At 38.0% G+C, this 144,179-nt stretch overlaps 3 long non-coding RNA genes across 5 annotated transcripts; 2 read left to right on the forward strand and 1 right to left on the reverse strand.

Annotated features, from left to right (window-relative positions):
- Window positions 1–12,596: 12,596 nt before the first annotated feature.
- Window positions 12,597–97,917, reverse strand: LOC111091259. Of its 2 annotated transcripts, XR_005374680.1 has the most exons (4): window positions 97,796–97,917; window positions 72,291–72,405; window positions 13,115–13,175; window positions 12,597–12,728 (listed from the first exon to the last, which is right to left on the reverse strand). It is a non-coding gene; the product is annotated as an uncharacterized LOC111091259 (long non-coding RNA). The 2 variants fall into 2 exon arrangements; XR_005374681.1 differs by lacking the exon at window positions 13,115–13,175 and having other exon boundaries at window positions 12,605–12,728.
- On the forward strand, window positions 21,032–100,640 carry LOC102152871. Of its 2 annotated transcripts, XR_005374679.1 has the most exons (5): window positions 21,032–23,833; window positions 25,459–25,524; window positions 31,545–31,750; window positions 32,889–33,064; window positions 33,463–33,532. It is a non-coding gene; the product is annotated as an uncharacterized LOC102152871 (long non-coding RNA). The 2 variants fall into 2 exon arrangements; XR_005374678.1 differs by lacking the exons at window positions 31,545–31,750; window positions 32,889–33,064; window positions 33,463–33,532 and adding exons at window positions 94,109–94,215; window positions 100,470–100,640 and having other exon boundaries at window positions 21,033–23,833.
- LOC119864642 lies at window positions 65,607–72,155 on the forward strand. Its single transcript, XR_005374682.1, has 3 exons — window positions 65,607–65,718; window positions 65,878–65,983; window positions 71,854–72,155. It is a non-coding gene; the product is annotated as an uncharacterized LOC119864642 (long non-coding RNA).
- Window positions 100,641–144,179: the final 43,539 nt, after the last annotated feature.

The raw sequence follows: 144,179 nt of genomic DNA on the forward strand, positions 1-144,179 counted from the left end.
GGGTGGGTTCCCAAGAGAGCCAGATCTTACTACTGATGTAAGGAGGTGTTCTTGCCTCTGGAGCTGGCCATGTTGAGACATTACAAATCCCTCAGGGCTCCCCCAACATCCCCTTGAGATTCTTTAGCTTTGGTTTGAAGAAACATTATAATTGGTATTAGCCTAATTGTACTGATCTCTGTGGTAAATGAAGGGGAGAAAAAGAAAGATAAAACTTTAGATGGTGATCATACTAGAATAATCTTTAAAGGAACATTTGTATTTTGAGAATAAAATTATAATATACCATTTAAAACTACAATTTTTAAAAGTTGAAAGTATGTCTTTCTCCAATTGAAATATTAATAGAGTGCTGGTAGTCAGTGTTCTTCCTAGCCTAAGAATTAATATTACGGTTTTAAAACAAACACCACCAAGCTTTTAGAGGATAACGACTTCACAGCTCATAATTACGTGACTATTGTGAGTATTGTTAAATTTCATGTGCTGTTGTTTTTCTAAAAATTTTTTTGAATTAGAGTGAGAGAGAAGAGAAAGTAGGCAGAGGGGCAGAGAGAGAGAGAGAGAGAGAGAGAATCCTAAGCAGAGCCTACCTCAGCTTGATCCCAGGACCCTGAGATCAGGACCTGAGCTGAAATCAAGAATTAGATGCTTGTGGGAACCCTGGGTGGCGCAGCGGTTTGGCGCCTGCCTTTGGCCCAGGGCGCGATCCTGGAGACCCGGGATCGAATCCCACGTCGGGCTCCTGGTGCATGGAGCCTGCTTCTCCCTCTGCCTGTGTCTCTGCCTCTCTCTCTCTCTCTCTCTCTCTCTCTCTCTCTCTGTGTGTGACTATCATAAATAAATAAAAATTTAAAAAAAAAAAAAAAAAAAAGAATTAGATGCTTGACCAGCTGAGTCACCCAGGTGCCCCTGTTTCTCCAAAAATTTTTGATAATTGAGTAGGTTTACTACATTTACTACTAAATTACTATGTAATTTCTTTTTTTAATAGTTCTTTTTTAAAATTATTTATTTATTTATTCATGAGAAACACACAGAGAGAGAGAGAGGCAGAGACACCACCAGAGGGAGAAGCAGGCTCCATGCAGGGAGCCTGACATGGGACTCAATCCTGGGTATCCAGGATCACACCCTGGGCTGAAGGTGGCACTAAACCACTGGACCACCAGGGCTGCCCCATATATGTAATTTCTATTCCAGTTTTGTTCTGCATACCAAGTCATTCCACACAAAATCATTCCAAAACAACAAAAAATTGAGGTTTCTGTAATTTAAATTATTTTAAGTCTAATAATTTGGCATGGAATTAAGGTGACCAACAATCTTAATTTGCCTGGGACTGTCCAGGACTTAGTCCTAAAAGTCTCATATCTCAGGAAACACCTCAGTCCAGGTGGACCAAGATGGCTTTTTGTCCTAAACAGAACTCACATTAGTAAGTATATGGTTCTATTATAATTTTGGTTGAATTATAACCTTGCAGATACAACAAATGGGATGTCTGATGGGATCAAGAATCCGGTTTTCACTTGCAGAACTTAATTGCTGTAGAGCCCTTGACAACGATCTAATTCAACCTCCTCATTTCATAAGGAAATGAAGCCCTACAGGAACTCAGCCAGTCTGTTTGTTGACAAAGCCTACACTAAGAAGCTAGACTATATACTATTTGAAGGCAAAGACCAGATGGCTAACTCCTAGCCCAACATTCAGCATGTATTAAGTTCTCATTAAACATTTTTGAATCACTGGGATCCCTGGGTGGTGCAGCGGTTTGGCGCCTGCTTTTGGCCCAGGGCGCGATCCTAGAGACTCGGGATCGAATCCCACGTCGGGCTCCTGGTGCTTGGAGCCTGCTTCTCCCTCTGCCTGTGTGTGTCTCTGCCTCTCTCTCTCTCTCTCTCTCTCTGTGTGACTATCATAAATAAATAAAAAATTAAAAAAAAACATTTTTGAATCACTGAATTGAATAAATTAAATAAATGAATGTCCTTATGTAATTGGAGCATATTATATCACAAGCATTTTCTTCATATCATTAAGAAAAGTCTTTGAAACTATAATGCTTAATGACTATATAATTCCACAATCTTCTCCTGGTGAGAAATAGGGCTTTATCAATTATTTGCTATAACATATAACATATTACAATAAACATCTGTGTTAGAAATGCCCATTTTGATTCTTTTACTATCGGTACATAAACAATAGTTTAGATTAACAATTAGCATTCAATTTTTTTTCACTTTTGGTACATTTACCCTTAGACAGTCAGATCTTCCTAAAAATTAAAGGACCACTTAGGTTTTTTTTCTTTTATACTGTAAAGATTTTAGTTGATAAGAGAATTTTAGAATCAAGTTTCTTTGTTTTCAGTTATTTGTTCTCCATTTTGATTTCTCTTTTCTCATATAATAGTTGCTAACGTAATTAAGTAGTTTGTGCCGGTATTACACTTAGTAACGATTCCTATATTGAGGTAGGCGGTAGAGTACAAAGGTTATGATTTGTGCTTCTGAGGCTTCTACACCAGCTTGACACAGCTGTGTGAGTTTGAACAAGTTAAGCTCTAAGTTTCTAACAGTACGTATCTCACGGGGTTTGTGAGAATTAAAGAGATGTGTATGTGCCTAGAATATAGCAAGCATTCACCAAATATGAACAAATTAGTTAATAGAATGCCAGCTGCTGAAACAAATCAAGCAAAGAACCCTGGTGGTTTAAATAAGGCAAGTTTATTTTGTACTTATGTAAGGGAATGTGTTCCTGGTTGGGTGGTCTCCTCATGGTCATTCAGGGCCTAGGCTGCTTCCATCTGTTGCTTCTTCCTCTTCTATTTCCATAGACTTCTTTCCTCTTTTCCTAGAGGCTGGGGAAACAGAGAAAGAAGAAAGGACCATGGGCAAATTTTATGGACTAGGAAATGACTTACATCACCTCCACCCACATTCTGTAAACAAGAATTCAGAGAAAAGTCTGCATCTAACAGTATGAATGTAGACCAAGGGTGTGCCTAAAAGGGAGATGAAGAAATCTTGCAACATATAATGATCTATATTAAAAACAGAGTTATGCATGTTAGTGATATAGCAATCTCTCCCCTTGTAGGCTCTCTCACCTAGTCCAAATCACAAGTCTGACACGGTAGGAGGGAAGAAATGACTGGATCAGAGTCATACGGCAAAGAATAGGTTATCATTATAGCAAATAAAATATACTTGAAACAACTACTAGGCAGGGCTTTCCAATTATCAGTTCCTTTTAAAACTGTTCTTGGAGATGCCTGGGTGGCTCAGTGGCTAAGCGTTTGCCTTTGGCTCGGGGCATGATCCTGGGCCTGGGGATCGAGGGCCACACCAGGCTCTTTGTGAGGAGCCTGCTTCTCCCTCTGCCTATGTCTCTGCCTCTCACTGTGTCTCTCATGAATAAATAAATAAAATCTTAAAAAAAATAAAAATAAATAAAACTGTTCTTGGGTGATTGCCAACTTGAATACCATCACACATTACCTTTCTGAAGTTCCTAGAGACCTCAAGCCAGGAGAGAAAGGCCTTCAGCTGCCCCATCAGCAGCTTATCCTCCTTTTTCTCTCAGTAACACCCTTTTTCTTTCAGTAATCATAAAACTTTAAGGTAGTTCAGAATCATTCCTCATAAGAAAATGCTTAGAGACTACTGCACTGGAATTCAGTGCGCCTATTATCATAAATTTAATATCCACATTTACTTTTGGTCCTAGGGGCCTAGCAGGCTATAAAAGAGAGATTGGCAGGTCGAGTAAGTATAACCGGTTTATATACATCTGCAGAAACACTGAAACTCACAGAATTTTCCCTACACCTTCCTCTGACAAGTTTTTTTGCATTTCATTTTATTTTTATAATAGAGGCGCTCACACTTTTTATCTTTGAGCATGTTAACAGTCTCTTCTGAGGGAAGCATTGCCCAAATTCCATTTTCATGGATAACTAAGTATCCATTTACCAGACTAATCATCGGTTGGAATCCTTATTCTCTTAAATTTGATTCACACTGTGCTCTTGACTCTGTATCTCTGCCCAAAATGGCATTGAATGCATGCTGTCTTTTTGGAAAAGGGACTTAATTTTTGAGTTTTGTGACTTTGAGAGAAAGAAAGCTGCAGAAAGATATGTGATATATAAATGGTGACTTATGCTAGTCATGGGAAGCAAGTCCATATTGCAGTTCAGTTTAGCAAATACCATCGGAGTTGACTGAAAAAACCTTAGAGAGAATCTGGATCAATCCTTTCATTTTACAGATGAACAAATCCAAGTCTCAAAAACACTAATACTTCTATTTACTTGAAAGCATCAGGGAAATTTGGGTAGATTTAAACCCTGACCCAAAATCATAGGGCTGGTTAATAGGGATACCAAGCCTAAAATCTAGTTCTCTTGATTTTCAGATCAGAAATCTTTCTCTAATATTAGTGTATTAGTCTAGTATATTAGTCTAACAAACTAGTCTGCTAGATTGTTAAAAGAAATTTGTATTTGTTCTAGTTACAATAATAATATGAAAAATAAATATAAGCATATTCTGAATATCTGAATGACTTTTTTATAATTGAATCAGAGAAATGCTATCTACTGCCAGTTACCTACATTTGTGTTTATGATCATGTTGATGCCAAGCAGTGCCACTTAAAGTATTTGGAGCTAATGAGAAAAAAACAGAGTGGTTTTGATGTATAAATGATGTCTTCTCACCAGTGAAGGCCAGATGATGTCTCAGCACATTTTAAGAAAGAAGGATCCACAGAAATTTCATATGAAAAAAAGGATTAGAAAACAAAGTGACTCCATAATATGGAGTAGTTTAAGCATGCAAAAAGAAAAAGAGAGAGAGAGAGAGATTGATATTGGGCATCAGTACCATATTTACACTTCAAGAGACGATGTAATTTTAGAAAAAAAGGAAGAAAAAAGGTCAACTATTACATAAAATTAACAGTTGAATTTGGGTCTCATTAGTTTGGTATTTTTTTCATAAGTAGTTTTATATAAGTGTAATTGCTGGTATGAGTTGAACTGTATCTCCCACAAATTCATATATTGAAGTCCTAACCCCAATAACTCAGAATGTGACTTTATTTGGAAATAGGGTCATTGCAGATACAACTGTTGAGTTGTGCTCAACTGTTGAAGGGGGTGGGCCGAGATCTAATATGACTGGTGTTGTTATCAAAAGAGGGAATTTGGACACAGACACACACATAGGGAGAACACCATATGAAAACAAAGGCAGAGATCAGGGTAATGCTCTACAAACCAGGGAACAAACAAAGATTGTTGGCAAACTGCCAGAAGCTAGCAGAGAGGCATTGAACAGATTCTTCCTTGTAGCCCTCACAAGGAACCAAACCTGCTGACACCTTGATCTCCAACTTAGTTTTCAAAACAATGAAAAAATAAATTTCTGTTGTTTTAAGCTTCTCAGTTTATAGTTCTTTATTACAGCTGCTCTAGTAAACTTTTACAATTGCCATAAAATAAACTACACATATCTAAAAATATACAATTCTGACTGTATAAGCCTGTGAAACCATCATCACAATCAAGATAATGAACATATCCATCATCCTCAAAGGGTTCTTTGTGCCTTTTATACTTAATTCCTTCCTACTCATGCTCTTTTCTTTGCTGCCCATCCCTTTACTCAGTAAACTCATCTGCTTTCTGTCATTATACATTAATATGTATTTTCTAGAATTTCTTTCACTCAGCATGATTATTTTGAGATTCATTCATGTTGTTGTATTAATTGTTTTTTATTGCTAAATAGAACTCCATTGCATAGATATGTCACCATGTGTTTATTAATTCACCATTGATGGGCATTCGAGTTGTTCCAGATTTTGCCTGTTACATATGAAGCTGCTTTGGGTATTTGTTTTCAAGTCTTCAGCTCGATATATGAATGCTTTCATTTCTCTTGGGTCAATACCCAAGCATGAAATGACTGGATCATATGAGAGGTATATGTTTTACTTCTTAAGAAACTGCCAAACTGTTTTCCAAGGTGGCAGCACCATTTTTCATTCCTACCCTCAGTTTATGAGTGTACCAGTTGGTTTGCACATTAAAATCACTTGAAGTTTAATGCCTTTAGGTAGGTAAGAACTTTTAGATGATTCAGTCACACCATGCCTATTGCCTTATACCTAGCTTGATTGTTACCAACCTGTATGGTTTTGAATTTGCAACCTCTGATTTATTTATTTTTTATTTTTTTAATTTATTTATTTATGATAGTCACACACAGAGAGAGAGAGAGAGGCAGAGACACAGGCAGAGGGAGAAGCAGGCTCCATGCACCGGAAGCCCGACGTAGGATTCGATCCCGGGTCTCCAGGATCGCGCCCTGGGCCAAAGGCAGGTGCTAAACCGCTGCGCCACCCAGGGATCCCTGCAACCTCTGATTTATAAATTGATTTAGAATTGGTTATTCAAATATGTTATTCACATGTTACATGTGTACAAATCTCTACAAAGTCCTGAACCAAAGTCAGAAGATAAGAGTGTGCCATTGACCAGTCAAGTACCTCTCAGTGTGCCATAGCTTCCTCTTAGCTTTAATGTGCTCCCTGAAAAGTCAGAGTAAAGACATTTGTCCAGCTTTCCTCCTCATAGAGTTGTTTTTGGGATCAAATCAACTGTTCAAAGAAAGCTCTTTGCAAACTACAGGATATATAGACTATTTTTTCATAATACCATGATAGTGGAAGTTTCTCTGAGAGGTGGGTTTCTAGAATAAGGTTCCCACAGATTGTGATACTTTCGTGATGTGGGTGGTGTCTAATGTAGAGTGCACTGACCAACTGTACCTGCTGCCTTCTCCCTCATTTCTGGGCAGAAAACAGATATCTGTAGACCTTGTGACAATGGCTAAGTATCTTACAGGACAGTTTCTCTTGAAGACTCTAAGGAGTCTGGGATTGAAAGTTAGGAAACAATAATAATAAATGCAGCAGCTAATTCTTATTAAGTATGCATTATTTGCTAGGCTGGTACAATATTTTTTTAATTGAGGTGTAGTTGACACACAGTGTGACATTAGTTTCAGGTATACAGCATAGTGATTCAACAACTCTATATATTATGCTATGCTCACCACAAATGTAGCTATATGGTGCAATTTTTTTGCATGAATTCCGTGTAATTCTTACAATACCATGAGATAGATAGGTATGATTATCACTCTTGTTTGTTTGGTTTTTTTTAGATAAGGTAAAATTAAGATCTTAACAAAGGTAGGTAACTTGCCCCAGATACTAGAGCTCTATAGTGTCCAATCCCAGCTATGCTATCATCATATAATCTGAAAGGCCTATGATTAAACATCATTTAATCATATTGACATACCTGTTGGGAAAACATTTTAAAAAATTAAAAAAAAAATAGGGCACCCCGGGTGGCTCAGCTGTTTAGCGCCTGCCTTTGGCCCAGGGCGTGATCCTGGAGTCGTGGGATCGAGTCCCACGTTGGGCTCCCTGCATGGATGGAGCCTGCTTCTCCTTCTGCCTGTGTCTCTGCCCCTCTCTCTCTCTCTCTGTGTGTGTCTCTTGTGATTAAATAAATAAAATCTTTTTTAAAAATTAAAAAAAAAAAAGACTGAAGTAGTGTCCCAGGAACTGTACTCAGATTTATTAGAGTAACAGTCACATTCACAAAGTAATAAGATTTGAAAGTCAATAGCAAGGGATTTGACAATTGTTAAAATGTAAAAAGCAATGAAATTTCAATTTGTAATGCTGGAGATTTTGGACAGGTATGCGTGAAGGGCCAGCCATGGACCACCTAGTTGATTCTTAAGGACTGACCAATCATATGGGATGTAGTTTGCCAAGGACCAGGATTGGTCACTTCCTAGAACATCACTTGGTGAGCCTATAGAGAGAATTAGATTCTGAAAACCACACATTTTATTCCCCCCAGAATTCTTTAAATTAAATCATAAGGAAACACCACATCAAGGCATAAAAGCAAATTTGTCTGGGTTCTTGGTTACAACAACCAAATCTACTTTAGGTAGTTTAGGTAGGAAGAGATTTACTGAAAAGTATTAGTTAGTTTGGGTCTCTGGAAGAGCTGGAGAGCTGGGCATGGATGTTGTACATCCAAGAACAAAGCAGCTAGAGAACATGCCCTACCACCAGGCACCTATTCTAGTGGAGGCACCATTGTCATTGTTGTCCATCACTTGATACTTGATGGTTTGGAATCTAGAAACTCTACACAGCCCTCCCTAAGATGCTGCCATAGTCCTTGCCAGATTTGAATCCCCAGCTTATGGCTGCCTTTTCGTGTAGCTCATTTGTACCTAAGTGTTGCTTGACTGAACCCAGGCCTTGTTTAGGACAGGAAGCCATCTTTAGAAAGGGGTTGGTTGGGTGCTGGGTAGGTCAGTTCTGATCTACTATCAGCAGTACCTGCCATCAGTGATCCTTTAAGAGGACCACAGCCCCTACTCAACCTCCACTTGCCACTATTCCTTGATGACGATGGGGCCTTGTTGGCTGGTCATTCACTAAATAGGCCCCCAAGGCTCTGCAGACCAAAGTTAGAAAACCCCTAAACTAGATTTTTCTAAGATTCTCTCTAGTGCTAAAATGCTTTGATTCTATGCATTTCTAAGATTAAATTAAGGTAGAGGTGTTTAAAGAAGTTTTTTTCCTGTAGGGGTTGGCTAATTCCAATATATTCTCTGTAATTATCAGTGGTTAAGAATATTATACCTAGGGACTATGGCTTCATGTACATTTGCATTTTAGTGCAAATCCTAATTCCTCAATTAGATATATTAGTACAAGAACATCCAATTCACACAAGAGGAAAGGAAATGGTAAGAGAAAAATAGGGAACATTTGACAAAGATGTATAGGATTTCCTTTACAAGGGTATATTTATTTTGATACTTTCAAGGGAAGGGTTTTTAAGTTGCAAGTACTTGCAGATATAGTTATAGGGAAACTGCTTATAGTGTTTTGGCAGAAGTTCAGATTTACAAAATCCAAGCACAAAAGTCCAATAATCGGAAGAAAGAGCAAGCAAACTTAAGCTACCTTAAGTTATACACTTATCTATTTACATAGTCTTTTGCAATCTAACATCTCTCAGTGACCAGAAAATAACATTCTTGTTATCACCAAGGCACTCCAAAGACATCAGAAATCAGTGAGATACCATATTATTAAACAGAGTGTGTCCGTCAACTGTATGATAACTTGGTTATGTACTATGTTATTGAGCCTAAGAGCTTGGGCTCTGGATTCAGCCCTTTAGAAGCTTTTAGTTAACTTACTTAGAAGATGGGAATAATGATAATAACTACATCATGTTGTAAGTATAAAATTGGGATAATGTATGCTAAATTACTGGCATATTCCCTGGAATATAAGAAATGTTGTCTAGTACAGTCAGCAGGACACCTACACTGGCCTTTGGTCCTTTGCAAACTCAACTGATATTGGCAGCCAAGCAGTAATTAGGGGAGGCTGCTGCCCAGGAGAGAAAAAGTGGCTCCACCAGTTGATTCTCCAGAGGAAAGAGATGTGATATTCATAAATGTGCAATCAATCCACCATCCTCCCACTATCACTGAGATGCAGAGATAGATCATCTGTGTTCCCCTGGGTCTTCTTTAACTCTTGAAGATTGCCCTTGCAATTCCTTAGGGACTGATTTCATCTGTATTTGATTTAGTGAACATCTATATGCATTGACTACATACATGCAAAGTGCTGTGGCCTATGAACTGGGAGACTAGACAAACATGGATGCTGATTTAGCAAATATTTGTCAGGTTTCTACTATATTCTAGGGACCATTTTTGGCTCTAAGCATCAGCTAGGTCCTAGAGGTTCTGATGTGGGCTGTGGTGGTGACAAGGGGGAATGATGTTAAATAAGCAGATATTAGGATTGACCGTGTCCCTACACATATGGGAAACCACAGGTAAAGTAAACAATCATCTTAGTTTGCCTGGGACTGAGAGGTTGTCTGGTGCACATAATTTTCTGTTTTAAAGAACTGAGTTCTTTCTCAGGATGTGTTATTGTAGTGCTAAAACCAGAAAGGTCCTAGCTAAACTGGGATGAATTGGTCGTACTAACAGGTTTTATATCTCCTATTGGACAGTCTCTACCTCTGAGGAGTTTAATTCCCTTCATTCAAAATGAGAAACTGCCCTGGAATGCAGCTGTGATGTGCAAAGAGATCTGGAGTGGGACTTCAGAAAGCAGCCGACAACTTGGCCCTGGCTCTCACTATTTTGATGACCCTTGACAAATTAGCTCTCTGAACCATAGCTCATCCCTCTAAAGAAGCAAGGATACCTATCCTTGGGTGTTTGAACAGGTTAAATGAGATAATATGTGTACATGTGCCTGGCTCAGAAAAATTTAAATTTTTAAAAAATTTTTCAAATAAGAAAACATGCTACTGGCTTAAAAATAAGAAGTTGCATATGTACATGGTTTTCTACATCAGCTTTCCATCATTTGTGCTTCATATATTATCCTGGAAATGCCCTTTAAATGTTTCCATTGGGTGTGTTCCAAGTTACTAACAAAATTGTAAAAGTCCCTGAGTGCAAGCATGATCTTTTTATGTTTGGGGTATTTCCTAAAAGCCTCTAGAACATAGCATGGTCAATTCTTGGGAACACAAAGTGATGAGGCTGGTTTGTAATGCCCGGGGGGTAAAATAAGCAGCAAATATTGTGTTTATTTTCACCTACATTTTAAAGTGTAAATCCCCCACCATGAATGTTATTCCTATATAGAGAAAAGGAGCTAACTCAGATCAAATCTTTTTGAAGCCTCCCCCTTATCTAAATTATTGCATTTTAATCCCTTTACCTGCATGATTTCCTTGCAATGTGCAAATTTAATGGTAGGGAAAGGTGGCAAGAGAGGACAGATATATGCCTTGCCTTGCTAAGTAGACAGAAATCCCTCTGTGCCTGTGAGCCTGAGAAAACACAGTTTAAATGTCAGAGCTAACACCGTGGGTCCTAGAGTTTATAAGCAGCAACGAGCCAGCACATACAACCCACATTAGCCAAATGGAGATAAACTTCTTTGTAATTTCAGATTTTCTATTAACATAATAGGTTAGTGGGCCTGCTCCTTTAGGAAATCCTAAAGAGATTTCTTTAAAAGTACTATTTAGAAGAGAAAATGTCACCCATTATTAGCTAGCTTTGACTCTTCCTGTATTAATTTCTCATCTTTCTCCCTCCATGTCTTTCACATCAGGCAATTTCTGCCACTGATTTCTTACCAAATGTTCATTCAGCATCCTTGACATATATCCTTGTGCAGTGGCCGTAATGGTCTTCGCATTAGGTCTCTTCTGATAATTGAATCAGCCAGGCCAGTTGCTTTTGTGGCTAAAGGCACCACAGGTTCTGAGAGATGGCTCATCATCAGGTCATTGGGATCAACCCCTAAACCAGATTGGAGAGACCTACTCAAATTGCGTTATTGGAATCATTCCCTTCTGGTGCTTAAAGGATATTCCTGAGTTTGTGTCCATAGAGTATAAGAGGTCACTCCAAATGATTTATTTTCAGGGTAGGAGAAGGGCGGATAGGGTTCAGCAGAATGCTTATAATTGCTAAAAGAGCCAATGAGACTTCAGGGTGTATTAAAAGAAGCATTGTGTTTAAAACAAGAGAGGCTAAGTTTTAGCAGAATATGAGCAGCAGTCTTCAAATTAAATTATTGATTTATTCAACTAACATGTGTGACACCTACTTTGTAAAAGGTACTGGGGTATGAATGATACAAATCTAAGAAGTAGCACACTAAGACAGATGTAAATCATATTAAGTGATAGTCCTGTGCTGTTTTTCTGGTTGAGCTCATGGGAGTGCTAGAATCTTTACTATAGTAATCACAAACTGAGATATCTAAACAAGGCTGGCTGATGAGTGAATAAAATAGCCCGGTGTCAACTGTGCCAAATTGGACAAAACATGCCCTGTTTAAAGTGGGCAGCTGCTATTCAATACTATTAGATTGTCAACTTGTGAGAATGTGGATCTGGTTTTGCCAAGAGAAACTGGAGATTCAGAATTGTGCATGAAATATTTCGTTTAAAACTATTGTCGAGGGATGCCTGGGTAGCTCAGTGGTTGAGTGTCTGCCTTTGGCTCGGTGTGATCCCAGAGTCTGGGGATCGAATCCAACATCCAGCTTCCTGCATGGAGCCTGCTTCTCCCTCTGCCTGTGTCTCTGCCTCTCTCTCTGTGTGTCTTTCATGATAAATAAATAAAATCTTAAAAAAAAAAAAAAAACTATTGTCAAGATGGTAGCTAATTCAAGTATTTAAAAGCTCCATAGAATCTTACATGTCTTTGGGCAACATCCTGCTCATGGGCTTTCAGTTTGTAATTCTAACTCTCATCAGTAGGCTCTCATCACCTAGTCAAGGTGTATTTGCCAATATGTAGAGGGGCTCTTTAACTTGGGACTTCATATAAATAACCAGTTGGTATAGATTGCCAAGAGTCTGTAATAAGATGCTCTGTCCAGAGCATCAGATCCATTACAAAGGAACTTACCTTTCTATGTCCTCATGAAAGAAATGCATGTGTTCAGTTACTGGGTGGTAGCTCCTGAGTAACTTCTGGAATTGTCTGGATGGAACCTCTATTCCTTATGGAACACCCAAGTTTCAACTCTTCCCCTGCTGCCTGTATCATGCCAAAAAGAAATGCCTCAACAAACCATGTACATGATGAACAAGCCCCATAATAAGAGAAGCAATGGGCCATTTTCATCTCAGTTATTAATTATGTAAAATACATTTGCAATACCAAATCTGATGATGATTACCATTTTATTTGTTTGGCTGGAATACAGAAAGTAGATCATATACACTTTAGTTGCCTTTTTTTTTTTTAAGTAAAATAAATGGAGTAATAGGTACCATTTTCAGTGAGGGGTGATCACTCATTAGTTGCAAAGATGTGAAGATTTGGCTGGTACATTTGTTCAGAGTTGTCTTTCTTGGAGTGGAAAAGCTAGAATTCAGGCAGAACCTGTCACTTACACAGAAGCTACTTTACCCATGACTCACCTGGATTAAGCTGTCTCACATTAGCATATGTAGAGCAGGATTAATATGACTTGGGACAGGGCTAAAGGAAGAAGGAACACATTTTATACTTGGTCATGAGATGAGTGATTGAAGCATTAGCAGCTGTTGAACTTATCGTCTTTATTTTCTTAATAAAAATTTGTGATTTTTACATTTTTAACATAATAAAGAGAAGAGTAAGTTATATTTTTACAATTATTTGTAGATGATGTGATAGACTTTTGATAAGTCTATCCATTTTCAACACTTATAATTTCTTCCAATGGAAAGTTGAAAATTTTGTGCCCTTTTTCATCTATGTTTATGCAAAATATGTTTTCCAAAATTCTTTTTTTATGTGTGTGCTTTTTCTAAGCACTAATCACTTCACAAAACAACCCATTATTCATCACAATAGTTTCATGAGGTAGATGTTGTTATTCTGCTTTACAGTGCAGGAGCTGAGGCTTAGAGTAGTTAGCAACTTGCTTAAAATCTTGCAGTTAATAACTTAAATAAATAAGATTTGAATCCAGTTCTGTTTTATTCTCATAGCAACTCCCTTGCCAGCTATGAAATATCCAAGTAGCCTGCTTAGGTCTCAGAAAAAAAATTCTCATTAGAGAGAGACTAAGGAAGGTAAGATAGGGAATATTCACACTGTAATAATTTTTTTTTCTGTCATGCATAAAAAATGCAATGACTAAGAATCATATATATCAAATATACTTCGATATACTTAATCCTTGAGTGCCCCTTGCACCTTCACTGTGGACAAAACTGAAGACCAGCATGAGGCTGAAGGCAGTAGGAAAATCAAGTTTCAGGAGAGGTTCAAGTGTGTACTGAAAGGGTGAGTTCAGGTTCACAGGCAGGCTAAGTATCAGGCCTGGGTTGAAACAGCATTGAGTGGATGTGACAGTGATTTTTTTGTGTGTGTTTTTTAAAATAGTATTTGATGACTTTCACTTTGAGTGGCATGAAAGTAATCCTGTGCCACAATAACTGCTCCAGAAACTTGTTGATTCTTTCTTTGGTATACTCTAATGTTCCTGCCTCTCTCTTTTCCACTTGTATCATTTTTTTCCAAATTTCTACAATCCAAATCAAATGTTTAGGTTGGAGTTATAACACATCAATCTTGGAAAGATAAAACCATGGAGTTCAGTGTTTCCCAAATATCAAACCCAAGCTGTTTCTAAAAATGTACATTTTTATATTCCACCCCTCAGAGGTTTTCATTTATTAATTTACTGTAGGGCTCCAGGATCTATTTTTTTGTTGTTGTTAGTTTTATTTTGTTTTGTTTTGTTTTGTTTTAATCTTCCCAAGTGTTTTCATTAACCATTCTGGTTTGGGAAATTCTGATAAAATTCATCTCCTTCCATCCCACATCATGCTTTCCTCCAACTGCACACCTGCTCAGCCCAGGGATTATGATAGTGTTGGTGAAGGAAGCTCAGCTGTATGAAGACACTGAGCTAAGGGCTTTACCTAATTTGTCCCATTTAATACATATAACAGTCTCAAGAGACAGACAATATTATATACATTTTCCCTGTAGTCTTTGAATTTGCTAGGAATGCACTCTCTTCTAGATTTTTGCTTAGGTATTAATTACTTGCCCTGCAAGGTACCCCTGCCTAACCTAAAGCCTTGGTTACATGCTTCTGTAGCATATATGCTCATTTCTATTCTTCCATATTTTATTGAGAAAACAATAGAGTTTAAAGCCAATGGTGGGAATTCTGTAGCCCACTCTGGATTTTAAAACCAGATTTGCCACTCTCTGACAATGTTACTCTGGGGAAGCTAACATTGCTCTGTAATTTCCTCTTCTATAAAATGGAGATTTAAAATAATATCTCCTCGCCCAGTCTTGAAGGGGTGGTTTCACGTATGAGATGAACCTTATCATTCAACCCTGCCTCAGCTCTTGTTGTCACTCAAACTTTTGTGCTTGTCCAAGTAACCTAATATATATATATTTTTTCAACCTAATATATTTTCAAAGGTTTCTAGTAGTTAAGGATGTGCCAAGACTTGTCAGTGTCCCAAAAGGGAGGATCCCAGCACCTAGAATCAGGCAAACCATATCCCAGGCAAGTTTTTAAAACTCTGAAAATAGGGGATCCCTGGGTGGCTCAGCGGTTTGGTGGTGCCTGCTTTTGGCCCAGGGCGTGATCCTGGAGTTCCGGGATTGAGTCCCACGTCAGGCTCCCGGCATGGAGCCTGTTTCTCCCTCTGCCTGTGTCTCTGTCTCTCTCTCTTTCTATGTCTATCATGAATAAATAAATAAAATAAATCTTTAAAACTCTGAAAATATATACAGCCCTGTGTGATCAAAAGCATAAGCCCTGTTGGCCACCAGAGCCAGGCAATCTGGAGGTGTTTCCTGGGTGGCAGTCCACAAAAATCAGAGCTCCAGATGAGTGTATAAGATCTTTTCTTGATGATTCCAGTGAGCTGGAGCAAGGCAGAGAGAGAGTGAGAGAGCACCAAGATGGCATTCAAAGCCTGATCTTTGAGAGCAGTTGTATAAATGATGAAATGTGTGCCAAACCTGAAGGCTGCCCCTTAGGCCAAAGCTCCAGGACAAACAAAGAAGCCTCTTTCACAGAAAGACTGAGGGGTCTGCCTCAGTTTGCTGTCTGTGCAGTTTCCCAGAGTGGTAGCCTGCCAAAAGCCATCTTTCTGATTGCCACGGTCCCAAGGGGCCCAGGAGTGCAAGCATGCCCAGCCATCAGAGCCAAGGATGTCTCCTCCTAGTCAGCAACCACAAAAACAAAAAAAAAAAAAAAAAAAAAAAAAAAAAAGGCACCAATCATAAAAACCAGGGCACCAGGCACATATAAAGCTTCCTTCCAGGAGACACTGGCACTCTAGAGCATAGCAGAAGATGAGTGCAAAGATAGCTTCCACCCACCTTGGTCTCTGGGAAGGATTATAGTCAGCCCCTATATGTGTGTTTAATTAGAAGCCTGCCCCTCAGGCCACAGCCAGGAGCTAATAGGCCTCCTTCACACAAAGACCAAGCTCCAGGGTTTGTTGCCTCTTGCTGGGCCTTGGGGGTGGTAGCTGTTTAGGAACTCTTTCTTCTTTGGTTACAGTCCTGAGAGACCCACAAATGAGGCCTTGCTGGCCACTAGAGCCAGGTGATGCAGAGGTGTCTCCTGGGTGGCAGCTGCAAAAACTGGGGCACCAGATGCATGTAAAAACTCCCTTTGGGGAAATATTGGTGCTTGGGAGCACGGTAATGGGAAAGTAGGATGATGGTGCCTACTGGTGTCCATTCTGAAGAGGCAGGCTCCTAGATGTGTGTGTTTAATTGCATGCCTTCCTCTCTGGCCAACACTTTATTGTAAGCAGGTGAAACTTCTTCATTTTAAGTCTGGGTGCAATCCACTGCTTCTGAGCCCAACCCTGGGCAGATAGATCAGCCCAAGCACAAGAGGCCTTTCAGAGCTTTTTCTCAGATTGTGGGCCTCAGGATATGAGCCATTGGTTTTCAGTGTTAGATATTTTGGGGTATGTCTTAAAGGTTGGAATGCTTGGTGTAGGTTCAAATGTTTTACTATCTAGGGAGAAATTCTGAGTTCAGATTTCCCTCCTGGTAGTTCACAGCACCAGGGTTGGGGTTTATAGCAAGATGGTGTAAGACATATTCCTCCCCATGCTTACTTCAGCATTATTTACAACAGCAATGTATGGAAACACCCTGCATCTATCCATGGATGAATGGATAGACTGGTGTATTTATGCACAACAAAATATTATTCAGCCATAAAAAGAATAAAATCTTTGTGTTTGCTACAACATGGATAGACTTCGAGGGTATTATGTTAAGTGAAGTAAGTCAGAGAAAGACATACTGGATGATCTCTCTTATATGAGGAATCTAAAAATAAACACGGGTATTCCCCACTATCAAAAGTTTGTTTTATATCACTTTGCTTTTAGGAAAGACTTCCATTAGTAGTTTTCACTAACTGAAAGAAATCCAAAGAGGGTTTATGCTTTTGTGAAAAAAGGTGAAAAGCAAAAATAAAACTCAGTGTTTGTATTGCAGTGAACCCTTTTAGGGGCAGTGCATACCCCAAGCAGCAGGAATGGCACTGCCAAACTGCTTCCCTGGGAGCTATACCCAGCTTCTCAGCATCAAGCTGCCTAGCTTTGAACTGTGTCTGGGAGCATCTGTGCTTTATCTCAATTCATTTTGTGCATCTGTTAGCAAGATGCATCCTAAGGTATCAGAAAAGCCTATGAGAGTTTATCTTTGGGGTCTGGGGATGCCAAAAAATTTTCCATATAAATTAATAGTAGTTGCTTTTTTGCTTTAATCTACTTTGGTTTAGGACAGATTTCAAAAGGAATGTTCAACTTTGGATAGTGGGGAAACCCATTAAAAAAAAAAAAAACACCAAGTTTAGAAATACAGAACAGATTGGCGGTTGCCCAAGGTGTGGGGTAGGGGCTGAGGGAAATGGGTTTTTGTTCCTTTTTCTTTTTTTTGAGCTTAAAAAATAAATAAAAATGTGATTTGGAGAAGTTCTTTTACCTTTTATTGTATGTCAGATTACATATACAATATAATTAAATTATAAATCATGTAATTGAACAAAAAATTTGTGTGTAAACTATTAATTGATGTCTAAATACAATATGGTTTTAAAAATGAAATCATGTATATATAATTGTATTCATAAATGTGAGTACACTAATCAAAAGCTATATAACAACATTAACAGTAAATCCAAATATAAATATATTCCTCTGAATTTTATGTTTCATTGAACATCAGAAACCACCACTGTATTAAACTGAGTTAAGAACAAAAAAGAAAGTATTTAAAAATTATATAAAAGATTTAAGAACAAAAAAGAAAGTATTTAAAAATTATATAAAAGATTTAATGCTTCCAACTCATTTTCTTTTTGCAGTAAGCTAGTTTGTTATTTAATCTAAAATGCACAAAAGAATGGAATTCACTGTTTACTATGACAATTGGAAATGAACTAAAAAAAAACAATTTCAATTTTTGTTATTCCCTTTTCATGTTACAAATGACCAATTCACTAAAAAACATTGAAGCAGTGTTAAAGGTGATAACACAGAATTAAAAAATATTGCTAGGTACCACCTAAAAAATTATTCTGTCTTTCGGCTAATTTGTAAATCTCACTTTTTCCATAGCATACATATACAATATTTTTATTCCTTTTTGTATCATTTAGTTTGTCCATAAACTCAACCTTAAGAATGAATACTTAGTTAAATAGAGAATAGGCCCAGGAATGGATTAACTGCCTGATAAATGTTACCTAATTATTGTCTTATTACACCAAATTTTGGTTGTCCATATACTTTTCTTTTTAACCTACTAGGCTTTGAGCATTGAGGAAGAGATGACATCTTATTTAATCTTGTATCTCAAGTCCGATCTGCAAGCCCTAACAGATAATAAGTGTTCAATAATGTAATTCTAATCTGTAGGAGGGTTCAGAATAAAACATCAGAAAGATCTCCAGCCCACACTCTGAACAGTTACAAGCCTTCTAAATGCTACTACTCTACTGTCAATTAACAATAATTTATGTTACTATTATTTAAGCATGTGACTAAGTTTACTCAGTGCTTTGCCTATCAGACATCCTAGATTTGAATCTTGCTGTGTTTCTTACTCCTTTGACTTGGCATTGGGCAAGTCATTGCACCTCTTAGATCCTCATTTTCCTCATCTGTAAACCTGAAATGAAACATCTACCTTGCAATATAGTAGTAGGATTAGCATGAGAGACATGGTGTACTGTGGTGTACATGGTGTACAGTGCCTGTGATGGAAAAGGTGCTCAGTAAGAGTTAGGTAGTCTTACTGTTGCTTGGAGGGGGTTCAACAGGAATGTTTGTTGATATGGCCTCTGTTCAGAGTTCTTAATTTGCATGGCCTGAAATCTTTTGAGGTCAGATTTCTGTAAGTACTGTGATGATTGAATTGTGTCCCTGAAAAAGATATGTTGAAACTCTAACTCCTAGAACTTCAGAATGTAACCTTTTTGGAAATAAGGTAATTGTTGATGGAATTAGTTAAGATGAGATCCTACTGGAGTAAAATGAGCCCTAATTCAGTATAACTGATGCCGTATAATCAGAGGAGAAGGAGACACAGGGAGAAGAATGCTGGGTGATGACAGAGAGATGGGAGTGATATAGCTGCAAGCCAAAGAACACCAAAGGTTAATGGCTGCCACCAGAAGGTAGGAAGAAGCAAGGAACAATTCTACCCAGAGCCTCAGAAGGACTATGGCTTTACTGACACCTTGAATTTGGACTTTTGGCTTCCAGAATTGTGAGATAATATATTTTAAATTGTTTTAAGCCACTCATTTTGGGGTACTTTATTATGGCAGCCTAGGAAATTAACACAAGTTCTATGCTAAACTTAATGACCACAACTTTTCAAAGTTACTCCAGAAAAAAAGGAACACTTATAATACTCAAAAAATGAGTTAATTGAGGTTTTCCACAGATGCCAGATTTTTCCATCCTAAAAATGATTATAGAACATTGGGTGTGTAGAACAACTGGTAGATTTCTGGGGGGATAGGAAGAGAAACAAATCCTTGATCTATCACAGTCCACAGAGACTTTTGTTTTTTATTTTACCCCTGAATTTCAAAAGGTTTTGTAAAGAAGTTTGAATCCCTGGAGAACCAGAAAGCTTTCAGTTGTACTTGTTTAAAAAGGTAAGAAAATCCTGTTTGCATTTACTATTTATGAGTCATGGCTTCATATTGTCACATGGCCATGTGATGCTTGCTTTTAAGAACCTGCAAATGAGATCAGATTCATTATTTTTTAATGTAAAGAGGATGATGGCAAACTCTGCTGAGTAATATAAACCAGACTGTCACTCTTGCCCTAGAATTTGTATTAACATTGTTCATTTAGAAACTACATGCCGTATTTAAAACATCATATTTGACACAAAAGCAATATTTGTTGGAAATAGCATTCAAGTGTTTAATTGTAGTACATGATTCATGGGAAAATCTTCAATTCTGAGTAACTCCATGGTACTAAAACTCAGGTGCACTTTTTTCCATGTAAAGCACACATCTAATAAGGAAACCCATTGGCTGTGTACTTGTGTTTCTCTTTCATCAAGGGAGCAGCTGCCATTTCTGCTGCTAAGTTTTACTCAACTTCTAAGAGTAGGGAGAATGAAATCAAATAGCCAGATGAGTTAGTATAAAAACTAAAAACTAACCGTATGGTAATCCAAAGTGTTCTAGAAAATAATTTCATTTTATTTATCTCTAAAGTCTTTCTTCTGCAGAACACAAAGTATTTTGTTCCAAGTCTGAAATAATGTAGCTGAAAATCCAGTCTTGTTCTAGAAAAGATGTCATTCTCTGACCTTTGCTTATGTTCAACTCTCATGTTTCCCTTCTGATCTAAGCTTTAAGGAAGACACTTAAGTTATGGAATGATGAAATTCTCTTTTGAAGGAAGCTGTTCCACATTTCCTGGGGTGAATTTTTTGGCCAAGATTCCTGCTACATAGTTGTGGGGTTTTTTTAGTGTTTTTTTGTTTTGTTTTTTTGTTTTTTGTTTTTTGTTTTTGTTTTTGTTTTTTTACAGATTAGCATCTTCCCCCAGAATTTTCCTAAAATAGCTAGATTATCATAGAATATGTTTTGCACTTAAAGTCCATTTTCCATTTTCATAGACAGCTGGCAGCGAGAGAGAGAGAGAGAGAGAGAGAGAGAGAGATCACAAGCAGTGGGGAGGGGTAGAGGGAGAAGCAGACTCCCTGCTGAGCAGGGAGCCCAGTGTCAGACTTGATCCCAGGACCCTGGGATCAGGACTTGAGCCAAAAGCAGATGCTTAACCAATTGAGCCATCCAGGTGCTCAAAAATGAATTTTTTGAAAAGGAATAGCTCTCAAGCTGGGCCTCTAGTCTTGCATTTGTTTAGTTATTTATTTTCCATTTCTTTAAAGCTTAAATATAAGAATCTTGTTTCATACTTGTATGTCTTCTGACTCATTTCAGCCTAGCATTGCTGCCTGCAGAGATGGTTTTGAAACTTCATTTTTTGGCCATTGTACTGCTATCTTTCCCAGAATTGTTTTAGTCTAAAGAGTTTTTCTTTTACAGACATATATTCTACATTTTAATCAGATCTATTGCTTAAAATATTCAGGAGAATTGGACCCCAAACAGAGCTTTGTGGCACTATTCTAGGGACTTCTATCCAACTCAATATTGATCTTTTAAGCAGCACTCACTGGGAATGGTTCAAATCATTGCTAATCCTTGTAGCAACAGGTGATTATGGAAAATGTGAAGTGCTTTGCTAAAATGGACATGGACTGTTTCTAAATCCTCACCCTGATTCAGTAGCTTAGAGTTTCCCATCAGGTTTATCTGTGAGTAAATTTATCATCCTATATATTTGACTCTAATTTTTTGGCATCAAATTTATTGATTAAAAAAATTTGAATCTCTTATTTATTTAAGTTGTTAAATATTACTGATGGTCTTTTCACTTTCAGACTCCCATTATGTAATTTGCTTAAATACATGGATATGAATATATGGAAGCAGCCAGGCATTTCTGCATCGTCTCTCTTTTGCAAGGCTTCTCTTCAGCCTGAAAACCTTGATTTGGGGTGAAGAGCTCAGGATCAGGAATGAAAATATCTAGATGCCAGTATTTAATCTGCTCCTTAACTAGCTATGTAACCTACGATATGCCCTCTAACCTCTCTTAGCATTAGTTAATTCTTCTGTAAATAATAAATTCTACTAGATGATTTCTAGGAGTTCCTTCTTGTTGTAGAAACCATAATCATAATCAGTCTGTTGAGCACAAACAAGAAATCCTCAGAGGAGTTTTTATAGGGAGAGAAAATGAGTGGTACCATCCAGTACCTATACAATTTTAAAAAATGACAGTGAAAGGAAGGGAGCTATAAACTCTGCAGGAATTTGGAGTGGGTGTCAGACTGTTGGGTGTAGATTTCATGGATGGAGCCTAAACAAAATGGAGAAGAGAAGTAAGAAAGGGTTGATGTTGGAAATATTTTTAATTCTTGTTTTATTTTGTTGATGTTTTAATCCTCTCTGAGGTCAACGTCAGTGCAAGATACCTTCCCACCATTTTTTGGAATACTGCCTTGACATTTAATCAGGAGTCTAATTTATACTTTGATTTCAAAAATGGATAAGGCAGTACCAATTATTTCCAAGCACACCATTTTGAAGTGATACATCATTTTATTTGGAGTGAAATAACATTCAACATATAGAAACTCGTAAAACCAGGCAGAACAATATAAAAATTGTCTTCTGGCCTTAGTAGCATTTGAAGGCAAACAACTCAGATAATTGCCACTAGTATTTGCTTTTTAATGTCAAATAAAGGCTGAGAGAAAAAAACCAAGAGAATAATAGATGGCATCAATTTAGCTTGTGCTTTGAGGGATGAAGTAAAATGTAGTGGTTAGGAATATAGGCTCTGGTATTGGACTCTGGATCCACCATTTGTGGTTGGATGAGGTTGTAGATGTTACTTAATCTTTCGTACTTCAACTTTTTCATCAAAAGGGCATAATAATAAAATTTATGGAGATTTTGTTAGGGTGAAATGTATTATCACACAAAGAATTTAAACTAGTAGCTGTAATGGAGGAAACACCCAATAAATATTGATTATTATTATTGTCATACTTAGTGCTTTCTCCCATAAAAACATACACATTACTAAAAGGAATACAGGCTAGAAATGATATGAAATGGAAAGGAGAAATGAGAAGAATTCTGAGTTATAAATTCTGAAGGCATAAATTATTGTAAACGAAGCCTTGTCTACAAGTTCTCTTTATGAAATGGTCTCTCCAACAGTTGGTCTCTTCGTGCCTCTTTACTCTTGAACCCAAAATTGTTGCAAAATTAAAGTAAAAGATCTTAGAATTATGAGAAATCTCTCTGGACCTTAGAAATCATCATGTCATGTGATTTTAATCTGTGATTTTATTATTTAAGATTCATTTATTTATTATCATACAGCTATAACTAATTAGACGTGGCAAGAATGCAACAATAAAAAAAATAATGCAACAATAGCAAAATGTAAGCATTGTTTTGCCTAACCTGTGAATTCATGGCAATGATTATGTGAGAAGTTAGTTATACAATAAAATAATTTAAAGATCTATTGAAAATCATTAAAATGAATAACCCAAGATAAATAATCCTTTTAGGAATTTTTGGCAGAAAACAAAAAACTATTACTGTCAAATGGGTATAATCAATATTCCTCTTTCAAAATGATCTGTAATTCTTTTGTCTTGAGTTAACTCAGTTGTGGGAATCAACACCTGGAGAATGTAGTGGGGGTGAGACATTACATGTGGGAGTAAAGAAAGCATTAAAAGGCTTTAAGAATTGGGGGTACGAGGTAGGAAATTCATCTGCTCTATAGAGGATCAGCTAGCTTATGATTATGAAGTATTTCATACATTCTTAATTCTGTAGCTGAGCTAAGACCTATTTCTTCAACTCTGTATGTCTTTTCCTTTCAAAGCTTTCTGACAATTCTCCCTCCCTTTTTCTCCCTCTCTCCATGCCTGCTTTTGTTGGGGACAATATGAGTGCTAATGGGAAGCAGTGAATAGAAACAATATGATGAACTTAGTCCAATCTACACTTAAAGGTAAGAAAGGACACTTCTTGAACTATGAGAGGTCTTAGGCAGTGAAAGACTCTTTGCTTGATTTATTTAAAATGAGGCTGAGTAAAGCAGTGGAAAATACCTGTCAAGCAAGACTGCTGCTTTGCCAGGAAGATGGGTTAGGTGCTTCTAGAGTTTCTCTTAAATTTCTCTATTTTGGTGGCATAAGACATTATTAGTTCATCATACTGAGTACTGAGAAAATTGTTTGCTGATAAAAAATGGCTAGATTTGAGCAAATGAAAACAAGGCCAATAAAGAGCTACAAGACAAGACTTTTGCGTAAAACTCAACAACATAGTTTCACAATGAGCCCCTTGCTAAATGCAAGGCTTAGTTTTCTTCCAGGTTAGTCACCTGTGAATCTATTGATGTGTGTACAAACTCAACTTTCCTCCAAGAATTGGATTAGGCTGTAAGGAAGACATGAAATACAAGTTGACCCTTCTCTGCAAAATCTATTTTTTCCTACTTTATAAAAGGAATCATATTTGAAATGACATAATGCATGCATGTGTGCCATCTCCTACAAAAGGACTGAAAACCATTGAGTATCATGGAAAACAATTTTTTTTTAACCTTTTCAAATGTTTTGACTTGTCACATTATGTTTTCACCTTCTACCTGATTATCCGTCATTGCCATGACAGGGCAAGTATGTTCTCTTTTGTGATCTTCTCCCCTAAAATAAGTATGAAAAGTAAAGGCCACCTGTTGCCATTTAAGAATTTGGTTTTTCTCTAAATCCACTTGACATTTCAAGGCTTCACATCTGCTACTTTGTGATAACATTTTCCTTTATAGACCATGTGGTTTCTAAAATGGTGTCACGTGAGTAAAAATCTAGCCAAGTATGGTGTTTACAATTTCTAGCTTAAGGTTGTTTTAGGATTTCATCCCCCATAGGCAAAAGGGTGCATGGTGAGTATTCTGGGCTCTTATCTAAAATATATGAGTACATTTCTGCTCATGTTCCCATTCTGATCCGTTGAAAGTGACTGCTCAGACTACTGGGTTGAGATTGGCTATTTATGGATGGCCAGGTAAAATAGTCCTTGCCGATTTAGGATGTCTGTCATAGGTGAGGGATTGACTGGTGTTCTATATTGGCCATTCTTTCCTCAGAGGCTTCTTACAGGCAAGAGAAGGCTGTCACCTCTGTTCCAAACACATTTATGTATCTGGCTGAGACAGCAGGGTGGCCACAAACTTCCACCTACTCGTCCTCTCCTTTCCCCTCCTCTCTTAGCTTGACTGATACTCAATCCCTGTGAGTTTTCTGAACAAAGAGGGGCTATTGCTGGCCTCGATTAAAAAGCCTAGGCAGGGTGATGTGTGCTCATCAAGATAAACATTTATTTGCAACCCTCCTCTCTGGGCCTCAGGGGGCTCTTAATCACCAAAGAGGTTCAGGTTGCAGCAATATTTGCTCTTGGTGCATTTTCAGAGGCCAGGGTAATTCCATGGCCTGCAAATGAAGATAAGAGATGGGCTGCAGCCGAGGCAGCAGTTGTGGGTAGATAAGAGCGTGTTATTCCATGCCAGAGGTTAATGGGAATTGTCAGTGTGGTGGTGATTTTTCCAATCCTTTGTCTCTATTTTGACAGAGGACATGGCCCGAGCCAAACACAGGATCCTATTTCCAAGAACACCTGTCGCTTCATGGATCAAATGTAAGAGATACTTCTTGGGAACTCCTTCTATCCCAATACACCATGTCCGTAGGTCATATTCTGTCTACATTCCTGGCATTAGCTTTCCTTTGGCCATGCCTCTTGCTGCCAAATGGCTAATCTTCTCTTGTCTGCATGTTGTTCGCTTGCAAAGCTCTAAAAATGTTTTTCTATTTCTTTCTTTCTTCTTTGTTTCTGAGCAAGGTATCTAAATGACAGAAATATATTTCAAGTCAACACTTAAATATTTCTGTCAGCATTAGCTGAGAACTCTGGGTAATAATAATCCATAAAGGACTCAAAGTTAAAATTTATTTTTATATTCACATTTAGAATGCAGTCAGTCAGACAAATATAAACACAGCCACTCAGTACCAAGGGTTGCCCTCTCTCCATGGCTACTGCCTGCATGTGAGTCCAAATCTAGGGAAATCTGGCCCCTGCAGTTGTAAAGGATTCGGACCTAGTAACTAAATGACTAGCATTTGTTTTCAGTGGATTTTTTTCCCTTCTTTTCTAAATAACTGCAAATGGGTTCTGTTATTTTTAAAATGCTAATATTTAGTAGGCTAATCTGTAACATGATAGGTACCATTCACCAGCCTAACAAAAGCAATTTACCATAATCGGGTTATTTCACCTAGAAACAAAGAAGGGGACTTTTGAGTAAATAAAAAGATTTTTTGGCCCCGTTTTGAGGGCATTAGTCATTGTGTTGTTATCTACTATAATAATACCATATTCCATTTATTGAGTGCTTGCCATGAGCCAAGCACTGAGTTAATATTGCTCGTGTGATCCCACTTAATTCTGACGGAAAGTTCCTAAGGTGGGTATCTCTCTCTCTCTGATGGATGAGAATACTGACCTTGAGTGATGAAGCAACTTCCCTGAGGTCACACAGCTAAGAAGAGATTAAACTAGGTCTTTCTGCTTCTAATGCCCATGTTCTTTTCTTCCTCTGATAAAGCAACAGACTTGGCCTTCAAAGAAACAGTACCATAAGATCTCTTTCCAGTTTCCAAATTTCTGAGGCCTTCTCATTTTTTCAGACTTCCCTGCGATCTTAAATATAAGAGTACCTAGCAAAGATGAGCCCTTGCTGAGAAGGCTGTGCCTAGAGCCTAGAGTCCGTGTTTCCTGCCTCCTAACCCAGAGCTCTTTCTCAATTTCACCACTCCCTTTCTAGGGGCTAGTGGCAGGAATAAGACAATGGCAAACTATTTTCATAAACCTTTCCCCAACTTACCTCTTCCCCTCTCCACTCTACAGTTGCTCTTCTTTTCTCATTTTCAGACACTGTATCCCTCAACATTTTAATGCATGTTTATTTGCTTTTTGTTTATCATGTTTCCCCATAATAGGATGTCTGCCCTAGGAGAAGAGTGACTTTGTTTCATTCACTGCTGTATCCTCAGGACCTGGAAGAATGTCTGGCCCTAGTAGGCCCCCAATAAATATTTATGAGATGAATGAATGAAGATACAGATCTTTACAAGGCTTAGTTAGATGATTCCATTCCCTTGAATGACTGGTGTTTTGATATTTAACAAAATTCCTCTCCTTCATATAGTATATATTAAGAGTTATGGATACTTATGTACTCTAAAAGCAGTGGTTTTTTTGTTTTATAAAAATGATTTAATACACCATTAATATAGTAATGTTTCATATTCACGACACATCTGTCTACAAGCTCTGTCCTTTTGAAAGCTCAGGCCAATTTGTAATTAAATATACTTCAGAAATATTCCTCTAATTTATCATGCAACATTACAGCACTAAACGATTTGACACTTCTTTTCCTATAAAATATGCAAAACAGAAAAAAACGAAATAACCCCCACCTCTGCCAAAAAAAACAAAAAACAAAAAACAAAAAACCAACATAAAACCTTATTCTATTACATTGTTTCAACTTTTGGCCAAATCTTTTTTGGATGTTCATTAAATTTAGGCAAAGTGTGTTCATGCTATCTCATGTTAAAAGGCTCAGATACTCCAGCTCTGAGGGATGTAGGGAAACTTAAGCTTCAATGGGATTTCTTTGTTTTGGGGGGTAAAAGGAATGCCCTAGGGTGTCCGGTGGCATTTTTGGCTTTTCTTGTTCCCCACACATTGCAGGGTATTTAAGGATTGAGATTCGGGCTACAGCACAAACTTTCCAAGGCATTCATACTTATAAAGCTGTGAGTGTCAAAGGGTTAAGAAAGGCCATGGTTGCTTGATGCTGGAAAAAAAATATTTTTATGCTTCTTACGTTAATCTGGAAAATGATCTTCCCTGCTTGGATAAGGGGGAAAAAGCTTTCTTCTTATTTCATAATGCAACTGCATAAAACGTGATCTTTCTTGCATATGGAAATGACTCATTCTGAAAGGGTTTTCTCAGCCAAGGTTATCAGCTTTTCATTTTTCCTTCAGCACTACTAAAGGTTCCTTTGCTTTATCTTTTCTCGCCTCCCTATAGTGAGCTTTTGCCATGTAATTTCTCCTGAAAGATCCAAATTCCCATTGATTCCTTTTACTTTAGAGTGTTTACTTAACAGCAAATGATCAATGTTGAGCTAAATAGGGAAGAAATCATCTGTATAGTTACATTTCTTTATATCTTTCAGCACATGCTCTCCTATTTTAAATGCTAACATGGCAAACTGTGTTGGATAAGCATTCTGGGGTGTCCATGTGTTCGTTATTTTGCAACATAAAGTGGAGATACTCAATCCTTGAAAATTGCTTTCTGAGATTGGATGCTGCACCGTGTCTCCTAACTCATATTTATCCTTAATAAAAAGGTATTATGGGAGGAATAGGCTTGTACTTGCTGGATCAGTTCTTTACTATAAAAGTAGGTTAAGATACATGGACATTTATTGTTTTGGGAAAAGCTACTCTGGAAAGAGAGAGAGAATGAGAGAGAGATAGAAAGAAAGAGAGAGCGCTTAATATACAGCTATTTACCAGGTAGACGGACTTCATCAGGAATGGTATGGATTCTTTATAAGAAAGTTAAGGAAAGAGGTACTGGGTGACTCCATCAGTTTAGCATCTGCCTTCACCTCGGGTCATGATCCCAGGGTCCTGGGATTGAGCCCTGCGTAGGGCTCTCTGCTCAGTGGAGGGTCTGCTTCTCTCTCTCTCCCTCTGCCTGTTATTCTGTCTACTTGTGCTCGCTCACTGTCTCTCTGACAAAGAAATAAATAAAATCTTAAAAAAAAAAAAAAGAAAGTTAAGGGTTAAGAGTATGGCAACTCTAGAAGGGCAGATTTGAATTTGAGTCTTGACTTCAGTTTTCCAGTTTCTGGACAAATACTCAATACCTCTGTGCCTTTACTTGCTTTCCTCATCTATACAGTAGATGTGGATAGTATGAGCATCAGTCTTAAAACAAAATTAGCATGAAGGTTCAATAGTTGGTCTGTATAGAGCACTCACCACAAAGCTGAGTACATAGTAAGTCCTTAGTTTATCTTAACTACCACCATTATTGTTATGAAATAATTCAGCTGATAAGTGGACATACGGTGAAGCACACTAGGGTTTGGAAAGGAATAATCAGTGGCCTGTGGGTCCTAAGTAATTAATGTAATGTCCTTGTAATGTAATGTCCTTGCTTTGAATCCCTAAATTAGGGTAGGCAACCCCCTGTACACGCTTTCACAGCATCCTTTACTTTTTTTTTCTTTACAAAATCTACCACAGTTTTTTTCTTTTTTTAAGATTTTATTTATTTATTTGAGAGAGAGAGAGAGAGAAAGGGAGAGAGCACACAAGCGGGGGAGGAGGGCAGAGGAAGAGGGAAATCAGACTCCCCACTAAGTGGGGAGCTGGACACAGGGTTTGACCCCAGGACCCTGAAATCACGACCTGAGCCAAAGATCATGACTGAGCTACCCACCTGCCCCTAAAATTTGCCACAGATTTAATTATTTGTAGGATTTGGAGTGTGACAGGTGATGGAAGGGATCCTGCATATTCTGTTTGCTGCTTTCTAGCTCATGCATAATCCACTGTGCCTAGAACAAAGTGGGTTCTCAAAGTCTCTGGATGAATAGATGACAAAGCCAGGAAAGATTTTGAGGTACTTACCTGCCTGGCACAGCACCTTTGTAAATGGATGGATGGATGAACTCTTCTGGTTTCATCCACTTCTTGGCTGTTCTTTTTCTTTCTTTTTACAAATTTTTGTTATTATTTTTTTATATTTTATTTAGATTCAATTTGCCAACATATAGTATAACACCCAGTGTTCATCCCATCAAGTGCCCCCCTCAGTGACTGTCACCCGTTACCCCAACCCCCCTACCTACCTCCCCTTCGGCAACTCTTTGTTTGTTCCCAGAGTTAGGAGTCTCTCATGGTTCGTCTTCCTCTCTAATTTTTCCCCACTCAGTTTCCCTCCTTTCCCCTATAATTCCTTTCACTATTTCTTATATTCCACATATGAGTGAAACCGTATGATAAATGTCTTTCTTCGACTGACTTATTTTATTCAGCATAATATCCTCCAGTTCCATCCATGTCGATGTAAATGGTAGCTATTCATCCTTTCTGATGGCTGAGTATATTTATATTTATATATACCACATCTTCTTTATCCATTCATTTGTTGAAAGGCATTATAGCTCCTTTCACAGTATGGTATTGTGGACATTGCTGCTATGAACACTGGGGTGCAGGTGTCCTGCCATTTCACTGCATCTGTATCTTTGGGGTAAATCCCCAGTAGTGCAGTTGCTAGGTCATAGGGTAGCTCTATTTTTAACTTCTTGAGGAACCTCCACACAGTTTTCCAGAGTGGCTGTACCAGTTTGCATTCCCACCAACAGTGCAAGAGGGTTGCCCTTTCTCCACATCTTCTCCAACATTTGTTGTTTCCTGTCTTACTAATTTTCACCATTCTCACTGGTGTGAGGTGGTATCTCATTGTGGTTTTGATTTGTATTTCCCTGATGGCAAGTGATGCGGAGCATTTTCTCATGTGCTTGTTGACCATGTGTAGACCTTCTCTGGAAAAACATCTGTTCCTGTCTCCTGCCCATTTCATGACTGGATTGTTTGTTTCTTGAGTGTTGAGTTTGATAAGTTCTTGATAGATCTTGGATACTAGCCCTTTATCTGATATGTCATTTGAAAATATCTTCTCCCATTCTGTAGGTTGTCTCTTAGGTTTATTGGCTGTTTCTTTTGCTGTGCAGAAGCTTTTTATCTTGATTAAGTCCCAATAGTTCATTTTTGCTTTTGTTTCCCTTGCCTTCATAGATGTATCTTGCAAGAAGTTGCTGTGGCCAAGTTCAAAAAGGGTGTTGGCCGTGTTCTTCTCTAGGGTTTTGATGGATTCTTGTCTTACATTTAGATCTTTCAACCAATTTGAGTTTATCTTTGTGTATGATGTAAGAGAATGGTCTTCATTCTTCTGCATGTGGTTGTCCAATTTTCCCAACACCATTTATTGAAGAGACTTTCTTTTTTTTCCATTGGATATTCTTTCCTGCTTTGTCAAAGATGAGTTGACCCATAGAGTTGAGTCAGGTCTATTTCTGGGTTCTCCATTCTGTTCCATTGACCTATGTGTCTGTTTTTGTGCCAGTACCATGCTGTCTCGATGATCGCAGCTTTGTAATACAGCTTGAAGTCAGGCATTTTGATGCCCCCTGGTTTGGATTTCTTTTTCAACATTCCTCTGGCTATTCAGAGTTTTTTCTGGTTCCATACAAATTTTAAGATTATTTGTTCCCACTCTGTGAAGAAAGTCCACGGTATTTTGATATTTTACACTGAATGTGTAAATTGCTCTAGGTTGGCTGCTTTTTTTTTTTTTTTTTAAGAGCTTTGCTGGCTCTTTCTCCTTTGCTCAATGTTTAATTGTATTTAGAGTGATATATATATATGATAGATGGATAGATATATTTATGATAGATAGATGGATGGATAGATAGATAGATAGATAGATAGAGGCATACAAATGTGGAATATTCCACAAATCTAATTCCATGTCAAACCTGTCTTATTGTTTTGTAGATATCACCAGTCTAGAGTCTGCAGTTTAGAACTGGAGAAACATGGTCCTTGAGGTTCTTGAAATAGGTCCCATCTCTTTATTGTGTCTGGTACTATTAAATTTCCCCTTTGACAATGGATTCTACAAGCGTGCATGATGTGATGGTCTTTGTGCAGTTGGTTTCAATGGAAAAAGGACACTTACATGTACATGAGGAATCAGACAGGTAATGTAAAATAGTAAGCTGGCTAGATGGGGAGAGTGGAAAATGACATGAATGCCCCATTCCAGAGGCAGCCATAACTCAATTTATATTGCTTTTTGACACATGAAAGCCCAATATTGCTAAATCTGCCAAATTTTCAAGAGAAGCTTGACATCTTTCTTTCTATGGGAGGTTTTTTTTTTTTTTTAAACATTACCAATGTATTCATTTTTTCTTATTTAAAAAATTATGTGCTCCAAACTGATTGTTCTTATGGTTGAATCCAGCCCGTGGGGAAACTGTCTGGACTCTTGTGTCTATATAACCCCAAATCATTCAATGTCAAGTAAAAGAGAATAGTGGCCTAAATGTGAGAAAACCTGCTACAAAAAAAGTTTACAAAGAATTTGACACTTAGATATAAATATAGGATTTGGATTCATACAGATCTGGGTTTGCAATGTGATCTTGGACAAATTACTTAACCTCTCTGAGATTATTTCTACTGATAAGATTCTTTGATTCTCTAGGGGCTTATTAAACAAAGAGGAATATAAACTTCTATCTATATTTCATAATATGCTCAATATACTAAATATACATACTTAATAGATAAAACTTTGAAACATCAAATTTAACATTTAAAATTTATTACAAACAAAATTATTTAAACTCTCATAGTGCAAATTACAATTTAAATTTTACTTTATTTTATTATTATTATTTTATTTTTTAAAAATTTTATTTATTTGTTTGAGGGAGAGTGGAAGTTAGAGAAATCACAGAGAGAGTGGGAGAAGCAGACTCGCTGCTGAGCGGAGAGCCCAACATGGGTCTTGATGCCGGGACCCTGAGACTGTGACCTGAGCTGAAGGCAGACACTTAACCAATTGAGCCATCCAGGTGCCCCTACAATTTAAATTTTAATGTGACTGAAACTTTTGAACACTCTAAATACCTTGAAGAGTAGACAAGATAACTATAATTACAATATTTACTTAATTTGTTACTGTAATTACACTAAAACTATTCAAAACTATTGATGGTCTGATTTCTTTATTGCTTTGATATATATTTTTAAATACCTTTGTATGATTACAACAATACTTGTTTTAATTTAACTTAAAATTATAGTAGAGTCTATATTGTCATCTTCTAGGATTACAAGGTGTTTGATCGTTCCAAAAAAAAATCCCCTGGAACCAAAACAACTCCAGTATCTTCTCACATCATCTTAGTTCTAGGATCTGGATTATCAACAAGCTAATTTCTGACGTGTGAATGGGACTGACTGCTTGTCCCAAATTGATTTGTACCAGAGCTACTGATCATTTGGTAGGGTACCTTTATGAAACTATACTGTTGTTACATTAGTGGTATGATTTGAATTCTGCATCTTTCACATAGTTGTAGACATTTGCAGTTTGTGGTTTTTCCCCGGAATGAGGCATTCCTTAAGTTTTGCATGGCCAGCACTATATCATCAATTATGCTGTAAATGATTATACATTACCCTGTCCTATAAGTATTATTAATAGCTTATATACACCTCATTAGTATTTAATATAATTAGTAGGGCCATCTAGCTTTCTGAGAACATTTGGCTAACCAATCACCTCAAAATTCTCTGTTGAACCCTCTTTCTCTTTGAGCATTGAATGTGACTACTGATTTAAACCTCATTTCACCTGATTATTATTTGTGACCATAATCATTTTTTTTTCTATTTGAAGATTTAGTTCCAAAGTTCCTTGCAACTACTTAGCTGACTTATAATTACTCCTCTACTTAGACATCAGGTACGTATCTGCACCTTATGAACAGATGTACAGAAGAATATGTAGGAGCAACATGCCTACATATAATCTCTTTTAATTATTATAATCAATCAAAAGGCAAATATATATATTTGTAGTCAGTTTTTGCATTAGAACTACCTTTTCATTTACTTTGTTATAACATTTCCTATCTGTTATCAGGGTAGAATCATGACCTTTCATTGACTCAGACTTGTTCAATTTAATTATATAATTATTATTATTTTTAAAGATTTTATTTATTTATTTATTTCAGAAAAAGCATGAACAGAGGGAAGGAGCAGAGGGAGAAGGACAAACAGACTCTCTGCTGGGCAGGGAGCTCAATGTGGGGCTGAATTCCAGGACTTTGGGATCATGACCTGAGCCAAAGGCAGACAGACCCTTAACTGATTGAGCCACCTAGGTACCCCTGTTGTTCTTTTCTTGATTCTTCAACAGTCTTAACTTGGTCAGTATGAGTCTCTGTAAGCTGGCCCTTTGTCCTGATGTCCTCAAGAGCACCAGTAGTCTTTAGCACATGCTCTGGCTCTCCAGATGTGACTCAATCCCAAAGCAGGGAATCAGTTGCCCTCTGAGAATCCCAGGTTTCCTTTTAGAAGAAACATATTGAAAACTAATGTCTGGGACCCAGAGATCCACATAAAGAGGTGACGAGGTCAAAGTGCTGCTGATGCTGTTTGGTCATTTTTAGAGAAAAAAAAAAACTGAAAAAAAGAAAGTATTTCCTTTTAGGAAATGGAGTTTATATTAATTTTTCCAATTTGGCTATTCTGTCCCTTGGTCTTCCTTAAATGTGATTTTCTAAGTATTCTCCATTTTGAAAAAATCTGGGGGCTCCTGAGCGGCTCAGTTGGTTAAACTGTCTGACTCTTAATCTCAGTCAGGTCTTGGTCTCAGGGTTGTGAGTTCAAGCCCTACATTTGGCTCCATGCTGAGTGTGGAGCCTACTTAAAAAAAACTATCCCCCTAACCATACAGAAATGATATAATCTTTGTTCCAGTTCTTGTATAATCTTACATTTAACTGATCCATAGTCAGTGTGGGGGATTCTTCTGCCTTTGAAATAATAAGAAGTGTGTGTGGGTGTGTGTCTGCTGTCTACCCCGTTCCTGACATGGAGCTCCTAAATTCCTTGGAATTCCCTGGATGATTGACATGAAGATCTTTTGTTCTAATGTTGTGATTCTTGGTGAGCTTCTAGACAGGGGTTGGTTACCAGAAAGACTAAGCTATGATTAGAAGCTTGGGCTTTTCAGTCCCCCACCTCGCTCCCACCCCACCCCCCATTCTATGGAGTGGCAAGAGAGGCTGAAATGGAGTTAACAATTGATCATGCCTGCATGATGACGCCTCTGTAAAAATTCCGAGTATAAGGCTCAGGTACTAGGAGGGCAGCCCATTCCCAGCTCCATGGGGTCTCGGGCTTCTGTGCTCAGAACCCTTCCAAACTTCACCCTTTGTACCTCATCATCTGGCTGTTCTTTTTTATCCTTTAAAATATTCTTTGTAGTAAATCAGCAGTAGTAAGTAAACTGTTTTCCTGGGTTCTGTGAGCTGCTTTAGCAAACAATAGAAACAGAAGGAGGGAGTCATGGGAACTTCCCATTTGTAGCCGAGTTGGAAGGAGTTTGAATTACCTGGAGGTACACTACTTATGATTGGCATCTGAAGTAGGACTGAGCCCTTGACCTGTGGGGTATGTATTAATGCTGGGTAGTTAGTGCCAGAATTGCTTCATATGGAAAACCCACATACTTTCTCAGTGGGATGACTAACAACATGTAGCTTACAAGGTTGTTGTGAGGATTAAAGAAGTTCCCTCACAGTGCGTAGCACATAGGACATATTTGGAATATGCAGGCTAATATGATTAAGCATGCATAACCTTAAGAAGTACACTTACCTACAATTCAAGCTACCTTTTACTTAGAAAATAGCATTCATATGTAAGCTGTAGAAACTCTATTTAAAATGTACAAGTGATACACAGAAAAAAAAATCACTTTTTCAAAAATAAATGCCTTGTATTTCTTTTGTATTACTAATCCTCTATGTGACATTCTGTAGCTCTTTTAAATATTTTTGCATTAACATTGAAATTATCCATCGGGGTGGTTTCTGCATCCGCTTGAGTATTAGTAATTTGTTCTGTTCTGTCTCCATTTATGGAGGAGCTGTTATACCATAAAAGATTGGGTGATTTGGCCTGAAACCATTAGGAAAAAGCAGATCCAAAGGTTAGGTGACTCAGATGTATTTGGAGCAACCATGGCCATAATCACGGGTAATTCTTTTTGTCGCTGTTTTTTTAAATCCCAAAATTACCATGATGGCATTACAAAAAAAAAAAAAAAAAAAAAAAAAAACGAATCCCCATTCCTGCTTCTTTTGCATTTGATGAAGCTTATTTTGAAAGAGGCTTCATTTTATTCATTAATCAGAAATCCATTACTCTTTTCACACAGACCCACTAAATACCTACTATGTGATCAAGACTGTCTGGCACACATAGAGTCGTATTTAACAAGGGTCCTGTATTTAAAAAAACCTCTTCACTGTTATGGAGAAAGAACACTAATTTTAGAGTCAAGAGTCCTTATTTTAAACTCAGCTATATCTTACTAGCTGTGCAACCTTGGGTGAATTGGCTTCCTTTCCTGGGCCTCGGTTTTTACCATTGTGCACAGGTGAAGAAAATACTTACCTAATTAGATTGTAGGGAGGAACACATTTAATGAGATGAGGTTTGAAAAAAATACTTTACACATTAAATGTATACACAAATGTTTGACTAGTGCAAAGCAAAATATAAGGTACATTGATCTTATGATTTAGATATACCTAATAAATTTGGTAACTGCAAAGTAATTAATTGTCATTGCCTAAAAACGATTATTTACATGAGGTGTCTTACTAGTTCTGAGGAGAAAGAGAGTATTCTTTAGAAGTTGAGGTGGTCAGACAATGCTCCATGCAGGAGATAAGACTTAAATTAAGCTGTGAAGAATTGCTAAAAATTTGAGGCAAGCAAAGGAACAGAAGTAAGCAACCTCCAAACATTTCAGGATATCCATCTGTAATGGAGGATTCCTGAGAGAAGCAGGGAGATGCAAATTTGGAGAAGGTCAAATGGAGCTAAATTTTGGAGGCTTTTGAATACCTGGCTAAGGATTTCGGACTGTTTGGTCAGCAATAAGGAAACTTGAATGGTCCACATATTGATTTTAAACTGTAAGTCCCCTGAAAGAGATTTTGTCTGTTTTTACATTCATACATGTTTTATTTAATGATGGAGCAAGATTTGCCTTGATGCTGTTTTCCATAATTTCAAATGATTTTTTCTGTAGCCCTTGAAGATGATCCTAGTTTTCTTTTTCTTTTACAAAGGCAGACTTTCTGGATGAAATTCAAGCCCAGTATGTTGATCCTCTGAGCCATCTCTTCATTTCCTCTTTCTTCTTACAGACGTGAATTTTGATCTGTTCCACAAACCTCTCTGTTTATAGACCTCCTCATGCTGTGCAGCATGCTGTTTTGTGTCTGGTAGCATTCCATTGCTCCATGATTGTGGAGACCCTCTCTGTCATAACTGCCATATCTGCAGCCCCTGCTATAGTACCAGGCACCTAGTAAGTTCTTAGGAGAGGTTTGTTGAACAGATGAAGGAAGGAAGTACAAAAATGAAGGAATAAAGAAGGAAAGCAAGCCTTCCTAGAAAATGACAGGCAGCAGCGTTTAAACAACAAGTTGCAACCCCATGTGTTGGACCATTTACAACCCAATTCTTCATGATAGGGGTGTTAAAGAGTAAAATCAATAAGAAAGATTTATCTTGCAAAATAACAGAATGTTTTGAGAAACACCTTGTCATAAGAAGGCCAGTTGGGAATTTTTAATGGACCATGTATTCCTAGCCATTTTTCTCATCTGTTGACTTGGTATGATGTAATTTAAAAGTGCTTGGGAGCTTAAAGGAGATTTAAAAGAACTCTGAGTGCTGACATGAAAAATAGGAGCAGTGGGTAATAGTTGCTGTGTTGATTGGTTGGTTGCAGCTACATATCGACAAAACAAAGTCACAAGACTATTTTGTTCTCTACTGCTTTCCAACTTTTTTCTTCCATCAGAGAGGAAGCCTTTATGTCTAAAATGTGGTGATATTTTTAGGAGAAAATGAGTATGCGAGCACAGTCATAAATAACTCTAATCTATTATTTAGAGACATTAACAAGTTCTCCTGTGTATATATGGCTTTGAATAGAAAAAAAAAAGGCAAAAAATCACAATGGAAGACTAAATTGCAAAGTGACCTTTGAAATGCCTTTAGCGTATTACTGCTCTCCTGTGAGACTAAGTTGATTTGTAAGCAGGGGTTTCATTTAGCTATGAATGGAGGGAAATCACCACTTTTTATTTTACCATTAGTATCTTCTAGAATTATGGCATCCATTATGGCAGCCAAAGCTATATGTGGCTATTTAAATTTAATTTAAATGAACTGAAATTACATAAAATTTTAAATTCAGGGCTCAGTCACATTACCAACATCTCAAATGCTTACTAGACACATCTGACTAGAGATGACAATCCTGGACAGTACAGATATAGGACTTCCCATCATTGCAGAACATTCTATCAGACAGCTCTGCTTTAGAATGAGTTTAATCTATTTTCATAAAAACAACCAGATTTTGTGCATAACCATCAACAGCCTATGTTACCTGAGCTGGATCTCACAGTATCTCTAAGTCTTTCACTTCAGATTTTTTTTAGCTGTTTTCATTTTCATCACATGTACAAACACTGGAGATTGTCCTGAGCATATTGGAAAAGGCTAGGATGGTTTGGTAGGGAGTAGCAATAGAGAAACTTCTATTAATCACACTTAACTATTTGTTTCTTGTTGTGAGAAGTTGAAAAATAATGTTAACTAATTACATGCTTCTTTAAAACTTCTAATATAATATTTTCCAAGATGTACTGTGAGGGTCATATTTGATAAAGATCCTTAGATGAAGCAGGGCTCCATGTCAAGTATGTGTGGGAAATGCTCTGGGCCATTCTTCACACAGCAATCAAATGTGAGCTTTTAAGAATATTCCACTTCCTCCTTAAATAAAACAAAAATAATCTTCAAATGCTTCATTCTGCCTCTTTTTTTTTTTTAAGTTTTATTTATTTAAGTAATCTCTATACCCAACATGGTTTCAAACTCATGAGCCCAAGATCAAGAGTCACAGAGTCTTTTGACAGAGCCAGCCAGGTGCCCCCCTCCTTCTGCCTCTTAAAATCCATACTCCCTGGCAGGAGGTCAAGGCCATGCATCTAGATCCCACTTACCTTTGCAACTTTATTTCTTTCCATTCTCTCTTATTCACTCTGTCCAGATACAATGGCCTCTTAAATCCTTTAAAATAGCCATATCCTTTGCAGGCTTCTGTTTTTGCACATGCTGTTTCTCTCACCTGAAATGTTGTTCCCTTTCCTTCTTCTCTGACAAGCTTCTTCTCATAATGTTGTACTCAGCTAGAACATCTTTTCTTTGAGGAGGACTCTTGTGACCATCTCCCCAGATCCCAGTGATGCTCTCTTTCCAATGGAGCTCTGTTTTTCTTCCCTTGGCCATCCCTCTTACAATTCAGCCTTATATATTGGCTTATTAACTTGTTTATTTTCTTTTGCCCACACTAGACTGTAAGTTCTGTAAGCGTAGACACCGTAACTACTTTATTCATCATTGATTTACACCTAGTGTGCTGAAGTCAACTTGAACTGGCTGGAAAAGGGCTGTGTGCATTTTGTCGCTACTTCTAGTTCAGTGACGTGACCTCGATGGCTGAAAAATCAACCACGTGCGGGTGTGTACATTATAGAAATTATCAAATACTACAAGTTGGGGTGTTTGGTGTTTCTTTTTTCTTTAGAGATCTGGTTTTTAAATATTTGGTGGCATACCTCTGTTGCCATGTTACCTGGCATATGGTAATTTCTTAATATTTGTTAAAGGAATGAATTAATGATTAATGTCTCTTGGATAATCAAAATGCTCACTAATAGATTAATACTCTGAGAAGTTCTACAAATTGAATTCACACATAATCTAATATTCCCAAACATATATGGCCAAGGAACATCTTTTCAACTAACTTTTTTTTGGATGCCACTCAGTAGTGTGGAGCACATTGGAAAATGTTGTCCTAAAACATTAAGGAAGAGAAATACATATGCCACAATTTGGTTTCTCCATTGTATAAAAACTCCTAATACAGAAGATTCCACAGCATATATTCTAAGGAAACTGCATCTCATAAGAATGAGGCATTACTGATGTGCCTACTATGCACAACAAAGTGGTAGCTAAACCATGGAAACTTATTCAGTAGGGAGTTCTTAGAGGAGGCTACTTATATAATCTATAAACATGAATTAGCTATTTATTGTGTGTGGAAGTTGTATAGGAGCTTTGTAGCATTCGAAACAAGTAACAAAAATATTTCTTGCCCCCTGGGAAATTGTAGTCTCACTGAGGAAACAGAGTCAGTATCTGAGGAAATGGTAAGTGGTTGTGCATTTGACCACGTATCCATCTTATGGACCATAAATGAGGCTGGAACAGAGAGGCAGAATGTTTCAGGTGAAGGCTGAGGGGTGGGGAAATGTACTACTTATTTCTGCAGCAGCACAAGTTTCACATCAAGAACTCATCAGAGGGATCCCTGGGTGGCTCAGTGGTTTAGCGCCTGCCTTCAGCCCAGGATGTGATCTTGGAGTCCCGGGATAGAGTCCCACATCAGGTTCCCTGCATGGAGCCTGCTTCTCCCTCTACCTGTGTCTTTACCTCTCTCTCTGTGTGTCTCTCGTGAATAAACAAATAAAGTGTTAAAAAAAAAAAGAACTCATCAGAGACACATTTGAAAAGGAAAATCAAATTTTGGGGACTGTTTATGGCAAGTTAAAGGGTTTGAACTTGACTAATGGGGAGGGCTCTGAAAATTTGAGAAAATGAAGCTAAAATTCACAGTAGTGGAGTCTGCTCCAGACAGACTCTTTGTAGGATATTATAGTAGAGCTAGATCATTTATCCAGTGTGCAAAAACCTTACATGCCCTGCCTGCATCTGTAGCATCACCTTACATGACTCTCCCGTGACTGCTACTATTTATTCTAGATACCTTGGCCTCTGTTCAGATATTGAACCATGATATGCTTCCTTCTCCTCCAGGACCTTTCCTCTGACTAGAATGTTCTTCCAGACCTTTACTTCTTCCTTTCTTTACTTCTTTAATAGTTAACTTCTACTTGTCCTATAGGTCTCAGCTCGATTGTCACTTCTCTCGGGAAGCCTTTTCTTACCACTTCCCTACCTATATCCACATTAGATTACTTGGTTATAATCACTAATAAAATTGTACTTTAAAATTTCAGAGCAGTTATATTAGTTTGTAATTACACATTCATTAGTCTGATCAGTTATAATCTGTCATTCCTCCTCCACCATATATTTCTTAAGAATAGGCACTAGTGTGGGCACCCCCCGTGGCGCAGCGGTTTAGCGCCGCCTGCAGCCCGGGGTCTGATCCTGGAGACCCAGGATTGAGTCCCGCGTCGGGCTCCCTGCATGGAGTCCGCTTCTCCCTCTGCCTGTGTCTCTGCCTCTCAGTCTCTCTCTCTCTCTGAATAAATAAATTAAAAAAAAAAAAAAGAATAGGCACTAGTGTTTGCTCTGTATACCCAGGCCTCGCCTAAATGTGACGCCATAATTGATGCTTAATACATAATGTTTGAATGATGAATAAGTGAATGAATTAAATACAATTGATCAGAATCCCAAATACCATAAAAAAGGGTGAAGGCTTTGGATAGATAGATAATATTTCTAAAATTATCTTGACAACCAAATGTAACAGGCTGAAATTTAAGAGGGAAAATATGATGAAGAAGTGAGGAGGCAGGTAGAGCAGATGGGGAAGGATCGAGTTTTAATTAACTGTAGGTTTAATGTGGTCTCAGAGTAGTGTGGCAGTAATTGGAATGTATATACTCCACATGAGAGATAATTGTTTCCCTCTCCTCTGCATTCATCCGATTACTCATGGAAGACTGTGCCCAATTCTGAAGAAAAAGTATAGATTAAAAAAAAAAAAGCATGTCCAAAGGAGAATAGCCAGAATGATGTGGGAGACTCAAAATGGTGTTGTGAGAGTGAACTCTGATTGTTGTAAATATTTTAAGAGATTAAATTGCAAAAGTAAAAATAAATACATAAATTGCAAAAAGTAGTTGAAAAAAATAACAAAACCAACAATTCTTACTTTTCCCCCTTTAAACAATAGAAAAGATACTGAGATTTTTTTTTTTTGATACTGAGATTTTAATTGAAAAAATACATTTGGAAATGTACATTGAAAACCTGATTTTGAGATGTGTAGGAAAAGTCTAGCATTAGGAAGAACTGTCTAGTAATAATTACAGATATCCTGTAATGCAATGGGCTACCTTATGGGAATGGTGAGTTATTTGTTAGAAGAGGACACAAGCAAAGTCACCCAAAGTTTGGGTTTGCTGTTGAAGGAAATTCATGCATTAATTAAGAGTTTGGCTGAATTGGCCTTTGAAATTCAACAAGGAAATAAATATACTAATTGATCTCAGATGGTTACTCTTTAAAGATGGAGTTTAAAAATGAATTGTTGAATTTGGAGTCAACCAAGATGTCCTTCCTTAGGTGAATGGATACATCCTGTGATACATCCAGGGAATGGAATATTATTTTGGACTAAAGAAACGAACAAACAAATGATGAAAAGACATGGAGGAAACTTAGATGCATATTACTAAGTGATAGAAGGCAAATCTGAAAAGACTACAAACTATATGATTCCAACTAGATGGCTTTCTGGAAAAGGCAAAACTATGGAACATTAAAGGATCAGTGGTTGTCCAGAGGGTGAGGGGATGGAGGGATGAATAGGAGAACACAGAAGATTTTTAGTGCAGTGAAATTGCTCTGTATGATACTATAATGGTGGATATATCAAAACCCATAGAATGTATAACACCAAGAAGGAATTCTAATGTAAACTTTGGGTGATAATGATGTCAATGTAGATGTCAATGTAGATTCACTGATTGTAACAAATATAGCTATCTTGTCAGGGATCATCAGAGTTGGGAAGCTATGCATGTATAAGAACAGGGAGTATTTGAGAACTCTGTAGTTCCTGCTCAATTTTGCTATGAACCTAAAACTGCTCTAAAAGATAGGTCCTAATTTTTTTTTAAAGGTCCTTTTTTTTTTTCCTAAAATGAGTTGTTGCACAATTCATAGAATTGTGGATCTGTCATCGTTTGCTTTTCAGTCTAAGGCTTAAAACTTTTATTTTCAAACTTTGACCATGTCTCTCTTATTTTTATCAAACGAGTTTGTTTGCAGTTTTACAGAAGATGAGGAAACACCTTTCTTGAGTCTCAGTACCAAAATTACTTAAGTCTTTCTCCTTAAGGATCAGTTACATAAAAATCTTAGTCACAAAAATGTTTAATGTATACAAAACTTTGTCCTGAATAATATAGTGCTTTGCTATTCAGAACAATGAAAAAGGAGGGAAAACAGGAGACTGTAAGATTTCAATATTATTTTCTTCCTTTAATAAATAGAAATTGAGAATCCAATCTCAAGGGAAATGTTAGTACTTTGAGCAATGAAGAAGAATGTTTGATTTTCCCTGATTGCAATATAATTCAGATTCTAGAGTGTTGATTTGGAAGCTCCAAAAGGATAGTTTCTTTAAGTTTTCATTGTTTCTGAAATTCATCCTCTCCTAGTAGGCTGTGGTCTGCATCTAGCAAATGGGACTATTGAGTTTCTGAGGTGTGTGTGCTTTGACATGACATCAATGCATCTAGTCTGGAACACATGGAATAAGGCACTGCTTTGATTTTTATCAACTAAAAGATTTTAAAACTGAAAATATTCTTAGAAACAGTAGTGAGAATTCTGAGGCCTTTACTATCAGATTTTAATTCAAGTCTGCCCTAGGTCAGCATTTTCATTTTCTTTGCTTGTCTGATGTTTATCTAGTGGCTGTTCATATAGGAAAGAAAAGTGATATCAGGAAGTCTCTTTCTTACAGTCAGCATTCTGACTCAAATTCTAAAGAGCACCCCCCCATAGGAGAGTTTTTCAGGTGTTCACATTGGCCTACAGAGAAACGATGCCTGAGTTTTCTAATATTTGGTAAGAAAATAGGATCAGAAGTGAATGTTTTCTCTTTTTTAAGATTTTATTTATTTATTTGAGAGAGAGAGAAAGAATGAGCAAGGGGAGGTGGAACAAGCAGACTCCCTGCTGAATGGGAAGCCTAACCCTGGGCTCCATCCCAGGACCCTGAGCTGAAGTCAGATGCTTAATCGACTGAGCCACCCAAGTGCTCCAGAAATGAACTTTTTCATTAAACAGAGCTGAGAAATGGAATGTCCCAAGAAGGCAAAAGTTTAGAGCTGAAGTACATTTGTGGGTCGGGCCTACCTGATTCTGGGTACATCAACCCAGGAACCCCAGCATCTGTATGTAGCTTGGTCCTGAGGGGTTGGAGGAATAGGTGTCCCTAACTGATCCCTTTCTGCACAGTGCCTTCTGGTCATTCCAAAGGTTTGTGACTCTCAGAAGGCTATCAAAAGACTCATTTTTCTCCACAAGCAACCTCACTATTTTCTTCTATGGGTAAAAGCCATGTTGTGATTTTTTTTATGGTGGCTTCCATTGAGAAGGTAAAATATTATTGCTTTTTCCTCTTAGCCTTCTTCTTTCATCTTTCTCCCTGCTTACTTCATGGACTACAAGTGAACTATGACTATAGACTTCTAAGGTTCCACTGAAGTGTCACTTAGAGGTTCCCCAGGATGTGACAAAAGGGGATAGGCAAAGACAAGGCAGGAAAATGTAGGTAAATCCTACCCATACACATAACTCTCCACAACCCTGTTTTTAGCTTCTTGCCTCTCATTCCTCCTTCCTACATTCTGTGCTCCCAAACTGTTTCTCATATGTGCTCATACTTTCTGCTTGCCTGGTATGCCTTTCCCCCATCATGGCCTGCTAACTGTCTTTACTTCTGCAAGAAACCTTCCTTGGCTCCCTCACCGGTGGTTCAGTACTGCCATATATTCTGTGCTTAATTCTCTTCACATTGTCTGCAGTTATTTACAATGCCCTGTTGAAACATGCCTGTTATACCAGTCAGTGAACTTCCTGAGTATAGACACTGTGGCTGATTCATGTTTTCTCTGCGGGGCTTAACAATTGCCTGGAATACAGTTGATGATAAGGAAATGTTTTTGAATGAATGGATGGATGAATAAATGAATGAAATACTTCTTTTCCTGCTATGCCTTTGCTGGAGGATGAGTCTCTTGAAGAATGCAATCACTTATACATATCTTTATTGAGCATGTGCTAAACTCTGAGTTTGGTGGAAGGCACCAGGAACTAATGCTTGTTTTCCCCCTATTATATCTATAAACTCTCTTCCTGAAAATAGATGGAAATACTTTCTCTAAGATCCACTTAAACATTACTTACAATAAATGGTTAGATGGATTGCAGGGCTTGGACTAGTAAAGCTCTACCATTATTGATTAATTCCCAATTGAATGCACTGAGAGGGCATTTACATTTCTTTATAGAGTACATAGCATTGATTTTCAAACTCACCTACTAAAGCAGGAGCCATCCTCGGAAGACTCCAGGGTAGAGGGGCAGTCCCAGGGGCAAAGGGGGTTTAGTGTCCCCCATCTACTACTTTATTTTCAGTTCCTGTTTTTTTTTTTTACAGTTATTTTTCCATAAAACGTTTTTGAAGAATGGATTTGCTTTCTAAAGTGATTCACAAACCATTGGTATTATTTCTGAAAAGTGAGGTTAAAGAAAAGAAAGGTTTGAATGTGTGTGTCTGTGTGTATTTATTTATTTATTTACTTATTATTGTGGTAAAAAAACACATAACAAAAAAGACCATCTTAATCATTTTTAAGTGCACAGTACAATAGTGTTAACTACATGTACATTGTTGTGCAAAAGATTTCTAGAAGTTTTTTATGTTGCAAAACTATATGATTTTAAATACAATAATATTTGAATAGGTTTCCATTTTGCTACTAATTGCTCATTTCAGTCTGATTTTATTTTATTTTAATTTTTTAATTTTTTAATTTTTTTTATTTATCTACAATAGTCACACACACACAGAGAGAGAGAGAGGCAGAGACACAGGCAGAGGGAAAAGCAGGCTCCATGCACCGGAAGCCCGATGTGGGATTCGATCCCGGGTCTCCAGGATCGCGCCCTGGGCCAAAGGCAGGCGCCAAACCATTGCGCCACCCAGGGATCCCTTCAGTCTGATTTTAAATCTATTTACCTCCCTTTGACCAATTTATCATCCTAGCATGATAAATAATATTTATTTCCTTACTACTTATTAATTTCCTATTTATTCCCTCTTGTACTTTTTGGGTAAAGAGGACATAATGGCATGCTAAGCTATGACCCTCTTTACTTATGTAATGAATACCTCCAAGGCCTAGGATTTAATATGGATCATCTAGTTCAACCCCCTTATTTGATACATGAGTAGATATGTCCAAGGAAGCTGAGTGACTTGCTCACAATCACGGAAGTAGATAGTAGCAGCATATGCACTAGTTTTCTTTCCTCCTGATCCAATATCATTCCCCTACTTTATTAGTTTTATTTCAAAATCAAGGGTGGGTGGGTTATCTGCAGTCTTTTGCTTTGAATGCTTTGCTATGTGCACATTCCAATTCTTTTTGTAAGTATTGGTGCTGGGCAGAAAGAGAATATTAATGATGGTATATGTCTAGCTGTTACCTGTTACAGGCCAGACACTAATTAGGGGCTTTCCTTAGGCTAACTTTTTTTAACTTAAAAAATTATAGTAAAATATGCACAGAATCAAAATCATCATCTTTACTATTTTTTAGTGTACATTTCAATGCATTAAATATATTTACTTTGTTGTATAACCATCACCACCATCCATCTCCATAACTCTTTTCATCTTGTAAAACTGAAACTCTGTAGCAATGAAACACAAACTCCCCTTTTCCCATACTCCAGCCCCTGGCATCCACCATTCTACTTTCTGTCTCTATGAATTTGATTATTCTAGGTACCTCATATAAGTGGAATCATACAATATTGTCTTTCTGTGATTGTCTTACTTCGCTTGTCTTATCCTTAAGTCTCAACCATATTATAGCATGGATGTGCCTTCTTTTTCTTTTTTTCTTTTCTTTTCTTTTAAATTTTACTCATTTAGTTGAAAGAAAGGGAGCATAAATGAGAGAGCACAAGCAGGGTGTACGGCAGAGGAAGAAGCAGGCTCCTGGCTGAGCAGAGAGCCCAATATAGGGCTCCACCCCAGGACCCTGGGATCCTGACCTGAGCCAAAGGCAGGCGCTTAACCAACTGAGCCACCCAGGAACCCCTGCCTTCTTTTTAAAGGCTAAATAATATTCCATTGTGTGTATAATTCATATTTTGTTTATCCATTCATCTGTCAGTGGTTAGACTGTCTCACTTTTGAGGGAGTATTATTATTCTCATTTCATGGATAATGAAACCAAGAATGAAAAGTGTTCATTAACTTCCCCCTGGTCACAGAGCCATAAGCAGGCGAGTTATAAGCTGAGCCCACATATGCATGAATCTAAAAGTCACGTTCTTTTCAGTGTATAATTATTTTTCTCAATATCTGCAACATATTTTACTTACATTAGCATGGTTGAGGGGATGGAAGTCCTTAATATTACATTTCAGATGCTTTATTTCTTTTACTTTAGAGGTAATCTAGAAGGAGCATTCACTAACCTTTTAACAATTGATCAGGTTTTTAACCTTTAAGATTTATTTACTTGCTGGGAACAGGTATTTATTCAAAGTGATTTTATCATAGTATGAATAGATGGCAATATTCAAATAAAAAGCAGATTTTTTTAAACATATAGTTCCTTGGTAAAATACAACATGTAAAAATCAACTTATACTGTTAAGAAAAATCATCATGCCCTTTAGAGTGGGAGGAAAATATTACCAGCATGGGCTTCTCTTCCGTGAAGCCAAGCAAAATAAACTGAGTTTTAAGGATCCATATCCCCACTTTCATGATAATAATAGCTTACAGTTACTGTCTTCCAGCTATGTGCCAGGCATTATGCTAAACACTTTACATACATTATCTCATTACATCCTCTCAGCAGCCCTGTGAGGTCAATATTCCCTGTATTCTCATTCTATAAAGGGGAAGTGATGTTGGGAGAGAGGTTAGATAATTGTTATGGGCGAAATGTATCCTCCCGCATAAAGATATGTTAAAGTCCTAATTATTAGTATCACAAAATGTGATCTTATTAGTAAATGGGGTCTTTACAGAGTTAATCACGTTAAAATGAGGTGATTAGGGTGGGCTTTAATCCAGTATGACTGTGTCTTTATAAAAAAGGGAAGTTTGGGGGATCCCTGGATGGCTTAGTGGTTTAGTGCCTGCCTTCAGCCCAGGGTGTGGTCCTGGAGTCCCGGGATCGAGTCCCACATCAGGCTCCCTGCATGGAGCCTGCTTCTCCCTCTATCTGTGTCTCTGCCTCTCTCTATCCCCCACCCCCTCTGTGTCTCTCATGAATAAATAAATAAAATCTTTTTTAAAAAATAAAAGAATCTTAAAAAAAAAAAGGTAAGTTTGGACACAGAGATGGAGACACACAGGAAAAAAAAAGCGACTGTGTGACTGGAGTGATGCATCTAGAAGGCACTGTGTGCCAAAGGTTGGCAGCAAATAATCAAAGATTGAGGCCAGGAAGGATTCTCCCCTCAGGCCAGCAGAGAGAGCATGGCCCTGCCAACACCTTGATTTCAGACTTGTAGCCTCCAGAACTGCCAGACAATAAATTTCTGTTGTTTTAGCCATCTAGTTTTTGGAACTGTGTTATGGCAGCCCTGGGAAACTAATACTGTAACTTTCAAGGGTCAAAATGACAGAAAGTGATGGAGCTGATATTTTGGCACGGGTACTTGGTAAGAGCTCAATAGATGTTATTCGGTATTATTATTTATAACACTATTGGCAATGATATTTAATACTGCTATTATTAATGACAATATTTAGTGATATTGTTCCCTTTCTCCTAAGCCTGTGCTACTACTATTCATCTGTTATATGACAATTGGAGCTTATTTGTCTTAGAATCAAAAACCTATCAATCTCACTGAAAATGGAATATGAAATCAATTAGATAACTGAGCAGCTTTCCAATCAGACACCAGATAGTACCCACTTAAAGGAAATGTGCCCTTAACAGTCTGTGTGACATCGCCATGAAACTGTGTGAGAGAATATTTGTGAATGATCACCAAATATAGGCCTTGTATGTGATACTCCCTCAAACTTGAAGCCCTGTATTCTGAGTGACTGAAGAGAGCGAATTGTTGAAGTCCTGTGTTTAGATGAGGATATATCTGGAAAGGATTTTATAGCTCTCAACTCTGCTCTAGTGTCTAGCATCTGATCATGCATCCACAGAAACGTAATTCAACTTCTTAATTTTCCAGATCTGCAGATAATTGGTTCCATAGAGACACAAAGACTTAACACTCTCAACATGTACACCAGAGACACTGCTTACTAGTAATCAGAGGATCAGTTCCCTTTAAAGTTATAAAAATGTGTGTGTGGCAGGGCTTGTGAGGGTGGGCAGAGAATCATTTCTGGGTTCTTCATAATTATAGCGGATTATGATTTTTTATCTTTTTATTTTTTTGTATATTTTTTTTATTGGAGTTCAATTTGCCAACATATAGTTTAACACCCAGTGCTCATCCTGTCAAGTGCCCCCCTCAGTGTGGATTATGATTTTTTAAAAGGTAAAGCAAATTTCATAGCACCAGATCCAAATTTTTCATCATCTCCTTGCTCTGTACTGTAGTGGAAGTCTCATGTGGTTTGCCATGCTGAAGAGTACCCTGGAATTTAGTGGAAAACAGAGCAAGCAGTTTTTCCTAGTTTCTCAAATTATCCCCATCCTCATCTTTGAAGAAATTACGAATAGCTAATTTGGAGGAATTACAAGGGCAGAGCTGGCCTTGTAGACAAAGATACAGGAAGGACATTTGGAGATGTGGTTTCTAATTTAGGTTCTGTTGCTGGCTTGCTTTGACCTTCTGGAAAGTCACATGGTTCCCATGACCCCGATTGAGTTACTTGTGAAATACCAGAAATACACAGCCTAGAGCTGCATTATAAAGTGGTTGGGAGGGTTCCTATGGTAGATTTGTAAGTATGGTGGTCTTCAAAAACAAAGGGCACTGTTATAGAACCCCCATCTCTATATTGAAATTGTTTGCATGGCACAATACATCCAGTTCTTAGACTAGTTGGAGAGAAGAGTATCATTGCTAATATTAGGCAACAATTTTTACCTCCTTTCTTACCTAGACTTTTATCATAGCCTTGGAGTTAAAATAATTCCACATATCTAAATTATATTCTAGTTACACTGTGTGACTCTGGTTGTCTCCAAGGGTGAAAGGGTCAGGGCCAAGGGATTATAAGCAAATAGCCACAATCAACTCAGACATGGGCTGTGACTCTCAGAGTTGTGAGAGCCATTTCTCTATCCTGATCTGAACTCTAGCTCTGAACTGTTTTCCCATATAGGTCAGCTGCAGTGAATTTTATTTTGTTTTGATCCCTCTTGTTTTGGCCTTTGATAATAGTTCAATTTCTCTATTACCTTGGAATCTCACCTCTGACATTTGCCCCTTGCCTGTGAAATTTAGATCTAAAAGAGTAGGTCTCACAGTGGCTGTGAACAGTAGCTAGAGATGGCAAATTCACAATATAGTCAAGGGTTCCAGTATGGGGCCCACTGGGTGGCCCATCTTGGACTCAGCGCTAAGGGAATTCAGAGAAGGGAGAGCAAAGGATTGGTCTACCTATTCCTGTTAGGGAACGAACAGATTTCTAAATCCTGCACACTATTTCTCAATTAATCTTATCGCCTTAGTTTTGCCCCCTTCAGACCTCCAAAAACCTTCAAAAACCTGTCATTTCTATCAGTTAGCTTCCACTGTGAGCTGAAGCCAAAACTCTGTGGACTAAAGTAATATGTATTACTTCTTGTAATTCTGTGGATTGTTTTTCTGTCTGGGTTAGCTCTGTTGATCTGTAATGTCTGGGAGAGCCTCATTCATATGTCTGAAAGTGAGGTGACTCCTTGGTCTAGGAATCTTATCTGGGATGGCATGTCTGAAATGCACCTGTCTCTCCTCCTCTAGTAGGCTAGCTATGGCTTCCTCATATGTGCTCCCAGGGTTCCTAAGAGCAGTAAGAGAGGGCAAGCACCAGTGCACTAATGCTTTTCAAGGCCTGACTTGCATCACACTTGCTAATGTATCATTGATCAAATCCAGAATCAAAACAGGGGTCAGAAAGTTGTGATTGTTGATACACCATTCAATAAGATCCAAACTTCTTAACATGGATTCATTCTGAATGCAATCTACCATTTCAACATTAATGCCACACTACCATATCATTAGCGCTTATGTTCCAGGCAAACTGAGCTTGCTGTTTCTTATAGCTGCCATACCTACTGGTTTCCATACCACTATTGATGTACTTGTCTCATTGGAATGCCCTTCCTCCACTTGCCACTTGGCCAAAGTCATCATGGAATAAAATTTTTTTGTCCCCATGATGTGCTGAGCAGTATGCTAAGTGCTAGAATCTTGCAGAAGCTTAGAGCTATTTATTCCATATTAATTTGCTAGGGTTACTATAACAGTGTGCCACAGACTGGGTGACATAGACAACAGAAATATATTTTCCCACAGTTCTAGATGTTAGAATTCTAAGATCAAAGTGTCAGCAAAATTGGTTCCTTCTGAGGACCAGGAGGTAGGAATCTGATTCAGGCCTCTGTCTTTGGCTTTGGGATGGCTGCATTCCCCCTGTGTCTTCCTGTATTCTTCTGTAAATATCTGCATCCAAGTTTCCTCTCCTTCTAAGGACATCAGTCAGAATAGTTTGGAGTCCAGCCTTATGGCCTCATTTTAACTTAATCACCTCTTGAAAGATCTTATCACCAAAATAGTCACATTCTGTGGTACTGGGTATTAGGATTTCACTACACAAATTTCTTGGGGGATATGATTTAACTCATAATATCCTTAAACAACCCACTCACTTGCTACCTCTTCTTTAAAACCTTTACAATACTTTCCAGATAAAAGTAAATGTTATCTCCTTTTAAACTCCCTTGCTAATTTAATTGACCCTTTTATGATTCTGAACATTTACTATCTGATGTTATAGTTACCAATATCTGTAACTATTTCTCCCATTCATTCAATATGTATCAGGCACCAGCCATGCATCAGACACTGTGCTCAAAGCCGGGCAACAGAGGGGAAGCAGACACTGCTGGTGCCCTGCCCATTTTCCTGTGGGCACTCACAGCAGCAAAATGCTGATGGTATCCTATGTGAGCTCCACAACTTTTTGCTAAAGGGCTTTCTACCAGGTACACAGGGGAGGGGGGAGTCCCAAAGAGTTAATCCCCCTGGGAGCAACCCATAGCCAGCAGTAAATGGGAATTTGTGGATAAACAACCCAGATTCCTCACCGCCTCAGCTCTTACCTTCATCCAAAGGTGGATAAGAGTTGGTGAATAAGCAACACAGTTTCCTCACTCCTTGAATGGAATGACTCAGAGGCATGATCTCCCAGAGATTCGTAATGGGATGGAGCCTCGGCTGCCCACAGCACTAACTGGCTAGATAAGTCATACTCTTATAATTGGCTCCCTCGCCCATTCTTGCCTTCTTTTCCTGTTCTCCTGGCCATGCCTCCTGGCATCAACTCCAGATGAACTCCTTGTTCTCAATCCTGGTCTAGGGGACTACTTCTGGGGCAATTCAGTTTAAGTCAAGAGGTGAACGTAGGAGTCATAGTTTCCATTTTTCCATAACATCCATTAGTGGAGGGAACAGATGTAAGAATGGGGAATTATGATACAGTATGATAATAGCTAACATTTTTTGTGTAGTCTGAAAGCAATTCTAGTAAAAATAAGAAATGTTACTTCCGTTTTACATACAGGGAAACAAAGTCTTACAGAAGTTGGGAAGTGGCCCAGGGGCAACACAAACTGATAGTTACTGGGGATTTAAGCCCAGGTCTTTAAGATTTCAGAGCTAGAACTCTGCCATTTAGTTACCTTCCTGTCACTTGGTTCTTCCTCCTTTACTGACAGATGGTTTCAGAAGAGTTTGATTTATAAAAAAAAAAATCAAGGGATCCCTGGGTGGCGCAGTGGTTTGGCGCCTGCTTTTGGCCCAGGGCGCGATCCTGGAGACCCGGGATCGAATCCCACGTCAGGCTCCCGGTGCACGGAGCCTGCTTCTCCCTCTGCCTGTGTCTCTGCCTCTCTCTCTCTCTCTCTCTGTATGACTATCATAAATAAATTAAAAAAAATTAAAAAAAAAATCAAAAACCTAACGGGGGTTGAAGTTATGGGCCCTAAGCATCACCCACGTGTCTAATTAATGGTTACAATCCATCACATGGAGCCCTGGCATGAAGTAGTAAGGTGTTAGAGTCCAGAGCTGCCCCAGGCCCTGAGATGCACTCATCTCTCCAAGCCAGCTGGTTACCTACAGGAAATCCCCTCCCTGCAAACACCAGCCAGACCTGGAAGCACAGGGGTTGCTTCTTGTAGCAAAGCCAGTGGACCTGGCAACTTGGGCAACAGCAGCTGCTAGACTGTCAGCTTTCAAATAGTAAATATCTCTTTCCTTCTCAGCCTCCCCTCCTGAGTGCTGCAGTGTCAGGATAGGGGCAGGGTTCTTTGGCCTGGTCACTGATGACAGCAGTTCATCTCGGGCAGCTAATTGCTCCATTCTCCAAGTGACCCTTTTGTCTGTTCCAGGTCAGCAGGGTACCTTTTCCCATGGGAAGCCAGACAGACTATTCCTTACTAAGGGCTGGCCTGGTTGGAGAGCAGCACAGGGCCCCTGGGGAGAGCCAGGGAAACAGTCTCAGTGCCAATGGGCTATGGGGCTATCCCATTTTAGCAGGGATGTCACAGCCAGAATTCAGCACCTAGAAGGCCAGCAACCTGTTTCACTTTTCCTCTCCTTCTTCTTAGATTAAAAACAAAAAGACCAAAACCTTCCAAACAACAACAAAAATAACATAACCATGGTTATTTTTTCCATTGTTTTACCAATTCCTGTCATAGAAAACCTAGGTTTGAATTTCTATTGCACCAGACCCCGGCTGTGTGATTTGAGGCAGATGGCCTCCCTTCTCCCAACCTCTGCCTTTCTTGCAGTTAAGCTGGGTAGCATTATAAATGCAGTTAAGCATTTATCTGAGGCCACATGGCTAATGTGGCACAGCTGGGACTCTATCCCATGTCTTTTTTTGGTATCAAAACCCATGTTGTTGCCTCTTAGAGAGGGACTGACACACAGTAAAGGCTCAGAAATTCAGTTCTAGGACTCTGCGTTGCCACCAAAGTGAAATTGTGAAGGGGAAATAGTATGTGCTAATTGTTCTCAGCGTCACTCTTTTCTGTCTTCTTTAATTTCAGGTACCTTGACATGTCTGCCCTTCTTCCTATTATACCTGCTTCTTAGAAAGAGCCTGCAATTTGGATTCTCCTGAAATTCTTGGACTTGGGCACCAGCTCTGCCACTTATTGGCTGCATAATAGTGGATATATCACTTCTACTTTCTGCAATTCTATTTCTCATTTTTAGAAAGAAAAGGCTAGGGGTGCCTGGGTGGTGCAGTTAAATGTCTCACTCTTGATTTTGGCTCAGGTTGTGATCCCAAGATAGTAAGATGGAGCCCCGCATCAGGCCTTGCACTTGGCATGGAGACTGTTTGGGATTCTCTCTCTCTGTCCCCTTCCCCGCCTCTCCTGCCTCCATGCTCACATGTTCTCTCTCTCTCTCAAATAAATAAATAAATAAATAAATAAATAAATAAATAAATAAAATTTTTTGAGAAATAAAAAGAAGAGGCTAATGTAGATGATTTATAGATTTTTCTTGGTTTAAAATAATAGGTTCAGAGTCAACTGGTTGGATTCAGAATCTCTAGGTGTGTAAACTGGGGCAAGCCCTTTCCTTTCCTAACTCTGAAGTTACTCATGTGTAAAATGGGAATAATGAACCACTTCCTTTATAGGTAGGGGAGAGGAAGTGTCAATGTGAAGCATTTCTTAGGACAGGGCCTGATGGGTAATATCTCTAATTTAAATTCTCCGATCAAAGTTCAAGTCGGTCATTTCCACGTCAGTTTGAATTTCAGTCATGGTATTTCCTTTGTTTGGGGGCAGTTGCTTTATAATGAGCTATAAGGAGATTTCAGTAGAAGGGAGGTATTCGAGGGGCTTTCCATGTTCCCTGAAAAGCATGCCACTTAGGCAGCTACTCTGACAACCTGTAAAAGGTATTTTGTGTGGAACAATTAAGTAGTTAGACCAACAGGTCAGCTTTTTTTTTCTTTCTTTTCTTTTTTTTTTTTTTTTTTCCAGCAGAAGCTCTTTCTGGATTCCCAAGAACTGAATACCAAAGTCTTCAGTTTGAGTGTGTGTTGTATAGGAAGAGGAAGTTGGAGGAGTGTGGCTGAAGATGAAAACCCAGTCCTGGTCTGACATTTTCTTTTTAGAATTTAGAAAGGCTTCCCAATACTTTTGCTTTTTCTAAGCTCAGCTAGCTTGGCATTCTTATTCAAATCAGGCACCAATCAGAAGGGAGTGCACATCAGTCAGACACGTTTGCACGTATGGGCTTTAATTACCCAGTGCCTTTCGACCGTTCACACCCAAAGGAAATCACTGCGGTGGCGGATCTGGACCTTATTCTCAAAGGAAACATTCAGTGAATAGAAAGTGCAAAACCTGTGAAATGCAATGGAAATTGGCATGCAGACAGAGATGGGGGCAGGTCCTGGAAAATTGGTCAGGTGACTCTCAGAACCCAGCAGAGAACCTCCAAGTCCTCCACTGAACGCACTACCTTTCCCAAGAACCACTTACTAAATATTTCTGCTTGTGTTCTGTAAGCTTCCACAACAGAAGTATTTCTAATCATAGGAGCATAGTTTCATGTGATTCAAAAGAATCTTCTTAATGGATACATGGTTTAATCATCCATTTGTGGACTGAATCTCCACTATGCCATTTCTGCGCACGGGTCTGCTAATCTCTGCTGGAATGTCTCCAGTAGCAGAAGACTTACCAGGCCCAGTCCATCTTTGTTCAACTATCTTAGAAAGTTCTTCCACTGTGAAGTGAAGTATTCTTGCAGAAGCTTTTGCTTCTAGAACCTCTTGGGGACATTCAGCACATATATCTCAATGTTTCCTAAAATTCAGTTATTCATACACCACTTTTCCAGTTGTTCTATATCTGTGCATTACCTATAATGCTATTGATATAATATTTTCCTTTTAATTGACTTGTTTTTTTTTAACTTAAATAGGTTTGTCCTAAGCAAAATGATCTGCGATCTCTAGTTTGAGGGGTGACTTTTTTTTTTATATTACATATAAGAATAAATATATGTACCAGGTAAAACCATCTGTGGGCTGTGAAGGGAAGCACACTACTGTACCAACTAACAATGCTTTATCATATTTAATTAAATGAAATAAGTTGGGTGAGAATTAATAGTTCATCAAGTACTTAATATATCCCAGGTACAGAGTGGGTGCTTCATATATGTTATCTCAGTGAATAGCTTAGTGCTTACAATAGTCTTCTGAGCTCAGTGTTATTTTTGTACTTGTTTTGCAGATTAAAAAAAGAAGAAGCTCAGAGAGAGGGAAATATTGCCTAAAGTTAGATGCTTAGCGAATGAAAACATTAGGATTTGAATTCATGTCTTCTGGTTTCAAATGCCATGTTTTGCTCGCTGGGCCACATAATGACCAGAAGTTTTATTTACCCCAGAAAGAAGGTAATTCCAGCAGTTTGATGCCTTTGCTTTATTGTCCTAGCCACTGCGGAAGAAGATACCTTTGTCTCCAAACAGCTTACTGCTGATTAGAACAGTTGTTTGTTCTTCAGTGAGTGCTCCTAAAGGCTCTAAATAGACAGCTTAGTTGACAGACATATATGTGGCAGCTGTATCTCAGCCACAGGTCCTTTCTTTTGAAAAATGTCTTGGTCTGTAATCAAGCCCAAGGCATGCCAGACACAAATAACACAGGTCGTTATAAAAGTTTGCGATGGGGCGGAGAAAGGGACAGGAATAATTTCTCTAGCATCCTAAATCTAATCCTTTCAACCATTCTTGTGCTGCTTTGAAAGGGTATTGTGTACCATGAAGTGTGCTCAGAAGGTAAGGACAAATTACAGTAAACGTATAGGAGATACTTGCTTACTCAGTAGTGAGAAAAAAAACCTGTTATAGCCACCCAAAATCCTCAGGCAAAGAGAATGACATCCTTTTACCCTTTTCTTCTGTTATTTCTAGCACATTAGAGTGCTCACGTGCAGGGTTCTTCAACAGCTCTAAAGAATATTGATATTGAATAATATCTTAGGGGTGCCTGGGCAGCTCAGGTGATTAAGCATCTGACTCTTGATTTGAGTCAGGTCATGATCTCAGGGTCATAAGATTGAGCCCATGTCAGGCTCTTACTTAAGACTGCTTAAGATTCTCTCCTCCTCTCTCCCTGCCTCTCCTCCCTTTCTCCCTCTCTCCCTCTCATAAATAAGTAAATAAATAAATAAAATCTTAAAAAAGAATTCCATGAAGAAAGATTAGTCCCATGACCCAATAAATTGGGGAAGTGGTCCGTACTATATTCTCTTTCTGTTGATTTGAAATTAAAGGCTCTGAGAAGAGATTAACTTTGTTTAATCCAGTGTGTCCCCAAATTATCTGACCACTGTCAGAAAAAGTTGAGAGACTGCAATGGCCAAAAGAGGTTTCTGGATGTTCTTCCAATTGAATATGAAGCATTAGCTGCCTCGTTCTTTTGGCTGATTTGATTTTATAGGGATCTTGGCCTTTTATTGTCTTTGACCAAGCTATTTTACAGATCCATAAGTTGTAGGCAACTAATGGTAATGCCAATGATTCTTGTTCTTGCAAGTGCAAATGCATTTTTTTCTCCCAGTGAGGTTGCAAGGATGTGTCTGCTAGCAAATTTATTTCAGCATTTCTGACTGCTTGTATGTGTCTGCTCTCTGGATTCTCCTTTGTACTCGTTATTTTTTGTTTTTTGTTTTTTTACATCTTGTTCCCTCATTATTTAATGAGCTAAATAAAATCTTTGACACATTTTAACTTTATATTTATAGAAGCACAGCTTTTCTCTTTTCTAAAAATTATGTTTTCAATACCCAGAAACTCATGAGTTTTGTTTCTAATTTTGTCTCTCAGCATACCTATCTATGCATCTAGCCACTGTGGCCTACCAATGCTGGCCCCTAACTTCTCTTTGTCTTTCAGCTCAGTACTTTTAAGTCTGAATCTTGCTCTACTGAAAGTAACCAACCACTCTCTGGTCGTCGGACTCTTTCTCCTGCAATGCCTGCAGGCCAGTTAGCCTCAGGATATGTAGCATTCAACATGGTTTCTCTACTGGCCCTTCCAAGAACATATTTTTTATTTTCCTCTTCATTGGCATCATTTTCTACTTTTCTTGAGCTGTCATCTTCCAATCTTACCGAAATCCTTCCTATCTTTCTATGTAGCTGTCTTGAGCTATCCCAGCCTGAATTACTTTCTTCCTCCACTGAAGTGCCTGAACGTATTTTTATCACTCCTATAGCTTTCTTCACATACTTCCTCATGCTATTCATGTACATTTAAAAAAATCAACAAATTCCAGAAAGGAGAGATAATTCTTTATTTTTTTTTAATGGAAGAATCATATGATCAGTCCTGTATGTGGATTTGTTCTCACCAACTCAGTAAAAATGGAAACAGTAATAGTGTATGTACATGTGTGTGTCCATGCACACAAGTGATTTATTAAGAAAGGGCTCCCAGAGGAGAGCCTCGTGAGTATAACAGGAACCATGGAATGGGAGGAAGCCAGACAAAGGTGAGACAAAGACAAAATCTTTCAGCAGCTACCTTCCACTTGATCCTACAGGGAACTATGGAACACAAATTGTGGCTCAGAAGTGTCCTGACCACGAAGCACCCATGAGTTGTTAGGTTAGGGCCACCCAGTCATGTTCCAGGCATTTGCAAGTGCAAAGTGGCTCAAATAGCTGGAGGGGAGACCTCCAAAGATATGACACAGTGATGGTTGTTAGAAGCAAAATCATACAGAATTTATAACCCTTTTATACACAAGGGTGTATAAAAATGTTAAACAGAAGTCTTATAGGATCTAAGTGGAGCACCAGCATTGCCCATGACAATTGTTCTGCTTCATAAAAAATTTCAAAATTTGTGATCAAATATATACAACATAAAACTGACCATCCTAACCATTTGTAAATGTGGTTCAGTGGCATTAAGTATATTCACATTGTGCTACCATCACCACCATCCATCCACAGAACTCATTCTTGCAAAAATTGAAATGTTTTACCTAAGAAGCAATAGCTCCCTATTCTTCCCTCTACTCAACTCTTAATAACCATCATTTTTTTCTATTTCTATGATTTTGGACTACTCTAGGTACTACGTATAAGTGGAATCATACAAAATGTTTCCTTTTGGGGAACTGTAATGCTTTTAAACAAATGGCAATAATCTTTTAAAAATAGTGCCTTAAACTGTTTACATCACAGAAATGGCCTCTCCAGACCTCTCTTATTCTTAATGGGTACTGGAGACCCCTCTTGTTCTTACCAGCAATTTCAGATAATAGATCAAGAATGAGCCCAGGAAGATCCTGATTTAGCTGGAGCTATAAGATTCCTTATGTGGCTATGAGAGCATATCACCCTGATACCTCTTAAAATGCAGATTCCAAGGTTCCTTTCCAGACTTATGATTCAGAATATTCAATGTTGAGAGTACATATTCTGTGTAAGAAAATTCTTTTTCCGTGTGAATTTTGTGTAGCCAACAAAAAGTATTTTCACAATCACCAATCTTGAACATTACTTTTCAGCGTTGTTTTGAAGGCACTGAATTCTTCCTAGAAATGGCACTTCTCATAGGACCCCATTGCCCAAATACAAACAGGCAGGGCTGTTCAGATGATGGCAGATGGCCTTAAGATTTGGTCACATTTCACCTTCCTCTGTAATTCCTACTATTCAGCTTCAGAGCTACAAGGCTTTTTGGAAACAGCTTGAAAACTAATGATCTAAAAATATATATTGGAAGCTTTTTTCTACCCATGTGTGATAGTTGAAAAATATCTCTCCACCCTATCCAAGATTTCCATACAAAGTCCCTGGAACCTATGAATGTCACCTTATTTGGGAAAAGGGTCTTTGCAGATGTGATTAAGTTGAGTTTGAGAGGAGGGCATTGCCTGTTGGCCTTGAATGCCATCACAATTGTCCTTACAAGAGGAAGGAGAGGGAGATTTTAGGTTGAGGAGAAGACACAGTCACACAGAGGATAAAGCAATGTGAAGACAGAGGCCAATTTTTGATGCCACCACAAACCTGTGAAAGCTAGGGCAGTCACCAGGAGCTGAAAGAGGCAAGAAATGGATTCTTCCCTAGAGCCCTTGGAGTCAGTATGGCCCTGCCAGATTTTGGACTTGTAGCTTCCAGAACTGTGAGGCTGGTTTGTTGGTTGGTTGGTTGGTTGTTTTTTGTTTGTTTGTTTGTTTTTAGGATTTATTTATTTATGTGAGAGAGATTGAGAGCACAAGCAGGGGAGAGAGAGAGAGAGAGAAACCTGAGCAGACTCTGGGCTGAGTACAGAGCTCAACATGGGGCTCAATCTCACAACTCTGAGATCACCACCTGAGCTGAACCAAGAGTTGCCTGCCTAACTAACTGAGCCACCCAGGTGCCCCTGTGAGGCTATTATTTTAAGCCAGTGAGCTAGCAGTGACTTGTAGCAGTCACTAATAATAACTAATATGCCATGTAATTAAAAAATAATTTTCAAAGATATTAAAAATTTCTATAGCTACTTTCTGTGAAAACAATTGTTGATTATTGTCGTCCGCTCCCTTTGCAGAAGGATGGGCCCAATACTAACATCTTGGATTGGCACTGAAATGGAATCAGAAAACTTCCTGTCTCTTTCTTCCTTAGGGAAAATAATGAATCTCTGTCATTTCAACTAGTTTGATTTTCAAGTGTTTCTCTATCAACTTAACCTTTGGAGAAAGTTTCAGAGTACAAGCCCTTTTCCCCGTCAAATTTTCCCCTTCAAGGACTATATTTTGTTTTCGCAGTATTAATCCGTTTATATAAATTCTGTCTTGGGGAGATGGAAATGTAAATGCCTTGGAAAAAAAGGAGTCTATCTGCAGTAAGAGATAATGCACCCTTTTATTTTGTGGAAATTAAACTACTACTGAGTTCACATAATATAAATATTTAAGCCATTAAGTGGCATTTTATGCAAATCAATAAATGAGAAGGAAACAGCACTTGCAGAAAAATAACTTTGCTTTTATAGAAGTAGCAAGGCCAGTTTTAGTCAGCTCTCATGTATAGGATAATCTTTAGGGTGACCACATTCTCTAAGTCTCAAAAAATAAATTCTAACAGATACTTGAAGTCCTGGTGTTTATGTAGTACTTTACAATTTGTAAAATGCTTTTGTACTCATTTTCTCTCACATCATCTTGGCAAGTAGATAAAGCAGAGATTATCAGCTGCTATGGGTTGCATTAGGTTTCTGCCCCCCAGCCAAATTCACATACTGAAGTCCTAACTCCTGGTACCACGCAGAATGTGGTCTTATTTAGAAATAAAGTCATTGCAGTTAAGATGTTAGTCATAGTGGAGGAGGGTGGGTCCCTAATTCAATATGGTTGATATTCTTATAAAAAGAAAAAAAACTGAGCATAAACACACATAGAAGGAAGTCATGTAAGCAGACGCAGGAGAAAATGACTGTCTATAAGCTAAGAAACATCTAAGGCTTCTTGAAGCTGGAGGAGAGACTTGGAATGTATCTTTTTCTCAGAGCTCTTAGAAATAGCTAACCCTGCTAACACCTTGATCTTGAATTTCTAGCCTACAGAACTGTAAGACAATAAATTTGCATTCTTTAAGTCATCTGGGTAGTGGCACTTCATTTTGGTGGCCCTAGCAAATGAATATATCAAGATACTCTTTGCCAAGATCATATAAAGATGGATCTAGGACTAAAACCTGAATTTTCTGATTCCTTGTACAGCAATGTAAAAATTTCAGATTCTATTGATTATAGGTTCCAGAGCTGGGTTAGGGGATACGAGCTATTATCTGCAGGTGAGGAGTATCAAGAGTAGCAGTTAAGTGGAGTATCATCTGCTTCTAGGGTTGAGATGAGAAGCATAGAGGGACCCACGTAGGTAGCATATGCCAAACACAGTTATGAACTCTGAATCATAATAAGCAGCTGGGTTGTAGGGTTTGCAGGCATATCCTAAGGTTAACATTAGCAGTTGGTTTAGGAGTCAAGAAGGTATGGTTAATGGCTGGAAAAGTCAAAGAGTTGAGGGGTTAAAGCTAAGCTCACCCTTCCAGGTGCCCAAGAATTCACTGGATAGGGCAGAGGAACTCTGTCATCAAGGTGCAGGGATCTGAGGCAGCTCAGGACATTCTCCGGTGATTCTGTCTAGGGACTATTCCTTGGGACTTAGAGGCAGCACATTCCTATAAGCAAGAGATTCCCCTCTGGGAGCATATTAATTATCTTTGCTTGTGACTTTTTCCCCACATATTTCTTGTTTTCATTTGGACACATGATAGGGAAATAATAGGTTTTAAGAAAGGATGTATGCTAGCTGACATTCTCTACTGGTCTCTGATGGGAGCCTGGGTGGATGCTCACAATTGAAGACAAATGCATGGTTTCCTGCCTCCTGCCTTTTAAGGAGTAGGTGCAGATAAAGCCTGCTGGTGCTCCCTGAAAGTCGTTGTGTATGTGACGAGGACAAAATGCCCGATCCAATGGGAATCGTGTGAGGTAAGGTTCTTTTGGTTGCAGGGAAGAGATTCAGGCTACCTTCAGGAAGGGGTTATCATATTAATTCATGGATGAATAAAGAAGACAAAAATATTGGCCATACTGTTGATTTTTTCAGAGGCTTGTATATGGTCTGAATACTGGGGAGATCCAGCACCTCTTTGATGTCATGCTGTCCATCAGCAGAGTAGCTTCCTAGATCCCTACTCATACCCTCTGCTCATCTTTCTTTCTGTTTCTGTGATTCCTGCCAGTAGAGTCTACAGGAAACAGAAAATCCAATGTATGCCAGAGATACTGTGACCAGTAAAAGTTCTGAGGCAGAGTAAAGAGCATCTCCCTACACAAAGGCAGAAGGTAGTAGGCAGTCAGATGACTGATTCTTTGAATAATGGCAAAAGGATTTTGTACCAAGAATTTGAAGAAACAAAAGCAGGCCAGCCTCAGATTCAGTTCACATTTGCTAAGAACTTAACACAGGCTATGCACTATATTCCATACTTTTATTTATTTCATTTTAAAGCTGAAAGTAGAATTCCTTCGGAGGAGGAAATAATTTCTATTTAGGGAAATGCTCAGGCTGACAGCTTTCCTGGATGTGTAAGAAGTCTTTCCTGCACCTCACTTTTTATGGGCAGAAGCCAGATATGGAAAGATCTAAGCCTCAGTTTAATAAAGCTGGAGAATAGCCAGCTTCCAAAGACAGTCCAGAAAGGAGGGGTATTGTTATAGCATTATATAACTTAACCATCACAATGACTCTGGGAGAGATACTATTATTACCTTCATCATAAAACAGAAGACTGTGCACAGCAAGGTTTAGTAACTGCCCAAGGCCATATAACCACCTGATGAAGTTTGAACACATTCTGTTTGATGGCAAAATCTGTACTTTTAACCTATAGGCTATATCAGCTAGAAACTTTTGCCTGTTAGTAAGTATCTAATATCATAAGAGAGAATAAGTCTTTAATGTCCCCAGGTAATTTTCCACTTGGCTTAAAGAATTCAACTCCTGGGGGCCTGGATGGCTTAGTTGGTTAAGCATCTGCCTTCATTCAGCTCAGGTTGTGATCCCAGGACCCTGGGGTCAAGTCGTGCATCAGGATCCCTGCAGGGCAGGGAGTCTGCTTCTCTCTCTACCCTTCCCCCTGTTTGTGATCTCTCTCTCTCTCATGGGCGATCTCTCTCTCAAATAAATAAATAAAATCTTTAAAAAAAATCCAACTCCCCTTTCATATTTCTAAGTGGCTAGTGTGGTTTGTAGCAATACAACATACACAGTGTTCTTGTAGACAGTCATCATGAGGGAGACTAGAGCATCATCTGCTTCCTCCTCTAAGAGAGGTGTAACGACAACAACGAAAAATGGCATCTCAACAGAGCTGCTTCCAGGCAGGCTTAAGCTTTTTGGCTTAGACTTGGCTTTGTAATATTTTATGACTGAGAGAGAAAGAGGCTGAAAGTTAATGGCTTTTTGAGATAATGCAGTAAACTCAAATGCTTAAGTGATTTGCAGGGAAAATACTTATCAACAGAAAATAGAAAACAGATTTTGTTTAGAAAGCATAAGCTGTTTAGAAATCTTACATTTGGACTGGATAGCCCATTGCTCATACGGACTTGTTAGTGAATTTTAAGCTTCTTGGCAGACTTACATTCCTCAGGTCAGTGGTAGGGATTGAGTGTCAAATTTCATTTGTGGAAGAGACCATATGTTGGGCTCAAAAAGTATCAAAAATAGCTTTTAATTTGCTTCCCCTCTAAGCGGATTATATAGAATTTGATTTCCACGTTCTGAGGATCTTACTTCTAACCCAGGCACTATTACTAGACCTGTCAGAGGAAGGAAGATGCTCATGTTCTGCAAAGCCAAATCATCGTGTTTCCTTTGAATTTAACAGCAACAGAAGACAGGAACACTTTCTCTAGATACACTTTGCTTTAAATCCTGAAAAACCTAGAGATTTTACACAACTACCTGACTTTGAAAACAGAGGATTCCTGTGGGATGTTTATTTCTTTCATAACCAGAAGATGAATTGATAGTGCATAGAGTGCATATTCCATTCCTGGAATAGAGGAAATAAATAGACAATTTCCAAATGCTTTTGCAATAAATATAACTAAATTGTCTTTTAAAAAGCCAGACTAGTCAAAATAAGTGCAGTTATTTAAATAAATAAGTCATCTTTACAGGAGGAACAGTCTGGAAATGTTAGCTGAAGAAAGCAAAGAAGGAGAGAGGGAGAATGTTATTGGGTGTCAGTCTTCAAAGGCTGCAATTATCTGACAGTGCTTGCTTAAATTCTTCAGGAGGGTTTTAACTGTAGTGTATATCAAATGAAGGAGGAAGAGAATAAAATCTAGCCAACCATTGTACAATTCAGGATGCAGTCTGTATACTGTGACCAGGGTTCTTAGGATGGAAAACATTAATTTCTCTTAGTTTCTAAAAAGATTTTGGAACCTAAGTATCTATTTCCAGCTCTGTGGAAATGCATTTTTATTTATTTGTTATATTCATAAAACCCAATTGGTCCCATTTTGCCTTAGGCTGCACATATAATGCCATTTTAAAATATCCTGAATTAATAGCTATTTAAAAAAGTCCCTCAGAAACCTCAAGTTTTCCAGTGTTTTTGTATTTTTAAAAAGGAAATGCAGGCAGGGCAGAAGAAAAGAAAGAAAATGGAAAGCGGATCAAACTAATTGGCCACTCTGGTAGCTTGAGTGCTGAGTCACTCTTTTGTCATTTCATAAATGACCTGTATTGTAAGGTAATGTCTTTGGAACACAGTGGCTGGTCCTTAAATATTTGTCTTTCTTTGAAACTGTTAGAAGAAGAAACCTACAAATTGAGCAATAATGACCATAACACTATTATTTATACATAATATTTTAGAGATTACAAGGCAAATATCACACGATTACATCCTAGTGGCTACTGGGATTTGTCCAAATGTGACCAGAAATTGGAGTGGAGTGGCATGGAAGGGAGGAGTGTGGGCCTTCACTGGTAATTACTCCTTATTTATTACTTGATTTCAGTCATGGTTCTTTTACTGTTGGTTGTTAACTTTAAAAGTTAAGAACTGAAGAAGTAAATAAAAGAAGAAATGAAGCCTTTCAGAAAAATAAACATGCAAATAACCAAAACTCTGTCTGAACTTTCAAGAGGTTGATGGATGCCTTATAGGCTGGCCATGGACCTACCTGCCTTAGAGAACTCGACCTCTTAGTACAAGTGGGACAGTACACAGCAGATAGCTCAGAGATTGCAGGTAAGGATCTTAACAGTTTTATTTACTGCTTTTTGCCTAATGTCTAGCACTTTAGGTGGTACACAATAGGTGTTTAATAGACCTTTAATGAATGAATGAAAATGAGACTAAATTCTAGACTATATCTTTTAACCAAGCACCTCAAAATATTAACATGATCATCTCTTGATTATTCAGGTCTAGTTTTGATTTTGAAGAATATTAGCAGGAAATGCTCAATTTGGGTCAGTTTTTTCTTCTTTTTTTACTCTTGCTATGCTCTCTTGTCTTATTCCCAACCAAGAGAGAACTTACAGAAAATAACTGGTTCTAATATCTAGAAGTCTTTGTGAATTTGAGTGAATCTTCTCTTTGCTGAAGTCAAAATGCTAGTTTAGTACCTTCTCTATTGATAACCCTCTGCGATGTTGGAGAAAGGAAGTGAGATATGTATGAGTTTTCTTTAAATAGGGCTATATGCTTTCCAAAGCATTCTAACTTAACTATTGGTGTAGGCCAGGGATAAGGGTTCGCCCTGTTGATCACAGTGGGAAGAGATGTACTATATACTAATAAATGATTAGTGGCCACAGTTTGGCCTGCCACTCAGGTGATATCTTAGGGCAGTATTTTACAATGGGGTTATCTCAGGCACAACTAGAAAAGAGATAAATGGAAGAGCTAGTCGTCTGCCTAATATAGAACAATGACTCCCCTGCTTCTTTCTCTTCTAACATCTTCATCTCCCATTATGTCATCATCATCCAAAACAGATCAGCCCACATTTCCTCACCAGGAGGCTGATGTTGACAACTGTCTGCCCAATATATTCTCTCCAAAGCCATTTTGTATCATCTGCAGTGGCAATTTGGAAGTTTAAGCTTCTTTCTACCTTCAGGAATGCCATTTAAATATTCACAACTGTTGTTCCTAATATCACAACATGCTCCCGTAAATCAGCACACCCATGAAAAGTTCCCTTCTCTGATCTTTGTTTTGTCATATGATTAAAGACATTTGCCCTGTTGTAAGACAAACTTGGTTTAAATCCAAGCTCTTCTTTTTACAAGCTGTATGTTCATAGGATTTTGACCTCCTGATACTCACTGTTCTTGTTTGCCAGATGTGGCTAATAGGATATTCTCACAGAAATTTTGTAAAGTATAGATAAGCAAACGTCTACACAGCACTTAGTGTCATACCTGATCCTGGGAAAGGGTTTATAAATGTTAGTTGCCACTGCTCTTGTCGTTGATTCTGGTGAGGTTTGTTGAGGAAGCTGTCCTGAGACTGCTAGTCAGTTCTGAGTTAGAGTGAGCACTGTGACCTAAAGCAAGTGAGTTTCCTCCAGGGGACTCCAGCTAGGTCTTCAATCAAAGAAAAGAGGTTCAGCTGTCTGCCAGTGTTGATGTCTGACACTCTGAGACTTTTTTTTTTTTCTTAAGGATGCTTAAGGGCTTCCTTCTTCCTGGCTCAAGACGTACAGAAGTTTCATCAGGGGCTAAGTTTCTTAATATCCAAGGAATTGATGAAATAAACTCTTTCTTAAAGTAGAACTTACAAAGAGCCCTAGAGCTCTCTGCCTACCCTATGAGAGGAGTTCCCAGATCTGCAACAAGACTGCTTTTGGTTCATACTAATTTTGCTGGCCCCAGAGTCTCTTTGTTAGTAGTTTAGAGCTTCTCTATTAGACAAATTGCTGCATCAGAAACTGTTAACCAATCTCCTCCTACCCATTTGATTAATCACTGCTCTCTACACCTTATGTAAAGCACATTACCTAATGCCTAGAGAATGTGGATCACTCCCAACTGGTGGGCTGCTCTCTGTTTCATCCTGGTTCTTCTGTTCCCACTAGTGCTGTTGTCTACTCGCCAAGAGTCAGTTGTGTTGCTGCCCATATCTGTTTATGCCAATTCTATTTGTTATGTAATCACATATTTCAATTAAATGTTTCACGACTGATTTAATATAAGTACAAAAAGAGAGTGTTGGTTCCATAAATGTTTTGGAAAAAGTTTGAGTTGCTAAAAGTGCTGTTGAATCACTTGTGGGCGCAACAACTCTGAAAGCCTTGGGGGTGGAGGGGATCATAAGCTAGAAAGAGTCTGCATTCAGTTGGTTTCACAAAAGTATGTACATTCTCACTCTGCTTTATAGAAAGCAAACCCGGAAATCCTGGTAGATGATGCCTGTTTGAGTTGTTTATGCAAGAGACTTATTTAAAGTCAATCACAGCAACAAAACTTGGCCTACACCAAAAACTTAGGAATGGACCCAATTTATATATTTTAAGTTAAAATAAAAATGTAAGGTATGTGTGCATAATTTTAAGAATTTTCCAATTTCATCAGTATTTTTTATTAACTGATGAACTACCCATTTTTAATAATAAATTTATTTTTTATTGGTATTCAGTTTACCAACATACAGAATAACACCCAGTGCTCATCCCGTCAAGTGCCCCCCTCAGTGCCCGTCACCCATTCACCCCCAACCCCTGTCCTCCTCCCCTTCCACCACCCCTGGTTCGTTTCCCAGAGTTAGGAGTCTTTATGTTCTGTCTCCCTTTCTGATATTTCCCACACATTTCTTCTCCCTTCCCTTCTATTCCCTTTCACTATTATTTATATTCCCCAAATGAATGAGAACATATAATGTTTGTCCTTCTCCTGATTGACTTACTTCACTCAGCATAATACCCTTCAGTTCCATCCACGTTGAAGCAAATGGTGGGTATTTGTCGTTTCTAATGGCTGAGTAATATTCCATTGTATATATAAACCACATCTTCTTTATCCATTCATCTTTCGATGGACACCTGAGGCTCCTTCCACAGTTTGGCTATTGTGGCCATTGCTGCTATAAACATCGGGGTGCAGGTGTCCCGGCATTTCATTGCATCTGAATCTTTGGGGTAAATCCCCAACAGTGCAATTGCTGGGTCGTAGGGCAGATCTATTTTTAACTCTTTGAGGAACCTCCACACAGTTTTCCAGAGTGGCTGCACCAGTTCACATTCCCACCAACAGTGTAAGAGGGTTCCCTTTTCTCCACATCCTCTCCAACATTTGTGGTTTCCTGCCTTGTTAATTTTTCCCATTCTCACTGGTGTGAGGTGGTATCTCATTGTGGTTTTGATTTGTATTTCCCTAATGGCAAGTGATGCAGAGCATTTTCTCATGTGCGTGTTGGCCATGTCTATGTCTTCCTCTGTGAGATTTCTGTTCATGTCTTTTGCCCATTTCATGATTGGATTGTTTGTTTCTTTGGTGTTGAGTTTAAGAAGTTCTTTATAGATCTTGGAAACTAGCCCTTTATCTGATATGTCATTTGCAAATATCTTCTCCCATTCTGTAGGTTGTCTTTTAGTTTTGTTGACTGTATCCTTTGCTGTGCAAAAGCTTCTTATCTTGATGAAGTCCCAATAGTTCATTTTTGCTTTTCTTTCTTTTGCCTTTGTGGATGTATCTTGTAAGAAGTTACTGTGCCTGAGTTCAAAAAGGGTGTTGCCTGTGTTCTCCTCTAGGATTTTGATGGAACCTTGTCTCACATTTAGATCTTTCATCCATTTTGAGTTTTCCTTTGTGTATGGTGCAAGAGAGTGGTCTAGTTTCATTCTTCTGCATGTAGATGTCCAATTTTCCCAGCACCATTTATTGAAGAGACTGTCTTTCTTCCAATGGACAGTCTTTCCTCCTTTATCGAATATTAGTTGACCATAAAGTTCAGGGTCCACTTCTGGGTTCTCTATTCTGTTCCATTGATCTATGTGTCTGTTTTTGTGCCAGTACCACACTGTCTTGATGACTACAGCTTTGTAGTACAACCTGAAATCTGGCATTGTGATGCCCCCAGCTATGGTTTTCTTTTTTAAAATTCCCCTGGCTATTCGGGGTCTTTTCTGATTCCACACAAATCTTAAGATGATTTGTTCCAACTCTCTGAAGAAAGCCCATGGTATTTTGATAGGGATTGCATTAAACGTGTACATTGCCCTGGGTAACATTGACATTTTCACAATATTAATTCTGCCAATCCATGAGCATGGAATATTTTTCCATCACTTTGTGTCTTCCTCCATTTCTTTCAGAAGTGTTCTATAGTTTTTAGGATATAGATCCTTTACCTCTTTGGTTAGGTTTATTCCTAGGTATCTTATGCTTTTGGGTGCAATTGTAAATGGGATGGACTCCTTAATTTCTCTTTCTTCAGTCTCATTGTTAGTGTACAGAAATGCCACTGATTTCTGGGCATTGATTTTGTATCCTGCCACACTACCAAATTGCTGTATGAGTTCTAACAATCTTGGGGTGGAGGCTTTTGGGTTTTCTACGTAGAGTATCATGTCATCGGCGAAGAGGGAGAGTTTGACTTCTTCTTTGCCAATTTGAATGCCTTTAATGTCTTTTTGTTGTCTGATTAGCTGAGGCTAGGACTACCAATACTATGTTGAATAGCAGTGGTGAGAGTGGACATCCCTGTATTGTTCCTGATCTTAGGGGAAAGGCTCCCAGTGCTTCCCCACTGAGAAGGATATTTGCTGTGGGCTTTTCGTAAATGGCTTTTAAGATGTTGAGGAATGTTCCCTCTATCCCTACACTCTGAAGAGTTTTGATCAGGAATGGATGGTGTATTTTGTCAAACGCTTTCTCTGCATCTAATGAGAGGATCATATGGTTCTTGGTTTTTCTCTTGCTGATATGATGAGTCACATTGATTGTTTTACGAGTGTTGAACCAGCCTTGTGTCCTGGGGATAAATCCTACTTGGTCGTGGTGAATAATTTTCTTAATGTACTGTTGGATCCTATTGGCTAGTATCTTGTTGAGATGAACTACCCATTTTGTCACAATGGATGATTACAGAGGGTTTCTACTGTCCATGGTACTCACCGTAATACACGATGCATCTGCTAGCCACAGCACAAGCTCTTTTGGGAACAACCATGTTGGCGGGTTATACAGGTTGATTCATAGTCCCTTACCTGGTCTTGAGCTCACAGTGTGAAGAAGGCACCTAGGGCTAAAGATACAGCCTATAGACAAAGAAAATGTATGTGGCCATTGACCTATATTAACTAATACTTCATGGATAATTTTTCACAAACTGCTTTTACAATCTCCAAATGGCCCTTAAGAATTAGTAATTGTTGTCGCTGTTTTGCAGATGGAGCTGCTGGGGTTCAGAGAAATTTAATAACTTGGGCCTAGTCCCAAACAAAGTAGAGATGGCTAATGTGGGTCCTAGACTCCAAATCCTGTGATTTATTCATCAAGACTAATTTACTTCTTGATTTGGATGGTAACATCAACTGATCCAATCAGTCCTGAGATCAGGTCCCAAGAGCATTAACACTGAACTTTAACCAACTTGCCCTAAACATGGTTCTCATAGTCTTAAGATTTTAGTCAGTTGGACTAGTTTCAGGCAAACAACTTAATGCAGACCAAATTCTAAGCATGGGCTTCTAAGTCAGGGTTTGTGCTTTTAAGTTAAGGATTGGTCAAAGGAACACATTTGATGAGCCCCCAGCACCCTCCACTTTCCTGTGAGCTGTGCTACAGATGTTCTGTAAGCAAGGAGACACACTAAAACTTTCAAAATGAGCCACCTTAATGAGAGGGAAATGCTTTTGGCAATACATATCATTCTCATTGTTGCAACACTTTCTCTTTTTTTGGTGCAAGATAAGAATCTGTCAGAATTTCCATTTTTCCCCCTGTATAAACTATATAATAGGAGTTATTTGATTAACTCTTTTTTCCTCTCATCTATAATTTGGGATATGGTATGTTGGCTCAGCTAGCATTGTTTTATCATTCAAATTACTGCTGACCATTTTGAGTTAGTATTGAATCAAACTCACATGTTTGTGTTTTGTTCTCCAGAATACTTGTGGAAAAGTACAGGACAAAGTGCCTGGCTTCTGATAAAAGCCAGAGAAAAAGAAAAACACCTTGGCAGTTTGAATGAGTATGTTTGGCAACAATTTTTGTGTGACCCATCACTATTGGAATTACCAGAGGAACTTATTAACCACACATTTCTGGACTTTACCTTAGATCTACAAAATTAAATGCTGGAGAAATGGAACCTGGGATCCGTCTGAGAGCCACTGGCTTAAATGAATTATTTGGAACAATAAATATCTGTATCAGTTTCCTAGGCTGCTGTAACAAAGTACTTCAAACTCAGTGGCTTAAAACAATAAAAATTTATTCTCTTAGAGTTCTGAAGACCATAAATTTGAATTTAAATTGTCAATAGGGCCATTCTCTCTCTGAAGGCTCCAGAGGAGACAATCTACTCCATGCCTTTCACTTACCTTCTGGTGCTATAGTAACCCTGGATGTTCCTGGACTAGCAGGTGAATCACTCCAATCTCTGCATCCATGTTCACATGGCGTTCTCCCTGTGTGTCTGTGTCTCTCCTCCTCTTCCTGGAAGTATGCAAGTCATATTGGATTAGAGGCCATCCTAGCAAGTATGACCTTATCTTAATTTGATTATATCTGTAAAGTCCCTATTTCCAAATAAGGTCACATTCATAGCCACTGGGGACTAGGACTTCAACATATCTTTTTAGGAGAAACAATTCAATCCATAACATCTTACATATTTGCTGACAGGACCTTTATATCAATGGAAACAATACATATTTTATACCCTAATTGGGAAAATTGAGCAGTACTTATGATTATGAGAAATAAACTTTCAACTCAAAGTAGAGATACTTTTTATTTCATGATAGCCATTTGAAATTCTGAAAACTTTTTTAAAGTGCGTTTTCAATCTTTTTCATGTAAAGAACTCTTGAATTTCTTATTTTTCAAATAATTTTTCTACTAGCTGGAAAATAATAGTGAATTTTTCTTTTTTGTAATTTATTCTAGAATCCCCACTAGATCAGTGCCTCATCCTATAGTGGTTAGTACTCTGCATTGTGTAATTTATTCTAAAGAAAGACATTATATGTTATTAATTGCATCCATATTCATCCATAAATATTCACAACAAAATGATTGGTAAGCGTTTGTATTGTGACGTAAAAATATTTTTTCTTATTAGAGATGTTTCCATTGCTAGGATGCATTTATTAATATCAAATTTCCTGTTCATATTTTTCCCAGCTTTATGAGAACTTAATTGACATATAGCATTGTATAAGTTGAAAGTATACAACATGTTGATTTGATACATTTATATATTACAAAATGATTACTACCATAGGGTTAGCTAACACAGCCATCACACATATAATTACCATTTCTTTTTGTATTGAGAACATTTAAGATTTACCCTCTTAGTAATTTCAACTATATGTGGTATTATTAACTATAATCATCATGTTATATATTAGATCCCCACTGTACATTTTTGTCATATAACTTCAAGTTTGTGTCCTTTGATTGACATTTCCTCATCCTCCTGCCCAATAGTTAACAGCACCATTCTCTCTTTCTCTGAGTTTCTCCCTCATAGTGGAGGAATTTGTGTTCTAATGGTAGAGACTGGTAAGTGAATTAGACCTTACATACAGAGGAGAAAGTATTATGGTGAAAGTACAGAAAACTGTGGGGAAATGTGGCAGGTGAGAGAGGTAAGAAGATAAGCAAAGAATGCTTCCTTAAGGGGTTAAATTTTGAGTAGGAGGTTGAAGGAAAAGTAGAAATTTTTCAAACGCAGAGCGTGGGAAGGGTAGACAAAAAATTGGTGTATCTGGAAAACATCCAGGGGCTGGTGAAGATGGAGCAAAAGGAATGATGAGTGGATGCTGGGATATAGAAAGGTTGACAAGGTTGCATCACTAAGAGCTTGTGTATTTTGGGTAATTTGCCCATTTTTCTCTGGAACAGAATTTGCTGAACATTGAATACTATATGATATGGAACTCTATTAAAGAAAGAAAGGGCTCCTCCTGGTAAAGTTCTTGCTAAACCCTGCATATTATTGTACTTTCCTTTCTTATAGATTGACAATTCTGTTTCAGAATCAAAGGTTCTAAAATGTCCTGTAGAAAAAAGTCTACTTTACTTTAACTTAGCACTTCCCAAACTTCCTTGATAATGAAATTCCACTGTGGAACTGTGAATCTAAGTATTTCCTGGGCCTGCATCAAAATAGCCTAAGGGGACAGGCAGTCTAAGGGAAGAGGAGTCAGTGATAAACTCAAGAGTAACTCCTGAAGAGTGGTTAAAAAGCAATCTCATAATAGTCTCTAGTGGGAGGCGTTATAAGGCTGCTCCTCTGTAGTAAGAAATAAGACAGCAGCAGGAGGAATAACAAAGAAAATTATATTAAGGAGTGTAAATGATCCTAAGGTTAAGGAATTTTTTTTATAAAGACAATTTTAATTTAAAAACAATTGATTATAAAGGCAATACATATTCATGGGTGAAAATTATTAAAACAATATAGAGTAAAACAAAACATGAATTATTTTTATTCATATGTGTTTATTTAAAAATGTGATCATCCTTTACCATTTCCCAAGTTGCTTTTCACTTAAATATATACTTCGACCATATGTGTACACAGAGCATTATCACATTGTAATAGCATGCCATAATTCTTTTATTCAAATCTTTAAAGATTTTCTAATTATTTCTTAGGTTTGATTGTTTCAAATAGTGCTGTACTAATTATCCTTATACATATGTCTTTGATACATGTACAACTAGTTTCTAGAAGTAGAAATCCTATGTTAGATACAGGCAGAGATTGCTAGTTGCCTTTAAATACCCATTATTCCCTACTCCTTTAATAATATAACTTTACATTTATCTCTAGCAGCAGTGCAGCCAATTAAAGACTACATTTTCCAGCCTCTAGTGCAACTATATATGGCTGTGTGATTTACTTTTAATCAATTAAATATGAGCTCAAGTGGTATATAATTCTTTTAAGAAGTCTCTTTACTAAGAAAAAAGCAAATCTTTCTTTTGCCCTTCCTCTTTTATGCTGACTGGATTTGAGTATCCTCTTGGATCATGAGGTGACATGCTAAGGACACAGGGGTACAGCAAGACTGAAGAAGTCTGGGTGTCTGATAACTTAAGAAGGCCACCATAGTAGCCCTGGAAGGCTTTCCTCTGGGTTTCTTTAACATAGAGAACTAATTTCTATCTTGTTTAAACTACTACATTTTTTTTCTCCAATTACATACTCTCAAATGAGATCCTATCTTAATGGAATAAGATACACATTGAAAAATTGGAAAATAATATCCCAATGTGCCAAAAGGGGATTATACCAGCATACACTCTGACCAGCAGTGAATGAGATAGCCTGGAAAAAAATTAAATTTGGTACAAATGATGTGGTCCTTATCATTTTCTTCAGGAGAATTTTAGGGGCTTTCAGAACTTTTGTTGTAAGCCTCCAAACATACCTAAGTCAATAGCATTCAATAAAAAGACAGTAAAGTCATAGAAATTTCTAATCATATCTTGATTTAGTCACTTAAAAACTATGTGACTGTGAACCTGAGCTAGTTTAGAACTCTTTAGAACCTCAGTTTTCTAATTTTTAGAGTTAATAACAGTACCTCTTTGTGTTATAATGAAAAGTAAATAAGGTAATTCAGGTACTAAGCATAAACTCTTGTAAGACACACAACAAATGTTAGCCATTATTATTATTTGATAAACAAATTTAGTACTGCTTTTGTAAGCTATCATGTGGAATACAGTTATGGAACCCAGTCCTGTAACCAAGTAGCTCAATAGACTAATGCGGGGTGGGGTGGGACAGAAAGCAGGGATCTCAAAAAGAGAAAGTACACAATCACAGGAATTAGGGTAGAGGGACTTACTTCTGTTTGGGAACAGGGTGTCAAGAAAGGCATATCAAAGGCTTTGAAGGATGGGGAAAGTTCCAATTGGCCGAAATATCAGAGGACTTCATTCTAAACCAGCCAACATGGCAGAAAAAAAAATTGAGATGGAAAGACATGGGTTAACTAGTGAGCCAGGTGGTTGAGGTACAGGGAACATGCAGGGTAGATAGAGTGTTAGCAGGAATATAAGACCAGATCCTAAAGGACCTGTTCTCATTGAACAGTTTGAATGAATACTTAATGCATGGGAGTCAATGGAAGACTTTAGTGTGAATGTAAGGACAAACAGATAAGAGGTGTGCTATGTAAAACTTAACCTGGCATTGATGTGCACCATTGATTGGACAGAGCTGAGGCAGGAGGTAGGGCTTGGAAGCTATTGCCTAGTGTTGTGTTGTCACAGTGGGAACAAATAGGAACATATCTCTACACAGAACATCCACTGTTACAATATTTCCTAATTACCATTTGGAAAAACCAAGAGGTAGAGCAGCCCTATGTCTTCCAAGGTTGATAAATGAGTCAGTAATGAAACCATTAGCAAGTTGCCTTTGATTCCTACTCCTTATACCAGGGCAAGTTTGTCTCTTAGCAACACATTTTGAACCTGGCAACACTCAGAGCTCTCTGGAGGGAAATGTGAAAGTTACTTTGATGTGAGGAAGTGTGACTATAGGGTACGTGTTTGCTGGGCATGTGCTGGATCCCCAGATTTCACTGGGATCCAGTGAAATATACAGTAGGAAATATCGTTCAGTGAATAGCAAGTTCCTTTCTCCCTGCAATTAGAAATACAACATGGTTTAAAAATGTCTAAATTAGGCACTTACTGAAAATTACCTATTTTTGTTATTAAAGAAAAGAACAGCTAGGTATGAGAGATCACTTTCCAAAGATTCCAAAGAATAGCTACAAAGCAAAAATTAAAGTAGAATAACCCATTACCTGTCTAGGTACCCTCATTATCTGTCTAGGTACATAGACTTGTTCCATTTTGAGGGCCTGTACTGTCTTTTAAAATGTTATTTGTCTTTTGCTTAAGGTTGTGTTATATACAGGTAACTTCTTGATAGTTTTATATTTTCATTCATTCAACACATATTTATTGAAAAAACTTATGATATGCTAAGCGTTTTTTTTCCCCTAGGCCTTTGAGTGTTCTAAGTATGTATTTCACATGGTGAGGTTTGTTTTTTATATACTCTGCTAGCACTGTCAAAACTTGATGAAGAGGGGAGAGAGGCTTTGCAGAAAGACACTGAGGAGAGTCTTCTCATACCTGGCCAGCTAAGGCATGGTCAGAGCAGGTAAAGTTTTCTATAATGCATAATAAATTATCACAGATTTAGTGGCTTACAACAACACACATTTAGCATCCCACAGCTTCTGTGTATTATCTAACATTCCCAAGCCCATGAGTGGCTTGATTGGGTTCTTTGTTCGTTGGGTTCAGGGTCTCTCAAAGACTGTGATCAAGGTATCAGCTGGGTTGCATTCTCTTCTGGAGGTTGGAGTGGAGAAGAATCTGCTTTAAGCTCTCTCAGGTTATTGGCAAAAATATTTGTATTTATTTATGTTTGCAGCTATAGTTCTGGGATCTTCAGTAGTTTTGTTGGCTTTCAGACAGAGGCTGCCTTCAGGTCCTAGAGGCCTCCCTCAGTTTCTTGCCACGTGGCTTTCTCCATATGCAATTTCCAACCTCTCACTTCTCTGAGACCCGTAATATGGAGATAGACTCCAGAGAAAGACTGCTAAGAGTCTTATACAATATAATCGTGAAGGTGACCTATTCTGCTGTATTGTATTGGTTAGAACAAGTCATAGGTGCAACCCTACACACGTTCAAGAGAAGATTACAGAAAGGTGTGAAGACCAGAGGGCAGAGACCAGTGGGCACGGGAAGATAGATGCTCAAGGCAGGCCAGAATAGATCTTATTCAATTTTCTATTCTCGTTGCCTGGTTCACAGTGACTAGTGGAGAAAATAAACATGATTAGGCATCTCTACTGACTGGATGTGAAGAGTGATGGAGTAAGTATGTAAGGTTGAAACTTCAGGGAGGATTCTTAGGTTTCTAGCCAGGGTTCACTGAAAACTGGTGAGAAATGTTGAAGGTTAAGGGAATAATAGGTTAACTTTGAGACATGATCCAGGTGAAGAAATCCTATATAGCAGTTCCTAAACTTCAATAGGATATGGATCACTCAGGGATCTTAGTGAAATGGTTCTGATTTAGCACATGGGGCCTGAGACCTGTAGCTCTAAGAAGGTCTCAGGTGATCTTGATGGAGTCCAAGGACCACACTTTGAGTAGCAAGGTTCAAGAGCAAAGGACTTGTAATGTTTTCGTTTCTTCAAATATTTTGTTTTGAAAACTACCTTCTTGTACATTTGTGAATTGGCATCTAGTATTTTTCATTTTGTTTAAAACAAAGAATATAATTTCTGTCACTATGAATGTTTTAAAAGAAAATGTTACATATCTCTTTTAAATGTCTTGTACCCCAGACCTATAAACCATAGTGATTTGATCATCAGTATCTATTTAATAATATACTTGAAAAAAAATAATATACTTGAATAAGTTATTCTTACACAATGAAAAAATATACATTCTTACTTTTTCTCATTGAACTCACATTTCCATTCTATTTTCCCACAGAATTTTATCCTAAAGTGATACATTTTTCTTTTGGAAGCTTTATTGATCTATTTACTTAGCAACTGCACAAATGTGCATATAAATTCAAATTTTAAAAAGATTAGAATTTTTTGTGTCTATAAAGTCTAAATGTTAAAAATCTCTTCTGTATTAAACTATTTGTTACAAGTAGTAGACAATTGATCACACAATACACATAGTATACATTTCAATAAACACTAGATAGAATTGTATTGGAAATGCATCTTTTAATGAGATAATTGGGGCTGACTTTCTTTTTTAATTAGCTCAGATATTGAGAATAAGAATGTTAGAATGTCAGAATGAGACATGATGCAACATCAGTTCATTGTCACTTCTCTGTTTTTTTTTAATATGGCACTGTTACTCAATGCTATGAACACCTTAAAGATATATGCCAAGAATCGTATAATCTATCATCAAACTCACTTTCAATGATGTGTTAGTGGACATGTTCATTAAATTCTCCTTCAAATTTATTGAAAGCAAAGAATTGGAAACAACCTGATTAATCTTATGATAGTAAGAATCATAGGTGAGAGCTGTGTCTTTTTTTTTTTTTTTTTTTTTTTTTGTAAAAAGGGAGAAAATCGGGTGGGCGGAGATGGAAAGGCTATTGGCACAATACTGACTATTATACTTTCTTAGGAGATAAGTTTCAGGAAAAAGCATTCCCTTGAAAATGTTCATGACCACATAGCCTTTGGAAAATCCATGCATAGGAGGGTACAAGTTGTCTAGTTTGAAGAGTTGCAGTAGAGAAACCAGAAATGGGTAGAGCTCAGGAGAGAAGCTGGACTTAAAGCAAAATGAGGGAGGCATACAGAGAGAAATCCATGCACATGAAACCTGCATTGCACAGACATCATTAATTCAGAATTTTAGGAGTAGTCTGGATCAAAGAAGATTTTGTCCTATGCATAGAAAGTAAGAAAAGTGGCTAGTAAACCCAGAGGCCAAATAGCCTTATAGGGAAACTGGAAAAAAAAGTACCTTCAGGGCAGCCCGGGTGGCTCAGCAGTTTAGCGTCGCCTTCAGCCAGCCCAGGGCGTGATCCTGAAGACCCAGGATCGAGTCCACGTCGGGCTCCCTGCGTGGAGCCTGCTTCTCCCTCTGCCTGTGTCTCTGCCTCTCTCTCTCTCTCTCTCTCTCTCTCTCTCTGTCTCTCATGAATAAATAAATAAAAATCTTAAAAAAAAAAAAGTACCTTCAAATCCTCTAGGATGTACTAAACCCATGTGTACAGAAGTAATGATGGGTAGATTGGTATGTGATTCTAAACCACCCTTATCTATTTTTTAGAGTTAGCCCTCTGCTCAGTAATGTTTTATCAGCTTTATTCTAGTTACTCTGTGTACACAGTGTGTCCGAGTTAATGAAACCTCACTACTAGAAAGAAAGGAAGAAAAGAAGGAAAGGAGAAAGGAAGGAGAAGAGGGAGGGAGGAAGAAAGGCAAGAACAAAGCAAGGAAGGGGAAAAGAAATTTAACTTGTTTTTTTCAGGCAATCTGCATATCATTATTCTGCTATCTCAAATGTCTCAGTCTAGGTGACTTTAGAAAATTCTTTCAACATCAGGTATTTTGATTCTATGAATCAGTCACATTTTAAAGATACACATATATATGTATAAAATAGAGTGATTCACACTTTATCTTTTTGCTTTTTTTTTTTTTAACAGATCCTTGGGAAGGCCTAGTCAGATATGCTTAATTTATTTTCATAGGGAGGCAAGGTGTGAGAGAGAGGGTGAGAACTTCTATTATCAAAGAGGTGCTGGAACTTATTTGCAACTTTATCAAATGATTGGTAAGGAACTGTTGTAATCCAAGGCTGGAAATGCCTGCCTTAGCAGAACAAGTGCAAGGAAGACAATTAGAGGGTTAGAAGCTACATTCTAAAGCTAAATAAATATTCTCAGAAAGAATGTATTACCTGTCTGTGGCATCCTCAGATCTGGGTTGTGCGTACCTCTGTCATTTCTTTATGCCCTTTGCTTTCCAGGCTATAGGACTTTGCCTGCCCTGTTGGCATCTACTATGATCAAATACCTTGTGACATTTAAGTTTAAGCAGCAAGATATTCCTAAGAACAACTGTGGTTCAGTATTTTCCATAGGACTAATAATAATCTGCTGTCTTAACAACTATAAAGAGCAACTGATGCCTCATGGAAAATGTGGACAGGATTGGATTTTCTTAGTACAGATCACAAGGTTAGAAGAGGCCTTTCTTTGTTCCTATAAATTCATCCAGCTTTGTTCCCCTCTTCATCCCCTTATCATGTGAGAAAGTTGAAGGAGGCATAATAAAGGTTCTAGGTTCTTGCCTACACATTTGCTACATCTCCTCCCCCCACTTCTGTCCTATTTCTCACTTCTGACCTAATATTCAAGTGCACACTTACCAGTTAAGTAGGTTAGAGGAGATGCTGACACTCCAAAGTAGCAAGTCAGCAGGGAGAATAATCTAGGATCAAAACTCCACTTTGCTGCAGATCTTAAGTTTAGAAAGGCAGAGCTGTTTTTGCTACATCTTTTATCTTTTCTTCATCTGCCAAAGTGTGCTTGGCATTTCATAGGGGCTTAATTCTTAAAATTGGATGCAAAATTTTGCATGTTTGTGAATTCTTTTCCATAGCTTTCATCAGAGCCTTGAAAAGATGAATTTCTCCCTAAAGGTAAAGAACCACTAATATGATGGGATCATTTTTCTCCAAGGCATTAAATGAATTGTAGAGTTGCCCTAGTGAAGTAGAATTCATGGCACCTCTCACTTCCCAATCTTTGGAGACCTGGGAACTTCAGCTATATAAATACCAACGTTTGCCCTCTGATGTATATTTTCTTAGAGCAACTCTTCTCCCTAGCTCCAGAAAATCTCAATTGCTTTTTTCATCAAAAATACAGTAGAGATCATGAAAACACTTTTTCAAGATCTGCTATGCAACTGGAAAATCCTGTCCGTATAATCTGATAGAAATTAACTAATGCATAATCACCACCATTTCCCCAAACATTTATTGGGTCTTCACTTTGTGTCAGGTACCATTCTAATCACATCATGAGCATTATTTTGTTTAATCTTCATAGTAACCTTTTTAGCTATGCCTTATTGTTATTTCCATTTTGGATACTGTCATTATGGATAAGGAAACTGTGACACAGAGAGGTTAAAGACCTTGTTTATAGTCCTATAGCTAATGCATGATGAAACCCAAATTCATACCCATACAACCTGTTTGTGGAAGCTGCGCTCTAATTTATCAAGCTGTTCCTGTCAATTAGGTGACATCTATAATAGTGTGATCAATCCACCAGACAAATGGGAAAACATAGAGAATTAATCAGAAGGCCTGGTATTGGAGAGGAAGCATTGGGTTGGGGTTCTGGGAATCTGTTTCTTAATATCCCCTTGGTCATCAACTTCTGGAGTATTAGTAGTACAGTTACTTAATATTTCTGTGCTTTTTTACCTAAAATGGAAAGTTACTATTTAACATTTTCATTTATCATCAAAGTTAAAACAATAGATATATATAACCTTGATAAAGGAAATCATAATGATAACAATAAGACATCTATAGATTCAGATTAAAGGCCTCAATGCAGAAAGACCCCAGATTTTTGTCAAATACCCCCAGAGCATGGTTCTTATGGTCTGGAAGTGAATTCTAATCTTTTCTCCAGACTCCTCCCATTTCTCTTTCTCAATGTCTTGAATGCTCTTTTCCTTTTCTCCTCATTCCATTCTCCCTCTCCGTCTCTCCTCACCCTCCCTTTTCCCCTTCCTTTCTTTTCCTGCCCTGCTCTCCCGTCTTGGATTACAAAGACAGCACTGTGCCTGGGAGAGTGCTGAAGGGGTGCAGGGAGAGATGAAAATGAGGCCAAATAAGTTTTAACAAACTCTGTCTCTTTTTGCAGCTGCTGTTTGGAAAGCAGGCTTCCTGCCATTCTCGAGCTGAACCTGCCAAATGCCTTATCCTGGGCTGAGCCCCAGGACCTCAGCCACAGACTACTGTCTATGGCATTTCCAAATGCAGTCCCTCAGCTGGGCTGCAGGCAATAAATATCTCTTTCTGTAATAGGGAAATAGGTCCATGAAATCTGCCCGTTCATCCTTAGAGCCTCCACTCAGCCACATCTTTATTTTCACCCAAATTGCATTATTGCTTTTTAAGATAGAATCTGGAGACATTTATCAAGTGCTTGTGTGCCAAAGTTCTGGGTATTAGAATATTCTCAAATTCTCCAAGGGAGAAATCAATAGAAAATTGTAGCCAGAGGACTGATTAGCAAGATAATATGGAAGATATTTTTCTTTCCTAGAGACTGTAGCCAGCTCAAATCACATCATTTAAAATTTCTTAGCCCCTTGCTATTAAAATGTAATTTGGGTCTTAAGGTTTGAAATGTTAGATTTATTTTCCTAACATTAAAGAATAGAACTGGGAGCATTACATAGTGCTAATTTAATGTGGCAGATAAACCAAATAATAATATCAATTGTTATTATTTACACATACATGTTTTGTGAGTCAGAAAATGCATGGAATTTCTCTTTATATCATCTCATTTAATGTCTGAAACAGCTTTGTAAAAAAAGATATTGTTAGCGGACTTTTACAAATAAAGAAAATGAAACTGAGTTAGGCCATAGATTTTTCTTCTTAATACTTTAAATGCTAAATTTACATGCTTAAAGTAGACATTCTCATACACTGTTGGTAGGAGTGTAAAGGTAGCATAAGTTTGCAATATATGTCAAAATTAATTACAAGCATAATATAACCTTTTTCAAAAAAAGAATATACAGCTATACTTTTGTGTGAGAGGGAATATATGTATACACGTGGTCAAAACTTATATCCATTTTTTATTTGGGCAAAAGTTATAGAAGGATATACATGGTTAACTCTAAGGAATGATACTGGAGGATTGTGGAGAGAAAGAGGCCTTTTGTTTATAACTTTATGACCATCTGAACTTTTTTTTAATATAATAGCTATTCTAACAGGTGTGAGGTGATATTTCCTATGGCTTTTTAAAAAATTTTGATTTATTATGTTTTGCCAAGATAATATATCACCTTTATATAATAACAAAATAGTTTAAAATGAAATGAAAATGAGCATAGTCCAGCAATTATATTTTTAGTAATTTATAATAAGGGAATTACTAGGCAATTATACAAAAATATGGAAAGAAAGGTATTTATTGCACTGTCATTAGAAGTACTTAAATAGTATCAGATGTTCAATTATATAAAGTATGATATGTTCATGCAATAGAATACCATAAAGTGATTTTTTAAAGATTTTATTCAGTTATTCATGAGAGACACACACAGAGAGAGAGGCAGAGACACAGGCAGAGGGAGAAGCAGGCTCCATGCAGGGAGCCCAATGTGGGACTCGATCCCGGGACTCCAAGATCATGCCTTGGGCCGAAGGCAGGAGCTAAACCACTGAGCCACTCAGGGATCCCATAAAATGATTTTTTTTTTTAAGTGAACAGATATGTGAATATCAACATCAAACTCTATCCAGCTAATGCCCACCAGGCACCCACCTGCAGTTGAACAAGTTGAAATTGTTCCTCATTTCAGGGAGGGAGAACCTCACCATGGGAAATGGTGAGGCACCTCAAAAGTTGTTAGAAATCACTTATGAGGGGACACCTGGGTGGCTTAGTGGTTAAGCATCTGCCTTTGGCTCCGGCCATGATCCCAGGGTCCTGAGATTAAGTCCCACATCAAGCTCCCCACAGGGAGTCTGCTTCTCCCTCTGCGTGTGTCTCTGCCTCTCTGTGTGTCTCTCATGAATAAATAATAAAATCTTTTTTTTTTTTAAAGAAATGATTTATAGGGGAGTTGGCCTTGTGTCAGGTGGTTTTGGGGAGGGTTTAAGGAAGCAGGGCTTTGCTCTGGTTTGAATGCTATCAAGCAGTGGAACAATTCCATGAAGGTGTATCTTAATAAATCTTTTCTAGAAGGAAGACAGATAAGCAAGGTTAAATCTATAATTGATAAAGAAGCAGCAGTCACTGATATTAGTCAGGAAAAGGGAATGTCTGGTTATTTTTGTGGTGTCTTGGACAATGTTCATGTTTTTGTTTGTGTTTAAGCATGAGGACAGGTAGTCTTGTCTCTGTCCTGATCCATCATGGTCACAGAATGGTTTTGTCTGATGTTGATGTTCAATAAAATTGTTTATATTTCACAGAGAACATCAAGTTATAGCTGACAGTACTCAGCCAGCTGTCAAATGTCACAGGCTTCTTTTCTCTTTCTCAAAAGATTTATATAGTATATTCAGAAAAAAAAATTAAAAGCATGTTACAGGACAGTACTCTCATTTAAAAAATATCAGAAGTATGTTTAGACATAGAAAAAAGATTGGAGGAATCAACAGTGATTTCATTAAAGAAGGTTAGATTATGAAAGTTTTTTTGGTGGTTTTTTTTGTTTTTTTCTTACTTTCTGCATATCTTTTGTTTAAAATTTAAAAAAATAATGAGCATATATTATTTTTAATACCACAAAAAGGCAATTAAAATACTTCTAAATTGAAAATACTACTGGGATATCTATCCAAGTAGCATGTGTTTGTTTCTCTCCACCCAGAACTTACATGAGGAATGTATTCTTTTTTCCATGCTGGCTTTCTCCCATGAAAGAATTTAGAGATAAAGCCACATCTTTGATGTTAAACATATGGTGGCCACAAATTGAGTTGTACTTTGTCATTAGAGGAATAGGGAAGGAGAGGTAATTTGAGTTTCAATAAACAAGGCAGTCTAACCCTTCTTCCGTCCCTACTTCCTTTTCCTTCAGGATAAAGAGCTATATACCTGTATGAGCTACTTTGAGCACATATAATGGGATGGTTCTAGCCCATGGTCTCAACTTAATTCTTGACAGCCCTTTAGTTCTGAAAATTATCCTGGTTTGGATCACAGTTTACATAGTCACCTGAGGAAAAGCTCTCTAGAGGAAAGATGAGTAATTCAACAAATGTGGAGGAGGTTCAGTTGGAAGGAAGAGAATAATTGGGCAGATAGTGTTATCTGTGCAGAAGCCTGTGGTGAGTGGGAGTAGGGCACATTTGAGGAACTGAAAGGCCACTGTGGCTGGAGCTCAAGAGAGCTAGGGAAAATGTGGTTAAAGATAAAGTTGGGAAGATTTGAGAGCTCAGTACATGGGGCTTGTCAACCTGGTTAAGGAATCTGGACTGTATCTTGAAAGCTATGGAAAGCCACTGACTTGTTTTAAGCAGGGTATGGCATGATTAGCCTAGTATTTAAAAAGGAATCCTTTATCAATAGCGAGAAGAGGGCTTAGTAGGGCTAAGAGTTGGTTCATGATGGCTGGTTAGAAGGTTGTTGCTAAAAGCCAAGGAAGAAGTGATACTGCCTTGCACTATTGTACTGGTAGTGGAGATGATGATAAAGAGACCAAATGGAGAGATATACAAGAATTAACATAGCATTCTTTTAAAAACTATAAACTGCATTTATTACTCTGAGACCTAGACAAACAATATACATACAAATGCAACCAGGGGCAAATAATGAGAATGGCTTATGGGAATCTCAACCTTGGATTCAGCAAAATTGACAGGTTGATTGCATTATCGTTTTATCCACCAAAACTGCCCCTCCTTTCTGCACCTATGTAAGACATCACTATTTCACTTTCTCCTACTGAGTGCTGACAGGGTAAAGAACTATTTCCAAATCAATATTCCAGGAAACCTCTAAGAATTATTCAGGATTATTATACATTAAAATATTTTTCTGCCATCTTCCTTATTTAGGAGAGAAATTATTGCATCGATGCTCTTGCTGATAAGCAAATCCCCTACTCCTTTATCTTTCTTCCTGAACTAGGCCATCTGAGCATCTGGATGACAGAGTTGGAAGATCTCTGTAGATACTGCATTATTTGGATGCAAGTGGGTCTACACTTATCTTATAAAATTAAAATGAGATCAACCAAGGGGGATAGTAAACATTCATTTTAGATTGAGGACATGTTTACCATTATAATGCACCTTCAGATTTGGCATGTGCCTTGCAGGGAAATCTGATGTTCTTAAATCTTTTTTTCTGCTTAAAAAGATATATTGACTAGGAGAAAAATGGAGTAGGTGAAGCACCCTACATTTAGAGCGTGCTTGTGACTGTCTTATATGCTAATAGGCAAAGTGGGTGGAATGGAATTACTCTTAAGTAAGTAAAAAATTTAACATTCAATTATCTTTAAAAATGGGCTTAATTTGGAGAGTTTCATATAACATATTGTTGGTCAAATCTCATTTAAAAAAAAAACAACAACCTTCCTTTGCTAATGCAAGGCAGAAGAGTTTTTGTGCACTAAATAAATAGACCAAGGTCTTACTGAGGAGGGTCAGAAGTCTAGGATTCTTATATTTTGGAGAAAGTGATTTAATTTTTCCAGGTTAGGGGATCCCTGGGTGGCTCAGCGGTTTAACGCCTGCCTTTGGCCCAGGGCGTGATCCTAGAGTCCTGGGATCGAGTCCCACGTCAGGCTCCCGGCATGGAGCCTGCTTGTCCCCCTTCCTATGTCTCTGCCTCTCTCTCTCTGTCCATCATAAATAAATAAATTAATTAAAAAATTATTTCCCAGGTTGGTTTGATTTTTTTTTTTTTTTGAGAAAATGGTAATAGTATCAGCCAGCCAGAGTCTTGACGATGACCCAGGAGGGGTACAGAGAATTTTGCAAATGCTCAACTCTGTTCCAAGAGGAAAAAAGCCCCTTCCCATCCACTGCACCCACTGAAAGGGACAACTATCTTAGGACTCTTGTTTCTTACAGAAATTGTTTCAGACATCTCCCTTTTTTTTCAGACTGTCTTTCCTTTGTTATTTTATTTCCTCTGATTGTACCACTGCAGGGGAAATACTTTGTGTAGCAGAGGGAGGAGAAGCAAGGACTCTGAAGTCACATAGACCTCCCAGCAAATTCATAAATGCTACTATTTATGAACAGTGTGATCTTGACTATTTCACTGAACCCCTTGAGTCTTTTTTTTTCATGTGAAAATGGGGATAGCAATAGTTTGAGCATTAAATGAAATTGTGCATGTGAAGTGGTAAGCACCAAATTGTATTAGCAGTTGTTATTATGGTTATGTTTATTAATATTATTTTTATAATCATTATTTTTAAACTAGGCTCCACACCCAGCATGGAGCCCCAGTGCAGGGCTTGAACTCATGACCCTGAGATCAAGACCTGAGCTGAGATCAAAAGTTGGACACAACCGACTGAGTGACCTAGGTGCCCTGCTGTTATTGTTTTAATCTCTAGGGGTTTGGTCCAGCCTGAGGGCCTCATGCACATGCCAACTTCCACAGTGTCAGTGGTCCCACTGGGTACTATGGCATTGGAGGTGACAGTGGAGGAGATGATGGTGATTGGAAGGGAGTGAGGCTGGGAGAGAAAGGCATGGTAGGGGTAGGCTATGAGAACACCTGGAATCAGAAGGCAACCCCATAGTTGAAACTATGATTACTTCATCCCCCCCATCAGAAGGGTTTCTTATTCAAAGTGCAGTGTAAGTGCACTAAGATAAGAACTAATAATATGAAATTCTCTTGTAATGCCTAATCATGCTTGAAACATACTCTGACAAAGAGCTTTTGCCCTTGGCATTTAGAATAGTCAAAGGTTTTAATATTAAGAACAACCATTTTGAACAATAGTTCTTGAGCCATTTGAAAAGGAATGTTGCAAATAGCCTGTCTAGTCAGAATGCAAGAAGTGATTTCCCTTAACCATTGAGAATGTTAACTCACTGACCTGCCCATATAGCAGCTGGCATAGCACTTATCTCCACATGCCTGATTAGACAATTGTAGTTATTTTGTTTCTGTCAAATACACCTGTATCCTTAGTAAACACCCTGACTTATGTATATAGGGGCTCAAAATAGAACTAACTTAAAATTAGGATAGAACTATTTAGGATTCTAGATGTATATAGAAAAATTAATCATTTTAGGCCTATTATTGTCATAAAATAACCACTTTAAGGCCCTATTTGTCATGGTGTTGCATGGAGCTGTATTTAATAGGCACAACCCCTGATTTAAAAGAAGTTATTACGTTCTTGCCAGGACAGTTGGAATAGTTTTAGGAGCCAGAGAGCCAGCCTTTAAATCCTGGCTCTGCCATTTACTAGCTTTCTTATCTTGACAAAATCACTTTATCTTCTTGTGCCTCTCTGGCAATTATAAAGGTACTACCTCACAGGGATATTTTGAAGATTGAATGAGTTAATAAGTATATATGGTTTGCCCCAGATGGAGCCAGAAAGGGGAAGGATGCACTGTCTATAGAGAGTTTGGAAAGAATAATGAAACCAACTAAAAGTCTCGATACTTTTTATTTTCGTATGCCTATAGTTCTAAACAATATTAGTCCTGGAGCTGACTGTTCCTCCTACTTTCACCCTTGATTATACCACTGGGGAACAATATTAAGAGCACTGCTTGGCACAGAGAACTCGCAAAGCATTGTCACTTGCTATTATTTTTCCTTGAAGTTCCAGCTCTCATTACCTGCTCAGAATCCTTCACTGGCTCCCCATTGCCTAGAGAAATGTGGTTGATATTCAGCCTGCCACTCAAGGCCCTCCTTATCTGATTCGGGCATATTGTTTTCCCAATTGTATATCCATTAGACACTTTGCTTTCACTCAGAGGAAAACCAACAGAATTGTTTTTCCCTAAAAGCCTCAAGGTATATGTACAGAGCATATTCTCTCTCCTCTTTTCAGACCAAAGACCTTTCTGTAAGACCTCACCCAAAGGATATCAATTCAATTTCTTCCACCAAAGTCATTGCTCTTGCTTAGAACTCTCTGAATGTTTCATGTCTTTTTTTAAAAAATGTTTTTCTGAGGGTTTTCTTTTCTTTCTTTCCACCTCGTTACATCAGTACTTTCTCCCACTGCACTCTAAATTCCCTGGAATAGAATATAAGTCAAATTGACCTTTCATTTCCCACAATGCCTTGTACAGCACTTTATTCCTTCTGAATATTAATAAAGACATATTGAATAAACTAAGTCTAGGAACTACTGTAGAGTGAAATCCAAAGCCAGTTTTTCTAAGGAGAAGAAACTCATGGTCATCACTCAACAGAAACACAGTACTTGGCAATTAGCCACACTATTTTTTTAGGCTCTTTCTGGAGATTTACAAATCTGCTAACATGAGATAACTCTATAATTTGATATATGAAAACTTGGTGAAAGATGGTCATTCAAGTTATAAATATTGAGTGCTCATTGTATGGATAGCAAGCATGGACTAGACATGGCCTGAAAGGTAGAAGACATTGTCCTTGCCCCTGGGCAGCTTACAATCTGGTTGGTGAGGAAAAAAAGGTTATGCTAGAAACTAGGTAACACTTATAAAGCAATGTGTAAACATGTGTATGTGGGTATATTTGCTGTATTTGGAGTTGCTGAGGAAATGTCTACATATTTGTGGAGTAAAGAAGTTACCTGAAAGGTTAGTGTCATTCAGCATCCTTTTGGAAGGAGGGTAGGGAGATCACATGCTGGCTATTGTTTGTCTACCCTTCTGGATCTACTTTTCACCCTTGTTCACCTTGCTCTGTGCCCTGGAGGCTGACCTTGATGGAAGGTGTAGACACTCTACCATCTTCTCAGCTTCCCTCCTGCTCAACCAATGAAAGTACTGGCAGGAGATTGAAAGGCTCAAAGAGCTGAGGAGGGTGAGGTTGGGATGCATATAGGTCCCTGGTTCTTGCCTTTCTCCAGAAGGTCCATATCCTGCCAGGCAGCTCACTCTCAATACATAGGCGTTAGCTACCCTTTCTCAGGTTCCTGCAACTGCTCCCTCTCCCTCACCCCCTTGAGGGCTAGAAGGGGAGAGTAACTCTTTGCTATTGTAGTCCCAGGATGCTTCACAATCCCTCAATGGTGAATTTACCCTAATTCTGCCTAGACCTTGTAAATTGTCCTCCTAGTTGACTCCTCAATTACCCAGTGTGAATGGGCTCTCTATTTCTAGCCAAAATCCTGACTAATACAAGTGAGGAGGCTAATGCAGCAGTTCGGTTCCAAAGCACCTATTGAATAAACCTTTATATGTGTGGTCTGTTCTAAGCATTGGAAACAAAATGACATTGAAACGAAGTCTCTGCCATTAAGGGACTTCTAATCTAGCAGGGGAGACAAAGGTACAGAATGATTTAAAATTATGAATTGTGTTAGAAGAATGTATTATAACAGGGTAACAGTGGGGGAGGCTTTGATGAAAGAGATGAATGAAGAAAGCTAAAACCAGCAGTCTGACATGTAATCACAAAAAATATGTTTAGAGTCTTTAGAACTGTAAAGATTAATAGCTGTTTATTTGGACCAATGCCTTTACTTTACAGAAGAGGGATTAGAGAGCCCGTTGAATTAAAATTACCTGTCCCCACTACTGAGTAGTGAAAAACTGGAGTAAGTCCCAAGTATTTGTACTGCTAGTCCCCTGTCTTTTCTCTCTTCTCTTCTAGACTGTAGAAAGTACCAGTTCTAACTTCCACCTATGTCCCCCCTGCCTCTGCTTGGCTGCTTCCCCCAAACCATTTTTCATTTTAAAGCACTTGAGTACTTGGAGCAAGGAGAGTGAACTTATTGATTTCAATATTCTCATTGTCACAGTCAGAGGGAAAGGTGAAGAGGGCTGAGACATATGGAGGTGAAGTGTGTGGTTAAGGACAGACCACCAATACTAATCCACCCGCCACCAGAAGCAATCTGAATGTCGGCAGGCTTTGAAGTGTTTCCAAGCCTCCTCTCTGTGCTTGTAAGCTTACTGGATGCTCGAGCAGACTGGGCACTAATAAATATCCTGTGTGGGGCTGATTCATCCTGTCTTCTATCAGCATCAGAGACAGACTGAAGTGCAGGGTAAAATTTTCCACTAGGTATTATAGGTGATAGGAAAAGAATCTTCTTTGTATAAAATGACTTTGAATGTTACAACTTAATTTGCTTGGGAGTGAAAGATGAGTGTTACTCATACAAGTAACTGAATGACTTGGGATTAAATCACATTGACTTCCATTTATGGAGTGATTGTTATATGGCACACACTGTACTGAGGGCATGTGTTAATTAATTTAATTCTGTGAAGTAGACATTACCTTGATTCTTATGATTATTAATATTACTATTATTTCCACTTACAGATGAAGAAACAGAGGTACATAGAGGGGAAGTAACTGGACCAAGTTTACATATCTTGTAAATGATGGGGCAGAGCTGTAACCTGGGTACCTGATACCAAAGCCGATCTTGCCCATGATGTTAAGATGTTTATATATAAATAGTCATCCAGAAGTTAGTGTGATTTGTATTTGCTTTTCTTTGGTTTCCTCTTATTTTCTGGGGTTTCTCCATTTCCAGACAAGAAGATAAGGGAGTTAGGGGTAGATGTATAACTTCTGGGAGCAGGACCTTCAGCCTAGCACCTCATGAGCTTTTAAGCATCAAATCTTACCTGAGTGAGTATCACAAATCTGACTCAAGAAAGGAGTACCATGAATGGTGTGTGACTCAATATGGAGTCTACAGGGATGCCAGAGAATTGAGGTAACAATGTCTAGTTCTTTAATGAACTCTATGGCACAGTGGAACTTTCCTTTATGCTCAGGTGTCCAACCGTCCTGACACTGCAATAGAATGGGACATGGGACTTTTTATGCTAAAATTGGGAAAGGTATCAAGATGGTTCCAGACTTATAATGGTTCAACTTACAATTTTAAGACTTTACCATGGTGCAAAAGTGATATGGAGTCAGTAGAAACCATATTTCGAATTTGATCTTCTCCTTGGCTAGTGATATGTGGTATGATACTCTTCTATGATGATGAGTGGCTATGGTGAGCCACAGCTCCCTGTCAGCTACGTGATCATGAAGGTAGATGACTGTTATCTGTATAACCATTCTGTACCTATCTAACCTGTCTAGATTTCATTTTCAGTACAGTATTCACTAAATTACATGAAATATTAAATTCTCATTATAAAGTATGCTTTATTTTAGTTGATTTTGCATCGCTGTAGGCTGATGGAAGTGTTCTAACCATGTTTTAAGGTAGCCTAGACTAAGCTGTGGTGCTCGGTAGGTTACGTGTATTAAATGCATTTTCAACTTATGATATTTTCAATTTATGATGGGTTTATCAGGACATAACCCCTCATAAGTTGAGGAAGATTTGTAGAGGGATGAATTGAACACCCTACTTTGCATATTTTTGGGCTCAGTTGAAGATTACTTCTTTCCCAGACCGTGAAACCAACTTTACCTAAATCAGTGTTTCTTAACACATAGTGTACTGACAACCTGCATCTGAGCCACATGGCACCCTTGTTAAAAATGCTAATTCCCTACGTCACTCCAAACCTATGGAAGTGTGCTATGTGAGCAGAGAAAGGTTAGAACTCAGGGAACCTGCTCATTTAAAGCAAGCCTGCCAAATAATTATTATGGCTACAAATGTTCCCAAAGTACTGACTTAGTCTATGTGGAAATGAATAAATAACAATTTTATAGGTTAGGGGCTCTGGATGTATCATTCTCACTGCTATTCTTTTTTTTTTTTTTTTTAGTTTTTATTTAAATTCCAGTTAGTTAACATACAGTGTAATAGTAGTTCTGGGTGCGCAATTTAGTGATTCAATACTTAACAAAGAACACCTGGTGCTCATCACAACAAGTGCACCCCATGAGGTATTTAACGCATCCCCCAATCCACCTCCTCTCGCTGCTACTCTTGTTCTGATTTGGGGCCTCAGTTCTAGTCAGTAGGATCCTGCTCTGTTTTTCCATCTCTATTTGGACGACAACTTCAAGAACTGTGTATCTAGTCCTCTCCATCATAGGGGCTGCCTTGAAACCTGATTCAGCTCCCATTTCCTATAAGACCAATGGCTCACCCTGCCCTCCTGTTCTCCTGGAACTTAATTTCTCTCCTGAAGTTCCATTACCTGCAGAACTCCAGGCAATCAATGCCACTCCAGCTTTCCAATGTCACATTCATTTCTTTTAGTCAAAGCCAAGATTGAGAAGTAAAGCAATTATTTCCTTAGTTCTCACAAGAAATTGTCTGTTGTATGGTTAATAGTTTGAAACATTTACATTGGCTTCAAAAACTGACTGCTCTGGAACCTGTACCTACCTATGCAAAAACACATATATGTTTATTTTAACAGTGAATTTGATCACAGTTAATGCATAAGTAGGATTCAGGGCATCCAAGTATTTTCAATCAACTAGCAGCCTTCTAGTTCTAGCAGCCCTTACATTTGCCCAGAGAACACTTATTCAAGCATCTGTTGTCCTCTGAAGTCTTCCCTGACTTACCAGGTAGAACTGATTTTTTCCTCTTCTGGGTCCTGCTCTACAATGACAGACTTCTACAACATCATCTATAGTAGGGGCTGTTGACAGTGTATCCTTTGTCCTTTTGTCTACTTCAACGTCTATTTGCAGCTGAGGGGGGAAGTTACCCTCACACATCAGTGGCTTCCTACCTCAAGAGCCTGCATATCTCTGCTTATCTTTTTAAGGGTACTTTCTAGCTGATAGTCCAGAAGGAAGAGGATGTGATTAGACCAGTGACGAAGAGCATGATGGAAGACTTGGTTTACCCATCCCTTACCAGATCAGTTCTGAGGTATGCTGTTTATGGTTCCTGACTAGGTCCTGTGGAGTTGAGCCCCAGTTGCTCACATGATAATCTGCTCTTTTGTGATTCTAGGATCATCTTCCAAATAAATTACATGTTACCCATGACTTTGTAATAGGGTCTGCTTTTGGAGAAATCCAAATTAAGCCACCAAATTTTACATATGATTAGATGTAAATATTTAGATGTCTGTCTTCTCCTCTCAAACTAAAAGCTTCTTTACAGAAGGGATTATGTCTTCACGTCTTTGTATTCTAAGATATAGCCTGACATCCAGTAAGCACTCAGTCAAAATTTATGTATGAAACAATGAGTTTATCTACATTTTGGTGACATAATAATGTTTCTGAGGTACTATAAAACTTAAAGTATGTCCAAAAGCAGCCATTGTAGTCCTATAGGAATTTTAATGTAGTATCATTCTTTAAAAAAAATGTACTGGGATTCTGCAGATATATTAATATTACTCTCTTAGTGGATTAACCACAATATCCAATTCCTGTTATTAAAGCAGATAAGAAAAAAAAAGAGAAAAAAAATAAAGCAGATAAGACATTTCTAATTCTTTATTTTCTCCCGTCTAAACCATGATAAAATCTGCATCTCCATGGCATTTAATAAATATGAAGCCTATATTGAAAGCAAGTCTTTTATCTGTAAATGATGATAGTAAGGATGAGTGATATGGGACAACTGCTAATAAGTTAAAGACTTTCTTTTTAATGTCTTACTTAAATATGTTTTTTAAAAATGTATTAGACTCTGAGAAAAATTCAAATTAGTTTATCCTCAAGGGACTAGAGTCTTTAAATATCTTCAAGTGGAGGAAAAACTCACTCTGGCTATTGTGTCATTTAGTTAATATTTTCAGAAAGCTGGAAATTCTTGAGCAATATTATTAAACCAATAATTTATTCTAATTTTCATCTGGAATCAGTAAGACATTTATCATCAGTGAGCTCTTCCTCCATCATTTAATTTTTTTCATCAAAGTTATGCACATTGAGTTGCTTCAGCAGTGAAAACACACAAAGCCTGCAGAATTATGACAATGTCACTTTGCTTCTAGTAAAAGTACTAGAAAGGACTGAAAGGAAACAATATGAACTATAATAAAGAAAGATGCACTGATTGACCAGGAACAAATTCTGATGAATAACTGTGGATAAAAATGTGATAATTTCCTATTTATCAGCCTTGCTTTACACCAAAGTAAGTGATATTAATTCATAAGAACAACGAAAAGACTGAGTGAATGAGAGTTTTTAAATAATTTATATCAGGAACATTGCTGTCATGAGATATTATTTTTAATAACTCAGTCTAACAATCACATATTATTGGACTTTTGGGTACCCCATTTTTAATTAAAATATATAATGAGTCAAATATGGAAAAACTTGATAGCCTTACTATAGCTCAGGATCTAATCATAAAAGACTTTTTAGGAAGAATATAAATGTTGACATGGGACTTTTCACTCAACAATAAAAAATAGCAAGAAGCCTATTATTTTTATATAAGATCCCAAAAAGGCTAGAATTACAATTACATAATCAGATTTTTAAAAATTAGCTATTAAAGAATGTTATGGTAGATATTTATTGTAGCAATTTGATAACCTTAACATTGCTTCTTCCTATATTGTAAGCTTTTCAAAAGTAAAACTTTTACAATTCCCTTGGTGAATGTGCATAGTAGAATTTCAATTATTTGTTGAACAGATATTTTCCCTTTAAATATTAAAAAAATATATCTTAAAAGGAACTGTTGAAATCCTTGTGAAAGGACAAAAAAATAGAAGTAGGACATTGTGATTTATTTTAAAAATTCTAACAAAGCATCTTATAAAACAAACATATGTCATAGATGTTTGGTTTTTCCCCAAGAAAAATAGATTGTTCTATACTAACAAATGGTAAAGCTAAAACAACTGAAGACACCATATTCCAAAAATCTAGATTTCTCAATAGTTGTAAAGGCAAAATAATAAAAATATTTATTTTCAAAAAATTAATTATTATTCTCATTGTAAAGAACTATAATCTTCATTCTTGCAAAGCAAGTTCCTGAAAAGCTTAAGTCATGTAAGGCTTTGATCTCTATCTTAATCTTCAACCAGTGTGCAATACCAAGAAACGCTTCTCCAGTGATAACTCAATTACTCTACTGTGTAGCTAGCTAGAAAGTCTTAGTGTACATTTAGCCTGTGAATTGAGATTCTTGCATGAGGAAAAAACATTGGCAGCTGTGAGGGAGACTGGTTTCTAAACCTGTATAATCAAATAATATTTTGTGAGCGTTTTGAGGTTTTTAACTGGAGTTCCCTTTAAAGGCACCCTTTCATTGTCCATTTTCTCAAACAAATTGTTCTTGTCTCATTGAATCTTGAGTATTCATTGTTGCAGGTAAGGGAGAAATACACCAGAAAAGCAGAGAAAGTACCCTGAGTACCAAAAACTAAGGCTTTTGAGTTGTAAGAACCTGGGATTAGTTTCAAAACTTGAAGTTCTGAAGGATTCAGGGTGTAAAATTTATGCAAAAAACAATAGATTAGATGAAGTGAAATACATTATGCTCCCCAGCATACTTAGCTTGAGGGTAAGATTACTACAGTATGAGTTGGGCTCTCTGGGATAACTAAATTTGAGCAAAGCAATTGATTTTACATAATATCCTTGTGAAAAATGTCTGCCATATTGTAGTGATTTATGGAGATTTGAGAGTTGAATGGTGTTATCAGATCAACTTCGAGCCAGGTTGCCAGTGGCATTCTATGAGGCTTTGCTTTGTTCAAAATTTTAATAATTCATATAACATATAGAAAGTTTGCTGATCAGGTCTGTGGGATGCCTGAATTTAGGAGAGGGTAGAAATCTTATTAGAAACCACATGGAAGGTTTAAAGAAAACCAGCCAGATAGGCAAACTGGGCCAGTTTATTACGATATAAATATACAAAGATAAATGTAAAGATCTGTGTTTAGAATTCTAAAAAAATCTGCACAGATGAGGGGCTGGCAAGGCCTACCTGAAAAAAAAAAATGGTTCTGTGAACAAGACCTGAGGCTGAGTTAATTTCATGCACAAAATGAACGGTGACATTTTTGTCAGAAAAGAGGTTTCATTGGTTTATATTCAAGGGATTGGGAAGGAACTCACTGTACTTTGCTCTGGTCAAACCATATCTGGAAGAGTGCGTTCAATTCTGACTTTTTTCTTCTGCATTGGATATCAATAAATCATAGGACATCTAGGGTATGTGGCTAGGATTTTATATTCAGCAAAAACGTTTCTGAATTCCTCCTATGTGCCAGACACTGATCTAGGTACTAGGATATAGTCACAAACAGGAGTTAAACATGGTGGAGCTTCGGGAAAGGGGATAATTAATCTGGAGATTATATGGGGCTCCATGCTAGCGGACATCTGTTGAACAGCTGACATGTGAAAAAGAATTAGCCTGATACTATGTGGCTCCAGGGGTATTAGGCAGAAGTTATAAGGATGCAGATTTCAGTTGTAGCATCTGTTCACAAGTGGAGTGTGTGGCCTTAGGTGGAGAGTACCTTGTCATTTTCCAGCAGAGGCAGAAGTGCATCTGTCAGGGTGAATGATGTAATGCAGAAAACACTTAGCACAGTACCCTGGCACTTCACAGGTGCTCAGTCAATGGAACAAAATGGCTGTACAGGGTTTTTCTTATCTCTTTTAGGAGTATGTAATAGATGATTCTAGAATTCTAGAGAATTCTAGAGAACAGAGAACTCTTGCAGGTGATTTTTCCCCCTGTGCCCACCACAGAGTGTGGCGTATTGTTGGTGGCCTTTAAATATCAAATACATGAATGAGAGATTTGTATCATCTCTAAGACTATGCATTAATAATTATGATGTTAAAGAAGTAGCACTTCTAGTTCAGAAAGCATTGTTTCCAGTTCCATTTCTAGTGACAATGAGATTTGACATTACATTTTTCCAGCATTTTTTCCCCTCTGTTACTTAAAATCTCAGTCATTCTCTGAAGCACACAGATCTTTTTGTCATCTCATGGAATGTCAACATTCATTGCCTTGTGGATTGACTTAGAATTTATTGAAGATCCATAATTTCATTCTCTAAATCAGGTAGGATCCTTTCAAAGCTCAGCTCATTCTATTATAACCTGCACTATTCTTATCCACACAATACATCTTCCTCATTTATGAAGCTATCTTATTTCTAGAAGATTCTATTTATCCCTTTTCTTCTTGAAATAAACATTATTATTTTCAACATTCTTTCTAATCATTCTTCTTTCCCCCCTAAACTCATTCTGGAAATAATTGATTATTATTTGAGTTCTCTCAGAAACTGGATAAATATGTCAGTGGTAAATATCCTAAGATTCCTTTACCATCTTTGAGTTCTTACTGTGTGTCAGAGGCCTTACATATCTTATCTCCTTTAATGCTCCTGATAACTTTCTCATGTGGTGTTTTTATTTCCATTTTACAGATGAGGACAGTGAGGGTCAGAGAGAGTAGATAATTTCACCAGTGCTACACAGCTCATTAGTAAAGGAGCTAGGTTTTGAACCCACTTCTTTCTCTTAATCCCACATTCTATGGACTCGAATTTTGGAATGAAACTATAAGCATGTAAAAAAGAGACAGGGAAAATTGGGCTTTGTATTGAGTGGGATTTTATCAAATAAATTGCATAGCTCCTTTGTACAATTAACTATAAACAAAGAGATTCAAAAGGCTGATATCTCTCAAAATGTCCTCAAGCCTCTAGGGTTAGGTGACTCTCTACCAATCAGAATAGAGAGTTCCTTCCAGAGGTTTCAGCCCAAACTCTGGTTTTGGGACAAGGAGTTGCATACTGACTTGTTCCAGACCATCTAGCTGGTTAACAGCACGAAGAGAACCAAAGGCCAGGCTTCTAGATTTCCAGACTATCAGACTATTTCTGGGGAACTTTGAGTGAAATCATGAACATTTCCTTCTGGATAAAAACTCTACTCAGACATAAGACACAATAGGAGCGATATATTTTGATAGTTTCAAGACAAAAAAAAATCTTGATTTAAGATCAAGCAAGTGTTTATAAAGCATTTCTGAACTCCTTGGAGAAAGGTACTTTCTAAATAAAAGTTTCCTTTGATCATTTTGAAATGTTTATTTTAGGTAAGCATTCTTTTCATAAAATATTTACATGTGTTCTAATACAAACATTCACATTAGTATGTGCTAAAGATCTGAAATTTACTTAGCCAAAATTATTTACTTTTCTGGGTCCAACCAGTAGGATTTCCAGAAATCCAAAAGAGATAAAGGGATTTCCTTACAAAGCCTGCTAAAGCATCAGATAGGAATTTGGAAAGGGCAAGTCTAAAATAAGGCTCATTTAGAATAAGAACTTCCTTAAGATCTTGACTTGAAGTCTACACTAGCTCAAACACCTGCAAAATGAGCAAATAAGGCATAATTTCCTCAACACATTATGCCAAAATCTTGCTAAATTCTTTTCACTGCCAAGGACTCAGTTAATGTCTCAAAAAAATGAAGCACAGCAAGTTTTAGCAGTTTTTTCTGGATTTTGAGAAGAGAGAATAGATTTGGGAATTGCTGTTTTATCAAAAGAAAAGCAATATGGAGTAAACTTCTGCCTCTGTTAGAGGTGATTCTAGAGGTGTCAAAGTATTATTAATGTTGGCAGCAAACCCTGTGGTAGGTATATTTTGAATGGAAAATAATCCCACCTCTTCTTTTGAGCTTATTTTGAATAAATCTCCTGGGAAATCATAAAGAACAAGATATTGCTGATAAAAAAAAAATCTCCACTACTGGAAGTCCCATGATGTAGTAGAATGAGCATCAGGAAAAGGTAGCAGTGAATTTCTAGGTTCTTCTTCCATCAGATAATGTGTCTTTACGTAAGTCTCTTACCTGACCTGGGCCTCAGTTTCTCTCTCTGGAAAAAGGAAGGCACTGGACAATTTCTGAGTTTTCTTTCATCACTGTCCTTTTCTGGAGTTTTGGTTGTGGCTTTTCTTCACCTTCTCGTGAATCCGCCTCCCAGAGGCACTATACCCTCTGCAGATATGACTTCTGTCTGTTCTTGCAAATGGTATTTATAAGGCAAGAGGCACACACATCAACTTATTGCCTCTTCAATCACTCTTCTTGTATGTTGGAAACTATCTAGTAAAACCTCCTTTGTTGTAACCTCATTAGAGTTTTTCTTTGCTCTATTTCAGAAAAGAAAGATACTACCTCACACATCTCCTAAAAGAAGGTATTCGTGAGAATAGAGAAAATTAACAAGACAGGAAACAACAAATGTTGGAGAGGATGTGGGGAAAGGGGAACCCTCTTGCACTGTTTGTGGGACTGTGAACTGATATAGCCACTCTGAAAAACTGTGTATAATTCCTAAAAGAGTTAAAAATAGAGCTACCCTATGACCCAGAAAGTGCACTGCTGGGGATTTACCTCAAAGGTACAGATGCAATGAAACGCCGGGACACCTGCACCCCAATGTTTATAGCAGCAATGTCCACAATAGCCAAACTGTGGAAGGAGCCTCGGTGTCCATCAAAAGATGAATGGATAAAGAAGATGTGATATATATATATATAAACAATGGAATATTATTCAGCCATTAGAAATTATGAATACCCAGCATTTGCTTTGACGTGGATGGAACTGGAGGGTATTATGCTGAGTGAGGTAAGTCAATTGGAGAAGGACAATCATCATATGGTTTTACTCATATGGGGAATATAATAAATAGTGAAAGAAACAAAAGAAATAATGAAAGGGATTATAAGGGAAAGGAGAGGAACTGGGTGGGAAAAATTAGAGAGGGAGACAAACCACGAGAGACTCCTAACTCTGGGAAAGGAACAAAGGGTTGCGGAAGGAGAGGTGGGCGGGGGGGTTGGGTAACAGGGTAATGGGCACTGAGGAGGGCACTTGATGGGATGAGAGGGTGTTATACTATATGTTGGCAAATTGAATTTAGTAAATAAATAAATAAAAAGAAATTAAACAAAAGGAAAACTATGTAAGTCAGGTTTGTAAGGGGAATTTGACCTCCTGAAGAAAATCAGCTCTTGCAGCTTTGCAGCTAGTTGGTTCTTATGATGCAATAATGACAAGACTAAATGTTAGAGTAGGTTTGGGCAAGGGTTTACAATCTGTTAGCCTTAGTTGGATTTATAAAACATGATTGAAAGTAGACTTTAACAGTAGACTATAGTTGAGACTTTTTACTCTGTGATTACACACAGAGAACTAATCAAGTCTTTGGATCCAAATTGGCCTAACAAATTGAGTCAGGGAGAATAAAAAACAATTGGTTACATCTTAAAAAGTACTGTCCGCCAAAAGAGTTAATCTGGTTGTACATCTCAGTAAATGCTTTTCAGTCTGCAGATCAAGAATGATTAGCAGGTTGTGAGATCCATGTATTGGCTCAGGGACAGCATTAAAAAACAACAAAATGAGGACACCTGGGTGGCTCAGTAGTTGGGCGGCTGCCTTTGGTTCAGGTCGTGATCCCAGGATCCGGGATTAAGTCCCTCACTGGGGTCCTGCAAGGAGCCTGCTTCTCCCTCTGCTTGTGTCTCTGCCTCTGTGTGTGTGTGTGTGTGTCTCATGAATAAATAAATAAATCTTTTTTAAAAATTAAAAAATTAAAAAAATTAAAAACAAAATGGAGTAGAATAGGAAATATCAGGGTATTTCATGATAATGGTTAGTATCAATTTGCAAAAATTAATTTTATTCATATAGAGAGAACATATATTTGCATATATGGTCTGGTCTCGATGTGAATTTTATTTGTCACTCAGGTCTGGTTAAGGAAGTTCAAGTTCCTGGGGAAATAAGTTCTAAGACAGAGATTGGTGTGCAGTGGGTTTATTGGGAATTGCAGAATAGGAACAACATATGTGACAATGAGAGGGAGGCAGGATTGGGCAAAAGAAGAAACTGAACAGAGATGCAATTACCACAGAGGTCTCAGTGGATTACTACGGGGAACTCTGGAGTTTAGCTGCCCCCCCACCCAGAGTCGGCTTAAGTTGAAGAAGGAGGCAGGGCATCTGTACCCTCACAGCCTGCCTACCCAGCCAGATACTGGTTGTGGGATGCTCCCAGGAAAGGGGCATTACTTTGAGTGAAGTGGTTCCCTTTACTGGCTGAGGGCAGTTCCAGCAGAGGGATTCTACTCTGAGCAGTCAGCAGCCTGCATAGCTGGAGGAGTGAGTGCCTGGCTCCTCAGGGGGGCTATCTGGGAGGTGCCACAGCATCTACATGGCCACTAACCTATGTATAATCTGAATCAGACCACCCCAGCTGCAGCACATGGTATCTCAACCCCAGCATTATTGAAATTCAAACCTGGAGAAACTTTGTTATGGGGACTGTCCTGTATTGCACGATGTAATAAGAATTTGACTCCATTTTTGATGGCTGACCACTGACAACTTTCAAGGTCCACCATTCCTCCTTGCTGTTTCGTCCCACACCTGAACCAGCCTGAAGGATGAGAATGCTCGCCCTAACTACAATAAAAACCCAAACCATTTTAAAACTGGCTCGGGCACCTGCCCTGCATTCTCTAAGAAGTTTCATTGTGTGAGCGATAAACCTTTTCATACTCTGTGTGTGTGTGTGTGTGCCATATGCATGTGTCTTGACATCTGAACCAAAATTTAGACATAGTATATTCAACAGTATCCCCATTCTTCACCCAACAGGTAACAATAGTATCCTTCCCTCTTCAAGTTGTCTCCAGGCATTGCCAGATGCCCCTGAGGGACCAAATCACCACTGGTTGAGAATTCACTGCTCCACAGCATAAATGAACTTCTGCTAGATAGGTAATTAATTTCGAAATTTAAGTTCAGGCACTGTGTTCTAGTGATTTTTCTGTGATACCCAGCAAAGACATGTGGTAGTTCTAAATTCTCATGACTCAACAGGATGGTAAAGATAATTTCATGGGTTCTGTGTGATTAGTTAAAATGCCTGATTTCCTATTTCCAGTCCAGCCATAAAGTCAGAGTGGGTGGTCTGGTGAAAAAACAGATTGGTGGCTTTAAACTTTGATTGTTTTATTTATGGGATGCATTAGCTCCTTCTTTAGGAAGCACATAAAATCATTTAGGCCCAGTAAAATGGGATAATGTGGTGATTTGCATCTGCCTGCCATTGAAAAAAATCCTTTTCTATGAAGCAGGAGGGAGGCAGAATGGTATAGTTGGATTTTAATCATTAAAATTTGACCTCCCTTCTTGGGAGCTACTGTGCAATTTTAAAGATTAGAAACTATAGAGGGCAAGAGAATAGAGGTGGCTGAGATGGAAGGAGTGGCTTTTAATGAGTGATGGCTGAGGTGTTTTTGCCAACTATTGTAGATCACAGAATCCCACCCTTTACCTTGGTTGCCTTAATTTTTAAATCATGCTTACAAAAAAAAATCATGCTTACACTAAAAGAGGGGGGTGTAAAATGAGCCTCGTAATTATATTAGGCTCACCCAATAAGTATTCCCAAATATTTATTTGGCATACTAGAGGAAATCTTCTCCAGCTCTCACTTAAGGTTCCACTTTTGATCATGGTAATGAATAATATTGTTTTCAGAACTCAAAAGTTAGAAACATTGCTATTTCAGTGGTGCCATTAACCTAAAAGTTTTAAGAGTGTAATTTTTCTTAAAAAATTAACTATTTTGTAAAGTATTTAAATCTTGACACATATTGCTATAAGTTTCAGCCTTGCATATTTTGGTTTGGTCAATTCAAAGGTGATTTCACTGAGGTGAAAGCAGCTTTTAATGGGGGGAAATTAACAACTCTTTTGTGAGGAAGTCATTGTCTCATTTCTGGGCTTGGGTACCAAAAGCAAGCTGGGAAGTAGCATCAAGTCTAAAGAAAGTGTAGGAGCTGGAAAATACTGTAGAAATCATTGCAATGACTACTTCTCTAGACAGAATTCTTCTGATTACTAGGAACCCTCTGTTAGGGTCCTAATGTCTGTTCCTGCTACTCACGTTAGAGCAAAAAATTAGTTATTATACAAGGATTTCAACAGGTTTTATGGAATCCAAGAAAAGGACACAGAAATTGCTTGACTTCATAAGAACCAGAAAGCTGGCAGAAACTAAGTCTGCCTTTGCCATCATCTTTCAAAATTGTTTGCCTCTGCTTCAGGTTTGCTTCATTGTATTGCTCTTTGCTATGGATTGTTTTCCTCTGGCATTTCTCAGATTATCAATGGTCCAAAATACTGGACTAAGAGCAGGAGTTGACATGACTTTTCCTAACTGCACATAGTTATTGGCCTAGAGTCCCAAAGCAAAAATCTCTTGGAGAGTCTGATTGGCTCAGGCTCAGTTTTCTGTCTACCCTTCATCCTATCAGCCGTAGCTAGCTGGGCCAGCCCCTTGTGCAGCTTTTGGATGCGCAAACATAACAAACTAGGTCTGCTTTCATTTTAAAGATGAGAGAACTGAACACCAGTGATGGGGTGATTTGTCACCCCAGTTATTGACTGGCAGACTGGGCCCCTTATTTCTCTATAGTTCACTCCACATTTCTCCCTTTCCTTCTTTAATCATCAAAGGTATATTATATCTGCTACACCTCTGTAGCATTTCTTCCTAATTAGAGGGAAGGAGAACACTCTTGGATTGGGAAACTGAGGGAAAGGGTGATTGGCAAGTAAGAGATGCATCTAGGGTTTTTTACATTACTAATCTGAATTCAATAGGTTGTCAATTCAATTTCTGTTAAATAGCTTTATTGAAGTATAATTTACATACCATTAAATTCACCCATTTTAAGTGTACAAGTCAATGAAATTTAGTGTATTTGCAGTTATACAATCATCACTGCTACCTAGTCTTAGAGCATTTCCATCACCTTATGCCCATTTACAGTTACTCCCCACTCCTAATCAAACCCTAATCAATCATTATTCCACTGTCTCTGTATGTTTGCCTTTTCCAAACATTTCATAAATATGGAATAATATAACAATATAATGGATTTTTTTGTGCTTGTTTTTTCATAAACGGTAATGTCTTTGAAGTTCATTCTTGTTGTGGTATTGTACTGAGTTCCTTTTTATGACTAATAATATTCAATTATTTGGATATACCACATTTTGTTTCTCTTTTCAGAAGCTGATGGATATTTGTGTTGTTTCCAATTTTTGGCTATTGTGAATACTGTTTCCTGAATATTTGTATACACGTCTTTATGTAGACGTATGTTTTCTTTTCTCTTGGGAATATAACTTGGAGTAGAATTCTAAATTATCTGATAACTCTATGTGTGACTGTTTAAGGAACAGTCAAGTTATTTCCCAAAGCAGACCTACCATTTTCCATTCCCACCAGCAACATTTGCAGGTTTCAGTTTCCCTATCCTCATCAACACTTGTTATTGGCTGTCTTTTTTATTTTAGCCATCCTAGTGGATGTGAACTGGTATATTATTATGGTTTTGATGTGCATTTCTCTAATTACTAATGATGTTGAACATCTTTTCATGTGATTACTGACCATTTGTGATTTGTGTATCTTCTTCAGAGAAGTGTATACTTAAACCATTTGCCCATTTAAAATTTTTTAAATCAATTAATTAACATATAGTATAAGAGTTTCAGAGGTAGAGTTTAGCGATTCATCAGTTGCATATAACACCCAGTGCTCATTTCATCAAGTGCCCTCCTTAATGCCCATCACCCAGTTACCTCATCCCCCGACCCAGCAACCCTTGGTTTATTTCCTAGAGTTAAGAGTCTCTTATGATTTGTGTCCCTCTATGATTTTGTCTTATTTTATTTTTCCTTCCCTTCCTCTATATCCATCTGTTTTGTTTCTTAAATTCCACAAATGAGTGAAAACATGATATTTGTCTTTCTGACTGATTTATTTCACTCAGCATGAAACCCTCTAGCTCCTTCCATGTCATTGCAAATGGCAAGATTTCATTCAAATGTCTGAATAATACTCCACTGTGTATATATATATATACATCTGTCGATGGACATCTGGGCTCTTTCCATTTTTTTGCTATTGTGGACATTACCTTTTACCCATTTTAAAAATTATATTACTTGTCTTTTTATGTTTGAATTATGAGAGAGCACTTTACATATTCTGGATACAAATCCCTTATTGATTTACAAAAGTAAATTCAATTGTGCATATACAACAAAAATCAAATTCATTATGTTTTATATTTTTCAACTCTAGGGTAAAGCAGGCATTATGCTAAAATTGTTATAAAACATTATCTTTGTCCTGTGTATCTTGTACTTGAGCTGTGACATAGATCTGAATAATATATGAAAAAATGTAATATATGTATGACAAATTGCAATGGCAATGCAGAGGAACAACCATTTCATAAGTACATAATATAATCATTTATTATAATAACTATAATAACATATTATTATAATGGAATTATACATTCATATGTTTTTTATATTTTATATTAATTATATATTATTATATAACATTATAATCATAAAATAGTTGCCAGTATGAAATTTATTATATGTGAGACAATGTGCTAAGTATTTTGCACATGTAACTTTTTTTTAAGACATTATTTATTTATTCATGAGAGACACACAGAGAGAGAGAGGCAGAGACACAGGCAGAGGAGAAGCAGGCTCCACGCAAGGAGCCTGATGTGGGTCTTGATCCCAGGTGTCCAGGACCATGCCCTGGGCCAAAGATGGCACTAAACCACTGAGCCACCCGGGCTGCCCTGTAATGTAATTTAATTCTAATATTAATTTTACAGAAAATGTGTCTCTGGATTTTCACATTCAAAAATTATGATATTGGAATGATATGATTTTAAAACAACTTGAGAAATATATATTAACTATTTGCATACAAGTCACCATGGATAACACTACAAAGAATGAGGTCCTGCCCCTACAAGTCTAGAAGGAGAAAGGACATACTCACAAATTACTATTTTATAAGAGCAGAATATTATTGTATCCCTTCAAATATTTATGAAGTCATAGAAAAGAGAGGAATGATAACTTATGAAATTAAGGAAGGCTTTTTGTAAGAGATAGTAATTAAATTTACATTGATGGTAGACAGTTTTAAAGATAAAAATGGACCTAGTAAGATGATAATTTGTTGTTCATCCTTGGACAACAGGAGAGAGAGCAGAGAGAAAGGGGATCCTATTAATAATTACACTAATGCAATAAGAATAAACTGGGAGTGTCCTGGGAAATGTATGTGTGATCACCCTAATCTTTGGAGGAAAGATATCATAGGTGTAGAAGATAAGAGCAAAAGCTCGAAGGTGGGAAAGGGGAAGGCCATTTAAGGAAACAGCATATGAAATGATGTTGCTATGCTTATCAGCACTCTTGTTTACAGGGGCCATGTTTATTGGGTTCTGTCCTCTCCCATCTTGGGTCATGGATCCATTTCTCCACCAATTCCCCATCCTCTAGGGAAAACAGCTGTGAATCTTGGGAAACATGGGAATTTGGGGACTTTAGATAGTCAGTGGTCAACAAGTTGGACCCTGGAGGCCATCACTCACTCAGTTCCCAATCCGTTTTCTTTTTCCAGCTGGGGTTCTTTTACCTCCCTGCCACTCCAAATACTCCAGTTTCTCCACTCCTGCAGTCTAAGTTATATTTATAATCCCTCCTCCCTCTTTCTAGCTCAGTTTTGTGGATTTTTACAGAGGAGAAAACTCTGCAAATTTTCCTGTCTCCAACTTCTGCCTGCTAATTATCTGAGTCTTTGTTTCTGGTTCAGTGTAAGCTGCGGAATAAAGGTGAATTATAACACTGCCAGTACAGTTAATCTAGTTTGCTTGTTACCTACTTGTAACTAGAGTAGTGGTGGTGGGACTGGAAAAATTCATTAATGAAGGACCTATTTGTTTTAAGTGAAATTCCTATGGTCCAGTTACAAAATGCAGAATTTCACAGAAGTAGAAAATTCAATTAACTTTCAACAAAGATCGTAAGACAATGTCACACATGGGAAAGGAACTAGGTATTTACTGGGGACATCAAATTAGTACTCTGGAATATGAAGACAACTAAAAGTATTGGTGATGGATGAACAATAGTGCCAAAAATTTTTTTTAAATATAGCTTTGTTTAGAAGTCCTGTGAACAAATTAGAAGCATTTAAAACTTGGGCCTAATTTAAAGAGATTTAATTTGGGAGAGCCTGAGCTACATCTTTCATAGAAGCTGCCTATATACCTATCTAGATGTCTATTACTTGACCTTCATCTTGAGAACAATCATATTTCATTTACTCCTTTGTTCTAAGAATTACATAGGCCCTTTCCATGACGTACCAAGAAGAAGACTAAATATGAGACATAAGGGTGGGATATATACATAGTGGGATTTATTTCAATATATTGCCTAGAAGTTAAAAGCCTTCTAAAATGCTATCCTGAAGAACCTTCAGCTAGTTTCCCATCTATCAACATTTCACTGTGCATAGTAAAACCTAATATTCTAAGTCTTCCAGAGCCTATATAACTTTTGATTTCCCTATAAAATATTAATATTAAATAGCTTTAAAGTAAAGTGGGACTCTTCTTTCCTGTGCTTCTAGAGAAACTTAATAAAGATGTCATTGTTGAGACACCTAGGTGGCTCAGCGGTTGAACATCTGCTTTTGGCCCAGGGTGTGATCCTGGGGTCTTGGGATTGAGTCCCACATCAGGCTCCCTGCATAGAGCCTGCTTCTCCTCTGCCTATGTCTCTGCCTCTCTCTGTGTATCTCTCATGAAAAAATAAATAATATCCTAAAAACAAAAGATATCATTGTAATAAACCAGCAACATTCAAAGATACCCACTGAAGAGCTCCAAAATGAAAAGAAATGATCTTTACTGTACACTAAGCTAATTAAAAAAGAGCTTGGTAATTTAAAATTTCTCATTTTCATTGTAAGTCAAAGTGTAATCAAAATAGTTAAAACAATATAATGAGATACTGATATTTTTATTCCAATGATGATCCTATGAAGCGGGCATCGACACATTGGAACCATCATTATTCCATTAAAAATGAATCAACATTGAGTATCTGCCTAAATTTATCACAGTTCAATTATGAAACCACATTAGCTATAGTTTATTTAAGCTGCCAGCACACAATAAGCTCTAGACATTATTAGGAGCATAAATCCAACAAGAAATGAATAAATCTGTAGTATTACTTTAATAAATAAAGTTCTTTAATTATATCCTAAATATTATAGAATTTTACTCAAATGAAGAACATTGGACTTCATTTTGTCCAATCTAATGTTTAATAAATGAAGAAATTGAAAATTATTAAGTGATTTCTCCAAAATCACTAGCTCATCAGCATTGCTCTAGAACCAGAATCCATGTGATAGAGTAAAAGAGAAATAGAATGTAGTGTTCTTCATACAGTACTGCTATGCTTCATCGTGACTTAATGGTAAAAACCTTCTTTATAGAAAGATGTTTGTCTTAATTAGGGGATGGATGGAAAAGTATCTCTTTCTAGCACTTATAAACTATGGCCAAGACATTTAATCTCAGGGTCATGATTAACTGGTTAGCTAATGGAGATAATCTCTGCCATGCTTCCTTCTTAGTTTTTTGTGAAAAATGAATGAACAAAAAATTCCTTTATCTGTTCTGTATTTTATTGGACATTTACATATTTATACTGTCATGCTGAGTTTTATCTCAAAAGTAAATCCGGTTGGATCCTGTCTTTTAAAGGCTTGCCAGATAGTCAAAGAGCGAAGACTTGTCTATCTTGCCCACTAGAGTACAGAATTGTGTTCATTGTTGTATCTCCATGATTTGGCATATTATCTGGTATATAGGCAATGTTCAATAACTACTAAATGAATACAGGAATAAAGGGCCAATTGAACATATAGAAAATGACTCTAATGTAAGGTATGAGGTAGTAAGCCCCTGAGGGACACAGCAGGTTGAATGCTCTGGGTGTTTATAGGTCCTTGTTAGATTGCAAAGAGCACATGAAACTGATGGTTAACATCTCAGAGTCCACAAGTCTTGGGTTCTAGAGCCAATCCTAACACAGTAGGTATTTCTATGATTTTTTTTAAGATTTTACTTATTTATTCATGAGAGACACAGAGAAGTACAGACACAGGCAGAGGGAGAAGCAGGCTCCATGCAGGGAGCCTGACGTGGGACTCTATCCCAGGTCTCCAGGATCAGGCCCTGGGCTGAAGCCGGCGCTAAACCGCTGAGCCACCTGGCTGCCCTATTTCTATGATATTGATCAAACTACAGAGACTCTCCTTTATTTCGTAAAATGGAAGTGTTAGACCACAGAGACCAGGCCAATAGTATAAATGAATGAAATAGAATGAGGACAAGGTAATGAGGCCTGGTAGGGACTGTATCAATTTAAGAAAGCTTCCCTGTCCAGTAGGGATCACCCCTTTTCAATCTAGCAGATTGTTTTCATTCAGGAATAATGAACCAGTGCTGTCTAATATTTCACATTTTCAAGAGAAATCCAGATTTTTTCACTTTTAGAGTTCTCCAATTTTTAAACATTAGCAGCTAACTCAAGTTTTTTTAAAAAATGCAAGCCAAACAAATCTATCCCTGGATCACATCTGGCTCATGGGTCACTATTATTTTAGGTCTAGATTAGATGATATTCAAGATTCCAAAAATCTCTAATTCTTTGTTTTGCTGCATGTCTTACACCAAGATTGCGATTGCTAAGCTTAGGAAATGATGCATTAATTTTGGAGTGACCCCTAATTTTACTCAAAATATCTCTTCGCCAACTTTGACTTATGAAGTTTGTGCTGATAGTTTGCTGTGCAGGTGTGGTCTGTAACATCACAACATAAATATTGCTTCCTGGAATTTTCAGAGGATAATTAATATTTGGAAATCAGGCTGAGATCTGGAATTGCTGCTGATCATAAACAGAAGGACAAAAGCAAATAGTTTGTCCTTATTAGGGTTTCCTCTATTCAGTTTATCTTGCAATCTTTTTACGAACTGTTTTTCCAGAGAGTTTGCCCTTAGAACTAACTGGATGAGGTTCTTGGGTTTCCCAACATGCATTTCTCTCTCTGGTCTGAGCATCCACTTACAATGAGTTGACTGTTTTAGAATAGTAGATGGATTTTATTATTGCTGACATAGGTCTTGGGTCGTTCCCCCCACACATTTGCACCATGTAGATTGATTTCTTTTATGTTTATTCAGCTAAAACTCGCATGCCTGAGAAAAATTGAAGTTGTATGCCATTTGTCATTTTACCTGGCCATGTCTTTAAATAATGTCCGCTTTTTTTTAACTGAATATTTGCAAAGATAATTTATTTATAGAATTGATATGAAAGCAGTCTGATAGCATATTACAGTATCTTCTATCCATTGACCTTATACTGTACTTCTTCCTCTTTCCTTTTGTAAGACACTTTTTAGGAGGCTCCTTTTTACTTTCCTGTAACACAATCTGCCTTCAATAATTTATCTTCACTGCACTTTTTTCTAGTACTTCTTGAAATAAAAATTAAAAGAAGAGTGAACATGGAATAAATAGTATGATACATGCTCTGAGTTAGATTTTCTAGCTAAGACTTTCATCTTTTTCCACCACTTATTGTATTACTTTAGGCGAGTGAATTAACCATACCCAACCTCAGTTTCCTTATCTATGAAAAGATCATACATTAGTGCTATCTTATAAAACTGTTTTAAGAATTAACTATTAAAAATAATACTGCATAGTACATAATAGTTATTAGGCAAAGATTGTTAGCTGTTATTTTCATTATTATCATTTTAAACTGTCTCTTAGGAAGGATAGCATTAGGCTACAAGTAACATTAGGCTGCAGTTTAGGGAGTAAGATTTGCACTGCACTGTCGCCTTTTTCAAAATGCCCACCTTCATTCCCCTTCTTTCTTTCCTGTCATCCATTGTCCTCTCTCCTTGTTTTCTTACTTTCTCTGTCTTTAATTCATTCTTGAATATTTGAGTACTTACTAAGTGCCAGGGATGGACAAGAAACCACCAAGACAGTAGTGATCCAAGAGACTCAGTCCCAGCTCTCAGGGAGCTTGCAGGACATTGGGGGCAGGAGGCAGCATGAATATACAATTCCAGACAGTGACAGCTAATCAAAATTAATGAACACCCTCAATTTACCCTTGCTTGAAGAACTGTGAAGCATAATAACATTTGCAACTAATATATAAGATGTTTACCACTTGCAAAGCACTTGTGCTTTCCTTATATTATTTGAACCCTATAATGGTGGTATAATGTAGATATTATTAATTCCCACTTCATATATGAAGAAGTTGATAAGTTAAGTGACTTGCTTATGGTCACACAGTAATCTTATTAAAAGACTTAAAGCAGGATCTTCTGTCTCCAAACCCTACACTCTTTAATAATCTGAAAAATAAGAATTCTTTTTCAGAGAAGATCCATTTATTTTCATATTACCCTCTCATCAAAATTAGGACTGAATTGCCATACAGGAACATAATATTGGCAACATTTTCTATGACAGTGACATCTATTTTACCTGGAACTTTTAATGTTTCATACTGAAGAGGTAGAAGAAAAAATAATATCTAACATTTAATATTTTGTCTATTCTGTGCTTATATCCTTCAGATTATCCACAGGAAATAGGATTTCACCTTTAAACAAGGTGTATTTGAAATATATCTGAGGAAATATTAAGGGAAGAACTATTTACAAAATGTGAGCAATTGAGGAAAACCAGAAAGGTTGGGTGAAGCACGTCAGGGCTAGCAAGAACTGAGTCGCTAATGTCAGTCAGATCCAAAGAGGCAAGAGGATGAAGCAGTTACTAGAACCTAGAAAATACAACTATAGTAGTAAGAGGGGGCTCTGCAGTCAGAGCTGTGGTGTTTAAATAGACTCTGCAGGAATCTAAGTAATACATACTCTGACCTCAATTTCCTCCTTCCATCATATCTTTTGCAGATACTTCCCATTGGTCAATCCTATCCTAGGATAAAGGAGTTCTTTGATACAGTCTATAGCATTAACTTCCCAGGAAACAGAACAGGGTAGGAGGACTGAGGAGGAGTTCTGGAGATGAAAACAAAAATATCCAGCAGCATCCACGTCTTTTGCTTTTTAGTATCTATTCTTGTTCTTCTTCTTGATGAAAAATTTATGTACCTATACAAAATATTTCATTTAATCATGGGATGATAGCACTATAGATATACTCCTACCAAAAATATAAAATTTTAGCCATCACCATTTTTTAATACTTAAAGGGGGAAGGAAAGAAACAATTAATGTAAAACCTGGCTTTAAGATTTCAGTTTCCATAACTTCCATTTTCCAACACCCATTTAAGGCCCCTTTGGTTTTCCACAACTACTTAAAATGGATAAGATTTTTTACCAAGCGGCATGGATCCAACCTATATTCCTGGGATCTGAATCTTTTCTGGCCCTGTCTTTAGTAGATGGCTGCAATGTTCCACTGACCATTATTGTGGGGGCACTAAAAGCTACTAAATGTCAGTGAATCCTCTGATTCCAGATATTGTCTTCTTTGTTGCACTGTACAGCAGCCACCTGTTTTCTCCTTGATAATGAAGATCAATCACTTCACCAGGAGAATGGTCCTCTTCTCTGGGTGAGGGGATTGATGTTGAACCCACGAAACTTGTATTCAGTTCTAGAAGCTAGAAGTCCCAAATTATAGTTTGGCAGGGTTGGTGTCTGGTGAAGTTTCTCTTCCTGCCTTGCAGATGGTGCCTTCTCTTTATGTCCTCACTTGGTCTTTCCTTGGTGCATGTGCATAGAGAGAGAGAGAAAGAGTGTGAGAGTGCAAGAGCTACACAATAAAAATTTTTGAAATTGTCAAACTAACCTGGCAGCTTGTAGGAATGACTGCACCTTTCAAGAGACTTGTATTCAAATAGTGTTCTGCGGCACAAACTCTAGGCTTTAATCCCTGAATAGACCCCGTTGACCAGCCTACCTCTAAGCTGTGGTTCTATTCCCAGCCAATTCTGCCCAAAGCATGTTGTGAATACCAAGGAAGGCCATTGCGATTATGGCTCTGATTTTTTAGGACCCAACACTGCTTTTGGGGAGGTCCAGATAAATGTGTAGATTCTTTTCCACCCACTTGGTTGCCAGCCTCTACCAGAGTTACTGTTGTTGCTACCTGCCCACCCTCCATCACAATGTGATTTTCTCTCAGGCTGCAAGGACAAAAAGACAATAGTAGAAAATACCCATTTCTTTCTAGCACTGCTGGAATTCTTAGAATATCTAAGAAGAGAGTTGCAAAGCCACCAACTAAAGCTGGACCAAGTAGGAATTCCATTCTTCCAGGGTGTGTGTGCATGGGTGCAATGAAGCCTGTGGTAGCCTCACATTTTGGGAAAGGGACATGGGACTGGGTCACCACACCTGGGATATATACTCAGAGGAATATTTAGGGAAGCTTTACATATATTTCCCCTGAAGCTATACCTTTAAACAGTCTATCACATTGACTTGCTTGCCTGATGGTAAAATGTGGCTCTAACAGAAGTGATTCTATTTTATTATAGTCAGGAGGGTCATAAGCAGCCATGTAACACAGGGCGGCCTCAGCAACTAGTTTCAGGGATCAACCGAAAGCACGCTCCCTATACCATCCTGGAGAATGCCTAGTATTGACGGCCACAACGCCATACCTCACTATCCACTATTTGTCCTAGATTAAATAAGCACTGTCTTCAAATAAGAGATTTTGCCTTCACTTTCAGCAAAATTTTTAATGAGTTGTTATGGAAAAGAGACTTAGGAACAAAACGTAGGAGCAAAAGGAGTTATGACACTTTAGATTTGAAAGAGCTTTAGTTCATACTTCATTTACTGATAAGTTAACTGGGGCATTGTGGTATGCAAAATCATGTCCCCTCAAGAGTGTGCATGTCCTAATCCTCAGAGCCTATGAAAATATTACCTTACATGGCAAAAGGGACTGTGTAAATGTTAAGGAAGGTCCTTGTGGTGAGAGATTATCCTGGGTTGTCCTGATGTGCTCATTCTAATCACATGAGTCTTTAGAAATACAAGAGAAAGGCAGCAGAGTAGAGAGCTTCAGTATGAGAAGACCACCAGTGGTTGCTGGCTTTGAAGCTGGATGAAGGGAACCTTCAGCCAAAGAATTAAGTCCTGTAGGAGTTGTGATTGGCTCTCCCTTACAGGCAGCAAGACAATAGGGCCCTTGGTCCAACAAAAGCAAGGAACTAAATCTTGCCAACAGTCTGAATGAGCAAAGACCCAAATTCTCCAGAAAGAAAAACAGCGCTGCCTATACCTGACTTTAGCCCAATGAGACCCATGTTGGATTTCTGACCTATTTGTGTTGTTTTAAGTTGCTAAATTTGTGGCAATTTGTTATGACAGCAATAGGAAATGAATATAGGCATCCAAAGTCTCCAAAGAGACTTTGCAGATACCACAAACTTAATTTATATCCCAGCTGGGAGCTATACCCAGGACTTTTGACCTCTTGTTCCAGGTCTTCCCCACTCCTTTCAACTTCAGTTCCTCTCCAACATATTACCTGGATTCTTTCCCTTATCCTGGAGATCATCCCTCAAATGAATCTGAAGTTATCTTGCTTTCTTACTTGGTTTAGTATCATCTGTCTCACTGTCTAGAGTGGAAGCTCCATTAGGACAGGGAGTTTGTTTTTACTGCTTGCTACTTTATACTTAGTTACAGTGCAATGCTGCATATGGACTAGGGCTCAATAAAATATGCTGAATTAATGAAAAAAGGAATAAATGAATGAGTGCATGAATATACTCTATATCAAAATTGATGACAATAGAACTATCAAACTGAAATAATTTCAAAAATTTTTACTCAAATTTCGCATTTTACAAATGAGGAAATTTAGGGCTGAGCAGATCACAGATCCCACTCTTAACAGATCCAGAACAGAGCTTAGGCCTCCTGACCACCTATATAGCACATCTCTATTTTTCATTTGATGTATACCAAAATGTCACATTGCAAAAACAGTATGGAAGTAAATGGATGCTGTGCAACCAAAGGGTAGGAAATGAGCTAATATGACCTGGGTGTACATATTTCTGAAAATATTCAGAGGCAGTACCTATCCTGATATTTTTTGCCTTTTAATCTTTTTTTTTCTAAAATTAGCTCAGATAGACCACAGGCATCTCAAGCAAACACTTTCATTCATTTTTGAAAAAAGATGGATGGCAAAGCTCTTTAGAAGGAACAGGCTTGGAAGTTCTGTCCAGCACCCTGATTCTGCTGGTCTGTGTTAAAAGGAGTCAACTGCCTGTCTGGGCCACAATATAAGTTTGGTTTTTAAAATCCACTTCTCAATGGCTCATTTGTTGTTTCTATTTCTTTTCTAGTTTATGCACGCAGTGTCCAATCTTTTAATTACTACCTCCATGTGTTGTCATCAAAACTTTTTGTGTTTGTGGGGTTTTTTTGTGTGTTTGTGTTTTTAATGCTAGAAAAAATTGGAATAAAGTAATTTCTTATCTTGTCTAACCAATTTCATAAACAAATATCTACTGATAATTCTCCAGGACAAGAACAGAGCTACCAGCTTTGAGGGGATATGCAAGCTTAGACCAAAGGCGTCTCTGCTCTGATGGTCATGGACAGATGCCTCGAGGGGTCTTTCTGAGAGCATCACAGCAAAGCCACCAGCTCCATGTGAAGCCAGACTGTAGGCCAAATTGTGCTTTGCACTTCTGCATACACATGGTGCTATAGACTTAATTTTTGTGTCTCCCCAAATGCATATATTGAGACATAATCCCCGATATGATGGCATTTGGATTGAGGCCTTTGGGAGGTGATTAGATCATGAGGTAGAATCATGATGAATGGAATGTCTTTATGGAAGAGGCCCCAGAGAGCTCCCTCACCCCTTCAACCATGTGAGGATACAATGATAAGACATCTAGTCTGTAACCCAGAAGATGGTCCTCACCAGAATCTGACCACATTGGTACCCTGATCTTGTACGTCCAGTTTCCAGAACTATGGGAAATGAATTTATGTTGCTTATAAGCCACATAGTCTATGGTTCTGTTTTAGCAGCCCGAACAGACTAAGACACTTAGGGGATGATTTTCTGTTGAAACATTTTCCTTTAATTTACAAATCCTTCCTTACTCTTCCCACACTGGCTTTGTCTCCTTTTTCTTTCCTGAAAACAACCCTTTCCCCATCAGGGCCAAGAATGAGAAAACCAGGACATTTTAAAATTGGAAAATAAACAGATGAGCAGGATCAAGGGGGAAAACACATAAAAACATCAATTCCTAGTCATGGGTGACTTGAGTCTTCTTGCATTTCTTTTCCTTCTTGTCCTATACTGACATTTCACTTCCACCAGGCAGTATCATCTGTTGGGCCAGAAGGTCAAGTCAGATATGTCTTCTGGGCTGTCTGGAAACAGCTCATGCCCAGGCTGGTGGCTTTTATCAGCACAGCAGCTTCTGTCTGCTTCACTTCAGCCTCCTGCCTGCAATAAGGAAGCAGTAGGCACAATTGGGCTCCCAGGGGTGAGTGCCACAAATCAAATTGTCGTTCCTTTCATAAACCTGACCCAGGCAGTCACTCCCATGAGACAGCTGTTTTCCAGGAGAGCTTTTTCTATTCTGACAAAACCCATGAGGCAACTGTTTGCAAAGAGATTGAATCTCGCTCTCCCATCAGGATAAAAACTTTCAAAATTACACTCTAGGCAGCACCAAGTCACAGGAGACCTGCATGGAGTCCAGTCTTATTTTGCTGCTTGCCAGCTGGGCCACTTTGGGAAAAATGTTTTAACTTCTTTGGGCCTTTGGCTTTCCCCTCTGTAAAGTAAGAGTTGGTCTAGTGTCAGATATGACAACATGGAGGCCTAGGGTCTGAATTTAGTGTATTTTATTTATTTGTTTTTATTGTTTTAAAGCAAGAATTTTAATGTCCTTAGTTGAGATGATTGCCTACCAGTCTCTCAGTCTCCCCTAATCTGTCTTGGTTTAAACTGAGTTTTACTCACTTACTTTATTTGGTTCCCTGTGGTATTTCAGTTTACCCCCCTGGACTAGATGACCTTAAAATTTAATCTTGGCGCTAATAGTTCAGACTTCCTAATTCTAAGAAAAAGAACAAAACAGAAAGAGATGAATTAGACATTTCAAGGTATGTGTTCATCTAGACACTGGATTCTAGAGGACTAATGATTGTTCCCATTTCTTATGTCCTTCAACTTTCATGTGTGGCACATACTTTCAGCAGTAACCTGGACTTTGGGAAATGTGTGTGACTTGGTACCCCCTGAAAGAGGAGAACATGAGAGATAGTGGTTGAGCAAGGTGAGTATATGCAACAGTTTTAGACATGCAGAAAGGAGAAACTATGTAGTAGATGGCACAGTATCCATAATTCCCTTTATGCATTACTTTCGTAATGTGGCTTTGCAGTTTCTCCCACTGAGATAGAGTCCATTTTTCCACCCCTTGAATCTAGGCTGGCTTGTGACTTTCTTTAGGCAATAGATTGTGGCAGAAGTGACCTTATGCCAATTCCAAGTCTAAGGTTCAAGGAGTCTGGTAAACTCCATTGGTTGTCTCAGAACCTTAATACCTGATAGCTGTCAAGTGAATAAGCCCTGCTTGGCTAGCTGGAAAATGAGAGACATGTGGGCTTGTTGCCCACATTGCCCCAGGCAATAGCCTTCCATCCTAAGAAGCACAGTTGCCTACTTGACCAGCAGTTGACTGCAATTGCAGGAATGAGCCCCACACGCCCTAGAAGAACCTCCCCAGATGATCCTAGTCCAAATAGCTGAGCCACAGTTCATAAGCCAAAGAAATGGTGGTTGTGTTGAACGCTGTATTGGGGTAGTTTGTTATGCAGCAGCAGCTTGCACAGATTCAAGTGCTCAATTCATTTCAACAAACTCAGTGAGTAGCCTGTGAGAATACAGATGGGTAAATACTCTCTCTGTCTCCAAGGAGTGTTTAGTTTAGCTAAGAAACAAGAAGACTGTACGGATATTGACAGGGAAAATAAGATATGGTAGGTGTCATATTGAAGACACAAAGCTTTGGAGTTTAGATTGGAAAATACTTAGTAAAAAAAGCACTGTTTGAATTGGATATTAGAGCATGTGTAGGGCCTATACAGGTGAAGATGAGAGAGTGTTTATTATTTAGGGGGGACAAGTAGGTGGATAATAACACTACTACAGACATAGAAACAAGAAGCAAGAACAGTATAATAACCATTTAAATGCATTCCTATTTTCCTATTTCTGAAAACACAAAGATACACATGATAAATGCCTCATGATCCAATTGGAAAGACAAGACGCAGCTACATGTAAACAATTATAAGGAAAAGTATGAGGCTTCTCTCCAAGCCACTGCACAGGAGGGTAGCTGTGACAGCAGATGAGATTGCAAGGCTCAGGTTGTTCAGCCTGAGAACAATGTGAACTTTGGGAAAATTATCTGCAAGGGAATCCCATCCTTAACTCATTTTTAAGGATGACCAGAATCTTGCTTTCCATGATTTTCTCCCTTTGCACACTAACACATTTTCTGGTGATACTTCAGAAAAATGTTTCTTAGATTTCTGTAGAAGAATGTGATGATGATAAAAGGTTTTTTGGGGGGAACATTTTATGATTTATGGCAAAAAAGTGTGCTGTTGATTTGGGCTTGAAGAAGTTATTGAATGGCAGTGAAGGAGAGTTTGATGGGGGATAGTCTATGTACCATCTTCATCCCCAAGTCCCTGGAGATTAGCAGATGAATTGGCCTCTTGGCTAAGCATGCTTTAGAAATAATTTATCCTCCTCTAGGCAGTAATGAGGTTGCAATTCCAACATGTTAAACAGTATACTTATTTTTTGTCTGTGTATGGGGAGGATGAAGAAATAATTTAAAAATCCCATACATAATAAAATATCACATGATTTATAGTAAAAATAAAAGGGATGTGATTTAAACAACAACACAGAAGTAGCTACTTCCTCTATTAGGACTGTGAGACACACCCAAAATACCAAAATAGGGTTCAATATTTTTCAGAGAGTTTTCCACTGGGTCTCAGTCCTGTAAGATGCTGGATGATCCACTAAGCTTAGGAAAAGGCTACATGCTATAAATTGCTCATGAAGTTTAATCCTTCATTTTAATGTATAAATGTTCTTGAGACTCCTGCTTTAAAAAGACTAATGTAACACTGTTTCTTGAAGAACAACTAAAACATCTTGGCAAACTTTAATCTACTCTGATCTCTTTCCTTGTCAGAAGGAAACAGTTAGTGGCTAAGTGATTAACTTAAAATCTCAGCCCAGTTAGTGTTAAAGATAAACTAGGACCCAGATCTCCCCAAGAGATTCTTAGTCAGTGGTGTTCTTTCTCAGAGCTCTCTTTGCCTCACACAAGGTAATCAGAGACCCTGCCCATAAGCATCAGGACAATGAGTACAGTGAATCCACAAGTAGGAATACATGAAAGCCTGTAGGTGAAAACCATGGGGAAGCTCCCTGATGTGTTGTGTTGGGTATTGAGTGATGGGGACTTGGGTAGACTAATTGAAGCAGAAGACATTCCAGGGAATACATCCCACATATGCATAGCTTCCCCCACTATCAATATCCAGCATCATAATGGTACCATAGTTACAACTGATGAACCTATACTGATACATCATAATTACCCATAGTCCGTAGTTTACCTTAGGGTTTACTCTTGGTGTTGTACATTCTATTGGTTTAGACAAACTTATGGTGACATATATCTACCATTATAGTATCATACAGAATGCATCCTTCTTTATATTTGCCATAATAGATAAAATCAAAATATAAAAGCAAAGCACCTCTACTCTGTACAAATAAAGTAAAATCCAAATTGCCTCAGGAATGCAATTTTATAAATCATTTGCATTTAGTTTTTTTAACAGTGCATTCATGCTGTGATATTATGAATTGTATTTAGTAACATAATAGGATAGGGTTACCTCCCTCTCTGTTCTCTCTTATTCTTGAATATTTTATCAGTAATTGTTTCTGTCCTCTGCATATGACTTTGCTTGCAGAGTATATTAATTCAGCTAAGATTGAGTAATAAGCCAGAAGCTAATTTTTAGGAAATTGTGAGGACAGAGTAGTGAAAAAAGATTTGTTAAAAGGTATTAATTACACAATGTTGTGAAGATGCAGTGTGGGGGTCATGTAGATTAGAAGTACACAGATTTGCATAGAATGTCAGGATAAAGTGACTAGATGTTCAAAAATGATGGGTATTCCTCAGGCTGGAATTCCAGTAGACCTGATGTGTCCTCAGTCTCCAACATGACAGTGGGCCTTTTGTTACTGCTTGAGTCTTCCAAGGAATGAAGAGGAAAAGAGAAGAAATGAATGGAAGGAAAGTTTAGTGTATAATATGGTCTTAGGTTTGAGAGCATGGTGTCTTCTACAAAGAGATTTGTATATGGTTTTCTTGCTCCTTCATTTATTTCCAATAAATGAACATGAATTTAGATGCTACCTTGACTGTTCAAGAGACAGAGATTTTTCCTTCTCAGATAGGCATAATACAGAACTTCTCAGAGATCTCTCCCCATATTACCTTTCCATTTTTCTCTGCCTTCAGGTTCAAGAGCTGAAGCTTGCTCTTTCTTGGACTCCCTTTCCTGTGATTTAAAGAATGCACATTTTTAGAAGGAAGATTATCTTCTTTTCTCATTTAAATCTGTCAGACCAGCTTCCAGAGCTCTACCTACCTGTAGAAGGGACACATCAGTGTAGCAACTATAAATGATGTTCTTTTGTGGCCAATATCTCATCTCTATTAATTTTACATGTGATAATGAAAAACATGTTTTCAAGGGCCTCTTAAACTTTGGCTCCATGTTTTGAACCCTTCTAGAACTTTGTTAGTCTAAATCTTACAACTGGCAGCAACTTAGACATGACAGTATATTTCTTAACCAGACTTCTTGCCTCTAAAAACAACCTGCTGCTCTCTTTCCTGGCTGCATCCTGCTTCTCCCTGACTCCATCCAGAAAAGCAAACTGCTTCTTGCTTCTGGGCAGAACAGAAGCATAAGTTAACTGCAGAGCTGGGTTGGTGTTCAACTTCCATTCAGCATATCTCTGGCTGACTGATTTACAGAGACTCTGCTCGCAATGGCCATCCTGGGGCCTATAAAGACTTTTAAGGGAAGGAATTATAGAGAAGGAATGGCCCAGCCATTTCCATGAGAATTTCTGTACTTCGAAGAGGGACTGAGTTTCACACCATGGCAAGATCAGGCTAGCTGTAGGTTGCAGCTTTCTCTATTATGGAGTGGAGAGTTCCTCAGGCAGAGCTGGAGGGGGCTGGTCGGGGATAGCTTGGCAGAGAGGTTGTAAAGCACTGGAGAAGGCCCTTAAGCAATAGAAAATATAATGGCTGTCCCCTAGGGGCATAGAGTCAATTCTAGATAAGCAGTTAGGACACAAGGGTGGTAAGGGTGGGAGCAGTGATAACAAGTCATTAAAATGGAATATGACAAATAAGTGTCATGAGAACCATTGTGAAAGAATTTAGTGAGGAAAAGTTATTTCTTTTCAGAAAGTTCTGGAAAAGTTTCAGAGGAAAAGTAGGATAGAATTTGGAATTCAAAAGAACCAGTATTACTTTAACTTAAAAACCATAAAAACAATTTTTAATGTAAGAATTCCCCAGTAAAATAAAACCATGACCTTATCATGGAACCACAGTAACTACTTTTAATTTTCCCTTTCAGTGTATTTCAGAGATACAATAGTATACAAATAATTGTGTACTATGCTTTTTCCACATTTTTCTTATGTATATGTTTGGAAAATACTTTGTAAACATGCTAAGTGTTTCAAAAACAGCAATGCCCAATAGAATGATCAAATTGTTGTCCTACTTTAGTTTCTGTGACTTTTCCGGTTTTGGCAATGAAATTCTTGCATTTAACAGTCCCCTACCTGACCTGCCCAGCCTCAAATAACCAGAACTGTTGGTCATCCTAAAAAGACCCTGGCCTTGGGGCACCTGGGTCACTCTGTTGAAAGCCTGACTCTTGATTTCCGCTCAGGTCAGAATCTCACAGTGGTGGAATTCAGCCCCTAGTCAGGCTCCATGCTTAGCAATCCTCAATCTCTCTCTCTCTCTCTCTCTGCCTCTTGGCCGGCCACTCCTGCCCCTCTCTCTCAAATAAATAAATAAATAAAATCTTGAAGAAAAACAAAAAGACCCTGGACTCATCAAGGAGATTACAATGTGGTGGAGATGAGACTGTGAGCCTATAATTTTACATGCAGTGAGCTTTATAAGGGCAGTGTAAGACCTGTTACAATGACTGGCCAGGGAAAGCATTCTAGGGAAGTTATATTTCATGAAGTCCAAAGAAGAGTTAGAGAAAAAACCACCTAAATACCCTACACCTGGAAGCACATGTACTGTGGGAAGTTAATTACATTCCCAAAGTTGCTTTTGACCCTAGAATCAAAATCTTAGGAGAATATGGAGTTGACCATAAGGTTTACATACAGTTGAGGAAGTCTGTCTATAGGGCTCAGGAGTAGAACTGCGTATCAGTTTTGTTCTTCTGAAATGATAAAGTTTATCTGTTTTCTATTTTGGTAACAAGTTTTATAATTTTTCAATTATTGAACTTCAGGATAATTTGAAGGTTTTCTAGGTAATTTGGTGGAGACAGGTGATTTGGGGACCCTACTCTTCCGCCATCTTGCCCCTCCTCTCAATTATTGAACTTCAGATAGAACATTGACTTATCAGTCACAATTAACATAAATGATTTCATAGATTTCTCACTTTTTCTCATATTCCTGACAATTAACATATTTATTTCCTCTCTGAAAAATTTGAGACATGTGATCTCCAGCCTCCCTTTCCTAGAGTGATAATCTTAAAGGATGCCCCTTCTAACATTAAAATGATTGCATGAAAACAGATTGGTGGAAGGCACTGCATCTCCACAGGCCTGGCTACCTATTGCCCACATCTTTTCCCTTATTTGTATTCCATGTGGACCACCCCCCATTTCTATTGATGTGCTCTTTCTTCAGATATGCTAATACCATCAATTAAACTACTGCTTTCTTTTGTAGTCAAACTTTGATTCGATGTTCAGGGTCCTTTTCTTTTTTCTTACTTTTTAAAGTTGAATTATAATTGACATCATATTATATTAGTTTCAGGTATATAACATACTGGTTTGATATTTTTATGTATTACAAAATGAGCACCTTGATAGGACTAGTTACCTTTTTTCACTGTAGAAAATTATTATAATACTATTGACCATATTCCCTGTGTTGTACATTACATCTCCATGACTTATTCACTTATAACTAGAAATCTGCATCTCTTAATCCTTTCCACTTATTTCTTCACTTCCCCCACCACCCTCCCTCTGGGGATCACCAATTTGTTTTCTGTATCTATGAATCTGTTTCTGTTTTACTTTGTTTTGTTTTTTAGATTCCACATATAAATGAAGTCACACAGTATGTCTTTCTCTGTTTGACTTATTTCACTTAGCCTGATATCTTTAGGGTCTGTCTGTGTTGTTGCAAATGGCAATATTTCATTATTTTTAAAGGCTAAATAGTATTCTAATGTGTGTGTGTATGTGTGTGTATCATATCTTTTTGATCCATTCATTCAGTGCTTTTCTTTTTGCCTTTGGCCTGGGAAATATTCAACAAGAGGAGTTGCTTTCTGAAGCAGTTGAAAATCAACCATTAGGATTTCATACTGGTGATATTCTCAGTGATTGTGGGGTATTTACAGATTGCCCTATGTTTTAAATATATTTCTCTGTTGACATTTTCTTTCCACATTATCCCAAAGCCTTGCTCCAAAAGGGGGATTTTATGTACCTCCTTTGACTTCCAAATAAGATGCAAATCCCTAAACAAGAATAATGGGATCAGTCTCTTTGAGAAGCTTAGAAGTAGAAGTTATCCCTGTCCCCAAGGAACTTGACTTTCAGGAGCTCTCATATTGCATTGTTCATTTCTAAGTGAAAGATAGAAAGAAAACAAGAGCTTTTCGTTGAGAGAGAGAAATTTTTGTGTAGTCCAAGAACATTTAATAGAAAAAGAGACTTGATCTGGGTTTTAAAAACTAGGAAGAATGGAGCTGCCAGTTGAAGCTTATTTCCCTTATTACTGTAGTGTCATAAGTAATGGTAAGGTGCAGTGGTATTTTCCTTTGCAAATGTGTTTCATATAATACTTGAGGCTTCACATCAAGCCCACTGACTGATAAAAGAGGCCTTGAGAGTGTTCTTCAAATAGGTAACTCCTTATCTGGAACAGGTTAAGATTAGGAAGCTGGGGTGAAAGGTTTGCTTCATTTCTGTCCAAGCTTATGAGTCTGTGGCCAGTCTGACCCCTATGCCATTCACACAGTTGCCTCTCCTAAGGGATGGTATATAATGTCCTCTCAGGCAGAGCAGTGGCCAAGTGTGGGGCTGTAGCAGGAAGCTGGGGAACAAGGAAGAAGGCCCTCATGATGGAGAATACCTAATCAGATTTCACATCTCCCTGCGAATACCCAGTCAGGCACAAATATGGCTTTACTACTATATAAAATAATGAATCATAAAGAAAAATGTGCTCAATTTTTTTTCCAAATTAAATTTTCATTGATGCCCATGGCTTCTGAAGAATAAAGTACAACTAAGACATGTATTTTGTGAAGGCTTAAAATAAAATTTCAACTGAGCAAAAAAATAATAATAAAAAATGCAAGTTTAATGTCTAACAAGACATACTGTAGGTAATTAAACTCAACTTTATCAGCTCCAGCATTCATTAATGGATTCTAAGCCTGAGGAGCTATGAAGTTCTTTAGGAGGCAATCAATAATCCATTACAATTGTGACACAAACTCTGAACCTAATTACCAGCAACAGAATAGTTGTGGCCCATTTAATAAGATAGGAGTAGAATTTGAGGTGAGCAAAAGTAAGTGGGGGTTAATCTACATTGGCTTGGATTTCACCAAACCTATACCTTAATTTTTCCTTTATAATACCATCTAGGAAAAATACTAATTAGCACTGTTCATTAGACCTTCCTGTTCTTTCTAACTTTGAACTCCAGGTTTGTTCTTTCTGAAAACTTTGCTGTTCAAGTGCTTTGAAGAGTGTGGATCATCTAATTTTATGGAATTTTACAAGATTTCCATTGAACATTTCTCATTTTCAGCAGCCTTGTGAAGTGCCTTCACCATTCTTTCTTTTAATGCTCTTTAATTTACTCTGATGGAACCCCACTCCCCCACAGGCATTTTCACTTGGATCTTTGCGTGTCATTGTCATGAACATTCTCTATTAAATCTTTTATGTGCCTTCTCTGCCAGAACAAATTTGAAAGAACCAAATTTTGTACATGCTACCACCCTATGTTACTGATGTTACCTACTTTCTTACTTTCTGTTCCTCAGAGCAAACCCTGAGACAGGACTTGATATGAGCAGTTTATGGTATAAAGATAACCCAGGAGGGATTGAGGAAATAAAACATAAAAGGAAGGCAGACAATAAAGAAGGATATTCATCAAGCCTAATTTACTATGGCCACTGGAGTTTAATCCTGTTGGGAAATTCTGGAGGCCAGAGAAGAATACATATCCCAGAGTTTTGCTACCCAGCAGGCCAAAGAACTGGGTAATTATACACCAACTATGGTCAGACATTGGCAGAAGACTATTCCATGTGTGCATTAATTTCCTAGTATGTCACTTAGATGGTAGAGTGCTCAAGAGGTGGAGAATGCCTCAAAGTTGGGACTTGGAAGTCAGTATAGACTGACATAGCAAGGGCAAGCGATGTGAAAAAGCTACCCAAAGTTTCTACTTCTTTAACCACTGGTGATCTTCTGCCCACATGTCCCTAAGAACAATTGACCCTTGAACAATGTGGTAGTTATGGATGCTGACTCTTTATACAGTTGAAAATCTGTGTTTAATTTTTGACTGCCCCAAAACTTAACTACCAATTGCATGTTTACCAGAAGTCTACAGGATAGCATGAATAGTTGATTAATATATATGTTGTACATAATATGTATTTCATGCTATATTCTTAGAACAAAGGAAGATAGAGAAAAGAAAATGTTGTTAAAATCACAAAGAAGAGAAAATACATTTACAGTACCTGTACTGTATTTATGGAAAACAATCCACATATAAGTGCATTTATACACTTCAAACCCTTATTGTTCTAGGGTCAACTGTACTTGAGGTCTGTAGGGCCTTGACCAGAATCTTACATTCCTACCAATGTTTGTTGTCCTGGTAGACATTTTAGATTTACAGTGGATATTAGTAACCAGAGAAATGGGTTTGGGAGATAGCTATAGAAAAAGAAGGGGAGGGGATCCTGGGTGGCTCAGTGGGTTAGTGCCTGCCTTTGGCCCAGGGTGTGATCCTGGAGTCCCGGGATTGAGTCCCACATCAGGCTTCCTGCATGGAGCCTGCTTTTCCCTCTGCCTGTCTCTCTGCCTCTCTCTCTCCATGTCTCTCATGAGACAAATATTAATAAATATTAAAAAATAAATAAATAAATAAAATATTTTAAAAAAAGAAAAAAGGGGAACAGTCTTGGCAGGAGAGGAAGTTAAATGTCTTAAGACAAAAAGAGGAAGGGAGAAGGAGCTTAATGACTGTCCCTCACAATTTTACAGACACTTAACCACCAGAGATAGAAAGAAATCACACAAGAAAATTATTCATCAACTTCTGGTAGTTTCCAAAGGGTCCAAATCAAGTAATAGCTAAAGATCAAACTGTGGGTAAACAAGATTCTACATGTGTGTGTATGCCTGCACATGTGTATGTGAGCCAGGGGGTATGCAATATATGTGCATAGGCTGAGAGATGGACTCAAAGGACTGCAAATCAGAGATAACTTGTTTTGTTTAGGGTTTGCGTTAGACTGAACACTCTAATGCAGTTCATAGTTCTCCAACCTTTCTTTTGTCTTAAAACACTATTGTGTATTTTCAAAACCATGACCTGTTTCTAAAGGCAAAATAATTGCAAGTAAGTAGCATTATTTTAATGAAGAAGTAGAAGGACTTCTTAAGAAATTCAGCTGGTTATCTTACCTAACCCATGAGGTTTTTCTTTGTGATTTTTCTCTTCAAGTGTGTTATTTTGGGGAGCAAAATCAGCATGTGTGAGGCTAAACTCCAGACTGAGTAAGAGTAAGGAAAATCAGACTTAGCTCTTCAGCATAAATTGTTCAGTTGTCTCTCTGTGGGACTGTTCGGGTGTCTGTCAGTGCTTATCGTGGCAAACCCTGTAATTATGTGTGCTTACCTATGTAATCTAGATATGCACAAGTGTAGATTACATTGTGCATACGCATGCAAATGGAATCCCATGGAACACTTTCAAATCTGCAAGTTTCTTTTGTTTTGATTGAGCTTTCATTGAAAGCATTTTTTCCCATTCATTTTCTATTTCTCAAGGACCATTAGTATATCTTGAAATGATTTTCTGTGCAATAGTCCTGTGGATGCTAATTAGAAAATCATCAGCCTTTGTAGTCTTTTGGAATCTCTCAGGAAATTAACATAATTGGCTATTTCTTGCATTCTGAAGCTTCACACACTTGATGAAGGACACGTTCATCTTGCATTGATCTTTCCTCAATTCCACATTCCTGGGGTTCTTTTTTTCTACCTAATGGGTGTTCAATAAATCTTGGTTGAAATAAATGTATCTTCCAAATCTTTCAAAGTCAGTCCTTCAGTCTTTTTGCTCATTTAGTACTATGGAATATTTCAAAATAGTAAAACTGTTCACCAGTCCCTTTCAGCCACAATGACCTATGGGTCCCACTGCAGGCTCAGCTCACTCAATCCCTGTGATAGTGAGTAGTATGATTTTAGCCCAAGCCAAGGATAGGCTTTGGAATTAGACTTGTTGCTTTGAGTTTGGAATCTGTTTCACCTGAAAGCATAGGTCCACTAAGCCTTAGCATGCTCTTTCTGTGGCAGCCTAGGATGTGTGGCTATAGCTTTGCTTTGATTTCCTTCTCTAATCACTCCAGTTCTTTACTGGAACTGCAACTTGTTTAGGATCATAACTACACAGTCAGGCCTTGACACCTTGCTTAAATCATGCTCTCTTTCCTCCCAGGAGCTAAATCATACACACATAACTCATGACCACTGCCTGTAGTTCTCCTATGAATATGGTTTGCATCCAAAATGATTTTTCCACTGCACCCTTGACCAGAGGAATTTGATGTTGCTTAGACAAATGACATAGTATAGTGCTAATTAAATTTGATCACTTCAGTTTTCTATTTTCCTTAGTCATTCAAACATCTACCCATCCAATTTTTTATTCATTGATTCTCTTACCCTTCTGTGAGGACTAGTTGGCCCCAGGAACAATTTCAAAAGAGATTCTATGCTTTGGACCTGTACTTTGAATTGTCAACTACTCTACCAAGAGCCATTCCTATGCCTGGTCAGTCTCCTTCATCCTTTGATTTTCACCCATACCTAGCTTCCCTTTCTCATCAGCCCAGTTAAAGTAGTCCCTACTTGTCTTGTATCCAAGCCTACTCAAATTTAACAAAAACTCACCTTACTTTGGTCTTTACATACTCCTTTTACTCTCACCAAGCACATCCTATTGTTTCTTTATATGGCATTTGAGGTTAAGAATTGAGTTTTATATCCTGAAAGGAAGAATATAATGATATAAGTTAATTAATTGGGCATATTTATTGTGTACCTACTATATATCTGACAGGGTGGGATGCAGTGCACAAGGTAGGTAAGACTTCTACTCTCAGGAAGTTTATGACCTAGCAAGGGAAGCATTTAACTAAGACAATTGGTCCCTCATTATTTCCAGATTCTATATTTCCAAATTCATCTATTCACTAAAATATGTTTATAACCCCCCAGATCAATATAATATTTTCATGATCATTTGCAGACATGCAGAGGAGCAAAGAATTTGAGTTGCCCAACCCCCATGTTCCCAGCCAAGGTTAAGTAAGACTCAACCTTCTTGTTTCAGCTTATATACTGTAAAAAAGTATCCTTTTCAAGGTGGATTTAGTGCTTTATATTTTTTGTACTTTTGTTAGTGAGTTTTCTGTTTAAAATGGCCCTAGGCTCAGTGCTAACATGCTGTTTAGTGTTTCAAACCACACGAAGGCTGTGAGGTGCCTTAACGTATTAGATAAGCTTCCTTCCATCATGATTATGGTGCCATTGACCCTGATTTCAGTGCTAATGAATCAACAATATACACTAAATGAGGTATCTTTAAACAGACACACCATAAAACAAGGTTATGTATTGAGCAGTTGATGAAAATGTAATAACCAGAGATTTGCAGGAACCTAACCCTGTATTTCCCCTGGGAGCCACGCTTCAGTATTTGCTAATTTAGTGTTCATGGTGACTTTATAGAGCATAAGTGCTGTCAATGACCAGAATCGACTATAATTTAGTGAAAAATTCTTTAATTGTGCTATGATAGGTACTACAAATTAATGGCACTCCAAACTGTGAGAGTGCATAATAGTGACTTAACTTCATATGAATGGTTAGAAAAGACTTCCCTGAGGAAATGATATTTTAGCTGTGACATGAAAGAGATGTGGAGATTAGCTGAGCCAAGAGTGGGAGAAAGGGCACTTCAGATAAAGGCAACAGTGTGGGCATGGCCCTGATATAGGGAAGATTGTGATTTATTTGGGAAATACAATTGGCCACCGTAAGAGAATGATTGTGTGTATGGAGATGGGGGCAGTTCATACAGGACCTCATTAGCTAGGTTAAAGACTCAAATTTTACTTAACAGCAGTGAAAAGATGCTCACAGGTTTTAATGGGACGACTGATCTTTTTTTTCCATTATAGGGAGAATGGAGTAAAGATAGCCAAACTGGAAATGGAGTAACCATTGAAAGTCTCTTTCAGGTTTCCAGATAGAGGATGATGATGTTTGGACTAAGTTGTGACAGTGGATACAGAGAGAAGGAAATAGGAATTAGAAGAAAAAATGTAAACATTCAGTGATTGAAGAAATATAGAGGTTGAGGGTAAAGGTGGGTAGTCATAGTGAGAACATCTGGGTAGATGGTAATACCATTTATGAAAAGGGGAACTCTGGAAGAAGGACACAGAGAGAATTTTGTTCCAAAGATGGCTGCAAAAATATCTTCCATCGGCTTGCTTTTCTACTGTGTGACCTTACTATTCTTCCAGTAAAAGATAGGATTTATTTCCCCTCTCCTTGAGTCTGGGTTGGTCCCTTGACCTGCTGTGTCCTGATAGAACACAGTGAAAGGGAAGTGATGCTGTACACTTCTGAAACTTCATCTTCAAAGAACTGCAGTCTTTGACTCCATCTCTTAGAATACTCCTTCTTGGAATCCAATTGTCATCTGTAAGGTAGCACATGGAAAAGCTCATGGGGAGGCAAACCATACTGTGACTCAAAACCCCATCCAACTTCCCACCAGCAGCCAGCATCAGCCACCAGTCATGTGAGTTTTGGAACTTCCAGCCTTCTTAGCACCTTAGTCGCACCATATGGAGTAGAAAAACCATCCAAATAACCTACAGAATCATGAAAAAACATAATTTTCTGTTTTATTTATTTTTTTAAGTTTTATTTATTTATGAGAGAGAGAGAGAGAGAAAGAGAGAGAGAAGGCAGAGACATAGGGAGAGAGAGAAGCAGGCTCCCTGCAGGAAGCCCGATGTGGGACTCGATCCTCCAAACTGGGATCACGCCCTGAGACAAAGGCAGACACTCAACCCCTGAGCCACCCAGGCATCCCTAATTTTCTGTTTTAAACCATTAAGTTTGGAGTGATTCATTATATAGCAATAGATATGTAAAACAGAGATAAATAGGAACAAAGTTATGGACAAGTTCATAAATGCTCTGGAATATTATTTCAGGTGAAGATGTCTGTCAGGGAGTTGGTTATAAATTCAGAGCTAAGAAGTAAAATCTGGCTTGAGTTGCAAGCATATAGATGGTGGTTTTAGACATGGAAGTTGATAAACAAAAAACTGAGACTGTAGAGGGGGAGAAAAAGCAAGTTAGAATTAGGACCAAGCTTTGAAGAATTCAAACATTTAATGGTCATGTGTCAAGAGGTGCCTTCAATGATGATTAAGAAGGAGCAAGCAGCCAGAAAGGCTTTCTTGGCATCACAGAAGCCAAGAGAATAGACTATTTTCTGGAAATTTCCAGAGAATTTACTTCTTATACTGCTGCTAATGTTTTTACTTTGAACATTTTAGGTATAATAGCTGACACTGTACCCTTAAGTGTGTGCAAGGCACTGTATTGGATTCTTCACAGTATTATGTCATCTTTAATATAACCATTATATTAACTATATTTATTTTTGGAACAATTAAGGCTTAAGGTTGAGAAAGGAAGTAGATAGGGTATAGATGAAATTAAATTAGCCATGAGTTGATATTTGTCCAGGCTGTGTGATGGGTAGAGTGAGTCATTATACTCTTCTCTCTACTCGTAGTTTGAAGTTTTTTATAATATAAAGTTTTAAAAAAAAAGTGCCTCAGTGAGGCTCTGAGGGCTTCCCACTGAATAAAAGCACATGGGCTTTATAATAGCTATTTTGGTACTTAGAGCTTCATTTCTGGTGGGTTTTTTTCTCCAGTATTGGATGGCTAGAGGAACTAGATAAATAGCGCTGGACATAGGAGGAACTATTTATTAAGTAGTCTATAAAATCTGCAAAAAAATGAACCTCAAATTTCAATTTACTGAATAATCATTAAATGTGACATTCATCATCACTCTATAAGCTTAGTAGCATTTTTGAGATGACAATTAATTAGCTGGATGGTTTTATAAAACGCATGTTTCTTTTAATTGCTATGGCCCATTTTCCTTGTTTAATACAAAATTGGAAGCTCTTAAATGGATCAGAAATCTTTCTGGATTTGCAGTTGCATGGTTCCACAGACATTTTTCCCCTGGAGACATGGTAATTTTGCAACTTTTAAATATTCAACACAACTCTAATTATAAATAGTTCTCTTTCAAAAGCGATAGCCAGACTCTTGGCACAAACCACCTCTTGTTATATGAGTAAGGATGACAGCACAATGACTGATGATATGTGTTAGATTCCCTCATTTCTCTTAATTAGGATTTTCTCTGCATTATCATGCTTTGAAACTAATCAGCTTCTTCCTGACAATGGTTAATGTGATTGGGAATGGTTTTAACTTTGTATTTCATCTGGAGAAACAGCCCAGCCAGTCTGTCTGGTAGCTTGCATGAACAGAGGAAGAAACCTCCCCAACTCCTTCACTTTTTCTGTTCTACTTGGTCTAGTCAGGATGTAAAGAGTGAGAAGGGGAAAGGAGCATGTTTTGTGCTCTTAGAAGTGGAGGACTAGATGCAGAGGGAAGAAGGATGCAGCATTGAGATAGAAGGCAATGAGAAGGTTAGGGAAGGTCACCATATGGAGTCATAAATCAGCAGCTATCCAGGCAACAAAGCTGGCCCTGGACATCTGGTTTGTGACTCACCAGTTATTTATTGAGCACCTGCTGTGAGCATAACCCTGCCTCGGCCACTGTGGGTGAATACAAAAGACTCTGGAGACCTCTTTTCTGCCTTCAATTCTAGTTGGAGGTGGGCCATCTACAATTCAGTAGCCTCCTTGAAGACAGAGGCTCAGTCTCTTTGGTTCACCTCTATGTCCCATTGCCTGGTATCAGGTATAGCTCACAGTAGTTACCTTTGATAAATGATTTGCTAAGAAAAGGATGGATGGATGGATGGATGGATGGATGGATGGATGGATGGATGGTTATTGGGCTACTAACAGAGTGCCAAAATAATCCACTTAAAAATTTTTTTTTCAAAATAATCCACTTTAAACTAAATTTGTAAATGCTGATGTGGTGGTCACAGAATATAGGAATGATCCGAGCAAAATGACTTTCTACAAGACATCAAGTTTCTAGAAAACCTACCCGAGATCCACTCCTCCCTCCTCCCACATCCAAACATGGTATAAATTACTATGAAGACTGTTTGAACTGCTTAGGCCCCACTCATGGGACATTTGTGACAGCAGAATTCCTGGCACCCCGCTTTCAGATAGGAGAGATAGTGTCTGGCAGTTATAATAAGATGAGAAAGTCCCAGCTTCTCACAGGTTGCACAGACATTGATGGGTCTGCCACTTAGCAGTCCTGTGAGAGGACACCATGTCACTTGACCAGAGTTCCTGGTGAGCTCGATGCAGGATGCATGGATTTTATCATACCTTTTTTTGGAGTTTGTGTTGTGGCCAGTCCTGTGTCTTTCAAAGTGTAAGAGGATAGTGTTCTGGAGGTCAGTCTTTACAGTGTCTTGGAAAAAGGAGCCTTCTACACATGCCTTTAGAGGGTGAAACAGCAGCTTTACTGTAATACTCTGGAAATTTCAAAAAAGAGACCAGGCTTATGCTTTGCCTTCAACCTATATATTGTTTACCATCAACAAAATAAGGACTTAAGGATTGTTTGGAAAGTGTAAATTTTGTTTCAAGATCCTTCTCTGGATTCAGCAAAATGCCTGACTTGAAACAAATATTTAGATAGTTCTGTGGTGTTGCTTTATCTAGAAGTTCATGTCATATTTGTCCTTCAAAGTAATGACATATAGAGAAAAATAATTCAGCTAGAGAATACTCTCCCACCACCCTCCCCACATAGTCTTGAGAATTTCTTTTCTCTTCTTCTAGTGAATATGTGAAGATTTTGCTAAGTGGAACATATTGATTAATTACTACCACATAGCTAAACCTCTGCTTAGGACATAATGTCATTGTTATGGACTGAATTGTGTCCCTCAAAATTAATTTGTTGAAGTCCTAATGGTCAATGTGACTATACTTGGAAATAAGTATAAATAAGATCATAGTGGTGAGAACTTAATTCAATAGAACTGGTGTCCTTCTAGAAAGAGGAAGAAATACCAGACATGCACATGCACAGAGAAAAGATCACTTGAAGACAAAGCGAGAAGGCAGCCATATGTATTCAATGGAGAAACATTTCACCACAAGCCAAACCTGATGGTACCTTGATCTTGGACTTTCAGCCTCCAAAACTGTGAAGAAATACACTTATGTTGTTTAAGCCTCCTAGTCTGTGGTATTCTGCTACAGCAGCCCTAGCAGACTAATATATTAATATAAAAGTAAATAAATAACACATAGCTTTTCTTGTCAATGAACTTAAGTTCATTTGAAGAGAAAAGACTAATGTGCATAAAGTAGAGAAGATACACCTCTATGCTGAAGAATGCTGGCAATAATATAATAAAAATAATAGACCTATTTTGATGGTCAACTTACTATGTGATCATTAACTTACTCTATGACCATGTCAACTTTATGTTACACCCTTGTCATGGGTTGAATTGTTCCCCCCCCATCCAAAGGTATGTTGAAGTCCTAACCCCAGTACCTCAGAATGTGACCTTATTTGGAAAGAGGGTCTTCAGAGGTAATCAAGTTAAAATGAAGTCATCAGAGAGGGCTCTAATAATCTATGATTAATATACTTATAAAAAGGGGAAATTTGGATATAGAGACAGAACTGCATAGAAAGGAGATGATGTGAAGACACATGGGAGAGGAGCCATGTAAGAGTGCTGCATCTATAGTCCAAGAAGACCAAGGATTGCTGCCACATGCCAGAAGCTAAAAGCAGCAAGGAAGACTTCTCTCCTAAAGCCAGCAGAGCAAGCATGATCCTGCTAACACATGAATTTCAGAGTTCTAGCTTCTAGAACTGTGAGACAAGTAAATTGCTGCTTTTTTTTTTTTTTTTTTGATATTTTGTTTTCGCAGCTCTCAGAAACCAATGCAGCCCTATTCTCAGAGCTAGATAAAGGGTGGTTTACCAGAGCAACTTCTCAGTCACTGAACCACAAGACATTCTAAACTGTCCCTGGAATGATCTAGAAATTATAGTGCCAGCCAACTCAGCTTTCCTCATATAGGGTGAAATGTTCCTGCTGAAGTAGTAAAGTGTCTCTACTGGAAAGAAAATAATAATCTAAAACATCACTTGCCATCACCCAACTAATGCTAGTGAGTATTTTTGTGATGCATTTTCTATAAAGTGACTTTCTATAGAGAAGATACTGTTATTATCTCATTTTATAGCTCAGGAAAGGAGGGTCAGAGCAATTGAATGATTTGCCTGACTTGTCCTTTTTCACACAGTTAGTAAATTGTAGAACTGAAGTTAGAACTAAGGTTTCCTAGAGCTGAGTACTCAAAGGTGAAAGGATTTGGATAAAGAAAAAGAATAGGAAGTACTTTTGAGTTAGAAGGCTACACACAGTTACTTCTACTGGAGGTATTTCTAGGCATCATAAAAGAAAGAGTGGAAGATGTGATTGGGGAATGAGGAGCCTAACATTATAGGATTAGGGTGGCAGGTAAAAGATCAAGGTGGCCCTTCACTTACATTTAAGGACAATTTTCCCCATCATTAGGAATTTCTACCTCTAAGAATAGAGAAAAAAAGATGAGCAGACAGTAGAACTTGACCTAAATCTGTTTAGCATGTGTGATATAATGATTTATAAGAAATATATGTTGTGGGGGAACCTGAGTGTCTCAGTCAGTTAAGCATCTGTCTTTGGCTCAGGTCATAATCTTGGGATCCTGGGGTCGAGTCCCACATCTCCCTGCTGGTCCCTCTCCCTCTACTGATCTCTGTACTTGTCCTCTCTCTCTCTCTCTCTCTCTCTCTCTCTGTCAAATCAATCAATCACCAATCTTTTAAAAAAAGAGAAAAATATATGTTGGTCATCTGAAGATATATTTGATTTTTAACCACAGTTTCTGAAAACGCCTCAGAATCATACAAGTGACATAGGTATCTTGTTATTACTGAAGGTTGCTTTTGGTCTCCACCCAAGAGAGGGGACTGATTGCCAGGAGGACCATCCATGTGATTAACAGGCCCAGACTTTCAGTCCCACAATCCTCCTGCCCTCAGCGGGGTGTAGAGAGGGTGGAGGTTCAATCAGCCAATAGCCAATGACTTACTCAATCATGACTATGTAATGAAGCCTCTGAAGAAACCCAAGAGGACAGCTGTGGGTTTTTTTGTTTTGTTTTGTTTTGTTTTGTTTTTCAGGAGAGCTTACACATGTAGGGAAACAGAATATTCCCATATGCCACTGAGCCTGGCTCCAAGCTCTAGTGGGACAGGAGCTCTTTTATTCAGGACCTCAAGCCACGTATCTTTTCATCTGCCTGTGTATTTGTATTCTTTCGCATAACCTTTAGTAAACTAATAAATGTAAGTGTACCTGAGTTCTGTGAGCAGCTTTAGTAAATTAATAAATCCTAAGGAGGTTATTTGAACCCCCAATCTGCAACCAGAAGTTAGAAGCCTGGGTCTAGTGACTGGCGTCTGATGTGGGGGAGGGACAATCTTGGACTGACCCCTTAACCTGTGGAATCTGATGGGACTTCTGGGTAGACAGTGTCAGAAATAAGTTGAACTGAGTTGAATTCTTGGACACTCTACTCGTATCTGAGAATTGCTTGTTTATATTTGTGGGAGCACCATGCACACACACAAATTGGAATTGGTCTCCGAGCACCACAAAAGCATACTCTGCCTAATATGAAATTATGTTTCTTCTTGTTGCTTTATCTTCTTATCTCTTGAGATTCTATGTGGTAGGGAAGACAATGTAGATCATTGATCATATCAATCACATAGAAAATCCATGTGTCCCTTCTGAGATTTACATAGGAGAATCTATGCAAATAATGAGCATTTTCTCTAGAGCTATTTTCTATTTTACAAATAAGTAGTAATAAGAACCATTATCTTTCAATTTTTAATTCCTTAAGCAATGTGCTATAGTAAATAATAATAATAATAATATAAAATAGTCAAACAAAATAATAACAGCAAACAATGCAGATGTTCCAATGGGAAGACCATTCTGCTTCACTGAAATTCTGAATTGTGGAGTAGTTAACAAGAAATGTAGCTTCATAGCATAAGTCTGCAGCTAAATATGGGCCAATAGAGTGTGGCCAAATTAAATGTAAGAATATGCTTAATAAGAGTATTTTGTTATAAATAAAGCAGGGTGAGGGTATAACATTGTGTAGAAAAAGTTCTCATTTGTGACTGGAAGATCTGGTTTTGATTCTGCTGCTTTGTGGCTCTGGGAGTCTCTTCACTTCCCAGTGCTCACTTTTCTCATCTATAAAATGAGATTTCATTATAAATCACAAGGTCATTTTGAGGTCTAAGTCTGGCCTTATCATGTGTAGGACTCAGGACTTCTCAAGTGCTTAATGGTTCTTCGAACTATCTCTGGACTTTGTTAATATGAGGGAGATTGTCTCCAAGCATTACCTTCTGACTTATAAAACCCTGTTTTGGTTCAATTACAACTACAAAAAATGCAAATCAATGATGTCTAAATGAGGAAGGTGTTACAGTTAAGCATATAAACTGGACTGGGTGGTTACAATAACATGATCTTTCTCTAATCAGTAACTTCTTATGCTGTTTTGATAACTTATTCCTTGGTAAAAGATTATGTATCTTAGATTCTGAACCTAGGTATTTACAGTTGTATCAATATGTGAGCAATTGCCAATGATTATATTATTGCCTTGAATATAGAATACTTATTAAAGCCACTGCAATCTCCAATACGTGGATTTCACATATTATTTACATGGAATTTCTTTGGTGTATCGCTTAAATATAAAGCAGATAATGATACAAATAATATATTTTTTAAAGGAAAGTATAGTATTTCTCTCCCTTAATATTCACTGAGGAAGGAAGTTCTGTCCCCATACTTTTTCTCATTATTCTTCACCATGTAGGAGGAATAAATAATATGATTGATCAAATCTGGGTACATTCACTGTACCACATTTCTTAGGGGACAGGATGACTAAATTAAAAAGGCAGCACCAGACCATCTATTGCTTTGTCGTGTGCTGCATCCTGCTGCTGCTGATGTTTGGGGCGAGCTATTCTCTTCTTTTCACCAACTGAGTGCGAGAACACATGTCCTCTGCAGATCCAGCTATCCTCACATGAGTTGACGCCAAGATCCAGGTTTCTGAAGGAAATAAGAGTTATTCACTGAACTCAAAGCTACATTCTCCAAAGCCATTTACCATGCTGCCCCCTCATTTGAAGGTCATTGGGTGCTTGTCTGGCTATGTACTCGTAGCTAATGCATTGTGTCAGTTTCTTGCATTCATTGGTTAGGACCCTGGTATAGAAGAGGGGTGAATCTTGGTCCTCTCCCAACTTTCAGTGTTGTGCATCAGTGTTATAGACAAGAGCTTGCAAAATCCTGACTCTTCATCTGATTTGATCTGCCTCTTGAGACAACTTCTCTATCCCAGTTTTCAAGACATGTCTGTGTGTGTGTGTGCGCGTATGTGTATATATATGTATATATATATGAATATATTTTAAAGTAATCCCATTTTAACTAGCATAGCTGTTACTTTTATGTGTTATTATAAAACAGAGCCTCAGCTGTCAGCTTGCTGTTCTCTATCCATATGTTTTCATCTTGTCTTCTGACATTGCCTTTCCCAGGGCATAGAGGAAGTAGAGGGAGTCCACAGCTCACCTGAAGGGCTGCCTCTGGGTCACAGTATAATTCTGAACAGCTCTGTCTCCCCACTTAGTGCTTCTCAATGCTGCTTTGCTTAGTCAGGAAGATGCACCCATGTCTGCATGGGAGCTTTTGGGCATGAAGCCTAGTTTTTAAACCTTGGTCTTACAACACAATGCTGAAATTGCTGTTGCTACCATCTTATTGTAGCAGATGGAAATATGGTGTTTTGAAATTTTCTATCTTCTAAGAGTGAAAACTATCATGTTCCTTTAGGCTTGTAAAAACCCCTCGCATTTGTAGAGTGCTTTATAGTTCACAGGATGTTTTTATGTTATTATTTCCACTGAAGCTTACAACATTAAATATTTACTCAATACCTGCTATCTATAGACCAATTAGAATGGTGACAAATCAGTCATTCAACAGGCATTGTTTGAGCACTGACTGTATGCTGGGCATTAGGGATTTGAAAGTGAGTTTATTGTTACTATGATTATTGTTATTTATTCCTTATTTGCTACTTTATTTATTTATTATTTAGTTCCAATTTATAGATGAAAATGTGACTGAGAAAAATTAAGTAACTTATCCTCAGTCATCCAGATAGTAAACAATGGAGTCAAATTATCAAACCCAGGTTTTTTTCATTCTAGCTCTAGTGTAGTCCTTTTGTATACCATTCTGACTTGTCTCTCAGATGGGTTTCTTCAACTCACCACTTCTCTTTGAGAGATTTTTTTTTTCTGATAGAGTTCAAAGGTAATGGAATAAGTAATTCTTTATTGAGTATCCAATAGCCCTTCCATATTAATAATTAATGCTAGGTTAGTGTCAGAAGTAAGAAGAAATGTCTTGGAAAAAATATAGATTTAGAGAATTCAGAGTAAAGAGTTGCAAAAAAACAGGAAGTAGATTGTATGGAGAAGACAGGTATTAGAATGATTTTTTTTGTACTCTCCACACTGATGTATAGATTGTTAAATGTTTTTCTGGACTGGCAATTGCACTCTTTGGGGTTATGGAAAAATTGGCCTTCATTTTTAAAAATGTATAGTTTCCATCATAATACAGATTTTAATTTACAGAAATGTTAAATAGCAGCTAGGAAATTATCTTGAATCAATAAAAATCAAATAAAATGTAAAAACTTATTGGGGATATGAACTAAATTCTGAAATAAAATCAAGTATAATATTAATATCTTAAAAATTATGTTGCCTCTGTACCAGTAATAATGTGTTAGACAATTTGTTAACATAAGAGATGATATTCAAAATAGCATGACAAATACTAAAGACCCAGGAATCAACTTAGAAAGTAACATATCCCTCCTAGAGAGAAAACAAAAAAACTTAATCAAGGGATCAAATACTGAGCTTTAACACATGGATAGGTAAGTGAATATTATAAATACTTTAATATTTCATAAAGAAATATACATGTTAGAGGAAGGGCTCCAAGATGATGGGGCAGCAAGATCCAGAACTCACTTCCTTCCTTGGATACATAAATCTGTAGCTACATAAGGATTATTTCCCTCTGAATTTAACCTGAAACTGGAGGAATTGTTTTTCTCAATAAGGGATAAAAGGACCACATCAAGAAGGTAGGAGAGGCAGAGACACAGCGGCACAAAAAACCTACCCTGGTACCATGGCACACAGTAGAGAGAGATCTTACCAAGCATGTGCTCTTCCCACAAGTATAAGGGGTTTGTGCCCCACACTGAGCACCCCAGCCTCTGGAATCTGTATAGGACGTCTGGCTTAGAAAACCAATGGGGCTGACATCTGGGGGTCCCAAAATATTGTAGAAACCTGAGATTACCCCCATTAGCTGGCTCCTAAGCAGTATTTCTCACCCTGAGACCAAGTGAAAAAAAAAAATAACAGTTTGAAAAGTATGTAAACTATATGTGAGGGAGATTTATTGGCTGATCCGGGGGCATTGGCTTGGGGAGTAGGAGATAGCTGAGATACTCCCTAGAAATGGAAGTGCTGGTAGAAGTCATTGTTGCACTCTCCACATAGCCTGCCAGCACAGGTGAGTAAGGTAACTATGGTAATTTCCCACGACCTTGATGATCTGGGCATGAGTGAATGGTCCTGGCACTTGCTGAGACCTGAGAGTATAGCTGGTTGTAGTACCTCCCTGCTTCCTTAATGAGATGGGCAAGTGCAAGTGGTCATGGAGTTCTCCTGCTCCTAAGCTAAAGTCTACAAGCGTGGGCACTTCTGATACTCCCTTGTCCCCTAGCTAGGGCTGATGAGTGCTAGCAGTGGCAGCCTTCTCCCACTACTGGCCTAAAGCCAACACACACACAGACAAGGAACTCTTCCTGCTGTGTTGCTGAAGATTTCGGGCAAGCACAGTCAAGACATTTTCCTGCTGCCTTTCTGAAGCCAACAACCGTGCCTTGTCCCCAGCACTCTCCAGCTGTCTTTCTAAAGTCAGTGGATACATGCAACCCACACAAGGGACACCCCTTGATTGCCTGACTGTGATGGCCAAGAAGGCTGGCATTCCGGAGCTCCAAGGGACTAAAACAATTGGAAAGATGCTTCTTGGCAGGCTACCACCCCCAGGGCACTACACAGACAGCAGGCTGAAACACACCTCAGTCTTCCTGTGAGAAAGTCTTATTTACTTAGCCTGGAACTTCAGCTTAAGGACAGGCTTCAGGTTTCCCACACAGAGAGTAAGGAAGTGCTCCCAGGGAATGTAAGCAGGGAGACACCATCCTTGCACAACCCTTTGGCCATTCTAAAGCTCAACTTTCCAAAAAGTAATTTATACACTCATCTGAGTCTCAGTTTTTGCAACTGTAACCCAGGGGACACCTCCAGATCTCCTGGTCTGGAGGCTAGCAGGGATTATAATTGTGGTTCCATAGGACTGTGTGTATTTGTATACTTCATTTATTTTATTTTGTTTTATTATTTTATTTTTTAAAATTATGATAAGTGTACTCTTTAATCCCCATCACCTATTTCACCCATCTCTCCATCTACCACCTCTTCTCTGGTAACCATCAGTTTGTTTTCTATAGTCAAAAATCTGTTTTTTGGTTTGTCTTGCTCTCCTTTTTTCTTTCTCCTGCTCATTTGTTTGTCTCTTAACTTCACATATGAGTGAGATCACGTGGTATTTGTCTTTTTCTGACTGACTTATTTCCCTTAGCATTATACTTTCTATACTTTCCACATTGTTGCAAATGATAAGATTTCATATTTTTTTTACAGCTGGATAATATCCCATGATATATATCTCACATCTTTTTTATCCATTCATCTATCCATGGATACCTGGCCTGCTTCTGTAGTTTAGCTATTGTAAATAATGCTGCTATAAATGGGTGCATGTATCCCTTTGAATTAGTGTTTTTGCTTTTGGGGGTAAATACCCAGTAGTGTAATTACTGGATCATAGGATAGTTCTATTTTTAATTTTTTGAGGAACTTCTGTACCATTTTTCCAGGGAAGCTGTACCAGTTTGCATTACACTAACAGTGCACAAGGATTCCTTTTTGTCTGCATCCTTGGCAAAATTGCCGTGTCTTGTATTTTTTATTTTAGCCATTCTAACAGGTGTTAGGTTTACATCTGGCTGCTGATGATGATGTTGAGCATCTTTTCATGTGTCTTTGGGCATCTCTATGTCTCCTTTGGAGAAATGTCTGTATACATGCACACTTTAAAAGCTGCTGCCTGAGAGTCTGGCTTCCATTCAGCCTGAAAGTAGGTGCTAAATGAGAGTCTTCCTCTTGTATCACTAATGGGTTTTAACATATCCCCAACAATGGGGACATATTAAGAATAAATCATGTGATTTTAGATAATCACAAGGTTCAAGAGATGAGCAAGAGCTAGGGCAAAGTTGAATGAGAATGATCATCATATACACAAGACCACTCTATTAAGACTGAGAGAAGTAACCTTTACTTAATACACAGAAACAAACATAGAGAGCCAAGCAAAATAAGGAAACAGAGAAATATGTTCCAAATTAAAGAACAAAACAAAACGTCAGAAAAATACCTTAATGATATGGTTATAATCATTAAGAAATAAATGTAATAGTCATAAAGATGCTCACCAAACCCAAGGGGAGAATAAATGAGCATAGTGAATACTTCAACAAAAAGGTAGGAGACATAAGAAAATACCAAACAGAAGTCACAG

This window comes from Canis lupus, chromosome 20 (genome assembly GCF_011100685.1).
Source record: "Canis lupus familiaris isolate Mischka breed German Shepherd chromosome 20, alternate assembly UU_Cfam_GSD_1.0, whole genome shotgun sequence".
In the NCBI taxonomy this organism is placed as follows: Eukaryota; Metazoa; Chordata; class Mammalia; order Carnivora; family Canidae; genus Canis; species Canis lupus.